Raw genomic sequence first — 121896 nt, forward strand, 5'->3', positions numbered from 1 at the left:
GGCTCTTTCAGGGACTGCAGAGAACTCTGGACTTCGGACCGGATGATGGCACGGAGATCACTAGCAAACCCAGGAGTCTCATCAGAAATGGTCTGCTGGATACAGTCCTTGCAGAGCCGGTTGGACCAGGACGGAGCCAGATCCCGGTTACAGAGTGCGCATTCCCTGTTATTCGATTTGGCAGCACATTTCCGTGGTTTTTTAACCTATGCATGACAGGGATGGAGGGGAGACACAACACCAGGAAAACAATGAACAACAGGTACACATGCCCGAAGATCACTCACCCATAGGAGATGAAGGGTCAGTACCGGTTCTGGGGAAGGAGCTTTCATCAAAGTCTTCCCTCTGGAGGCTCCTTTGCCGTCAGCCGCATCTCGGGTCTGTTTAGTGGCCCGGGTGCCATGTTTGCTGGATAAACTGGCATCTGAGCCAGAGTCGCTTCTGGCTTTCTTGCCAGCAGGAGGGGAGGAGGACTCACGCACCGAGTGCCGATCCTCCTCACGGTGCCCATCTTTGTCCATATTCCTAACCCTGCTGTCAGAGCAACAAACGCCTCATGTCTGCAGGAGGACTGGAGCACTTTCCCCCAACTCCGAGCGCCGTTTTTCAAACTGAGCGCTGTTCTCCCGCGCCTCCGGACCCACTTCCTGGGTCAGACGTCACCGCCGACGTCAGCGCATGTCAGGTGCGGCCGCCGCGCATGCGCAACGCCCGCACACAAAACCCGCCTCCAAGATGGCGGCGTGCAGCACACGCGGCCGCAAGCAGCCCCGCCGCCCAGGAAGGACAGGCCGGCTGCTGTACTCACCTGCCGCCTGATGCACCGCTCCCGCTCATGGACGCAACCCCCGGGGGTCCGCCATGGCGCCTCCAGGCACCCCAACTGAGCGAGGCAGGACCCGTGCCGCCGCCAGAGCCGCCCGTCGGGACCGGGTAAGATCGTTCAGAAGATCCACGGCCCTCCAGGGCCGTATCCTGAGGTATCCATCCAGGACAGGAAACCAAACTGAAGCGGCGAGAGGACCGCCCCTTTTTAACCTGAAGGTTTCCGGTCCTGGATGGGCGGATCCTCTCTCGTGGTGCCGTCATAGGGTGAGGGAAAAAGTACCTTTTGTAGGCGGTGTTCTGAATTAGGTTAGTTATTCTTTTGTAGCAGGCCCTATAATTTTCCTTCACATATGTAGTTGAGGCACATGGTTGGAAACATCTACACCTCCTATAAAAGATGCCACCATGGTGTATCCAAGTACAGTGGGGAGCATGCAGGCATCCTTCCAGTTGTTACACTTCACTGCAATTAATGGTCTTGAAATTTCAAGAGCAAATAATTTTCCACTTTTCACGTTTTGACAGTCCTTTTCAGCATGAAAGGTTTCAAGAGTAAAACTAGCATGAACATGATATGTGCTGACAGTTCTGTGTGCGCCCTAATGGCACCATTGCTCCACAGTTTTGTTACTTGTGTCAGTGGTTTCTGGGCAGCCTCGAGGATCCATTTAGAGTGGCAAAAGGAGACACAGACATTAAAATTCATTAGAGATTCAGCTACTTAAATCTTAAACAAGTGTATACATTTACATTATTTTTCCTCATTTAATGAGCACTTATGTGCGTCCACATTCTGGAGAATACAGAAGGGGCTTTAGCACTAATCATATACTGGTTTGCTATCCACAACCTACACCTAAATAATGGAATTACTGCAAAATGGGACACTTCGATCACTGTCACACACCGAGTATTTGGTGAACATTTTTTCATCTCTGTATTTTTAACCCAAAACCAGTAGTGGAACAATCAGTGGAAAAATATAATATAAACACAGGCACCACTTCTGTATCTTTCACCCACTCCTGGTTTTGGCTTACAAATACTAAGGTAAAAAACTCAAATATTCAGTGTGCAGGTGGCCTTATAGGTTGTCACACGAACAAAAGTACATTTTAATCAATAGGTCATAGAAAATTAAAAAGTTCCATAACTGGATGTGGGTGAAAAAAAAAAATCTTCCTGTGCGATATAATTTTATAAAGGTGTCCTCACTGAATCCTGTGTAACTTGCTGTGAGCGACCATGTAGTAGCTGGATTTTTGAGTGGAGCACAACACTTATCAATACAATGAAAGCTGGTATATCAATCTGTGCGCCTGAGAAGAATGAGATTACTACTTTCCCTGCTCATGCTATTTAATTGAGTAAGTGTACATACCATGTCACTAGACTTTTGACTGGCTCCTTCAGAGTGACCGGTCATCGTTTTTTTAAAGCCCTACAAAATTCCTAACGCTAAACAGAACGAAATAAGGGTAAATGTCAAACTTTTTTTTTATTCAAAGCTTTTCATATAAAAATCAGAAAACAAAAAGCCTACTAACAAAAACTTGATATAAATATATAGTCTGAATATTAAAAGGTGATAAAACTTTAAAGGGTATGTGTACACAATATTTTTTCAGGCAGGATCTGCCCAAAAAACTACCAGAAAATGATCAAAGACTGAACATATGTATTTCTATGTAAATACCAAACTGCTATGCACAGGCTTTTGACCATCTTTTAACCAGTTCAGGTTTCTCAAAATGCCAAGTAGTTATAAGAAGTGACATCTCAATTCCTCTGGCATGGTCATGGAAGACACTGTGCTTTACAATACAAGTCAACACGATGTGCCCAGATGTATTTTAGAGCATTTTGCCATCATGCCATCAGCTAACGGTTTATCCATTATCCAACAAAATTGAAAAAACAAAATCATCATTGGAAAACCCTCCAATCGTTGGAAATAACCAGAAAAACCTCAGTAAAAACGCTTCATAAAAATAAAAAAAAATGACAGTGTTTCCTGAAGCATATGTTGGGTAAAAAAATTGGCGGCTTCACCCAAGTTTAAGGCCTCCTGCACACAGCCATGTTTCCAGTACATGTGATTTTTTTTCACGGATGCCATGCGTACCCATTACAACCTATGTTGCTGTTCACATGTCCGTGTTTTCACACAGATCGTGTGTCCATCTGAAATACACAGACATTCATTTTTTTCTGGTAGCACAGATGACAAAGGCCAGTACCAGTCTATGAAAAACACATACAGCAGACAGATGGCATCGGTGTGCTGCACGTGTTACCATTGAAAGTACAGGAGAAGCTGAATAATTTCATTTTCTAGATCCATACCAGAAAAACACAGGTGGCACAAAAAGAGGACACGTTTTTAAAAATGTATACACAGAGGGATGAGAAAACATGGATGGTCAAAACAGTGTGTCACATGTGTGTTTTTATACTGACGTGTGAAGAGGGCCTAAAAGACAGACATTGTGTGCACAAACCCTAACAAAAAAGTAAGTTACTTCTAACTATAACTCTGATCAAGTGTGAAGGTACCTCTCATATGACAAAAGAAAACAGAGCCAAGGTGCTGGTCTACATAGTTTCAGGTTGCATTAAAACTGTTGATTGGGGGGCTCACAGAGCACAGAAATGGGATGTAGCAGCTTTATTATGAGAAGAGAAATTGAATAAAAACACAAAGTTCCTTGCTGGACAGGTTTGTAACATATGCTAATTGCAGCCATTTGTTGAATCACGATAATGAAGTGATCGTTTGTTCTGGTCTCTAATTTTTCCTCTGAGCCCTCAGCTATTATAAGCAGCTAAGGTCATAAGCTTTATTACCTCTTATTGGTGCTACCATACACCTAAGTGCTACTGTAAAAGCTGAACACTAGCCTAAAGCCCCTTAGTGGCAACTAAAAATAAGGCATATTGTTACTAAAGGGTACAAATAGTGCCAACTACTTATGTTTCATGTATAAAACTATAGGCTTCAACCAGTAATGCCTGCTCAAAGTTCCAACATTAAAACAGGCATTGAAAGCAGGTTTAAGGTAAGTGCTACAATTGCGTTTTCTATGGTTACAATATTTTTAATTATTACATATTAGAACATTTATATATTACATTAGTTTAGTGGAACAAAGTAGAAACATTAGACAATTTCTTTGTAAACAGTTCAAACATTTGCGTTTTTTGTTTGAGGGGAGGTAAGTCGGGGAGGGAAGGTGGAAGGAGAGATCTTTATTGGGGAAACCGGGAAAAGAAAGGTGAAATGGCATTCGGAAAATGGTTAGAAGGAGAACTATCATGCATAATAATCATTTGCAAAGACTTCTGTACAACATATATATAGCTTAGTTTAGTTATATCTTCTTTGCAAATATTGAGAATCATTACTTTTAAGATTGCGTTTTCTATGTATACACAGTAGTTGGAAGTAATCGTTTGCTTGGTCATTGACATTACACTATTCACATGGGCACATGTTATGATGGCGTATAACAGTCTCAGAAAATTGGTCAACTTTTGTTGATGTCTTGTAGCAGGTCCATGTAGGCTCCTGTGAGAAGATCATTCTGTGAAATCTTCAGAGAATTCATCAACTCTTGTGCTATCAGATCTCCATCTTGTGCCGTCTGGGAATCCAGAAGAACAACCTAAATAAATGCATCAAAATTGGAAAAAAATACATAATTAAAAATAGAAAATACATAATTACATATAAAAACACATTAGTATGTTTTATTTTCCTAATTGAAAATTACATAAACATGGTTATTTCCAAGGAAACCTGTCACTAGATTCATGCAGCCGGAACAACAGGCAGCAAAAATCAGAGCCTGGTATATCATACCTCTGAAATGTTGCAGAATTTCAGAGAGGAGAAAAAAGAAAAAAAAAAATCCGGAAATCCAGTCAGGAACCAAAGGAACAGTCTGCCCAGAACGACTTCTCCCTTATCAGCTCCAATTGATTGACAGGCTACTACCACGTGTGTACATAAGCAGAGATCTGTTTTTTTAAATCAGATCTTTTTTATACATAAGCAGAGATCTGCTAATCAACTGGAGTGGAGGGAAGCCGTCATATAGATGAATATAACTTCCCACATCATCTCCATAAAGTTGTAATTAAAGCAATATACTTTACAAGAAATCCATTTAATTCAATTACTTTACAATCATTAGTCAACACATCATAAAGAAAATATTTTCCAGAGGGATTTGTAAATTACTGGATTCAAGGTAATTTTTGGCGACTATTCAGTGTTAAATTAAATTTCAACCCTGTTGAGCTTTAGACTCACATCATGGATTGCTTAGGCAGCAAAAGTGCCATGTATAATAACCTCAACCTAACAAGCCAAGCAATACACTCACAAGCAAAAGGCTAACAATGTTTTGAACTTTTGACTTTCAGGCTCCATATCTCATCACTCACTCCACTACATCTTTGAGCGTGAGACTACCTTCATTTTATAGACAATCATCTTGTCTCACTCATACATAAATTTGACTTGCAACTATTTAGCATATTTAGTTATGCAGATTCTTGTCATGTCACTGAATGGTTACAGTTTTGATCTTAATCTAAATTTTCATTTTTATTATTTTGTTAGTATTTTGTAAATCCACCTTTGGCTTCTAACACTGCCTGAATCCTCCTTTGTATGTTGTATGTTCACGGTAAGAGTCAATCATGTCTCGAATGAAATCTGATCCCAGGTCTCTTCTACACGGTCCCAATGTTGGTGCATATTGGTCGACTCACTTGGGTATGTCTACAGCTTTTTCTTCAAATATACCCACAAATGTTCGATTGGGTTGAGGTCCTGGACCGTAGGGGCCAATATAGCACCTCTACCTCATTGTAATAGAACCATTTCTTTGCCAATGTCAACGTTTACTTGGGTCATTGTCCTGCTGGAATACTAGATCATCCTTTTCATACCCATAGTACTCGAGTGTACGAAGTAACTAGTCTTGTAGAATACTCACATATAGCTCAGCATTGAGACCATCAATTCTGGTCAAATAGCCAACTTTGAAACAACCCCATATCATCAGGCTTCTCAATTTTTCGATCTGTTTGACCCTTTTTCCTTTGTTTCTTCAAGACCCATTTGCAGCCATCAGAGCCTAGTCTATTGACTTTCATCATATTGCAAAAAAAAAAGTAGGAAAAGTAGACAGTAGAAGATACGTGAGTTGGAGCAAACTCGAGTCAACGCTTCTTATGACGATAGTGAAGTCAAGGCTTTACCTTCTCTTGGGCCACCATTGCAGACTTGCATAATGTGTGTTGCACAGTACTTGCATAGACATCAATGATGTCACAAATATAAAGCACACAAGCCACCTCCATTGCCATGTTTGTTGCGCCTTGTGATGAGCAGACTTGTTGACTCCGATATTTTGCTTGGATGTCCGAATGGATGGATTACATTTCGTATTCTTCCTCTTCTTCAAATTGGCTCTTCAGTGAAGTAGATGAACTCTAGTACCACCTACTGGAGAAAGCAATCCTAAAAGTCCAAAGTGACCCTTTAATGAGCTTTGACTTATGACTTAGGATTTATGCAAGATCAGAACCTCAATTTGCAGTGTTTCGGGTTGGTTGTCCCTTGTCAATGCAAGGTATGAGATCTTATCTGGCTGTATGACACCAAGTTGGGGGTCTAAGGGGAAAGCCATTCTCCTTGCGGAGACTGAAACCATTCCAGCATGCCAATGGCAAGGAGACTTTAAGCCGCAATGCTCTTCTGGGAAATATGAACTGAAGAGACAATTTGCATATTTCCCAGAGGAGCATTGCGGCTTAAAGTCTCCTCACCTCTGATATGCTGGAATGGTGTGTCAGTCTCTGTAAGGAGAATCGCTTTCCCTTTAGACGTCCTCTTCTTCAGGTCATGGGACTCACATGAAGCAGTTCGGCAATTTTCTTGGCGGAGAGACCGCTATTGAAGAGCTGGCTATTGCAGTTTCTCTTTTCTTTGGAAATCTTCATGGTTGCTCCTTGATTCAAACCAGTGACCTTTCACTTAGGAATCAACTTAACACACTGAACTATTGGGGAATGAGAGAACAGGTTGTAATGTGTATTACACAGGAAGAAAAAGATTTTTCCACTTCCAGGAGTAAAACCGTTACAATGCAGTGACATGACAAGAATCTGCATAACTAATCATATGCTAAATAGTGGCAAGTCAAATTTATGTATGAAAAATACAAGACGGTTGCCTATAAAATGGATATAGTCTCACGTTCGAAGCAGTAGTGCATGGTTAGATATGGACCCGAGTCAAAAGTTCAAAACATTGTTTCCCTATTGCTCAGTGTACATCCAAGTTTGTATATTATTCTATTAAAGCCTAGATGCCAGCCAAATTAATACCTTTCCTTTACAAATTTTGTTTTACAGCTCATCATTACTTACTAAATAAGTACAATACTTAAATACAAATCTGCATTCATACAATTTGTATTACATACCTCCAGCTCTACAAAGTCTCCTAAATCCTTCACCCTGTCAAGATGAATCCTGGTTTGTCCCACCATAAAGAGAAAGCGTTCTTTTATAACTTTACCACGGATGCCGAGAGCTTGAGTTAGTACAGCCTGAAGATATAAAATGAAACTCACCTATACATTTACTCACAAGTGATTAAGATTTCAGCAATTTGACAAAAAATTAACCTTGCTCCCTATAAATTAGTGTTATAAAATGAATTAATAATAGGAGAAGAAAATCGCAGATGGTGCTAAACTGGGGTGACAGGCAGCACTTGAAATATAATTTTTAGTCAGCGTTCAGCTGATGCCAAGTTTTCCCATTAAACAGCTCACTAGAGATGTTCAAGTTCGGTTCGTCGAACGGAGGCTCCATTCGACGAACTCCTTCGAACCCCATTGAAAACAATGGCAGGCAAACACAAACACATAAAAACACATTATACATGTACACATACAGTTAATAAACATTGCCATTACACTTAGATGCGAAGCGTCCTGAACTCTCTCCCGCCGCTTTTCCATCCGATAATCGCTGCGTCCTCCCGGTAACCAGCACTGATGATAGGACCTTCCGTGACGTCAAAATAGCATGTGACCAGTCACGTGTGTATTATCTCATTGGCTACAGACTGGTCACATGGCTAGACGTCATGCTAGGTCCTGTCAGTGCATCTCTCCGGAACGCGGTGCTTGTTTGAGCATCTCCGTGTACTGGCGAGATGCTCTGGCACATGGTCAGCTTTACAGAGTCAGCCCACATGCAAGGACTGGTTGCCACAGCCGGTGAATTGCGGCACCGGAAATCACGTGATCGGAGCACCGTTGCTATAGTAACCCGCCTATCAAATTACTTTAGCAAGGGTGGCAGCGGTGACGTCACCGCTTACAGCCCGCAGCCTCTGCTCACTCTGAGTGATTAGACTGCACAGGGAGCAGCAGAGTCTTCTTCCCATGCAGTGCTGTCTGATGTAGCAGAGCTGCATGGGTTGAAGGAGAAAAAGACAGAAGACCAGGATCGTGGAGGGATGAGAGGGAGTAATAAACATGGAGTCTCTAAGTGTGTCTGTGTATTTATTTCTATTAAAAGTATTTCTCTGTGTGGTGTCTCTTAACCCTTTATTGGAGATTCTTAATGGCCGGGTCAAACTTGCCTGATATTAAGAATCTCTGGCTTAATACTAGCTTGTAAAACAAAGCTAGTATTAACCCATTATTACCCAGCAAGCCACCCGGCTTCAGGGCTGCTGGAAGAGTTGGATACAGCGCCAGATGATGGCTCTTCTATGAAAGCGCCATTTTCTGGGGCGGCTGCGGACTGCAATTTACAACAGAGGGGCCCAGAAAGCTCGGGCCAACCTGTGCTGCGGATTCCAATCCCCAGCTGCCTATATTTTTGGTTCCCACCCGGGTACAAATAGGCAGCTGAGGGTTGGGGGCAGCCCGTAGCTGCCTGCAGTACCTGGCTAGGATACAAAAACATGGCGAAGCCCACGTCATTTTTTTGGGGGGAAAAAAACTCCTGCATACAGTCCTGGATGGAGGATGTTGAGCCTTGTAGTTCTGCAGCTGCTGTCTGCTCTCCTCAATACAGACAGACAGCAGCTGCAGAACTACAAGGCTCAGCATACTCCATACAAGACTGTATGCAGGAGATTTTTGCCCCCCAAAAAAATTACGTGGGCTTCGCCATCTCATTGGCTCATTGGGAATATAGGGAAGCCCTTTTTTTTTTAATTATTTCATGAATTTCATGAAAAAAATAAATAAATAAATAATGACGTGGGCTTTGCCCAATTTGTGTGTCCAGCCAGGTACAACTAGGCAGCTGGGGATTGGGATCCGCAGCGCAGGGTGCCCAAGCTTTCTGGGCACCCCTGCTGCGAATTGCAGTCTGCAGCTGCCCCAGAAAATGGCGGTTTCATAGAAGCGCCATCATCTGGTGCTGTATCCAACTCTTCCAGCTGCCCTGGTGACGGGTGGCTCGCTGGGTAATAATGGGGTTAGGGCTGGCTGTATATCAACTGGCCCTAAGCCCGAAATTCATGGTGTCACGCCAATATTAGGGCGGTAAAAAGCCGGCCTCACTGCTCGACTTATAGTGTCAGCTGATTCCGTCAGGTGACCGCATCACCTGATCATCGACAGACAGCGAGAGAGAGAGAGACAGCGAGAGCGAGAGAGAGCGAGAGAGAGAGACAGCGAGAGACAGCGAGAGCGAGAGAGAGAGAGACAGCGAGAGCGAGAGAGAGAGAGAGAGACAGCGAGAGAGAGAGAGAGACAGACAGCGAGAGAGAGAGACAGACAGCGAGAGAGAGAGACAGACAGCGAGAGAGAGAGACAGACAGCGAGAGAGAGAGACAGACAGCGAGAGAGAGAGACAGACAGCGAGAGAGAGAGACAGCGAGAGAGAGAGACAGCGAGAGAGACAGCGAGAGAGAGAGAGACAGCGAGAGAGAGAGAGACAGCGAGAGAGAGAGAGACAGCGAGAGAGAGAGAGACAGCGAGAGAGAGAGAGACAGCGAGAGAGAGAGAGACAGCGAGAGAGAGAGAGACAGCGAGAGAGAGAGAGACAGCGAGAGAGAGAGAGACAGCGAGAGAGAGAGAGACAGCGAGAGAGAGAGAGACAGCGAGAGAGAGAGAGACAGCGAGAGAGAGAGAGACAGCGAGAGAGAGAGAGACAGCGAGAGAGAGAGAGAGACAGCGAGAGAGAGAGAGACAGCGAGAGAGAGAGAGACAGCGAGAGAGAGAGAGACAGCGAGAGAGAGAGAGACAGCGAGAGAGAGAGAGACAGCGAGAGAGAGAGAGAGACAGCGAGAGAGAGAGACAGACAGCGAGAGAGAGAGACAGACAGCGAGAGAGAGAGACAGACAGCGAGAGAGAGAGAGAGACAGACAGCGAGAGAGAGAGAGAGACAGACAGCGAGAGAGAGAGACAGACAGCGAGAGAGAGAGAGAGACAGACAGCGAGAGAGAGAGACAGACAGCGAGAGAGAGAGAGACAGACAGCGAGAGAGAGAGAGAGAGACAGCGAGAGAGAGAGAGAGAGACAGCGAGAGAGAGAGAGAGAGACAGCGAGAGAGAGAGAGAGACAGACAGCGAGAGAGAGAGACAGCGAGAGAGAGAGACAGCGAGAGAGAGAGACAGCGAGAGAGAGAGACAGCGAGAGAGAGAGACAGCGAGAGAGACAGCGAGAGAGAGAGACAGCGAGAGAGAGAGACAGCGAGAGAGAGAGACAGCGAGAGAGAGAGACAGCGAGAGAGAGAGACAGCGAGAGAGAGAGACAGCGAGAGAGAGAGAGACAGCGAGAGAGAGAGAGACAGCGAGAGAGAGAGAGACAGCGAGAGAGAGAGACAGCGAGAGAGAGAGACAGCGAGAGAGAGAGAGACAGCGAGAGAGAGAGAGACAGCGAGAGAGAGAGAGACAGCGAGAGAGAGAGAGACAGCGAGAGAGAGAGAGACAGCGAGAGAGAGAGAGACAGCGAGAGAGAGAGAGACAGCGAGAGAGAGAGAGACAGCGAGAGAGAGAGAGACAGCGAGAGAGAGAGAGACAGCGAGAGAGAGAGAGACAGCGAGAGAGAGAGAGACAGCGAGAGAGAGAGAGACAGCGAGAGAGAGAGAGACAGCGAGAGAGAGAGAGACAGCGAGAGAGAGAGAGACAGCGAGAGAGAGAGAGACAGCGAGAGAGAGAGAGACAGCGAGAGAGAGAGAGACAGCGAGAGAGAGAGAGACAGCGAGAGAGAGAGAGACAGCGAGAGAGAGAGAGACAGCGAGAGAGAGAGAGACAGCGAGAGAGAGAGAGACAGCGAGAGAGAGACAGCGAGAGAGAGAGACAGACAGCGAGAGAGAGAGACAGACAGCGAGAGAGAGAGACAGACAGCGAGAGAGAGAGACAGACAGCGAGAGAGAGACAGACAGCGAGAGAGAGACAGACAGTGAGAGAGAGAGACAGACAGCGAGAGAGAGAGACAGACAGCGAGAGAGAGAGACAGACAGCGAGAGAGAGAGACAGACAGCGAGAGAGAGCAATGCAGCCTCATTCCGTGAACTGCTCCAATTTTAGAGGTGTGTCCCGCGTCTCACAGCTGATGTCCCGCTTCTCCCCTCAGTGCATAATTAAAATTAAATTAAATTAGAATTATAAATAAATAACAGTTATAATTTAAAATTAAAAAGAAATTAAATACTTTACCGGGGCGGCCGGGACTTGAACTTGTGAGCTAATGCTCCCTAAGCATTAGCTCTAACCATTGAGCCACTGCTTCTAATGAGAAGCATAGGAAGATTTGGTTATCTTGACCTCTGCATTGCAGAGTGAAGTCTCCGGTGATAGCACGGCTCACTTCTGGTGCTACGTGAAGAGGACACAGAGCGCTCGTGTTCTACGGGGCTCCCTGTCATCTTCATGTAGCAGAGCTGAAAGCGTCGTGTGGATTACTTCGGACCTGTATTGTTGTTTGGGGATTAATAAAAAGGTAAATAAGGGTGTTTTTTGTCTTTTATTCCAAATAAAAGATTTTTCGCTGTGTGTGTTTATTTACTTTGACTTACAGGTTAATCATGGAAAGTATCTCAGGGAGACGCATGTCATTATTAACTCCTTATTACCCCGATTGCCACCGCACCAGGGCAATTCGGGATGAGCTAAGTAGAGTCCCGGGACTGTCGCATCTAATGGATGCGGCAATTCCGGGCAGCTGCCTGCTGATATTGTTAGGGTGGTGGGCTCCCCATAACGTGGCGCTCTCCATCCTGACAATACCAGCCTTCAGCAGTGTAGCTTTATCCTGGCTGGTATCAAAATTGGGGGGGGACCGCATTTCTTTTTTTATTTATTTTACTGCACGATAAAGACCCGCCCACCAGCGGCTGTGATTGGTTGCAGTGAGACAGATGTCACTCATCGTAAGGGAGTGTCTGACTGCAACCAATCATGGGCGCCAGTGGGCAGGGAAGGCACGGAATACCTGATTGAATAATGAAGCAGCAGCCATTTTCAAAAGAGGAAAAGCCGCCGTAGCTCTGTGACAGCCATGCAGCGAGACGCCTGTGATCAGTGAGTAGGAAAGAGAGAGGGATTGTGCTGGGGACTCAGGACGCATGCAGATACGCAACGTGCGCATATACAGTGCTGGACAAAAGTATTGGCACCCCTGCAATTCTGTCAGATAATACGCAGTTTCTTCTTGAAAATAACTGCAATCACAAATTATTTGGTATGATTAACTTCATTTAAATTTGTCTTCAATGAAAAAAATAAAAAAAATTGTCATAAAGCCAAATTGGATATAATTCCACACCAAACAAAAAACAGGGTGGACAAAAGTATTGACACCGTTTGAAAAATCATGTGATGCTTCTCTAATTTGTGTAATTAACAGCACCTGTAACTTACCTGTGGCATCTAACAGGTGTTTAGGAATAACTAAATCACACTTGCAGCCAGTTGACATGGATTAAAGTTGACGCAACCTCTGTCCTGTGTCCTTGTGTGTACCACATTGAGCATGGAGAAAAAAAAAGAAGACCAAAGAACTGTCTGAGGACTTGAGAATCCAAATTGTGAGGAAGCATGAGCAATCTCAAGGCTACAAGTCCATCTCCAAAGACCTGAAAGTTCCTGTGTCTATGGTGCGCAGTGTCAAGAAGTTTAAAGCCCATAGCACAGTGGCTAACCTCCCTAGATGTGGAAGGAAAAGAAAAATTGACGAGAGATTTCAACGCAAGATTGTGCGGATGGTGGATTAAGAACCTCGACTAACATCCAAACAAGTTCAAGCTGCCCTGCAGTCGGAGGGTACAACAGTGTCCACCCGTACTATCCGTCGGCGTCTGAATGAAAAAGGACTGTATGGTAGGATACCCAGGAAGACCCCACTTCTTACCCCGAGACACAAAAAAGCCAGGCTGGATTTTGCCAAAACTTACCTGACAAAGCCTAAAACGTTTTGGAAGAATGCTCTCTGGTCAAATGAGACAAAAGAAGAGCTTTTTGGGAAAAGCTATCAACATAGTGTTTACAGGGAAAAAAAAGAGGCATTCAAAGAAAAGAACACGGTCCCTACAGTCAAACATGGCGGAGGTTCCCTGATGTTTTGGGGCTGCTTTGCTGCCTCTGGCACTGGACTGCTTGACCGTGTGCATGGAATTATGAAGTCTGAAGACTACCAACAAATTTTGCAGCATAATGTAGGGCCCAGTGTGAGAAAGCTGGGTCTTCCTCAGAGGTCATGGGTTTTCCAGCAGGACAATGACCCAAAACACACTTCAAAAACCACTAGAAAATGGTTTGATAGAAAGCACCGAAGACTACTAAAGTGGCCAGCAATGAGTCCAGACCTGAATCCCATAGAACACCTGTGGAGAGATCTCAAAATGGCAGTTTGGAGAAGGCACCTTTCAAATCTCAGGGACCTGGAGCAGTTTTCCAAAGAAGAATGGTCGAAAATTCCAGGAGAACATTGTAAGAAACTCATTAATGGTTACCGGAAGCGGTTGTTCGCAGTTATTTTGGCTAAAGGTTGTGCAACCAAGTATTAAGCTAAGGGTGCCAATACTTTTGTCTGGCCCATTTTTGGAGTTTTGTGTGAAATGATCAATGATTTGATTTTTGTTTCATTTGCTTTTGTGTTTTTTCATTGCAAGCAAAATAAATGAAGTTAATAATACCATAGAATTTGTGATTGCAATCATTTTCAAGAAGAAACTGAGTATTAACTGACAGAATTGCAGGGGTGCCAATACTTTTGGCCAGCACTGTACTTACTGTGAAAAGCCACGCTTTTGGTGATCGAACCGTTCTCGAACGTAACTCGAACTGCCGAACTTTAAGCAAATCGTTCGAGTTCGTCGAACACCACCCAAAATCACTCGAACATGAAATTGGCGAACCGTTCGACTCTAACATCGCTCAACTCTACAGCTCCCCCTAATCCTCTTGAAGATCAAGAAGGTGCACCAGTTCCCTACTTGGCAACTCCATCACTTGGTGGCTAATACATGGGCTTCTGGTGAAACAAGGTCTGCTACTCATTATGCACTAGAAGTCTACATGAGGGCAGAATGATCTTAGTCATGTTGACTGCCATTTTTGATAAACTTATTCACTTTCTAGGAGCAGCTTAGAAGATACCTACTGAGCAGGAACCATACCTCAAGTCCATGAGGGTCGGCTGTGTTAGAGATGGAGTAGTTGGATAGTTTTGGCCCAAGTTGATCAGGACGCTCGTAGTATATCAGTTGGCCATTGCCATCCTGCATTAAGACAGAAATAGGTCTCAGCTAAAAGCATTCACTAGGCCACAAGATAATTCATATCACTTTGGCACCATCATCATTAACCCACTACTTGCCAAATTAGACATTTATTAAATGACAAATTTTTAATGAAAAAAAAAAAATTAAAAAGAAATTTAAGCAAAATTAATGAATGTAATGTATAAATTAAATTAATTATTAATTTAAATGAATTTTAAGCAAAAGATTAGGCATCCCAAAAAAAGGACATTGGTAGATAGGTTAAGTTGTTTCAGTTATTGTATTTACGCTTGGCTTTACCTCATATTCTATTACATGTTAGGAAAATACAGCTCTTCTCCTATAAGCACTATAGTATTATATAGAGGGGTTAAAAACTCAATCAAAGAGGTCTGTAAGGTTCAGAAACCCTATAGGGGAACTGAAACGATAGAATGAGTATTCAGTATCTTCATCTATTATAAATATAAAAATGACCCATCTAAATAGATGGGATAGGCCAAATCAGTCAACAGTAATATTCCAAGTAACAAATATGCTTGTGTATCTAAAAACAATGTTAGCAAAACGCTTTGTTATAATTGTTGTCGAGAATGAGAAAATCGGTTTATAAACTCCAGAGTATGGCGCACAAAAAACCCCCAAAAAACTCAGGTGAAGCGAAAACCGCAAACATTCACTTATGGATTGACATACATCAGTAAGACCCTTTAAAGCTGCACTTCAGGAAGACTATCTTTTAGCCTATTTAATGCAGCATAATCCATTTTTAACCCCTTAAAGGGTAACTGTCATAGGCTTTTGTGAGAGAAGAGAGATCCTAATTCAAATGATATCACTTATTTTACTGTGTGCAGCAGTTGTGACACAATCATTGTTTTAAGATGTAGCATAAAGCAGAGCTTAGGACGCTAACCCTGCTCACCCCAGGCTCTCTACATACATTGTATATTGACAGTGAGCTGCTCACAAGGGGGGGGGGCTATGACTGGAAAACTGCTCGCGAGCCCTGTAGTCCGAGTAGTGGTAACACCTTCATTTTAAGTAAACAATAACAAACAGCCTAAAAAGTAACACATTGATGAATTCTGCGTTTTAACCCCTCATACTGTCTTCAGATTACATAGCAAAAACCTGGTGATAGATTCCATTAATGCGAGTCTCACAGTCAAACTGTCACTATACACTAAGCCCCGATTCATCATGATGTTTATGCCAGAATTTTCATGTAAAACAACTTCATATGTCGCAGAAAATGTTCAATCTTTTTGAGTTTGCGTCAATGCCCACCCTACAAATGAATTAAAAGTGGTGCCATTCCATACGCCACAAATGTTCCAGTCCCTGACTATAGTAACATTTGTGGAGAGTTGTATGAAGGCACACACCACTGATAGGATTCACCTAATTTAAGTGCCTTGTATCTCTTAATGAGTTTTTTTTATTAATGCACGTCGCCCATCATTACAAAACACCAGTCTTTATGAATCAGGGCTATAGTTTGATAGGATATAGCTCCTATAAAAATGGCAACTTTAGTGTTTTAATCATTGCTTTTTACTGCAGAACCAGAGGGTAAAGCAAACATACCAATTTGGGGGCTTGGTGAACCCTGTTGTGGTCAAGAAGCTAAGTGCCCCATCCCGCCCTCTGGTCTTGCATGCTACATCCTCCATCACTGGTGATTGACGGTGTTGGCTTGCCTGGAGTGAGTAATGTATGGACAGAAAGCTAGAACTGTCAACCTGAAGGCGCACTGAACACCCTTAATTAGCATATGCAATTAAACTTAGTTTTCTGTAAAATGGAGGAGGTGATTAGAGAACTAAAGGTACAATACTAGGTTAAATTTTACTCCTTTTATGTATGCAAGTATTTTGGGTCTTATTCGTTTTATTGCTGTTTAATTTTTCAATTGAAGGCTTATTTTTTGTGGGATGAGTTGGTGGAGAGGTAGGACAAGTTTGTGATATTTAAATTTGTTTATTGTACAGCATTTACTGAGCAGTACAAATGACTGGTTAAATTTATACTATGGGCAAATACAATTATAGGGATATGGAATTTATGTAGTTTTTTTTTTACATTTTCTAATTTTTGTGCAATACCATCCTTTCTTTGCTATGAAAAGAAATGAATAAAGGGATTGAGCTAAGATTATAAAAAGTTTTTATTGGTACCATTTTGAGGTACATGATATCTTATCTTTTCATGAATTTTTTGTGACAACGAATTAAAAAAAAAAGTTTTTCATTAATCAGTTTAAACATTTCTTTACAAAAATATTTATTTTTAACATTTTTTCACATTTATTTTAATCTCACCAAGGTATTTGAACACAAATATGCCCGATCAGTCACATGACTACTAAATCTCGGGCCAGTCATATCTTCAAATTGCACTAGAGCTGCCTGTAAATTCCCCCAGAGCTCGCTGTATGGCCGACCAATCTAGTGCATGCTATGAATTATTCGACAAGGACAACTGGTCCACAAAAGATAAGTTCATGTGCACTGGCAGTGTGCTGTCTATCGAGCACGCCTACAGCTCGCTAACAGCACAATGAACACGAGCCATAACTAAGATCAAAATGTGCCCAACTCCATCACAGGCTAGGGAACGATCTGTCAAACCTGGAAGTCCCTAAGCTTGAGGCGTCCTTTTGTGGTATTGAAGAAAACATCTCTCTGCAAGATCTTCTCCCCATTGCCTCCACTTAGCTGCTGGCACACTTGAAGAGAACATTCCCAGTCATGAAGTCTTGCTTTAACCTCTACATTTCGCGGCATCTGTAAGAGACAGATCAATGGCTGAACATTGATATCATTTCTAGCTGTATTCGTAGTTTTACAACACAGTGATAGATATATATATATTACATATACATACACACACATACATATATACATACACACACACACACACACACACACACACACACTGTATATTAAATCACAAAAATAGAGAAAAGAAGACTATTTTTCCTTTGTATAAAGTTATATTCTTGAAGAGCTAGGTTATGTTCACATAGTTGATTTCATGATATTTCATAGGAAACCAGAGCCAAAAAGCTATTATTCTCACCTCAATGGAAACTGTTGGGTCGTTCTGTAAATTAAGGCGTCTGTTGTGCTCAATGAATCAGAAACTTCCACTTAAAGAACCGAGCATATATATATAATATATATTATATAAAAATGAAAGAGAAAACTGCCCCCAATATATTTTAAATAATGCAAAATAATGCAATGTAAACCACTAACATGGTTTAGGAAAAAAAAAAAAAAAAAAAAGACTATATGCTTAGGTGAATGCATTAAAAACCTTATGATTCAGTTATAGGGGGTAGGCCTTTTGCTGGGATTACATTTTTTTTTTTTTAAAAACGTAGTAATGCCACCAGCATTGTAATTGAATTCACCACAGGTCCTTCAAAAGAGATCCTGCACCACCACTTCTCGGAGTTGGAGAAGTGGTGGTGAAGGACCTGTGTTGATGTCATGATCATGTGACTAATAGGCGGAGTAGAGCAGAGAAGTGATTCTGAAGAACCTGTGGTAATCAGCAGAAGAGAAGTGGTGGTGAAGGACCTGTTCTGATGTCACGATCATGTGACTAATGGGTCGAGTTGAGCAGAGAATGATGTTGAAGGACCTGTGGTGTAATCAATTACAATGTTGGGGCGTGACCATGTTAAGAAAGAAAAAGAAAAAAAAAAGGAGTCTCGCCTGAACTTGAGTAACAGTGACTGATCCCAGTAAAAGCACCTCCCTTATGACTTACAACTAAAGGTATTCACTGCATTCACAAATGCATATTTCTGTACCAAATATTAAGTTCTGCTTTTCTATTGTATCTAATCCTGATTTCATGTAATAAAATGCAAATAATTTAACCCCTTAGTGACGGAGCCAATTTTGACCTTAATGCCAAAGTCAAATTTTAAAATTCTGACCAGTGTCACTTTATGAGGTAATAACTCTGGAACGCTTCAATGGATCCCAGGGATTCTGACATGGTTTTTATTTTGTGACATATTCTACTTTATGATAGTGGTAAATTTAGGACGATATATCCTTTGCATCTATATATGAAAAAAATAGGCCCTTCAAAAAAGTGAATAGTTTGTATAATACTTACCATAGAGAACAGAGAGAAAGAGGAACAGGCGGGGGGGGGGGAATCCATATGAATATCCACCCAGATATCTGCTCAGATGCAACTGTCACTCAAGAAGCTGCTGAATTTATAGACTTCACTTTCTTGGATTTGAAAGCATAAACATCCGAGCTGACCACTACATGTATGTATAGAATTAGCCTGATAGTGCCAGTATATACGAAAATCCTGGTTATTGGTTCCCTTTAAAAACACCCCCATAGCATGACGCTGCCACCACCCGGTTTCACTGTTGGGATTGTATCTGGCAGGTGATGAGCAGTACCTGGTTTTCTTCACAGCTTAGAATTATCAACCAAGTTCTATCTTCATCTCATCAGACCAGAGAATCTTATTTCTCAGAGTCTGGGAGTCCTTCATGTGTTTTTTCGCAAACTCTATGCTGGCTTTCATATGTCTTGTACTGAGGAGAGGCTTCCGTCGGGCACTCTGCTATAAAGGCCCCGACTGGTGGAGGGCTGCAGTGATGGGAGAAAGTTCCACAAAGTCAACTATCTCCCTACTGCAACTTTGGAGCTCAGCCACAGTGATCTTGGGGTTCTCCTATATCTCTCTCACGATTGCTCAGTTTAGCTAGACAGCCAGGTCTAGGAAGAGGTCTGGTGGTCCCAAACGTCTTCCATTTAAGGATTATAGAGGCCACGGTGCTTTTAAGAACCTTGAGTACTACAGAAATTCTTTTGTAACCTTGGCCAGATCTGTGCCTTGCCACAATTTTGTCTCTGAGCTCCTTGGGAAGTTCCTTTGACCTCATGATTCTCATTTGGTCTGACATGCACTGTGAGCTGTGAGGTCTTATATAGACAGGTGTGTGCTTTTCCAAATCAAGTCCTATCAGGTTAATTAAGTACATATGGACTCCAATGAAGGAGTAACACCATCTCAAGGAGGATCACAAGGAAATGGACAGCATGTGACTTAAGGCCACTTCACACTTAACGAGATCGCTAACGACATCGTTGCTACGTCACAGTTTCTGTGATGAAACGACGACTTCACCAGCGATCTCGTTATGTTTGACACGTACCAACGATCCGCCCCCTGCTGTGAGATCATTGGTCGTTGCTGTATGTCCTGGGCCATTTTTGGCTCGGAGTCCTGCTGGGCAGAATGGATCTGTATGTTTGACACCTATACCAACAATCTTGTTAATGACCTAGATGAGAACTTAAAGTGTGACACATAGCCGTGTAGTTGCATCACCCTTTCCGCACCCCCGCTGCATCGTTACTAAAGTCGTTGGGAAAATGACTGTGTGACATCTCACCAACGACTTAACAACGCTCTGGAAACTGTGAGGTAGTAACGATCTCGTTAACGATCTAGTTATGTGTGACTGACCCTTTAAATATGAGTGTCTGAACAAAGGGTCTGAATACTTTTGACCATGTCATATTTCAGTTTTTCTTGTTTAATAAATTTGCAAAAATTGTTTTTTTTCTGTCAAGATGGGGTGCAGAGTGTACATTAATGAGAAAAAAAATGAACTTTTTTGAATTTACCAAATGGCTATAATAAAACAAAGAGTGAAAAATGTAAAGGGGTCTAAATACTTTCCGTACCCACTGTAAATTGCTGGTACCATGTTGCATTTGCAGGGCTCCTAAAGCACTTATACAGCAGAAGCCCTCCACAAGTGACCCCATTTTGGAAACTAGACACCTCAAAGATAATATTTAGGGATATAGTAAGCAATTTGAGTCCACAGGTACTTCACCAAAATGTTGCTGGAGCACCAAATTTTCACTTTCAGGATATGGGCCCACGATCCGGCGACACTGCATCTTGGACGCAGTGTCAGCCCTCCTGCGGAGATGCGCGTGTGGGTCCACGGAAGAACGTAGCTTCCATACCCACTGCGGACTTTAGCTTTATTCTCCCCGTGGAGAACATTTGTGTATCTGCAGCATAAATTGACATGCTGTGTTTAGGGAAACCGCGCCGCATGTCAGTTTAAACTGCGTAGAAAACAAGCACAATGAGAATAGGATTTCTAGAAATCCCATTCACTGTGCTTCTACTGTACAATGCAACATTTTGGACGCAGCATAAACTTGCTGCGTCCAAAATGCTGCAAACGTCAATCGTGGGCATGCAGCCTAAAAAGCTAGGATAAATAGATGTGAAACACAATGTCCCACCCCCATACATGCTCTAATCTTGCAACTTTAGTGTCTCTCATGTGGCAAAAAAAAAAAAAAAGCTGTGGGGTCCCCCCCCTTTTTTTTTTTATAGCCAACTAGGGTAACAGACATCTGCAGCCTCACATTGACTGGTAATCCAAAACGGAGGTCACCGCATACTGTTTTTTTAAATGATTTATAAATTATAAACAAATCTATTTGCGGTAGCTGAAACCCTGTAGATTTTCCGACGCTGGGGTATGCTGTACCTTATTTCTTACAACTATTTTAAACCGTCAGTAAGGACTAAGCACCCTTAGCTGTCGCAGTTTTAAAATGTAATGCGGTCATCAAGAGGTTAAAATCATAAAATGTGATTTTCTGGATTTTTTTTTATTCTGTCACAATTGAAGTGTACCCACGATAAAAATTACAGACGTCTCCATTCTTTGTAGGTGGGAAAACTTGCAAAATTATTGTATCACTTATTTTCCCCACTGTTCCTCTTGGATTCCAATTGTTTAAGACTATTTTAGTGTGTAATCCATTGTTTTAGTGATGCACACTTTTTTATAGATTTATTTTTTTTTTTTTTTATAAATATAATTTTGTACCAAAAGGTAGGGGTATTTTGAGTACCGCTGAATGAGATCATCATACTTAAAGTCTAACTGTGGTTGCAGCAAAATGTACGTGTCGGCCTCTAGCTCCTCCTTCCATAGAGATTTATGAGCACTAACTCATCTCCTATCATCATATCGCAGTAATATGAAATCTGTATTCAGAGAAGACAGACTTTTACACATAACACCCAAAGTCCCATCCTTCCCTCCCCCCCAGATGAGAAACCAAAAATCAAACACACATTTGACTATTCCCCACATGTGATACATAGTTGTCGTAGCTCTCTATAGAGGATTCCATGACAAGTGATATATTAGAGGATCTAGATCAGCCACATACTTGTCCCAGTTAACATCATATATGCCTAAAGTTAGACACAAACAGGCAATGAATCCAGAAAAGGAGGTTACAGTTCCCGCAGCTGTACAATTTTTCAGTTATCTATACTATAGTTTAAAACAAAGTGCTAATAGCAAAATTCAATACAAAAAATGCTTAAAATATAATTTTTACTTTAGTTCTTTTTAAAAATTTAGGTCATCCTGACCCACAATTAAAAGGCAAACAACCAACAAACATATACAAGGTTTGGCCCCTCTTATTTATACAAGGGATATGTGCAAACCAAATTGCAATTAAATTTACACCGCTAATGATAATAAATTGGAATTGTCTCACCAAATTTCAAGGTGCCACTTTCTATTGAAGTGAATGGGGTCCTTTCAGTCATATAACGGAGCCATACAATTTTTAAATAAACTCCCTTCTCCAGAGTTACTATCCAATTGACCTTATTAAACTCTGATATGGTGGGGACTTGATCAGAGATCCAATATTGTGCTATTAATTTCCTTGCCATATATAACATACGAGCAACCGCCACTTTACCCTCCTCTTCCACGTTCAGATCTTCGATATACCCCAGGATACATACAAAGGGAGTAAGGCTCAGATATATGATATATACTCTATTAAAGGGAACCTGTCAGCAGAAATGTCCCCTAAAACCTAACAGATTCCCCCTCTGCAGCTCCTGGGCTGCATTCTAGAAAGGTCCCTGTTACGATTGTGCCCACTTTCTGACCGAAAAAAAGTGTTTATAAAGTTGTACCTTTTTGGCTTCTGATTCTGTAAATCCGTCACGGGGGCGGGCAGCCTGATGGCCGTTATTCTGCCCCCTGGTCCTGTATGCCGCCCCCATCGCTGATTTCAATACTTCTGGACGCCGCCCACTGCTCCAGCCATCCCCGCGCATGCCCAGTGCCCATCTCTCGGGGATGAGCACTGTGCCCAGCGTCACCGCTGGTGACGTGCACGCAGGGTTAAGATTATGGGCGGTGCTGTGATGTTTATTCCTAAGCAACCGCCCATAATCGCGGGACCGCGCTTTCCCCCTCGGCCTGCTTCTTTCTGCGCAAGCGCGCTGCTGCTGACCTCACTTCACCTCCTTCCCATCTTGCCCCGAGGCAGGAAATAGATGGGAAGAGCGCGGAGCAGTGACTACACCGAAAGCGCGGTCCCGCGATTATGGGCGGTTGCTTAGGAATAAACATCACAGCACCGCCCATAATCTTAACCCTGCGTGCACGTGACGCTGGGCACAGTGCTCATCCCCGAGAGATGGGCACTGGGCATGCGCGGGGATGGCTGGAGCAGTGGGCGGCGTCCAGAAGTATTGAAATCAGCGATGGGGGCGGCATACAGGACCAGGGGGCAGAATAACGGCCATCAGGCTGCCCGCCCCCGTGACGGATTTACAGAATCAGAAGCCAAAAAGGTACAACTTTATAAACACTTTTTTTCGGTCAGAAAGTGGGCACAATCATAACAGGGACCTTTCTAGAATGCAGCCCAGGAGCTGCAGAGGGGGAATCTGTTAGGTTTTAGGGGACATTTCTGCTGACAGGTTCCCTTTAATAATTGAGGTCACACCTCTCCAAAACACCTCCAGGCTAGGGCAGGACCACAACATGTGGAGCATAGACGCCAAGTCCACCCCACATCGTGGACACGTGGGATCCAGTCTGGCACCTATGCTAAATAAAAATTTTGGAGTACAATAGACTCGATGAATCACATACAGGTGAGACAATCTATGGGCTTCCCCCAGAGACAGGTCGGGTGTTCTTTCCAATATTTCCACCCACTGATGGGCCTCAATAGGCCCCATCTCCTGCTCCCATCTCTGCTTAGAGTTCGGTGAATGATGTATTAATAACCTGTCCAGTACTTCACCATCGAATACCGATATCAAGCCCGATGAGCCCCTTGAGAAAGCAATTCTCTGGATTATTCGATTACATTGTATCGTATGGCTGGCTATACTAACTTCAGCACGATATGCATGTCTTAATTGGAGGTATTTATAGAATTCACCATTCAAAAACCCAAACTCTAATTGTAACGTGGAGAATTCTTTAAAGTTGCCTCCGTCCATTAGCGGCGCGAGTCTGGCCAGTCCTCTCCCCCTCCAACCCCCAAACCCCTCCAGCTTATTTAAATTGGGTAGCCATGGGGTGTCCCAGACAGAGGCAAACTGCGACGGCCCCTTAATGTCCTGTATTTCTTTAATTTTAACCCGCAGTTTATGTATCAACAGAAGGGTAGGCATAGATTCCGATGAAGAGTTAAATTTACCTGCTTCTAGGACCTCGTAGAGGCTAGGTGACTTGAAATATTGCAGCAATAACATTCTTTGCGGGCGGCTGCAAAGTATGCCCATTGATTTGGCACTGAGAGTCCTCCATTGCCTTTGCTCCTCTGTAGCGTTTCTAATTTAATTCTTGGACTACGCCTCCTCCTGATCAATTCCCTGAAAAGTGAGTTAACTTTATAGAAATATCTCTGGGGTATCCAATGTGGAGAATTATGTAGGACGTATAGCAGCTGAGGCATCCATATCATTTTCACCAGGTTCGCCCGTCTTACCACTGACAGGTAGACGGGTCCATATGTCAACTTTATCCTTGAATTTTTTAAGGATTGGGGTGAAATTGAGTGTGGTATAATCAATCATTCACTCTAGCAGTAACATTGATTCCCAGATATTTAAATTGCGAGGAAATTTGTAGACCTGAAGGAGCATATCTAGGGATATTGTCCAAGTTATCCACAGGGAGCAACACAGACTTCCCCCAATTTATAGCTAGCCTGGAATATTTCCCAAACCTCTGAATCACCTCTATGGCCATTGGTAATGAGATCGATGCGGCTGACAAAAAGAGGAGTGTATCATCCACATATAGGGCCACTTTTTCTTCTCGATCCCCTCTTCTAAAGCCCGCTATATTTGGGTGTCTGCGCAGGATCTCGGCCATGGGCTCTATAGCCATAGAAAACAGAAGAGATGAGAGAGGACACCCCTGACGAGTGCCCCTGGTCAGATTAAATGTTGAAGTGAGCCTGCCATTAACACGAATTCTGGCAGTGGGCCTGCCATATAATAATTTTACCCAGGAGATAAAATCCTCACCTAACCCGAATTTATGGAGGACCACTCACAAAAATTTCCATTCTATGGAATCGAATGCTTTAGCAGCGTCTAGGGAGCAGATAACCCGGGTGACAGAGTTATCTACTGGTAGTTGTAGGTTGAGGTGCAGGCGCCTGATGTTAACCGCTGTGGATCTAGAGGGCATAAAGCCAGACTGGTCAGAATGAATCAGAGAGGAAATCACCTTGTTCAATCTAGATGCCAATACCTTGGCTATAATTTTAATATCAGTGGTAAGGAGAGATATTTGTCTCTATGCATCAGGAAGTAAGGGGTCCTTACCTGGTTTAAGTATGACCACCACAATTGCCTCCTGCATTGATGGAGGAAGGCTGCCCGTTTTGACCGCTCCTTGGAACGTTTCCAGGAGCTGCGGTAATAGGATGTCCCCAAATTTTTTGTATATTTCTATGGGAAGACCATCCGATCCCGGGGACTTTCCATTAGACATACTGTAGAAGTCACCGCCAGCTGCAGTTCCTCCAATTGCATTGGGCCATTAAGGTAGACCCGATCCGACTCAGTTAACCTAGGAAGAGGTATGTCTTCAAGATATGAGTCAATCTGTTCCTCATTAAAGCTTAACTTGGAAGTATATAATTGCTGGTAAAAGTCAGCAAAAACCTGCAAAATCCTCTCTGACTCATTGACCACAGATCCCGTGGAGTCCCTTAGCGCTCCAACAAAGGAATTTCCCTGCTGTGCCCTAGCTGTCACAGCCAATAGATGTCCTGCCTTTCCCCCCCCCTCTTCAAAAAATTTGTGCTGCGAAAACATTCGCCCATTCTTGGCCTTTTTTCCTGAGATGAAGATCATATGACTTCTGGGCCTCATTCCACTCCAGCATATTCTGAGTGGTTGCCGACTCTATGTACTGACGTTCCGTAGACTGAACCCTGTCCCGGAGAAATAACCCAAACTGATGTGACCGAGTCTTAGATCTACTAATCCCCTGTATTAATGCCCCCCTCAAACAGGCCTTCATGGCATTCCATATAACATTTTGAGAAATATCTTCCTGCACATTTTCTTTAAAGTAATGGTTTAAAGTAGTGACAATAGGGTCAGTCTCAATAACTTGCAGCCAAAAAGGGTTCAGAGACCAGGTGATAAGAGTTATAAGGCTCAGGGATAAGTTGGAGGCAAGTCACCATGGGTGAATGGTCCGAGATGGCTCTAAGTAGGCAAGATACCGACTCCACTAGTGACAACACTCCCGAAGACCCCAGTGTCATATCTATTCTGGATAGGGATTCATGTGACTTAGAATAGCAGGAGAATTGACGAACCCCCGGGTGTCCCACCCTCCACACATCCGTCAGTGCCAAATCCTTTAATGTCTCACCAAAGCTTGAAATAGGTAATGTCGCCATAGAGGGGTCATTGTTAAATTTATCCTAATATGGGTGAATAGTATTATTAAAATCCGCCATACATAGTACCTGTACACCCAAAATCTCCTGCATAGCCTCCGCCACCATCTTTATAACCCCAATATTATAAGGTGGAGGAATGTATACCCCCATTAGCAACAACTCTTAATTCAGAATTTTACACCGAACCCAGAGAAACCTCCCCTCCCTGTCTACTTTAGATGCAATGGGTTCAAACGGTATGGCTCTATGTACCAATAAGCTGACCCCCCTGGAATAAGATGAAAAAGTAGAATGATAACCATAGCTGATCCATGATCTATTCAGGTATGTTATTTTTTCCTCATCTAAGTGAGTTTCCTGTAGACAGACTATAGCGGGGAAGTGATCCCTGACAAAATCCGTAACAGCCGCCCTCTTTGTGGGATCCCCCAAACCACGGACATTCCACGTTAAGATATTAACCTTTCCCGCCATACCAGACGAGTAAAAGCATTTTGCTCTTCCAACAATCCCCCCATGACATCACACACTCTTGATCCCCTCCCTGTAGGACCTTAGAGAGCAAGATCATATAGAGAACCATGACATTGGTAATATTATACATTCCTGGTTTCCCATAAAACCCAAAAGAAAAACCACCTTCAAAAAAATTGAGGCCGAACAGCAGCCTAACAACCATAACCGCTAACAAGTTGACAGTAGGGTCTATCAAAATACTCCTCTCCAGTAGGAGCCCAGACCAAAAGATAAACTACTGTCCAAAACTACTACTCCTACCCTTTGGGAGACGTATTCTATTCAAAGGACTCTTAGTCCGTGGCAAGCTCCTTTTAAGACTTTACTTGAAACTACTTTTTCTCCTTCCCTTTTCTCTCCTTCCCTCCCCCCACCTTTGCATACCTTTATGGTGCAGCCCCTCCCTTCCTCCCCCCTATAACAATGCCCAAATGAAAATTCTGTGGAGCGCGGGGAGAAAAAGAAAAAAAGGAGGAGAGCGAGAAAGAGAAAAATGAAAAATGGAGGTGAAGGGCGAGGGTGCAAGAAGGAGAAGTAAAAAGGAGAACAGTCAATGAAGCCCATTGACCATAGAAAGTCCTGGGGGACATACTTGTGTTCAGCAGTGTAATGCAACCATAACAAACTTCTCCCTTTACTGTTCTTAAAACTGCGTTTTCATCCCCTTTTTGCAACCCCCTCCCTCACATGAATCCTCCATAATACATCTTCCCCACATCTCAAATATAGAAATAGAAAGGAGAAAATGAGGGGGGGGGGGGGAAAGGGGAGGGAAGGGAAAACACCACCCACAGAGGAAAAGCTAAAGAAAGCCCGTGGACCACAAGCAGCCTCGGGGGACAAACTTTAAATTTAGAAGCACAATATAACCAGTCCTTCATGTAAAATTATCACCCAAGTGTAATTGTCAACATAGGACAAAAGTCTGCTTCATTCAGGAGGTGGGCTCCGTCGCTTCCTTGAATCCCGGATGGTTTTCTCATGTTGATCCAACCAGCCCTGTGCGTCCTTCGGGGCTTCAAAAAAAAATGTGTAGAGTTCATAGCCACCACTCGGAGTCGTGACGGATACAGCATCGAATAGGATATATCCAGCTGATGTAATCTACGTTTAATGTCCAGAAACTGTGCCCTCTTTTTTTGGACCTCTACCGAGTAGTCAGGAAAAAGTGACACTTTCTGACCATTTATAGAGAGGTTTGGGATATTTCTTGCTGCTCTTAGAATGTTATCTCTATTTCTGTAGTGCAGGATCTTCATAAGCACCGTGCGTTGAGGGGCCCCTGGTGGGAGGGGTCTGGTAGGGACCCTATGAGCCCGCTCAATAGCAAATAACGGGGTCAACGTATCCTTTCCAAAAGTCTTTATAATCCAATCTTCAAAATATTCAGCAGGTAGTGTTCGATCCGCTCTCTCCGGCACTCCCACTAGACGGATGTTACTTCTGCGCAGGCGGTTCTCCAGGTCATCCTGTTTAGCTTGGATGCCATCAATATTTCTACCGTACACCTGCATCTTCTGCGACATTGGCCACAATACATCATCCATTTCGCTCACTCTCTCCTCCAGGGCGGTGGTTCTTTCAGCCTGTTGCTTCACATATTTTCTCACACTAGCCAAATCCCTTGTGAGGCAGCCCACTTGGAATGTGAGATTATTGAGGGAGGTGTTGCAGACTCCTATAGCTGCCATGATATCAGACAAAGTGGGTTCTCTTTGGACATCTGCACTTTCCTGGGCAGAGGGATTTAAATTTAGGGATTTTTGCTGCAGTCCATCTGTAAGCTGCGATCGGGGAGGTGGAGACAGGATCTCTTCTTCCTCCTCCATTATGGCTTGTGGGTCCTGCAACTCCTGGGCCTTCTCCTGCAGCTGCTGCTTAGCTTGGGGTGACCCAGAGGCTGTCCCTTTAGCACCGGGTTCCAGGCCTGGGGAGCTGTGTCTGGCAAATTGAGCCAGGCGTGCTGCAGCAGTTTTCTGCTGTGCTGCAGATCTGCCTCTTTTTCCCGCCACTCCTGCACCTGTGGCACCATCTCATGTAGCCTTCCCCACGCTTCTGGGTGGCCCCATCTTAACTCCTCTCTCCCCCACGACTGATTTGCTCTCCCAAGGGATCCCTTTTGCAGACCCTCACTCACCGCCGCTGGCTCCGGAGCACTCCCTCCTCTAGGGCACAGGGAGGTGAAGCTGGAGGGCACCGAGACCCAGGGACACCGCGCCCGCAGTTCAGTGATTACCAGACTGGCGTCTCCCCGCCGGTACCGCCTCTCCTCCCGACCGCTCCTGGGATAATATAGTGAAGCTCCGGGTCCTGCAGCAGGCAAGCTCTTATCTTGTTCCTGCCGCCGGGCCCGCTCCACGCTCCTCCGTCTGCCTTGAGCGCCGTGCACAAGATGGCCGCCGCTGCCTGAACGCCTGGCAGGGCTCCAGCGTCTATCACTGCTCCTGGCTTTCCTGGCACTCGCACCGCACCTGCAAATGCTCCGCTGCTTGTGCTCCTCTCTGGGGGTCCCCAGGTGGACAATCACAGCCTCCTCCACCGGGATATCAACAGGATTCAGTGTCAGGATCGCCACAAACATGTCCGTCTAGCTCCAGACCATAGCCACGCTCCCAAAACGATGGTTACTGTTTAGGTTTCTCTTTGGATAGTAGAGATCACCAGAGCAAACAATACCCTTATCTAAGTAATAGTGTAGTTTTCCATTCCAAAATGAACAATAATAAGACAAGGTAGTGTGTCACTTTATTCATGCTGCCCAAACTGCAGGTGGCATGAATATTACCCTTGCTGCACTATAGCAGCCAAAAACATTTCTCTGACATGTTGGATCCTGCCAGGAATGAGACTAGTCCGGCTTAATGCCCGGCTGGCTTCTCCCAGCACCACTCCAACTGATTGATAGGTTGATTGATGGCTCTCTCCCACAATGAGACACCTGTCAATCACTTACCGCAGCGCTGCAAGAAGCCAACCGTTGGCAGAAACAGACTATATTCATATATGCTAATTGTTAAGTGCTGCAAAATATGTTTGCTCTATATAAAAAAAAAATTATTATTATTATGTTCCCCAACCAGACTGTAGAAGTATATTTTCTCTGTAACACCAGAATGTTTCAGACAGTGATATACCTCGCTGCAATCATGCAGTCAGGATCTGAGTTATGCTGCCCGTTATTTTGGCAGCATAAATCAGCTGACGCGTTTCCTTTGATAAACATTCATTCTGGACATTACTGCTCACTAAGAGGACATATTTAAAAAGCATTAAGTTCTGAAGGGGTCAGGGCCGCCATCAGGGCAATACAACCATGACTGGTGTACGGGGCCCAGTGAAGAGGGGGGCCCAGCCGGGCCTGGGGTAATTACTTAGCTTTATGAAGCCCCGGCCGGGCCCCCCTTTTCACCGGGCCCCAATCACAGCAGCAGCAGAGGGGCCTTGAGGAGTCGCTTCAGCCACTGCAAATGACTAAGGTGCAAGTGAAGTCTTTCTAGGGCATCGCATGCAAATTAGCCATGTGTTGGGAAGCAAGGTGAGTGGAGCAGAGCAGGGATGTGGCGTATCATCCCGCAGCCCAGCGTGATGAGATCATCACTCTGCACCTCATGATCACACTGCTGCAGAGGAGGTGTGGAGGTGGTGAGGACACTGCATCCAGCGGGGAAAGGTAGGAGCTCCGTGAGCTGAAGATTGCTGGAAGTCAGTAGCGTAGCTACTGGAGGGGGCTATTACCCTGGGTCCATGACCTAAAAGACGCCACCCGGAGCTACTGCCACCCAGGGCCATGTTAAGACACAGTTTTGTTTTTAAACTCCATTTCCCTTTGCTGGGACAATTTTCAAATCTGGCAGTTCTTTAAGGGGGGAGTGGAGGGGGAAGAATAGTACATAGGCGCTGCAGAGGCAGGGAAGCGCTGCAGAGGCAGGGAAGCTCTAATCTTCTCCAGACACAGATGGAAGAAAATACCTGCAATGACATCAAGCCCGTGTGGGAGGAGCGAGGAGATAAAAGAAGTTGTAGAAGATGAGGGCACATGTGACAGGTAATGAGGGAAGAGGAAGATATAGGTGGGCGCAGGCTGTGTGGGATTGGGGTTTGCAGGGTGTGTGGGATAGAGAAGTGCAGACTGTAACAGAGGGGTAAACATGGTTACCTGGTTAGGGGCCCATTCAGAAATTTTGAGCCCCTTGAGTCGAACACCTAGCTACACTTCTGCCGGGGGTGGTGGGGGGCTGCCGTCCCCAGCTCCTGCCTTGATTCAGCTGGATGTGCATCGGAGGGCGCACATCCAGCTGAAATGCATAGCTGCTCAGAGAGGATGCCACGCGATGTGGGAGTCGGGGAAAGTGAGTAAAATGTTTGTTTTTTTCTTTTTGCAGCAAATATACAAGGAGAGGCCCAGGAAAGGGACATATATACAAGAATGAGGACATATGTACCAAGAAGGGGACATATATACCAGAATGTGCCCAGGAGGGGGGATATACATACCAGCAGGGGCGCAGGATGGGCTATACCTATATATATGCATATGTATATCAGGATGGGACAAATAAACCAGGATGGGGACATATATCAGGAGGGTCCCAGGATGGTAACCTATATACCAGGAAGGGCCCAGGAGGATAACATATATATACCCGGAGGATGACATATACTAGAAGGATATTATACAGAAAGGCAGTGTGTGTGTGTGGGGGTGAATAGTATACACAGGGGCAGTGTATGTGTAGGGGGAATATTATACAGAGGAGCAGTGTGTGCAATAATATTATACAAAGGAGTAGTGTGTGTGTGTGTGTGTGTGTGTGTGTGTGTGTGTGTGTGTGTGTGTGTGTGTGTGTGTGTGTGTGTGTGTGTGTGTGTGTGTGAGATATACATGGGGGAGTGTGGGAGAGTTATGGAGAAGGACAGTGTAGAGCAGTCATGGCGAACCTTTTACAGGCCGAGTGCCCAAACTGTAGCCCTAAACCCAATTTTTTTTCCGAAGTGCCAACCAATCCTATCATGTAAATAATTGATTGTAATCTTACCTTTGCAGTCTTCTCTTTTCCTCAGCAGGGGGCATCACGCTCATGCGTGCTTACCACACATTGAAGCTGGGACCCTGCCCTTTCCAGACACAGCAGTTGGATTGATCTTTCTGGAACAAATTGCAGCATATTAGACAGAGATTTTAGCATGGAATGCAATCAGATGTCACCCTGTAATCCACATCTACATTTCAAAGTGTGAACATCTTGAAATCCCATAAAGACGTACGAGTTGCTATCCTCCCCTTTCATTGTGTAGTTATGTCCCCCCCTTCCTGGGCCACTTCTTGGTAAATATGTCCCGAATCCTGATATATATTTCCTACATTCTGGTATATTTGTCCCCATCATGGCCCCATCCTGGTAAATATACCTCATCCTGGTAAATGTCCTCCATCCTGGTAAATGTACCCCAATCTGGCAAGTTCCCCCATGCTGGTAAATGTACCTCCATTCTGACATATTTCCCACCCTTGTAAATGTTCCCCCATCCCGGCATGTACCCCATTCCTGGTAAATGTTCCCAATCCTGGTTATTGTACCCCCACCCAGGCAAATGTCCCTCTTCCTAACATGTACCCCCATCCTGGTAAATGTCCACCTTTCTGGCATGTTCCCCTTCCTGGTAAATATTCCCCATCTTAACATGTTCCCCCTCCTGGTAAATGTACCCTATCGTGGCATGTTTCCTCCATCCTGGCATGCATGTGTCTCCCCCCCCATGCTGGCATGTATGTCCCCCCCCCATGCTGGCAAGTGTGTGTCCCCCCCCCCCATGCTGGCATGTATGTGCCCCCCCCATGCTGGCATGTATGTGTGTCCCCCCCCCACATGCCAGCATGGGGGGGGGGGCACACACCAGCATGTGTGTCGTCCCCCCATATGCTGGCATGTGAGTTCCCCCCCCCATATGCTGGCATGTGTGTTTCCCCCCCCCCCCCATATGCTGGCATGTGTGTTTCCCCCCCCCCCATATGCTGGCATGTGTGTTTCCCCCCCCCATATGCTGGCATGTGTGTTTCCCCCCCCATATGCTGGCATGTGTGTTTCCCCCCCCCCCATATGCTGGCATGTGTGTTTCCCCCCCCCCCCATATGCTGGCATGTGTGTTTCCCCCCCCCCCATATGCTGGCATGTGTGTTCCCCCCCCATATGCTGGCATGTGTGTTCCCCCCCATATGCTGGCATGTGTGGTCCCCCCCCCCCATATGCTGGCATATGTGTCCCCCCCCCATATGCTGGCATGTGTGTCCCCCCCCCCCATATGCTGGCATGTGTGTGTGTTCCCCCCCCCCCCATATGCTGGCATGTGTGTTTCCCCCCCCATATGCTGGCATGCGTGTTCCCCCCCCAATATGCTGGCATGTGTGTTTCCCCCCCCCCCCTATGCTGGCATGTGTGTTCCCCCCCTATGCTGGCATGTGTGTTCCCCCCCCCATATGCTGGCATGTGTGTTCCCCCCCCCCCATATGCTGGCATGTGTCCCCCCCCCCCCATGTGCTCCATCCCCCATGCTGCGCACTCCCCATCGTGCTCCATCCCCCATGCTGCCCACTCCCAATAGTGCTCCATCCCTCATGCTGCGCACCCCCCATCGTGCTCCATCCCTCATGCTGCGCACCCCCCATCGTGCTCCATCCCTCATGCTGCGCACCCCCCATCGTGCTCCATCCCTCATGCTGCGCACCCCCCATCGTGCTCCATCCCCCATGCTGCGCACCCCCCCATCGTGCTCCATCCCCTATGCTGTGCACCCCCATCGTGCTCCATCCTCCATGCTGCGCACTCCCCATCGTGCTCCATCCTCCATGCTGCGCACCCCCATCGTGCTCCATCCCTCATGCTGCGCACCTCCCATCGTGCTCCATCACCCATGCTGCGCACCCCCCATCGTGCTCCATCCCCCATGCTGCGCACTCCCCATCGTGCTACATCCCCGATGCTGCGCACCTCCATGTGCTCCATCCCCCATGCTATAATAGTTCTCCTATTATACTCAGAGAGGAGTATAATAGGAGGACTATAATAAGAGGAGTCGTCCTGGGCGGAGAGGAGTATAATGCCGGCTCCCTGCACATGTGTACCAGGAGCCGGTGTACGCTGGTAACTATGATACACCTCGGGTAACTAAGGGACCTTAGTTACCCGATGTGTATAATGGTTACCAGCGTACACCGGCTCCGTCACGATCCCAGCAGCGCAAGGTTATGTCTGGCAATGCGTGCGGAGGGCCGGGGCGAGCGGCCAATCCATGCGGGGGCGGAGCCGAGGCGAAGCGAGCGGCCAATCCATGCGGGGGGCGGAGCCGAGGCGAGCAGCCAATCCGTGCGGGGGGGGCAGAGCCGAGGCGAGCGGCCAATCCGCTGTTTGTCACCGTAAGGACACAATTTTGGAGCAAGACAGACAGAATAAGGCAATATATATATATATATATATATATATATATATATTTATTTATGTTTATATATTAGTGGATATAAAATATATACACATACACACGCACACACACACACACAAAACTCACCTTCCTGCACACGCTCCCCCGCTGCGCGCCGCTGGGTCCTCAGATCCCACGCGGCCAGAAGACGTCATTACGCTGGCGCCGCTCACTGACGCTGCTCCGTCTCCTAGGCAACAGACCTGCGGCCTGGGAGAGGAGGAATGTCTCCTCCGCTCCAACACAGCTTTGAACTGCTGGCGCCACCGCACCAGCAGTGCAAAGCGGCAGGATCAGGCGACAGCACGCGTGCCATAGGTTCGCCATCACTGGTGTAGAGGGTGTATTATGGAGAGGGGCTGCTTAGGGGGTGTATTAATTTTCTGAGGGAAATACTTCACTTTCTGCATCAGCGTCAAGGATGCTACCACTTTTGGCCTTGAGAGAGTGTAATGTTTATATGTATATATTATATATATATATATATATATACACACACATACATACACACACATACATACACACACACATATATATACATATACACACACATACATACATACACACACACCGTACAGACCAAATGTTTGGACACACCTCATTCAAACTTTTCTTTATTTTCATGACTCTTCAAATTGTAGATTCACATTGCAGGCATCAAAACTATGAATTAACACAAGTGGAGTGATATACTTACCAAAAAAAAAAAGTGTTAAACAACTGAAAATATGTCTTACATTCTAGGTTCTTCAAAGTAGCCACCTTTTGCTTTGATTACTGTTTTGCACACTCTTGGCATTCTCTTGATGAGCTTCAAGAAGTAGTCACCGGAAATGGTTTTCACTTCACAGGTGTGCCCTGTCAGGTTTAATAAGTGGAATTTATTGCCTTATAAATGGGGTTAGGACCATCAGTTGTGTTGTGCAGACGTCTGGTGGATACCCAGCCGATAGTCCTACTGAATAGACTGTTAGACTTTGTATTATGGCAAGAAAAAAAGCAGCTAAGTAAAGAAAAACGAGTGGCCATCATTACTTTAAGAAATGAAGGTCAGTCAGTCCAAAAAAATTGGGAAAACTTTGAAAGTGTCCCCAAGTGCAGTGGCAAAAACCAAACGCTACAAAGAAACTGGCTCACATGAGGACCGCCCCAGGAAAGGAAGACCAAGAGTCATGTTAAGGTTCCCGTTTCTGGGGATCTGCGTGTCTCCTTATCCTTTGCTGTGGTCTGGCTATGCTATATCTTGGTCCCAGGTCTGTGTGGCGCTGGAGACTATGTTCTGATTCCATGCTACTGAGCATGTGCGAGCGCTGGAGACTAAGTCCTAACTTGGAGCCACTACACATGTGCGGTTGACATCATCGCTGACACGAGGTCATGTCTGACACATTCTAAGCCGACTAGCCGCTGGTCATGTGCTTAGGACACTTTGCTCTGTGATAGGCCAGCGTGACGTCATTGCTGACGATTCTCGCAGCGGTTTGGCTGGTGTCCTCCATCTTGGATGAGGCACAGAGTCTATACAAGACCCTGACGCACGCTGCTCTTCGCTCAGTCCTCTTTGTTCCTGCATAGGAGTAGACGCTCTGTGCATATCCCTTGCGGCACCTATTGTCTATCTAGGTGAGCGTTATCGGTAGGGTAACGCTCTTGTACCTTATGCTGTGGTCCGTATCCTCGCACCTTAGTGGAGCGGACATAGGCAGGTGCTTGCTGCACATTGTCTGACTGGGCCTTGTGGTTCTACTCTGAGGTGAGCGCAATCGGAAGGGTAGCGCTCTTGTACCTTTCAGCCGCACTGTTGTCCGTGTCCTCACACCGTAGTGGAGCGGACATAGGTAGGTCAGGTGGTCGTTGCCTTCTAGGGTAACGCTCCACTACGCTGCCTCCTGCAGCAGTCCGTATCCTCGCACACTAGGGGAGCGGTCATAGGCAGGAGTTTCAAGCTAGCAGCATTGCTGCTGTCCGTATCCTTGCACCGCAAGTGGAGCGGACATAGGTAGGTGCCATATTGCACACACTACACTTAGTCTCTGTGACTGTTAACTGAGACAGGTGCTTTCACGCTCACAGATTGTGAGACTCCTTTGCACTTTTATGTTGTATTCCTCACTCTTTTGCATTTCCACTCCTATGTTATGCTAAGAGGTAGTTGCTGTGACTTAAACAGTATACGCCGCTATTGGTCTTGGTAACACTGTGACGTAACAGTGTCAGTACCGCTTTGGTGGTACAGGTTTCCCCTATCCTCTGCCCTACTCTGCAGCAGAGCTCTGCACGGTGGACCCTGTCGGATAGCCTTCCATTCCCTTATTATCCGACAGCCCCCGTAACAAGTCACCTCTGCTGCGGAGGATAAGTTTATCCGAGTCACCAGCCTCAGAAATCGCAGGTTAACAGCAGCTCAGATTAGAGACCAGGTCAATGCCACACAGAGTTCTAGCAGCAGACATCTCTAGAACAACTGTAAAGAGGAGACTTTGTGCAGCAGGCCTTCATGGTAAAATAGCTGCTAGGAAACCACTGCTAAGGACAGGCAACAAGCAGAAGACACTTGTTTGGGCTAAAGAACACAAGGAATGGACATTAGGCCAGTGGAAATCTGTGCTTTCGTCTGATGAGTCCAAATTTGAGATCTTTGGATCCAACCATAGTGTCTTTTTGCAACGCAGAAAAAGTGAACAGATGGACTCTACATGCCTGGTTCCCACCGTGAAGCATGGAGGAGGAGGTGTGATGGTGTGGGGGTGCTTTGCTGGTGACACCGTTGGGGATTTATTAAAAATTGAAGGCATACTGAACCAGCATGGCTACCACAGCATCTTGCAGCGTCATGCTATTCCATCCGGTTTGCATTTAGTTGGACAATCATTTATATTTCAAAAGGACAATGAGCTCAAACACACCTCCAGGCTGTGTAAGGGCTATTTGGCTAAGAAGGAGAGTGATGGGTTGCTACGCTAGATTACCTGGTCTCCACAGTCACCAGACCTGAACCCAATCGAGATGGTTTGGGGTGAGCTGGACCGCAGAGTGAAGGCAAAAGGGCCAACAAGTGCTAAGCATCTCTGGGAACTCCTTCAAGACTGTTGGAAGACCATTTCCGGTGACTACCTCTTGAAGTTCATCAACAGAATGCCAAGAGTGTGCAAAGCAGTAATGAAAGCAAAAGGTGGCTACTTTGAAGAACCTAGAATATAAGACATATTTTCAGTTGTTTCACACTTTTTTGTTAAGTATTTCATTGCAAATGTGTTAATTCATAGTTTTGATGCCTTCAATGTGAATCTACAATGCTCAGTCATGAAAATAAAGAAGAGGTATATATGGTGTGAACACTGCACTATTAAGGGTGGTATTGAGGTGCTAGTGAGAGGACCGAGGTCCGGACTATAGAATACAAATTCAAAACACTGCACTCTCATCAGCATGAGGTAATAGTAAAAGAAAGTCAACAGATTCGTTTAAATCGTGCAAAATGAGTGTCTTTATTTATGAACAAAGTAGGTGGGAGGGACTACTTTGTTCATAAATAAAGACACTCATTTTGCACGATTTAAACGAATCTGTTGACTTTCTTTTACTATTACCTCATGCTGATGAGAGTGCAGTGTTTTGAATTTGTATGAAAATAAAGAAAACGCTTTGAATGAGGAGTGTCCAAACGTTTGGTCTGTACACACACACACACACACACACACACACTTTTTCCAAGAATGGTGGTGAGAGTGTGTAAGGTCTGAGGGGTGGAGGTACAGCTGGGGTGAAGGCTGGGTGGAGTCTCAAGGGGACCCAAACATTTTGCTAGTAAATAGCCCTGAAATTCCTAGTGGCAACCCTAGAAGGGGCATTACCTTGGATCCACTCTGGGCATCATAAGTTAATAAGGGCACACTTGGGGGCACATTACTACTTTAAAAGGGGACACTATAGCCTTTAAAGGCGCACACATAGGAGACATTACAATGCTAATATTTCCAAAGTACAGGATTAAGAGCCTACTCACACATGCGATGTTCTTGTATGATGCTATCCGAGGTTTTCATGGAGAGCACACATACCCGATACTCTGGGGCCCAGAAAAATCACAGAACCATGTCCAATTTGATTAAAGGGAACCAATCACCAGAATTTTCTATATAACCTAAAGCCAGTGCTATACTGGCACTATCACGCTGATTCTATACATATTTTCAGTTGTCAGCTAGGATGTATAGGTTTTCAAACACAAGCAAGTAAAGTTTGTAAAATCATCAGCTTGTTGAGTGACAGCAGCTGCCGATCAGCTGATAGCTGGGGTGGGTATTCATAGTTATCCCCTCCCTGTTACTTATGCTAATTCTATTATACAATAGTTTTACTTTGTGACAAGGAGGACCCATGCAGATGTCATACCCATGTGACCAGAAAGTGGGGCCTCAGCCAACATAGCTGATACTAGGAAGCAACATTTTTCTGTTGGTTGAGGCCCGGCCCCTTCTGTCACATGGGTATGACATCAGCACAGGTCCTTTTAGACACAAAGTAAAACGATTGTATAATAGAATTAGTATAAGTAACAGGGGGAGGAGATAACTGAATACCCACGGCAGCCATCAGCTGATCATTCAACAAGCTGCTGATTTCACAAACTTTACTTGCTTGTTTCAAAACCTATACATCCTAGCAGAGCTGTGGAGTTGGAGCTCATTTTGGTGGAGTCGGCATAAAATGCACCGACTCATACTTCTAAAATATATAATAAATTGGGGACAGTAGTGCAATGCAGAATGTGCTGAATATTTTTTCATAGGAATTTGGGAAACTTATGAAATGTCCTATAAATGGCTGTTCTATTCCTGATCTAATGCTACATTCACACACAGCGTTTTTGCTGCGTTTGAGGATACGTTTGTCAGCTGCAAAAGCAGATCAGCTTTTTTTATATAAAAAAAAAAAAAGTCGCATCACCTGAAAGGTTTTTGAGATCCTAAATAATGCTTTCAATTTCAAATCAGGGCTGTGGAGTTGGAAAGCCAAACCTTCGACCCCGACTCCTCAATTTCCCTTGCACCGACTCAGACTCCACGGCTCCGACTCCCACATATATTGCTTACAGTTAAGTGAAAAATGTATTGTAGTACAATGTGAAACATCAGACATTTAATTATTTTTACGATACAATAATCAAGATATTTAGATAGAACATAAAATATATTTATTGGAATAGAACTTTAGAACACAAAAAACTAATAAATTGTAAATATGTAATACAATATGTAATATACAGTAGATTACACATATATATATATATATATATATATATATATTATATACATACATACATACATATACACACACACACGACCTCGAATCTGACCCAATTTTAAGGCTAGAGAATAACCTCTCTACAGTAACTTGGGTTGGAGGCAAAGCCGTAACCACATGGGCAATATCTCTAACAATTCCAGGTATAAAGGAATTGCCTCATGCACAATCACTTTTGATGAACGGTTTAATTTTTCTATTTCTTTGAGAGCAAGTGAAAAATTTTACTGAAATCTGGTCAATCTGCTTGCAATAGGAGATGGAGTGAAATCTTTTTCCTTGCGGCAATGCTTTGCCTGCTCCATGTCATCCAAATACTTATCAAAGTTAAACTCCCCATCTGATGAGGATAAGATATGGCAGCAGTAGCACTGTCAGGCCTCAAGTCCTCTTGCGCCTGGCAGTCCTGTAGCCACTCATCCTAACTGCTACCTCACTCAAAGCTTCTTTTCCTTTAGTAAGCTGTTGATCATCAAGCAGTATACGATGACTTGGGTCCACATAAACAGCTGCCAGAAGAATTTTATTTTCCAATAGCTGTTTCTCTCCGTTTCATTGAAGCAGAAATGCCATCTGGGATTAAACATCCTCTTTGGGACAGGCAAAATAGCAAGTTCTTCCACTCCCTTATGAAAATGTCAGGAGTTAAATCCTCAGCTTGTAATTTTTTTTATTCACGGTAAATGGGTGATTAAGCAATTCCTTCAATTCAGCCACCTGTGTCCATTGACCTTCATTTAAGGTTACTTGAGGGTTCACCATATCTATAAGAAACAATTTTAGTTCAAGCAATCGCTTAGTCATTAAATAAGTGCTGCCTCACCGAGTGGCTTGATCAACAATTTCCCCTTTCCCAGCACGTCTCTTCAAGATGGAATCAATTTTAGGGGTTCTGGCGGCAATAACCAACTTTCTCACTTTTCCAGTCAGATTTCCAGCATGTCCGCCCAGTTTCACACATCCGGCTTTTCGTCGGTTTGGCGGATGTGGCGCACGCCAGTACAGTACGATACAGTACAGTGGCAGCGCCACAACTTCAGGGTCACATGCTCCGGTCAAATGAAAGCATGTGACCGTCGTTTGTCGCGCTGCCACTGTACTGTATACACTGTACTGGAGTGCACCGCATACGCCAAACCAGCGAAAAGATGGATGTGTGAAACCGGGGTCCCTCTTGCAGACTCTTATTGCCAGCTGCAGCTTGTGCACAACACAGCGCATGCGATTAATATGAAAGTGTTTTGAAGCAGCTTCAACAAGATCATCTAATCCTAAAGTATCATTTTGCTGTTGTTCTGTTGTAATATCGGTTTGTTCCTCAGTTACATGAACAGCACTGTGGCTCCATCTCACACATACTAAATCCTAAATTTTCTTCTAGATGTTGTTCATTACTCTTATTCATCAGTTTAATTGTACTTATGTTTGAAGCATTGTCCGTTACAATGGCAAGAACCTGCTCTTTTTTGAGTTTGTAATCTTGCAGAACTTTTTCCACTAAGGCCTGGAGAAACTGGCTGGTGTGATGAGCTTTACTATCTTTTACTGCCAGTGTCTTGCTAACAATTTCTTTTTTGTCACAAACATATCGAACATTGATGGCAAAATAATTCAGTGAAATGCAGTGACTCTGGGCATCCCAGTAAAGGCAATGGGTGAAAAGATAGGACATTCAGACACATCGTGTTGTGAGGATCCTCACAAAGAATAAGCATGTCAGTTTGTGTGGTGTTTTTCTAATCTGCTTTTGCTATTGAAAGCATTATTTATGAGCTCAGAAACCTTTCAGGTGACGCGTTTTTTTTAAAAAGCTGATCTGCTTTTGCAGCTGAAAAACATATCCTCAAAAAACGCAGCAAAAACACTGAATGTAGCCTTAAGGCCGCTTTACACGCTGCGACAGCGCTCAAGCGATCTCGTTGGGGTCACGGAATTTGTGACGCACATCCAGTCGCTTTAGCGATGTCTTTGCGTGTGACACCTATGAGCGATTTTGCATCGTCGCAAAAACGGTCAAAATCGCTCATCGGTGACATGCCCCCTAATCTCATATCGCTGCTGCTCGGTGTACGAAGTAGTTCGTCGCTCCTGCGGCAGCACACATTGCTATGTGTGACACTGTAGGAACGAGGAACCTCAGCCTACCTACGGCCGGCCGCAATGAGGAAGGAAGTAGATGGGCGGGATGTTATGTCCCGCTTATCTCCACCCCTCCACTTCTATTGGGCGGCGGTTCGGTGACGCTGCTGTGACGCTGAACGAACCACCCCCATAGAAAGCAGGCAGTTCGCCGGTCACAGCGACGTCACAGAGCAGGCATGTGCGTGTGACGCTACCGTAGAGATAATGTTCGCTACGGCAGCGATCACATGATATCGCATGTACTATGGGGGCGGGTGCTTTCGCGCTCGAGCGGCCTTTAGAGCACGAATAGAACAGACATTTATAGGACATTTCATAACTTTCCCAAATTCCAATGAAAAAAATTTCACTCTGCATTGCACTACTGTCCCTAATTTATTATATATTCTAGGAGTCGGATTCGGTGCATTTTATACCGACTCCACCAAAATGACCTCCGACTCCACAGCCCTGCTTTCAATAGCAAAAGCAAGAAAACCGCCACAAACTGACATACTCATTCTTTGTGAGGATCTTCACAACACGATGTGTCTGAATGTCCTATCTTTTCACCCATTGCCTTTGCTGGGATGCCCAGAGTCACTGCATTTCACTGAACTATTTTGCCATCAATGTTCGATAGGTTTGTGACAAGAAAGAAATTGTTACCAAGTTACTGGCAGGAAAAGATACTAAAGCTCATCACACCAGCCAGTTCCTCCAGGCCTTAGTGGAAAAAGTTCTGCAAGATTACAAACTCAAAAAAGAACAGGTTCTTGCCATTGTAAGGGTCAATGCTTCAGACATAAGTACAATTAAACTGATGAATGAGAGTAATGAACAACATCTAGAAGAAAAGAAGGATTTTTGTGTACTCACCGTAAAATCTCTTTCTCTGAGTCTTCATTGGGGGACACAGGACCATGGGTTATGCTGCTGTCACTAGGAGGCTGACACTAAGTAGACATGAAAAGTTAGCTCCTCCCTAGCAGTATACACCCCGAGCCGGAGGCGGGCTCAGATCAGTTTGTGCAGAAGCAGTAGGAGGAGTACCCGAATCACCATACATAAAACAAAGTTATAACTAAATTAATGCAGCCGTGCGAACAGGTGGTCTATGAACCTAAGACCCTGAAAATGGCAGGCAAATGCAATGAAAAACAACAACAACCAAGCAGGGTGGGTGCTGTGTCCCCCAATGAAAACTCAGAGAAAGAGATTTTACGGTGAGTACACAAAAATCCTTCTTTCTCTATCGTTTCATTGGGGGACACAGGACCATGGGACGTCCAAAAGCAGTCCCTGGGTGGGAATATCGAAGCACCGCCGCAGGGAGAATAAACAACGACCTCCCCCGGCGGGCATACATTACGACTGAATGTTGTCACCCTATTACAGGTGTGCAACTGCCGCCTGCAAAACCTTTCTCCCAAAAGCCGCATCTGCCGATGCTTGAGTGTGAACTTGGTAGAATCTGGTAAAGGTGTGCAGACTAGACCAGGTGGCGGCCTTGCAGACCTGATCGGCCGACGCCTGATGCCTAATCGCCCAAGAGGCTCCCACCGCTCGGGTAGAGTGAGCCCTTACCCCCCGAGGCGGAGACTTGTCCCGAATCCGATAGGCCTCAGATATGGCGGAACGGATCCATCTGGCAATTGTGGCCTTGGATGCCGCCTCACCCCTCTTGGGGCCCGAAGGAAGAACAAACAGACCATCCGACTTACGGAACGGCGCGGTCCTGGAGATGTAGATCCTAAGGGCGCGCACTAGGTCCAGGGTGTGCAGGGACCTCTCCAAGCTGTGGGAAGGTCCAGGACAAAAGGACGGAAGGACAATTTCTTCGTTTAGATGAAACGAGGAGACCACCTTCGGAAGGAAGGAGGGATCTGGCCGGAGAACCACTTTATCCTGGTGAAAAACCAGAAAGGGTGCACGACAAGAAAGAGCTGCCAGTTCTGACGTCCTTCGAATAGAAGTGACGGCAACGAGGAACACTACCTTCCAAGATAGGTGAGAAAGGGAAGAATCTCGCAGAGGCTCGAAGGGAGGACCCTGAAGGGACCCTAGGACTAGATTAAGGTCCCATGGTTCTAGAGGGCGACGATAAGGCGGGGCTAGGTGGGCAACTCCTTGGATGAAGGTCTTAACCTGCGGGCGAGAGGCTAGTGGCTTCTGAAAAAGAATTGTCAAAGCCGAAACCTGGCCTTTTAGTGTGGCTAGCGAGAGACCCGCATCTAGGCCGGACTGTAAGAATGCCAATAGCGAAGGAAGAGAGAAGGCGAGGGGAGAAGAAACTTTGTTCTCTTCGCACCACCTGAAGAAGACTTTCCACGTGCGGTAATAAATCTTTGAAGAAGAAGGTTTCCTGGCCTTAATCATTGTTTGTATCACTCTTGGAGCGAAACCAGCCTGAGCTAGAACCCAGGATTCAATGGCCAGGCCGTCAAACTTAGAACCCTTGAATTCTGATGGAAAAGGGGTCCCTGCTGAAGAAGATCGTGACGGTCTGGAAGACGCCAAGGGGTGTCTGCGAGGAGCTGAGTGAGTTCTGCGAACCATGCTCGCCTGGGCCAGTCCGGAGCCACCAGGATTACTGGTATTCCTTCCGCCTTGATCTTCTTGAGGACCCTCGGGATTAGAGGAAGTGGAGGGAAGATGTACGGGAGACTGAACTGGCCCCATGGCAGGGTGAGTGCGTCGACTCCTAACGCCAAGCTGTCGCGGCACCGTGCTACGAATTGCGGTACCTGACGGTTGAACCTGGAGGCCATTAGGTCTACATCTGGCACGCCCCATCTGCCGCAGATCTGGTTGAAGACTTCCTGATTGAGAGACCATTCGCCGGACGCGAGGCCTTCCCTGCTGAGGAAGTCCGCCGCCCAATTGTCCACGCCCGGGATGTGGACCGCTGAGATCAGAGAGTGATGACGCTCTGCCCAATGCAAAATCTTCCTGACTTCTCGCATCGCCCCGGCACTTCTTGTGCCTCCTTGGTGGTTGATGTACGCCACCGCCGTCGCATTGTCCGACTGGATCCTGATCGGGCAACCCTGAACTAGGTGCCGAAACTGCTGCAAGGCTAGCCGAATGGCCCTTATCTCCAGAATGTTGATCGGGAGAGAGCTCTCCCGCGGCGTCCAACGGCCCTGAGCTGTGTGATGGCGGAACACGGCTCCCCAGCCCTGGAGACTGGCATCGGTGGTCACTATTTTCCAGTGGAGCGGGAGGAATGACCTTCCTGATGTGAGATTGCGTTGATTGCTCCACCAGCTGAGTGAGTGGCGGGTCTCTGGCGAAAGAAGGATCCTGCGGTCCAGGGAAAAGGGAGATCTGTCCCATTCCTTCAGCAAGGCTAGTTGGAGGGGCCGGAGGTGGAACTGCGCAAAGGGAACGGCTTCCATTGCCGCTACCATACGCCCCAGGACTCGCATGCCGAACCTGATGGAAACTTGGCGCTGGCGCTGGAGAACGCGGATGCCTTGTTGCAGAGAGGAAATCTTTTCCTGTGTGAGGAAAACCCGACCTTGGGTGGTATCGAATACCATGCCTAAAAAGGTGATCCGCCGGCCCGGGGTCAGAAAGGACTTCTTTCGGTTGATCAGCCACCCTAACCGGGAGAGGGTGTCGATCGTGACCTGAACCCCCAGACGACAATCCTTGAACGACGAGCCTTTGATGAGCATATCGTCCAAGTACGGGATGACCATGACACCCCTGGAATGGAGGACGGACATGGCCGCCGCCATGATTTTCGTGAAGACCCTGGGAGCGGATGCGAGGCCGAAAGGAAGAGCCGTGAACTGGAAGTGATCCTCCGCTATCGCGAAGCGGAGGAACTGTTGGTGAGAGGTGGCTATAGGTATGTGAAGATAGGCGTCCCGAATATCCAGCGATGCCAGGAACTCGCCGATCTCCATGGACGCGATCACGGAGCGGAGTGACTCCATCCGAAACGGCCGCGACCTCACCGACCTGTTTAGCAGCTTTAGGTCGAGGACGGGGCGGGCGGACCCATCTTTCTTGGGGACCACGAAAATGTTGGAATAGAACCCTCTGAAACGTTCTGCGGGGGGAACTGGCACCACGACCCCGGCTTGGAGGAGGGAGTCTATGGCGTGAAAAAACGCACGCGCTCGTGCGGGAGCTTCGGGAGGACGGGAAAGGAAAAACCGATTCGGCGGCCTTGAGTCGAATTCGATTTTGTAGCCAGATGTGATGATCTCCCTGACCCAGGCATCCGCGGTCAGGGGGATCCACACATGCTGGAAGCGCAACAGACGTCCTCCCACTAGTCCGGCGCTGGAGCGCGCCGACCGCGAGTCACTTGGAGGAACGTCGGTGGTAACCGGAAGAGGATCTCGTGGGCTGGCGGGGGCGTGAACGCCAGGCGGGATTGGTCTTGAATGACGGGGTCTTCCTGTCTCTCGGAGGAGAGCGGCTTTTCCGCGGCTGGGGATTGGAGTTGAAGCTGCGAAAGGGGCGAAAACGAGCGGCGGGGCGCCGATTTAGGATGCGCTTGGGGCGCAATTGGGGGAGAGATGTACTCTTTCCCCCCGTTGCATCGGAGATCAACTTGTCCAGTCTCTCTCCAAAAAGACGTTCCCCTAGGAAAGGCAGAGAAGTCAGCGACTTCTTAGAGGCCGCGTCCGCGTTCCAGGAACGGAGCCAGAGTGCTCGGCGGATGGCCACGTTGTTGCTGGCGGCCTGGGCCGCGCAATTGGCAGATGCTAGGGCTGCGTTGAGCAGATACTCACCCGCGAGGGTAATCTGCGAGGAGATGAGGACCAGATCTGGATTGGCAGAAACTGCTCGGAGTCCGCCGCGTAGCGTGTCTGCCCAGGACATCAGTGCCTTCGCGACCCAAACCGAGGCAAAGGCTGGTGAGAGGGAAGTGCCCGCCGCCTCGAAGGCGGAACGGGCCAACCTGTCAATAGTACGGTCCGTGGGATCTCTGAGGGACGTACCGTCAGTGAGTGGAAGGACTGTGTGAGAGGATAGGCGGGAGATTGGGGGGTCGACCACAGGAGAGCCCGCCCAGTCCTTTTTAAGATCCTCTGGAAAAGGATAGTGTAGATTAATGTACCTGCTGCTGGTAAATACCTTGTCTGGCTGCTGCCTGTGGGTGCGCAGCAAGTCGGCAAATTCCGGATGTCCGCTGAAAGTGCTCTGTGGCCGCCTCAATCGCTTAAACGAGACTTGGGTGCTCTGAGAGGAGACAGGGTCCACTTGTACCTTTAGGGTCTGGTTCACTGCCTCCACCAGGCTATTCACCATACGCCGAATATCAGCCGCCTGCTCAGCGTCCAGCACGGGTGCTGCATCGTCTTCATCATCGGAGCAGTCAGAATGTTCCCGGGAGGAATGATGGGACGGCCCTGGTGGTGAAGGTGAAACCTGCGAAGAGTCTGAAGAAGATACCTTACGGGTACGCTTCTGCGCAGCCGAGGAGGTCCCTGCAACGGGGCTTACTTGCTCCGGCGGCGGTAGCGTCGGGTCTGCAGGCGTCTGGGTAAGCGACGGCAGCAGGCGCAGTGCTTGCGCGATGGTCCGAGAAGCCTCAGAGAGGGACTCTACGGACTGGGACAGTGACGCTAGCCATGCGGGGGAGGGCGGGACGCAGGGGCCTGTAGCATCTGGCGCTGCGGTCTCAGAAGCGTCGGCCGAGGGGTCCTGCAGGTGCTGCGCGTTATCAGAACAGACGGAGCATAGTGGCTCGTCCTGGCCTTGGGAAAACTTGGTTTTGCAGGAGGAGCATGCAAAGAATAAGGCAAAGGGGGCCTGCTTGGGACGGGTGGACTTAGTATTAGGCATGGTGAAAGGATAACTCTCCCTGGTGCTGCTAGGAAGGAGACAGGAGAGGGTTAACTCGTCCCTAATTAAGGGAAAAACGCTGTCTAGTGAGGGCTACTCCTGAGGAGCAGAGCTTACCCCGGTCCTGTGTGCCGCCCACCAGCCCAGCAGAGGGATCCTGGAGGAAGGAGCTACCAGAGATGCGGTGCAATATGGAAACGCCGGCGCTGCAGCTTCAGAGAAACAGCAATATGGCGCGGGGACGCTGGAGCAGGCTGGGGGAGGAGCGCCGAATCGGCGCGAAGAAAACGAAAGTAACCGCCCCCACTCTCAGCCAGGGGGCTGCAGGGTGGGGGGAAGCTGGGCCAGACAAGCGGCGGTCACAGCGCTGCGGCGGGGGGCGTGGCTAAGGTGCAAGCGCGGCTAGGCCGAGACCGGGGACTAAAGTTAGGAGCCGGCCGAGGAGGAGGGCAGGGAGCAGGGAACGATCCTACCTGACTCGGCGGCGGAGGTCCAGCAATGAAAGCGGTGCAGGCAGGGCACCCAGCCCCTGCCTGTGAACAGTGCCCTCGCCCTGGGAGACGGCAGACTCCGGGAGAGAGCGTGTAAAAGGCAGGGAAGTGGACGTCATGATGGGGGAAGGAGCCCCCAGCAGCAGAGAGCAGCGGTGAGGGCCCATCAAAACACAGCGCGCTGCCATAATCCATCCCTGCTGAATGCCCCTGTAGGCCCATTGGGGTGATACCTCCGGGCGAATCAGGGGTGCCCACGACAAACCTGCCCACACGAACACCCCCGGGAGTGGTACCAGCGGGGGCGAACGGGGGAGAGGGCCCAAGATCTCAAACCCCTGCGACCCTGGGGAGTGGTACCGACAGGGCTGCGAAGTAAGAGTGACGAAAATACCTGCATAGAGAAAAAGGCAGGTATGAGAGCGCTGAGCGGCGCCGAAATAGTAGAAAAAACGCAAAAAAGCAATTGGCTGAGGGGGGCCGAGACGGCCCACATCAGCCTCCTACGACACTAAGCTAAAAACTGATCTGAGCCCGCCTCCGGCTCGGGGTGTATACTGCTAGGGAGGAGCTAACTTTTCATGTCTACTTAGTGTCAGCCTCCTAGTGACAGCAGCATAACCCATGGTCCTGTGTCCCCCAATGAAACGATAGAGAAATTTAGGATTCAGTATCTGTGAGATGGAGCCACAGCGCTGTTCATGTAACTGAGGAACAAACAGATATTACAACAGAAGAAGAGCAAAATGATACTTTAGGATTAAATCTTGTTGAAGATGCTTCAAAACACTTTCATAGTCATCACATGCGCTGTGTTGTGCACATGCTGCAGATGGCAATAAGAGAGTCTGCAAGAAGGACCCCAGTTTCACACATCCGGCTTTTTGCCGGTTTGGCGGATGCGGCCACTCCAGTACAGTGTATACAGTACAGTGGCAGCGCGACAAATGCCGGTCACATGCGATCATGTGACGCGGAAGTTGCGGCACTGCCACTGTATCGTACTGTACTGGCATGCGCTGCATCCGCCAAACCAGCGAAAAGCCAGAGATGTGAAACTCGGCGGACATGCTGGAAATCTGATTGGAAAAGTGAGGAAATTTGTTATTGCCGCTGGAACCCCTAAAATTGATTCCATCATTAAGAGACGTGCTGGGAAAGGGGCAATTGTTGATCAAGCCACTCGGTGACGCAGCACTTATTTAATGACTGAGCGATTGCTTGAACTAAAATTGTTTCTTATAGATATGGTGAACCCTCAAGTAACCTTAAATGAAGGTCAATGGACACAGGTGGCTGAATTGAAGGAATTGCTTAATCACCCATTTACCGTGAATAAAAAAATTACAAGCTGAGGATTTAACTCCTGACATTTTCATAAGGGAGTGGAAGAACTTGCTATTTTGCCTGTCCCAAAGAGGATGTTTAATCCCAGATTGCATTTCTGCTTCAATGAAACAGAGAGAAACAGCTATTGGAAAACAAAATTCTTCTGGCAGCTGTTTATGTGGACCCAAGTCATCATCTACTGCTTGATTATCAACAGCTTACTAACGGAAAAGAAGCTTTGACTGAGGTAGCAGTTATGATGAGCAGCTACAGGTCTGAGAGGCGCAAGAGGACTTGGGGCCTGACAGTGCTACTGCTGCCATATCTTCATCCTCATCAAATGAGGAGTTTAACTTTGACAAGTATTTGGATGACATGGAGCAGGCAAAGCGTTGCCGCAAGAAAAAAGATTTCACTCTGTCTTCTATAGCAGCAGATTGACCAGATTTCAATAAAATTTTTCACTTGCTCTCAAAGAAATAGAAAAATTAAACCATTCATCAAAACTGACTGTGCATGAGGCAATTCCTTATACCCGGAAATTGTTAAAGATGTTGCCCATGTGGTTACGGCTTTGTCTCCAACCCAAGTTACTGTAGAGAGGTTGTTCTCTAGCCTTAACATTATTAGGTCAGATTTGAGATCATCTGCAAAGGAGGATCTTATGGAGGCAATTCTATTTCTTACAACAAATTCATAGACTGCACAAATGTTATTTACTATGTTTTTGTTGAAAACTTTTTTGCCACTTACATAGTCTATTACATAGTGAGATATATATATATATATATATTACACATATACACACAAGATATATATGTAATCTACTGTATATTACATAGTGTATTACATATTTACAATTTATTACAGTTTTTTGTGTTCTAAAGTTGTATTCCAATAAATATATTTTATGTTCTATCTAAATATCTTGATTATTGTATCATAAAGATGATTAAATGTCTGATCACATTGTACTACAATACATTTTTCACTTGACTATAAGCAATATATGTTGGAGTCAGAGTCGTGGCGTCTGTGCAAGGGAAATTGAGGAGTCTAAGTCGAAGGTTTGGCTTACCAACTCCACAGCCCTGCATCCGAGCTGACCACTACAGGTATGTATAGAATCAGCGTGATAGTGCCAGTATAGCACTGGCTTTAGGTTATATAGGAAAATCCTGGTGATTGGTGCGCTTTAAGTGTCAAATCAAGTGACAATACATCTATGGGTCTGTGAAAAATAATCGGACTGCACTAGGGTGACATCACTATTTTAATGGCCTGTCACATTGGTGAGGGTGGAGAAATTATGTTTTGTTTCAACATCCGAGTTAAACTGGTGACTAATCAAGAAAATGTATCTATTTTTCCCTTACATGGAAAATAATGTATGAATGAGGCCTTAGTCTGGCACACAACATAGCAGGGGCAGCAAAGTGAACAGAACTGGAAGTCTCAGCTGGGTGGGATAGTGTAAGATGGATATAGGTGGAGATGGACAGTGCTGGAGATGTGACGTTAAATGAGGCAGTGTTGCAAACTCTGCACATACAAGTGGTGGCTGGGAGAAGTTGCCATAACTGTCTGGGCCAGATGGAAAAGTCAATAACAGGACATCCCCCGCTGTAACTATGCATGCTCGTATGGTCTGCAGGACTGATTCACACTATATGGAGGTAATATCAGTTATTGTACTTCAACAGTGATTTTTATTCAGTATTAACATTGTCGGCTGTCAAAGAGCCAACTATAATTAGGGTGCAGCTCTGGTGTTCTAAGCATACATCCCCCGAGTTACCCATGCTGGACCCATATATTCACGTCTAGAACTACAGATCGCAGCCGGACTGTTTATATCATCTGCTGATGTGGCTGTTCTAAACAGACAGTCATACATCGGTACAGGGGTGGACATGTCATTGGTGCAACCTCTGCAGCTGCACAGGGGCCCAAGGGGTAAGGGGGCTCATTCCCACCTCCAAAACAAGAGGAGTTGTGCAATATTGATTTGCACAGGCCCCCAAGAGGTGCGAGGGGGCGCATACACTACCCACCTCCGAAAACAGCAGGCGCTGTGCATTATTGGACTGCCGCTGCCTGTATACGCGGTTATGTATATGAGCAGGGTTATGGAGGCCTGGCAGAATCTCCCGCAGACTGAGGATTACAATAGCCTGCATGGAGACTGGTTGCCGCTTGCTCCGGCACACTGCCCTCCTGGCGGGTTGTGGCTCTCCCAGTCCAGCATACCGCTCGCTGTAGGTATAGGGTACATATAGCGGCACACGAGCCATGCAGGTTATATCTCATTCTGTAAGACACGTCACAGCGCAGCTACTCTCACCTTGCCGTATGGAAAACTCCCGCCAAGACACGAAGTCAAGAGATGACAGACGGAAGGGGCGTGGCCTGCCTCTATGACATCCTATCAGAAACCACATCCAGTCCTCAATAAAATGGCGGCCGCCGCAGACAGCGCTGTATGGCTGCATTATGTGCCTCGGTCATCATTAGCGCTGCAGACATCACGTGATGAGCTGAGGCGTCACTCTGCCTGGCGTGTCGTGAAAGGTGGGCGAGTCCGCGCTCTGATTGGATGGAATAGAAATGCTGACTCCAAGTAGCACCGCCTCCTTGCAGACTCCAGGGTGTGCCGGCAGATTGCCCGGTGCCGCCCCTGGGGTGGGCGGTATGGCTGGCTGTGCCCGGCATGCCCTGTGTTACGGGTACAGTAGGTGATGGGGTGACTGCTGGTAGGTGTCACATTACCGGCAGGGACTGACGCCGGCTCAGCTGTCACTCCGGAGCGCACCATGGCCTCTGGTAACGGGACGCCGGTGCCGCTGTCTCCGGGAGGACGGCGACTGGAGCTGAGCGAGGAGCTGCGGAGCAGAGCGCACACCCTGTGCCGGGAGTACCTCCGAGGAGCCTGGCGGAGCATCCGGCCGGAGCAGATGAGGGTGTCTGTGGTCAGGTAATGGCTGAATGCTGCAGGGACCCCCGAGTGTACAGATGAGTGGCCACTGCAGGGACCCCCCCGAGTGCACAGATGAGTGGCCTCTGCAGGGACCCCCCCGAGTGCACAGATGAGTGGCCTCTGCAGGGACCCCCCCGAGTGCACAGATGAGTGGCCTCTGCAGGGACCCCCCCCGAGTGTACAGATGAGTGGCCACTGCAGGGACCCCCCTCAGTGTACAGATGAGTGGCCTCTGCAGGGACCCCCCCCCCGAGTGCACAGATGAGTGGCCTCTGCAGGGACCCCCCTCAGTGTACAGATGAGTGGCCACTGCAGGGACCCCCCTCAGTGTACAGATGAGTGGCCACTGCAGGGACCCCCCTGAGTGTACAGATGAGTGGCCACTGCAGGGACCCCCCCCCGAGTGCACAGATGAGTGGCCTCTGCAGGGACCCCCCCCCGAGTGCACAGATGAGTGGCCACTGCAGGGACCCCCCCCCCCCCGAGTGTACAGATGAGTGGCCACTGCAGGGACCCCCCCCCCCCCCCGAGTGTACAGATGAGTGGCCTCTGCAGGGACCCCCCCCGAGTGCACAGATGAGTGGCCTCTGCAGGGACCCCCCGAGTGCACAGATGAGTGGCCTCTGCAGGGACCCCCCCCCGAGTGCACAGATGAGTGGCCTCTGCAGGGACCCCCCCCCGAGTGCACAGATGAGTGGCCTCTGCAGGGACCCCCCCCGAGTGCACAGATGAGTGGCCTCTGCAGGGACCCCCCCCCGAGTGCACAGATGAGTGGCCTCTGCAGGGACCCCCCCCGAGTGCACAGATGAGTGGCCTCTGCAGGGACCCCCCCCCCGAGTGCACAGATGAGTGGCCTCTGCAGGGACCCCCCCCCGAGTGCACAGATGAGTGGCCTCTGCAGGGACCCCCCCCCCGAGTGCACAGATGAGTGGCCTCTGCAGGGACCCCCCCCCCGAGTGCACAGATGAGTGGCCTCTGCAGGGACCCCCCCCGAGTGCACAGATGAGTGGCCTCTGCAGGGACCCCCCCCGAGTGCACAGATGAGTGGCCTCTGCAGGGACCCCCCCCCGAGTGCACAGATGAGTGGCCTCTGCAGGGACCCCCCCCCGAGTGCACAGATGAGTGGCCTCTGCAGGGACCCCCCCCCCCGAGTGCACAGATGAGTGGCCTCTGCAGGGACCCCCCCCCCCGAGTGCACAGATGAGTGGCCTCTGCAGGGACCCCCCCCCCCCCCCGAGTGTACAGATGAGTGGCCTCTGCAGGGACCTCCCCCCCCCCCCCCGAGTGTACAGATGAGTGGCCACTGCAGGGACCCCCCCCCCCCCCTCCCCGAGTGTACGGATGAGTGGCCACTGCAGGGACCCCCCCCCCGAGTGTACGGATGAGTGGCCACTGCAGGGACCCCCCCCCCCGCCCCCCCGAGTGTACGGATGAGTGGCCACTGCAGGGACCTCCCCGAGTGCACAGATGAGTGGCCACTGCAGGGACCCCCCCCCCCCCCAGTGCACAGATGAGTGGCCACTGCAGGGACCCCCCCCACCCAAGGTTATAGATGAGTGGCCTCTGCAGGGACCCCCCCCCCCCCAAGTGTACGAATGAGTGGCCACTGCAGGGACCCCCCCCCGAGTGTACGGATGAGTGGCCACTGCAGGGACCCCCCCCCCCGCCCCCCCGAGTGTACGGATGAGTGGCCACTGCAGGGACCTCCCCGAGTGCACAGATGAGTGGCCACTGCAGGGACCCCCCCCCCCCAGTGCACAGATGAGTGGCCACTGCAGGGACCCCCCCCCACCCAAGGTTATAGATGAGTGGCCTCTGCAGGGACCCCCCCCCCCCAAGTGTACGAATGAGTGGCCACTGCAGGGACCCCCCCCCCCGAGTGTACGGATGAGTGGCCTCTGCAGGGACCCCCCCCCCCCCAAGTGTACGAATGAGTGGCCACTGCAGGGACCCCCCCCGAGTGTACGGATGAGTGGCCACTGCAGGGACCCCCCCACCCAAGCATATAGATGAGTGGCCGCTGCAGGGACCCCCCTCCTGAGCCTATAGATGAGTGGGCGCTGTCCAGAGACTAGGGTGCTCCTGCCAGTACTGCACAGAGTGGGAGTGCTGGTCCCTGGAGTGGTCCTCACCTGCACGACCCCAGTAATTAGTATGCAGGTACTGTTGCTGATAGAAGTGTAGGGTCAGTAGAGCAGAACACATCTGGGACCTGGGGTGAGTCTATTCCAGTTATTAAGCTTCTTTCTATTTATTCCATATATATATTATTGTAAATAGCCGCAGTCTGTACACTTCTGACTCTGCCGCCCGGCGTCTTGGAATTGATCTGGTATAGCTGTCACGGCTATGTAATAAAGGGAACGCTCAATGCCAGTGTGAACACAGCCTTAGGTGCATGTAGATCAGTGGACCCGCAGCGATATGCTGCTGACCGGCAGCTATGTGGCCAATTGGATGTTGTTTAGTAGCCCGATGTTCTTGCTTGTTCATTGTGCATACACTTTCACTGTACTGTGCAGCACGTCTCTGATTACACAAGATGATGTGCTGCTGAGAATGACAATGACTAAAGGGATTCTGTCACCAGGTTTTTGCTACCTCATCTGAGAGCAGGATAATGTAGAGACAGAGACCCTGATTCCAGCAATGTGTCACTTACTGATCTGCTTAGTGTAAAATCAATTTCATCTGCTGCAGATGTAGCAGTTCTCTGAATGCTGAGCTCTACATAACCCTGCCCACACCACTGATTGCTGATTGGCAGCTGCCCATGTACAGTGTACACAGACAGCTGTGTATAACCCTGCTCCTACCACTGATTGGCAGCATTCTATCCATCATGGGGGTGGGGTTATGCAGAGCTCATGAATATGGAGGCTGTATGGCAGCAGGTTTGCAAGTCACTGGACACATCGCTGGCATCAGGATCTCTGCCCCTATGTTATGCTGCTCTCAGATTAGGGGGCAGAAACCTGGTGACAAAGATTTTTAAATGGAATCTAATACATGAGTGCTTTGCTTTTCTGCCGGGTGATGGGCAGCCTGTTTTCCCTGCACAATTATCAGGAAATGATGGTTCCCAGAATCGCTTGTTCCTGATGATCTCGCAGTGTAAATGCCCCCTATGTATGATGCCACCGCCCGTCCCTATATCTGAGGCAGAAGCGGCTCCGCTCTTGAACGCTGCGTTATCTGGATGGAAGGCAATGTGTTATTGATTACTGTTTCCCCACTAGGTTTGGTTCTGATGTTTAGCGGTGTCTTCATCCATTTCTTTATAAGCCTTGTCAGTATGGAGGGAATACGGTACATCCATCCCCCTGGACAGTGTACGTTTTTAGATAATACAGCTGCTGCAAGGGTTAACAGCACACTGTGCCCCCACTTGTAGACATGGTGCATAACCTCTTTTTTTGGGTGGTTGAATACCAGCAAATGCCCCAGCAATATGGTGTCTATTCCGGATCTGTGCACCATAGAGGAGTTGCCTATTCTGCAGATGTGCTGGTCGTCGGCTCCTGGTGCTGGAGAGCGGAGGGCTCAGCCTGCAGGAGGGCGGCTCTCCTAGTCCCTGATTGTCCTCCTGGCCCTGCTGACCTTTCACAATGGTGTAGGTGGTTTCCGCTCTGATCTCGGGGCTGGTTACATGGCAAGTGCAAAGTTAACTGATTGTAGATGGGTCACGTGTTGTACACTGCTCTCCTGACCTGCTGTTACCTCGTATTGACGCATTACGTAATGTGGGAGAGGTACTAGAGAAGCAGTCTCTCCAGTCATAAGTGCACAGGGAGCAAGCACATCAGGGGCACAATGCTATTCTCCCAACCAGCAGCCTGACACTGTGATAGTGGGGTGTGCTGGTGTAGGGGGACACTGTGGGGCTGTATGTATGATCTATATTGGACCTGATGGAGAAATATTGGGAGCTTGAATCAAGAGGCCAGCTCTATTATTGCAGCCGTATGTTACACTGAAGTGCTGCCGTGTTTCTGAGAAATCCTACTTTTAGAAACTAGCGGGGAACATGCATCTGATAACCATGACTAGTCCAGGAGGCAGGACCCCAGCATCTTCCCACACCTCCATCCCATACACCTATATAGAAATGGACAAATCCCCTGATACAGGGCAGCACGGTGGCTCAGTGGTTAGCACTGCAGTCTTGCAGAGCTGGGGTCCTGGATTCAAATCCCACCAAGGACTATATCTGCAAGGAGTTTGTACAATCTGTGTTTGTGTGGGTTTCCTCCCACTATCTAGTGACACCCTGTACTATTGGGGACAGTAATGATGACTGTAAAGCGCTATGGAATATGAGGGTGCTATACAAGCAATGCATAATGATGATGTGCCGTCATATTGTGTTCTGCTCCCAGCTTTTCCCTTCCAGCCTATTCCTGTGTGTTCCTCAGCAGTTATAAGGTCATCAAAGCGTTAGTGATGAATTGCTGAAAATGCCATATGGCGGCTAAGTGCAAGCCTGTGTGTGTATTGCTGGCACAGACCGCATACACGTGTGCAGGCAGTGTACTGTCAGTATGGGCAGCCTTGGCCCAGTACTAATCCTATGCCTACTATAGCTGCTCCTCCGGCTTCCTGCTGCCATGGGGTGGTGCACTCCTGACACTTTGGGCTAGTGGCCCACACTGTGTGACAGCCCCAGTGACACAGCCAGCTTCAGGGCAGCACTCCTCGGAGGCCCAGCTGCAGAGGTGGTCAGTAAGCTAGGTGATGAGCAGGACGTTCTACGTGAATTCCTCCATTATGACGGATTTTTATGAAGTTTCTTGTTTTTACAAGCACTTTGCAGTTTACCCATTTATGATGATGAGAAACCTCCCTGTATCTATCGCTGATTGCATACCCCAGTGCAAGCTCGTGTAAGGGGGTTTATATGGCTATGTTCACATCACGTTTTTGCTTCACATTAGTGGCTCCATTGAGGCTTACATCTGAAGCCCTGAAATACGGAATACCATTGACTTTGATAAGGCAGATGGAGTCACTTTGTTCTCTGACTTATTTTTTGGCTTTGGTTGCCATTTTTGGCGCTTTAAATTTAAGTTCTACCCCGTCTTGTTCTCTCCACCATCTTCATCTTTTTCCAGCGTCACTCCATCCGGTCTCGGCAATATGTGACCTGCCAACTGCTCCCATGTATTTTCAAGCCTGCCGGAGATCACAACTCAATACATGTCTATGGGAGCCCCGTTCTATCTCTCATAGTGGAAGCTTGTTAGGTGACTACTGGCTAGTCAGCAGTTACAGCCACAAGATGGCGCCGTGGGACCGGAGTGGTGTCGGTAAAAAATGAAGCCGCCGGAAGGGCCAGGGGACTTGCATTTAAAGCACCACTTCAGCGCTGGGGAAAAACAAAAACATGTAGAAAAAACATCCAGCACCATAACAGGAATCCAACCAGGAAATAGATAAAAAAAAAATTCTGTTTTTATTAGATCATAATATTAAAAAAAAAAACCTAACATGTTTCAGACCCTAAAACATGGTCCTTACTCATATTTCCTGGTTGGATTCCTGTTATGGTGCTGGATGTTCTTTCTACATGTTTAGAAGTCCATTCCCCTGGGCCTGCGATCCCGGTGATCCTCTGCATCAAAAAATTTTTGACATTGAAGGCATACAACGGTAGGCTGAAATTTTTTTTTTTGTTTGTTTTTAAAATCCATAGCGCCATTGGTGAATCCATCTCAATTCCGTTTTTAAGGGTTCAGATGTAAGCCCTGACATCACATTGTGTCACACAACCTAACAAGGGTTTGTTCACACATTGCACATATGTATGTATGATATCTCTATAGTGAAAAGTGGGACCCCCTCCACCCCCTTCTTACAAAGGTCGTGTGTGCATAGTGAACTTATCTCCCTCACATGATTGTTGCAATGAGGAGTACTGGCTAGAAAGGAAGGGGGGGGCAGGTAATGGGTTCCTCACAATGCTCTGTACATTGTGTCCTTGGCTTTCTTCATCGGTTCATGTTCACAATGTACACGTCAGATGAAAGCCTGTAATGTTAAAGCATTACTCCAGCGGTTTTCGTTTTTTTTTTTTTTTTTTTTTTTTTGTGTGTTTATTTCACCCCTGGAGTGGTGTTTTTAAATAGAAGTTTCCTAACCCAACTCTTAAGGTACCGTCACACATAACGAGATCGCAGCTGAGTCACGGTTTCCGTGACGCAGTAGCGATCCCGTTAGCGATCTCGTTATGTGTGACACCTACCAGCGATCAGGCCCCTGCTGTGAGATCTCTAGGCGTTGCAGAATGGTCCAGGCCATTTTCTTCAAAGGCGATGTCTTGCTGGGCAGGACACATCGCTGTGTTTGACGCTGTGTGACAGGGTCACAGTGACTGCTGAGATCGTTATACAGGTCGCTACTGCAACCTGTATTGTTCCTGCATCGTTGGTAAGATCTGACTGTGTGACATCTCACCTGCGATCTCCCAGCGACTTACCTGCGATCCCTATCAGGTCACATCGTTTTCGGGATCGCTGGTAAGTCGTGTGTGACTGGGCCTTTATACTCACCTGCCACAGTCTTCATCTTTTATCTATACAGTTAGTGTTGGTCTCCAGCAGTCTGTGACCAACCGGCTGCTCCAGGTCATTATTCAATGTAAGTCTATGAGAGCCTTGTTTTGGCTCTCATAAACTTGCATTTGGAGCTTGTGATGTTCTCACAATAAGCTTCTGGGGAGTTTTTGATGTTGCAGCATTTCTGCACCTATGATGTAAATTAGGCAACATTCTGATGTAGTGGTGAAAGAGGGAGCGCTCCGCTCCCTCCTCAATCCCGCTCCCTCTGAGATCTGACGTCTCAGCGCAGGGGGTGTAATGACGTCACTACTGTGCAAGCAATTACGGTATACAGTGAAGGTTTGTTTTGAGGTCCATCATACCGTACTGTGCAGAGGAATACAAAGAGTATACTCCACTTTTCTTAGTCATTTTTGCTGGGTGATTTTTGGCAGCGTGTATGTTAACATGAATGCACAAATGCAGTGTACACTTAGGCTACATTCACACATTGCATAGAATCTGTTAGGCTACTTTCACACATCCGGTTTGAGCACTGCGGCTCAATATGGCTGTGAAAACTATGCAACGGATGCGGCGAAAACACCGCATCCGTTGCATAAGTTTTTACATGCGGCCCGTCCGTTTTTTTTCCGGTTGCGGCATGCTACTGAGCATGCGCAGTGGAAAAAACCGCATGCGGCGACCGGATGCGTTTTTTCCGCATCGCGCCGCATCCGGCCTCCATAGGTATGCATTGAAAAATGCGCCGCAGCGGCCGGATGCGGCGCGATGCGGTGTTTTTTGCCGGAGCAAAAAAACTTTGCAGGGAACGTTCGATGCGGCATCGGCTAAATCTGCCGCATGCGGCAAAAAACGGACCGAACGCAAGCCCCTGCGGCAATACCTGACAGGTATTGATAATGTTTTTAACTTCAGTAGGTTAGGGACTGTCTCAGATGGGTACACCTTGACGAGGTGAGACAGCTTTTTACCTTTTTGCAAAAATGTATACACTAAGTACCCTGTTATTAAGCACTTGCAATTTATTTATTTATAGTCAGGGTATTTTTCATGCAATTTTCTCTTTGTTTTTTTTACTTTCACACTTGCGTTGTTTGGCATCCGTCGTAATCTGCCGCTTTGGGAAACAGCGCAATCCGTTAAGGGATCCGTTGACTTGTATTGATGACTCATTGTGACGGATGGCCTTGCGTTGCATCCGCCGGCAGACGCTGCGTTGCATCCACCGGGTGGAAAGAATGCAGCAAGTAGCGTTTTGCTGCGCTTCCCAGAGCGTCAGAAAAACGCAATGTGCTGGATTCTGCCGGAGTCTGTCATTTTTTATAATGGAAGCCTATGGTGACTGAATCCGTCTTTACACAACTGCGCATGATCAGTTGAGTAAATCTCTGGGGAAAAAAAAGCTACAACGGATTGCGTTGTTTTGCAGGATCCGTCGCATCAGTTGTGGCACTATATGCAACGCATCCATTACATCCGTCACACAACGCAATGGGACAGATGCCGCACAACGTAAGTGTGAAAGTAGCCTTAAGCCTGCTTTACACGTTGCAATTTCGCATACGATATCGTATGCGATTTGCAACGCCCCATCGTATGTGCGGCTTGTTCAGTTTGCTGAATGTGTCGCACACGAGTAACCCCCCCACCCGCCACGTCACACGCACTTACCTTCCATACGACCTTGATGTGGGCGGTGAACATCCACTTCCTGGAGTGGAAGGGACGTTCGGCGTCACATCAACGTCACGCGGCAGCCGGCCAATAGAAGCGGAGGGGCGCGGGACGTAAATATCCCGCCCACCTCCTTCCTTCCGCATTGCTGGCCGGGAGCCGCAGGACGTAGGTAAGATCTGTTCATCGTTCCCGGGGTGTCACACACTGCAATGTGTGCTACCCTGGGTATGATTAACAACCTGACGTGCAATTCATGAGGAATGAACGGCGTGCGTGCGATGAACGTTTTACCGTTCATTCACAATTGCACGTAGCTGTTACACGCTACAATGTACCTTACAATGCCGGATGTGCGTCACTTACGACGTGACCCCGCCGACACATCGTAAGATAAATTGTAGCGTGCAAAGCGGGCTTTAGACACGTATGTGGTTCTTTACATAGATATCTGTGGTTTTGTTATCTGCTTTTCTTTCTTCTTTCAGTGGCGGCCTCAGTAACCTGCTGTATAAGTGTAGTCTCGTAGACACCGTACAGACACAATCCACGGAGCCACGACAAGTGCTGCTGCGGATTTATGGAGCCATCTTGCAGGTAGCCTGTTTTTTCAGACTCCTATTTATAATTGTAGAACATCCTATGTACAATAGTGTGGCGTATGCTGGCTGTGTATTCATAGATGAAGCTGGCTGTATCTTATAGCAAAGTATACCTCCACTTTCCCAAGAAAAGGATCATCGTGCAGCCCTCCACTGACGTCTGTTTCCTAAAAGTGTACATCTTAAATCTGTGTTGTTTCCTTCCGTTTTGCAGGGTGTGGACTCGCTGGTCCTGGAGAGTGTAATGTTTGCCATCCTCGCTGAGCGCTCTCTGGGTCCACATTTGTATGGAGTTTTTCCACAAGGTCGTCTGGAAGAGTACATTCCGGTGAGGAGCGCTGGCTGGGAGGCTCCCAATTTAGACTGGTTTTAGAAATCGTTTGTAATTCTTCTGTACAATATATATGTATAACGATGATCATACTGCTTTTGGGAAAACTTATTCCCCAATTGTAGATAACAATCCCAGCCAATGACTGGTGTGACTGCTCACCATCTGCCATGCAATAGTTTAGAGACATTTGGAACGCTAATGGGCAGGTCTGTTCTAAAATACTATACAAATATATGAAAGTAAAAGTATTAATTCTCATATTTTATTCCCTTGATCAGAGTCGTAGACTGGTGACCCCAGAACTTAGCGTCCCTGAAGTTTCTAGTGAGATTGCACAAAAGCTGGCCAGATTCCACATGATGGAGATGCCATTCAACAAAGAGCCAGTATGGCTATTCAAGACGATGGACAAGTACGCTCAACTTTTCTGTAATTAAATTGTTTGTAAACAGTAATTGTAGTGTATCACATAAAAATCAGGGGCAGGCAATGGTTGTAATGGTGGACCTGGATGTCATTGTTTGCTCCACAACTGTAAAGTTTGGTGCCTGTTAGGCCCTGCTTTAACCCCTTAATGACCGCGGACCATAAAATTACTTCCTAGCAGCCATAACGTTACTGCCCGCGGTCTGCCGGCGGCAGCATGCTGCGATCGGCTCACATCTCAGCTGATTTTCACAGCTGAGATGTGTGCCTGCTAGGCACGAGCAGAATCGTTATCTGCTCGTGCCGTTTAACCCCTTAAATGGCGCTGTCAATATGTGACAGCACCATTATAAGCGCAATCGCGGTAAACTTTTACTTACCGCCCGATACCGGAAGTCACGTGACGCGATCACGTGACTTCAGGTAGTTGTCATGGTAGCACAGGGTCATGTGATGACTCCTGTACTACACATGAATTGCTTTCACTTTCGCTGTGCCCGCGGCACAGTGAAAAAGAAAGTGAGCGTATCTGCTGTTTACAGCTATGTAGCTGTGATCAGCAGATAGTGCAGAGTGATCGGATTGCTGATCGCAATAGCCCCCTAGGGGGACTAGTAAAATAAAAAAAAAAACTTAAAGTTTTAAAAAATCAAAAAAAACTAAAAGTTCAAATCACCCCCCCCATTCGCCCCATTGAAAATTAAAGGGTTAAAAAAATAAAAAATATACACACATTTGGTATCGCCGCATTCAGAAACGCCCGATCTATCAATATATAAAATCAATTAATCTGATCAGTATACGGCGTAGCGGCTAAAAAAATTCCAAACTCCAAAACGACGTTTTTTTTTGTCGCCACAACTTTTGCGCAAAATGCAATAAGAGGCGATCAACACTTAGCATCTGCGCAAAAATGGTACCGTTAAAAACGTCAGCTCGAGACTCAAAAAATAAGCCGTCACTGAGCCATAGATCCCGAAAAATTAGAACGCTACGGGTCACGGAATATGGCGTAAAACGTGCACCACTTTTTTCGGACAAACTTCCGTTTTTTTTTTTGTTTTTTTTTTTTCCCCCTTCTATAAAAGTAAACCTATACATGTTTGGTGTCTACGAACTCGCACTGACCTGAGGCATCACAATGACACATCAGTTTTACCATATAGTGAACACCGTGAATAAAATATCTCAAAAACAATAGTGCTATGGCCTTTTTTTTTTTTTGGAATTTTTCTGCATTTGGAATTTTTTTGCAGTTTTCCAGTACACTATATGGTAAAACTGATGGTTTAATTTAAAAGTACACCTCGTTCCGCAAAAAATGAGTCCTCACATGACCATATTGACTGAAAAATAAAAAAGTTACGTCTCTCAGAAAAAGAATGGCGAAAAATCGGCCGGTCGTGAAGGGGTTAAGCAGGAGCTAATAGCCATTCTGCCAGTACAAACTGATCAGTCTAATGCATCCACAATCCATAGGTATTGCAGAACATGAGCATGGATCAAAGTCCCATATTACAGCAATAAATACACATATTTACATAAACAATAGAAACTGTCATTCTATTTAACCCCTAAAGTGGCTTCCATAAATTAAAAAGCAGCAAAAATGATGTGCTGTTTTCCCCTCTCCCATGACAGCACCATGTGAGAGAGGGATCCGCCCAGCGAGGACAGGAAACCATTCTGAATAAAAGCGCGGTACCTCTCCTCTTCATCAGTTGGTTTCCTGTCCTTGATGGGAGACCTTGTTCTGAAATACGGCGGTGGAAGAAAGAAGCCTTATCGGTAGTGCAGCCCTACATTCGGGTATTCAATGATAGGCCGGATTGGGTGTTCATAGGACTCTATCTCACTAGGTTTGCCTCTCGGTTGGATCTATCCTCCTCGGCTGACCTCTCGTTTTGTAGAAGGGTACTTGAGACGATGGTCCCTCTCTAATACATTAGTCTCTGAAAATCTCTCACGTGGTGCTGTCATCGGTGAGGGGGAAAACACAGAGGTTACTTACCGGTAGCCGTTTTTTCCAGAACCCATGACAGCACCCATATAATCCTTTTCTTCTCACCCTTGGTGTGCACTATTCTGTGTGTGCATGTGTGTATTATAGTTGGTGATGGAGCTTGGTTCTAGTAATTGTTGGAGGTCCTCTCATTCTCGGTAAGCCAACTGATGAAGCGGAGAGGTACCGCCCTTTTATTCAGAATGGTTTCCTGTCCTCGCTGGGCGGATCCCTCTCTCATGTGGTGCTGTCATGGGTTCTGGAAAAACCGGCTACCGGTAAGTAACCTTGCCCCCCCCCAATCATGCAGCCTAACAAGGTCAAGGAAAACGTGATGAAGAAAATCTTTATATAAATAAAAATATCACTAAAAGAAAGTCATCTTGTCACACAAAAAAACAAGGAACCTTCAGCAGGAAAATATAAAAGCTAAAAAGCTATAGCTCTCAGAAGGCAGCAATGCAAAGATTGTTATTTTTTGTCTTTTGTAAAAGTTTTTATTGTGCAAAACCTAAAACTATATAAATGTTGGTATTGCTGTAATTGTATCTCTTTTACTGGTGAATTTTCTAAAGTCGTTATCAAAAGTGCTCAAACCTAAACCTAATGGCACCTGAAAGGGCACGAATTTCTAGCAGAAGTCGATTGGTTAGAAATTCTGGGCTGCGTGATCCTACAACTCTCTACAGTTTTTTAATATACCAGAGGTGCCGTTACTAAATAGTAGCCTCTTTATGGCCTAAAACACACTTCCGCAAAAAAAAGTACGTGTCTTACGGTCCGTTTTTCGGGTCAGTGTTCCGTTTTTTTGGGGCGTTTCTCCGGTACGTATGGCATCCGTGTGATGGCGTATTTGAGCCGTGTACGTGTAAAATGCCCGTGTATGTGTACGTGGAATGTCCGTGTGGAATGTCCGTTTGTGTGTTGCACAATGTCGTTGATACATGTCGGCAGACAGAGTTGCGAGATGAGAATGAACTCGGGTGAACTTCACCCGACTTCATTGTCATGCCGCGGCTCTGACTGTGTGCCGCGTACTGATTAGCAGTCACCCCTGAAGGACTCACCGGTGACCGCTAATCCCCTGAGTGACTGAATTGAGCAGCCCTCTCTCATACTCACCGTTCCCCGATCTCCGGCGCGGCGCTGCACGGCTGTTATATAAACTCCGGCGGCTTTTACTATTTTAAAAAAGCCGGACGCTCATTAATCAATCTCGTATTCCCTGCTTTACCCGCCCAAAGGCGCCTGTGATTGGTTGCAGTCACACACGCCCACCACGCTGAGTGACAGTTGTGTCACTGCACCCAATCACAGCAGCCGGTGGGTGTGTCTATACTGTGCAGTAAAATAAATAAATAAAAAAAACGGCGTGCAGTCCCCCCCCCCCCCCCCCCTTATTTTAATACCAGCCAGATAAAGCCATACGGCTGAAGGCTGGTATTCTCAGGATGGGGAGCCCCACGTTATGGGGAGCCCCCCAGCCTAACAATATCAGTCAGCAGCCGCCCAGAATTGCCGCATACATTATATGCGACAGTTCGGGGACTGTACCCGGCTCTTCCCGATTTGCCCTGGTGCGTTGGCAAATCGGGGTAATAAGGAGTTAATGGCAGCCCATAGCTGCCACTAAATCCTAGATTAATCATGTCAGGCGTCTCCCCGAGATACCTTCCATGATTAATCTGTAAATTACAGTTAAAAAACACACACGAAAAATCCTTTTATTAGAAATAAAAAACACTAACAAAGTCCCTCATCACCAATTTATTAACCCCGACAAAGCCCTCCATGTCCGGCGTAATCCACGGACCTCCAGCGTCGCATCCAGCTCTGCTGCATGAAGGTGACCGGAGCTGCAGAAGACACCGCCGCTCCTGTCAGCTCCACGCAACAAATGAGGTGAGTAACGCGATCAGCTGCTGTCACTGAGGTTAATAGCGGCCACCGCTGGATCCAGAAACAGAAAAAGAAAAAAGACCGACATCACATGAAAAAAAGCACAAAACGTACAGGGAACAAACAGAGATGCGTCCGTGTCACTCGGACTTGCGCACAGACCCATTGACTTTCATTGGGTCCGTGCTGCGTGTTGTGTGCTGAAAACGGACATGCTTCTGTGCAAAACGGAGACACAAACGTAGCACACCCACGGACCTTAATGAAAAACGCACATGTGTCCTCAAACATTTAAATAACATTGGTGCACGTTTGGCTGTGTCTCTGGTATACACAGAAACGGACCAAACGCACGTTTTCTACGGATGTGTGTTGCAGGCCTATAGCAGTAACCTCATCAATATGGGGTACTCTTTCATTAAACAAAAAGGGCAGCAGGTATTTTTTTTTTCTTTTGCGTGTGTGCGAAAGCTGCAGCATTGAAGTTGTTTAAAGTGACGGTGTTGGCACAGAATGACTATTGAAGCCAAGCACAGGCGCTCTGTCCATCATGGCGTGGCCTATAATTGCAGCTGTGCTATGCTTTTTGCTGGGGATTATTTGGAGACTATCTTGCATTCGCTATCTTTCGTCTTTCCTTTAGCACAGCACTTCCGTCTTGTAACTGACTTATGTGCTCTGCACTTTCTTCTAGGTACATGTCTCAGATTTCTTCTCTCTCATTCACGCAAGCGTCTCTGGTGGAGAAGTTCAACAAGTTGAAGAGTTTTCACTTAGAGGAAGAAATGAAAAGTCTTAAGTAAGCCCTCGAGATACTTTTTATAAAGCTCTCCTGAGGAAAGCAATAGAATATTTGTCATGCCTTGTGTCCACAATTTCTATACCTGCCTAATACAATCATTAGGACTCTCAATCACAGCTGACATATAAGGCCTTGTTCGCACGTACCTGCTGAATATTCTGCAGCGATTTGACAGTACATGTGCGCTTCAAATCGCTGCAGAAACACTGCATAATGGATGCAGTTTTTCCTGTAGAAAAAGTCGATTTCATGCGCTATGGCTGCTGCCCCCACCATAGACAGAGCGGGAGCTGCATCCAAAGCACACAAATTAATTGACATGCTGCTTTTATGAACGCACAGATTTGTATCAAAATTTTAGCACCCAAATCCCTGCGTTCAAAAAAGCAACGTATTGGTCAGCTTGCTCCCCATGCTTGAAAGAAATCTCCTCCTTCATTTGATTGCTTCAAACTTTTGGTCTTTATTTGCCAAAGTGGTTTCAGAAATTTTGTACATAGTTGTGTTTTTTTTTTTTTTTTGGTGTGTAATTGTATTCTTTATAAATAGCTATGATATTTTCCTTTCTTTTTAAGGATTCATGATATATGGTTCTCCTACTCCCTTGTTCCTCCCCATTCCCCTTCACCCCCCCTTTTTTTTTTTTTTTTGCCTGTTTCCCTATTAAACTTTTGCAATCCTTCACATCCTAACTTCCCCTTTTCTTCCTCCTTCCCTATCCATCAATAATTGTTTATTACTTGTAAGAAATCATTTGACTTATTACAAATTAATATGATGTTTTTACATGACCTTTCCCATATATGTTATATAATACCTAATAAAAATATTTTAAAACAAAAAAGCAACGTGCGCACGTCTCATGCACAATCTACATAGATACGCACGACGCATGAATTTACGCTGCAGTGAAATACGCAGTGTAAATAAATGCATGTAAGTACGCAACGTGTGCATGAGCCCTAACACTGTAAATCTGTGCAGGCAGCATGATATACTGCAGAGGAGCGCAGCAGAGTGATATATAGTTTGGTAGAAAGAGATTTAGCAGAACTTGTTGTAATTTAACTTATTAAAGTAGCACACTATTTATTTATTTTTTTTGCCTTCTTCTTTCCTCTTCTGGGTCACGTTATGGCTATTCTGACTTGTCACGTCACATAGGCCTATGTTAGTGTGACGCCCTGGACTAGCCAGGTAGTCACAGATGACGCCCCACACACAACACCAGTCCCTCATTAGGTAACACCAGCCAAACCATAAACCCTAGTCTCCTCCCTCAGAGCGTGATGGACACACCAGGGGGCGGAGCCAGGCAGTTGGACACGCCCACCGAGGAGTTCAGAGGGCCTGAGGCAGGAAACACAAGTCAGTCAAGTCAGTTGTCAGTGAGTAGAGAGAGGAGTCTGACAGGTGCCGGGGTTAGAGCCCGGGCATCTTTGGCTAGGAGGCATACGGTGGCCTTAGCCTGCAGGAGCCGGGAAGACTGCTCGGTGGAACCGTGGTGGACCGGGACAGGGTAGTGGCCCGCCGGTATCTACCCGGGGAACCGACTGGAAACCGGAGCACACAGGGGATACTCAGACCCTGAAACGAGGTCCAGAATCCACTGGACTGAGTTAATTAACTGATTGCAGTCTGGACTATAGGTCCTTTCCCACACAAGTCCCGACTGAAGACAATAGCCCACCGAGGGGGATAGAAAGCCACCGCACAGGCAGAGAGATCCTACGGGCCAGCGTCTGCGGGCAAATGGGCTCTCCCGACATACACACAGCCGGGGAGCGGACTCCCATCGCTGAAGCGCAGGCAGTCTACACATACACAACACGGTGCAGGAGACAGGCAAAGACCACCAAACCGGGTGGGGAACCAGACGCAGCCGGCTGCGGGCACTGACCACCATCAACTTTGTTTACCAGAGACTGGTGTGTCAATAACAGTGAGTACAACAGTGCCATCCGGCCGCGCACCACCCTGCACCACCCAGCTGCTGCATCACCATCTGCCTCAGGTGCCCAGTAACCGCAGCGGTGGTGTCCACCTTCACCACAACCCGTGGGTGGCGTCACGAACTTAAACACGGCTCCGGCCGTACACCTACCTGCCACCCCCCTAAGTAGCGCCAGCACCCTTTTTCAGAGAGAACTGACCCCGGGTCCAGAGACGCTCGAGCCACCCACAAACGAGCCCGGATCCGAGCGGCTCGGCTGCAGCCGAGCGCGGGGCGGTACCTTAGCCTGTTGAGTCTCATTCTGTCACTCCATAGTCTTGCATTGAAAGCGACTTCCAGCTTTGAAGTGTAACTGTCTGTCTTTTTTTTGGGAGGGGCTCCTCTAGCCTCCCACCCTCCCTGCTCTGCCTCTAGCCTCCTCCACCCCCAGTTCCCGCTCTGCCTCTAGCTTCCCCCACCCACCTCAGCTTCACTATGTTGTGGGCAGGGGGACAGACTGCGGCAGGGGGGCTGCTCGAGACGCTTGGATCTGGGGTTGTTGCGGTGGCTCGAGGGGAAGCCGGACCCGGGTCTGAGCACCCGTCTGTCTCTTTCCCCGTCTGTCTCTTTCCCCGTCTGTCTCTTTCCCCGTCTGTCTCTTTCCCCGTCTGTCTCTTTCCCCGTCTGTCTCTTTCCCCGTCTGTCTCTTTCCCCGTCTGTCTCTTTCCCCGTCTGTCTCTTTCCCCGTCTGTCTCTTTCCCCGTCTGTCTCTTTCCCCGTCTGTCTCTTTCCCCGTCTGTCTCTTTCCCCGTCTGTCTCTTTCCCCGTCTGTCTCTTTCCCCGTCTGTCTCTTTCCCCGTCTGTCTCTTTCCCCGTCTGTCTCTTTCCCCGTCTGTCTCTTTCCCCGTCTGTCTCTTTCCCCGTCTGTCTCTTTCCCCGTCTGTCTCTTTCCCCGTCTGTCTCTTTCCCCGTCTGTCTCTTTCCCCGTCTGTCTCTTTCCCCGTCTGTCTCTTTCCCCGTCTGTTTCCCCACCGACATCTTTTTTTTTTTTTTTTTTTTTTTCCCTCACATATAAGCTTCTTATACTATGAATGTCTTTGTTCCTATAGCAACCAATCACAGCTCCTACTAATAACCTGTAGTTCCAGGCTCCATTTACTTTAATGGAGGCATGTTTTTTGGAGAGGAACTGTAAAGCGCGGGGTTAAATTTTTCCTGTCGAAACATAGTCTATGATGTTCCCTGGGTCACGAGGTGTCTGCAAAATTTCGTGATTGTAAATGCGACGGTGCGGATACACTTTTCGTCTCACTTTTTCCCCATTATGTAGATAGGGGCAAAATTGATTGGTAAATTGGAACACGCGGGGTTAACATTTCGCCTCACAACGTAGCCTATGACGCTCTCTGGGTCCAGACGTGTGAGTGCATAATTTTGTGGCTGTAGCTGCGACTGTGCAGATGCCAATCCCGGACACACATACACACTCTTCTTTCTTTCTTTCCTTTCCTTTCACTCTTTCCCTTTTTCTTTTCCCTTTTTCTTTCCCCTTTTTCTTTCCCCTTTTTCTTTCCCCTTTTTCTTTCCCCTTTTTCTTTCCCCTTTTTCTTTCCCCTTTTTCTTTCCCCTTTTTCTTTCCCCTTTTTCTTTCCCCTTTTTCTTTCCCCTTTTTCTTTCCCCTTTTTCTTTCCCCTTTTTCTTTCCCCTTTTTCTTTCCCCTTTTTCTTTCCCCTTTTTCTTTCCCCTTTTTCTTTCCCCTTTTTCTTTCCCCTTTTTCTTTCCCCTTTTTCTTTCCCCTTTTTCTTTCCCCTTTTTCTTTCCCCTTTTTCTTTCCCCTTTTTCTTTCCCCTTTTTCTTTCCCCTTTTTCTTTCCCCTTTTTCTTTCCCCTTTTTCTTTCCCCTTTTTCTTTCCCCTTTTTCTTTCCCCTTTTTCTTTCCCCTTTTTCTTTCCCCTTTTTCTTTCCCCTTTTTCTTTCCCCTTTTTCTTTCCCCTTTTTCTTTCCCCTTTTTCTTTCCCCTTTTTCTTTCCCCTTTTTCTTTCCCCTTTTTCTTTCCCCTTTTTCTTTCCCCTTTTTCTTTCCCCTTTTTCTTTCCCCTTTTTCTTTCCCCTTTTTCTTTCCCCTTTTTCTTTCCCCTTTTTCTTTCCCCTTTTTCTTTCCCCTTTTTCTTTCCCCTTTTTCTTTTCTTTCCCCTTTTTCTTTTCTTTCCCCTTTTTCTTTTCTTTCCCCTTTTTCTTTTCTTTCCCCTTTTTCTTTTCTTTCCCCTTTTTCTTTTCTTTCCCCTTTTTCTTTTCTTTCCCCTTTTTCTTTCCCCTTTTTCTTTTCTTTCCCCTTTTTCTTTTCTTTCCCCTTTTTCTTTCCCCTTTTTCTTTTCTTTCCCCTTTTTCTTTTCTTTCCCCTTTTTTTTTTTTCTTTCCCTGGGAGGTTTGTCAGTGACGCCACCCGTGGTATGCGGTGGTTTTGGTGGTGCTGGAGGTGGTGCCCGGGACTGATGGAGTGGGGCAGCTGGATGTTATCCCCTCCACGGGTAGGGGAGGTGTTGTCCCGGGACTCCGCTACAGGCGGGATGGTGTGACGGAGTGCAGTCTGCAGGGTTGGACCGGATGGTGCCAGTGTACTCAGTTTTGAAATAACTTGACACAGAGTGCAGATGGTAAACCAAATTACCAGTAGCCTCCGGAGGGTGTGTTCGGATCCCGCACCCCGGTACAGTAGAACAGGGGCCTTTCCACCTGCACTTTATGTTTGAGTCCTTTGTATTAACTACTCCGTGTGAAACTGGGAAGTCTGCTCCCAGTGTTACTGTCTTTTGGGAGCTGTGGCCCGCGAGAACTGACCCGTGCGATCTTAGCAGGCAATTGCGCAGCCCTCTCCCCCTTGTTGGGCTTCTGTCTCGTTCTATCTGACCTCCTGTGGGACGAAACCTGAAATCTTGTCCCCGGCTGGTCAATTGGTAAGGGGCTTAAAGCTGCTCCTCGCCCTAGGGTCCAGGTACCCTGTCTGTGCACGGCTCCGGACCGGTTTCTCGCTGTCGGTACTGGCGGGCTACGACCCTGCCCCGGTCCACTTAAGGTTTCCCGCGACCGAATCTCTGTCGCCTGTGGCCCTGTCTACCGACTGCCATCTAGTCAGTTGTCAGGTCATTCGGAAGCCCAGGAGCTCCAACTCCTGACTACTCTGTTCACAGTCTCGCCTCTAAACTGTCTTCTTCCACTCCACTCTCAACTGTCCCTTCCCATAACACCTCAGAACCCCTAGGTGGGCGTCACTATCTGCTTGGCCCCGCCCACTGTCCCTATTGTCATGGGGAGTGACTAGGGTTTTGATGGCTGGTGTTGCGTACCAGTATGGGGATTGTGATGGAGGGCCAAAGAGGAGAGAATCCTGCACCTAGAAGAGGGGTGCAGTCTTCTGTGACACCCTGATTTTGTCAGGGCGTCACAACTACATAGAATCTAATCAGTAATAACTATTATCTATTATCTCAGTAATGGGAACGTCTTCACTGAATACAGATTTTACCTCCGAATTGAGAAGTTTGATAATGACTGATCAATTCTGGCAGAGAAAGAAGCAAATGTGTCTGATATATTAGAAATGTTCTTATTTTCATATGTACTATTGATTTATGACATAATAATGAAAAAGAGGACTCTTTCAGCACCGAATGCACACACAGATTCTAAGCCAAATTATTTTCTCTGAAAACAATCCCTAGAAGGATTTTTGGGCATTTTTTGAGCATGCGGAAAATAAAAGCCCTACTCCAAAAATAAGCCCTAGTTGTGTTCCATAAAAGTTAAAGAATATTAAACAAAAAAAAACAAATTGCTGATGCTGGCCCCACGCCAACTGAAAATTATACACGTAATACATAAAAGTAATTTCTTTGGAAAGGGGCGTGTGACCACTTATTTTTTTTTTTTTTTTTTTTTTTATATTGTAACTAGTGTTGAGCGGACCCGGATCTTAAAAATCCGGATCCGCACGGTTCGAGGTTCCGATCAGAGTCCGAGCAGTACTTGGCATCCGGAGGGCACGATCCGGATCAGTTTTTTTTTTTTTTTCTCTCTCTCATCCCGGATCAGACTCCCCATTCATTTACATAGCCGCGGATTACGGATCGGATCCGGACTTTGGCGGCAACCCAATCCAGATCCGTCGGACCCAGATTATAGCCGATCCGCTCAACTCGAATTGTATTTCAAATGTGAGAAAATATACATCTATTTCCTCAAAAAGGAGGACTCTTGTCCATGGTAAAGTTTAATTTTTATTAAATAAACAAAAACAATCAAAATCAAATGCACCACACAATAAAATGGAGATATGCACAGAAAATTTTCAATACAAAGGGCAAGCAGCATAATTCATATTGCACGTAATACTGTCCATAAATGAACATATAAAGTGACTGGTGCTAGAGCTCACCTGAAGCTACGGACACAGGAGGCAAAAAACAGTAGCCATACTATATACAAGGTGTCTTAGTGCCTATGTATTGCACATATCCCTTGCGTGAAAAGGCTATTGCCATATGTGACCGCAATTTCAAAATGAAACTGAGCCCGTCACTACTAATACCATATAAATGGCACATGTTAACACCCAGCACGTAAGGAATCCATGCCGACGGCATAAACAGCTAATCCAAGAAGCTATCACAGCTCCACTGTATGTGCCGTCAGAATCGACCCCCTCCTAGTTAAACACAGTATATCAACAATATTAGCAAAGTTGCGATAATGGCTATGAAATACGAATTACCTGGGTGGAAAGGTGTACTCGTGCTTCCGTCCTATTCCCCGACATACGTTTCGCTAACCCGGCTTCTACAGGGGGCGTCTGACGCCTTTCATAGTCATTATCGCAACTTTGCTAATATTGTTGATATACTGTGTTTAACTAGGAGGGGTCGATTCTGACTGCACATACAGTGGAGCTATGATAGCTTCTTGGATTAGCTGTTGTTTATGTCGTCGGCATGGATTCCTTACGTGCTGGGTGTTAACACGTGCCATCTATATGGTATTAGTAGTGACTGGCTCACAGTTTCATTTTGAAATTGCGGTCACATATGGCAATAGCCTTTTCACGCAAGGGATATGTGCAATACATAGGCACGAAGACACCTTGTATACATAGTATGGCTACTGTTTTTTGCCTCCTGTGTCCGTAGCTTCAGGTGAGCTCTAGCACCAGTCACTTTATATGTTCGTTTATGGACAGTATTACGTGCAATATGAATTATGCTGCTTGCCCTTTGTATTGATAATTTTTTGTGCATATCTCCATTTTATTGTGTGGTGCATTTGATTTTGATTGTTTTTGTTTATTTAATAAAAATTAAACTTTACCATGGACAAGAGTCCTCCTTTTTGAGGAAATAGATGTATATTTTCTCACATTTGAAATAAATTTGATTTTGGGAGTGTCCTTCAATACAAATTGACCTCTTTTCATGTTGATATCAACTCTAATTGTAACTAAAGAAATAGTGAGTTTATGTAGGGTGTGTGGTTTTTTCCTCTTCCGCGACACGTGGTCGGAAATGTAGATAGAGGGTAATCACCATGCACATTTGTCGTGAAAGAGGCAAACCTTAAATATCCGAGCAAAAAAACAAATTAAAACCTTGTACGGTAAAACCCAAAATTGTCCCAGGCCACATGGGGGGTGAATGGATGTCATGAACTGGCTCCGTTTGCTTTTCCCTCAGTATATCTTCAGCTCTCTAGCATGAAGCCAGGATGTAATAAGGCGGTTAGTATTGATCACCACTACATCACGCTGAGCCTAGCATCTGCTCATGGCAGCCTGCTGTCATCCCGGGACTTGTGACATGAAGGATCGCAGCATGAACCAGAATGCCGCTATATCCTGAGCGGCCTGTAGGTATCCTTGGCTGTCTGTTATACCATGACAGCATATTGAGTACTTTGTAGCCAAACCTTTAGCCCACAGTAGTTTTATTTTAGTAAGCAAACATGATAATTAGAAAATGTAATAAATAGAAGCTTGTGTCTGACAGTCAGTTATGATCCACCCTGATGAGGACAGTCCTGCCATTCTTTATTGGCTAGAAAGGGGATCCAGTTTAAAAAGTTAAAGATCCACTTGACATCACCCAGCGTTCAAGTAGTGCCTTAAAGAAGTTGTCCACTACTAGCACAGCCCTTTCTGATTGCACATTTCCACCAGGTAAAATAATAAAGCCTATACTCTTCTCCCGTATCGGCGCCCTTCCAGCAGTGCCGGGGCTCACGTGGGGTCAAGACATCATGCGAGCCTCGCGTACAGTCAGCGCCTACCTCCTTCTCCCCACCTTCGGACCAAATGAGCAAACAGGAAGTAAATAGCTCAGTAAAACATGGGGGGCGCGTGATGTCTCAACCCCACGTGAGCACTGGACACTGCTGGAAGGACTCCGGTACGGGAGGAGAGTGTAGGCTTTATTATTTTACCTGGGAGAAACGTGATATTGGAAGGGGTTGTCCTAGTAGTGGACAACCTCTTTAAACTTAAGTCCCCAGTCTCCGATCTTATACTTTTTCTCCCACGGCTTCATCTTTTCTCAAAGCTGCTCTGGTCCCACAGCGCCATCTTGTGCCCATAACTTCTAACTGTCCGGAACTCAGAGTTTGTCACAAGCGCTCAATACAACTTCATGAGAACCAGAAAAAGGCTATCATAGAGATGTATTTAAGAGTGACCTCTGCCATGCTCCACAAAACACTGGAGCAGCTGGCAGGTCACAAATCGTCAGAGGCCAACCTGAGCAATGTTGGGGGGAAAAAGGAACACTGGGTAGGGAACTTGCATTTAAAGCACCACACCAGCTCTGAAATGGCACAAACAAACTCTGGTATTGTGCTTTTAAGCTTGGTGAAATATCCTTTTGTTTTTGACAGCACAACATCCAATGTAAACAGGACCAGTGCTGCCAGTAGAGATGTAGCCCAATTTAACTACACAAGTTATGCACCATGATAATGTTTCGTAAAGTCGTAAAGACTAGATAACATTCTAAAAGCCATTGACTTATCTCAACTTAGGTGTCAGATCACACATTTCTGTGCTGTCTAATTCCAGTGTTATCTGCATTTTTGTTTAACCATAGCTACAGTTGTAACTAAAGGGAATCTGTCAGAAAATATTTGCTATGTAATATGAAGGCAGCATGCTGCAAGTGTTAGCACAGAGATTTCAATGATGCGTCTCATCATACGTTGTGCTGTTTACCTGCGATGTTTGTTTTAGCTTTAGAAGAATATAATTTCTGGACTAAGTCAGCTAGTCCGGCACACCCCCTGCTGCGGGGGTGGGATTCAGCCGGTTCTGTCCGGTTCTGGAGAACCGGTTGTTAAAATAGCAGCTGGTTCCCAGAACCGGCAAGAAACAGCTCTGGCGATCCGGTTCCCTGCTGTATTCATTTGTGTTAGTGTCTCTTTAAGACTCTAGCACAAATGAATCTGCATACCTCCGTGCCGCACTTCCTGGTTCAGTGCAGCCTGTCGGCTCCCTGACCCGGCGTGCAGTGACGCGCTGACGCTGCAGACACAGGTCACGACAGTGAGAGGAGGGAGCTCCTCCTGCCGTCTGTCAGCGTCCCTGTGACTGCAGAGAGCCGCGGAGGAGGACGGAGACACAGGAGAGGCTGGTGCTGTTTGGAGCAGGTAAGCCGCTCAGTGAGCCGAAGCTGCAGGGAGAGGGGCCGCATAAGATGGGAACTGTTACTATATGTGGCTATATGGGGAGAGGAAGCCATAATAGGATGGGATCTGCAGGGGGAGAGGAGGCCATAATGGGATGGGATCTGCAGGGGGAGAGGAGGCCATAATGGGATGGGATCTGCAGGGGGAGAGGAGGCCATAATAGGATGGGATCTGCAGGGGGAGAGGAGGCCATAATGGGATGGGATCTGCAGGGGGAAAGGGGCCATAATGGGATGGGATCTGCAGGGGGCGAGAGGCCATAATGGGATGGGATCTGCAGGGGGAAAGAGGCCATAATGGGATGGGATCTGCAGGGGGAAAGAGGCCATAATGGGATGGGATCTGTATGGGGAAGGTCGTCCGTTCCAATTTAGCAATAATTTTTAGTAATAATTTTTAAAAACTGTAGAAAAACCATTTAATACAACATGACTGACAGTGACGGGAACAACTTGTACTGTACAGGAGAGTGACGGTAGAGGAGGGGAAGAAGGGGAAAGAGATACTTTAAATTACATGTATTTTTGGTTGAGGCGTGAAAATGAGTGTGGCTAACAAAGTGGGTGTGGTTACAGAATGGGTGTGGGTTTGAAATGGGCGGGGTTCAGAGAACCTGTTAAACATTTGAATCCCACCCCTGCCCTGCTGTGATTAGCACAACATGGTCTATAGATATGTAGCTTTCTGAGCTCTGCTACATGGTAAATCTAAAAATTCTGTCAAAATGGCTGCACCCAGTAATCTAAGTGATACGTTGTTGTATTCTGAATGGACTGCATATATATCAATGTGGCTAAGGTTCATTGATGTCCTTATTTGGAAAGGGACAATGGGAATCTCTTTGTACCATTTTGAATCACAATGAGAGGCCTAAAGTTCACATCTACCATGAGTAAGTATGAGGTCTCATTTTTGGACATAATGACTCGTGTAGGGCAGGTTGGTAACCTCGTGACAAGTATCTTCAGAAAGTCAATGGCCACAAACAGCCTATTGGAATGGAATAGCCACCATCCTGCTCCTTTTGAAGAGAGGAATACCCAAAGGGCAGTTCCTCTGTTTAAGGAGGAACTGCTTCTGTTTTCAAGAATATAATAAGGTGGGTGATTTGGCTGGCAGGTTTATAAGATGACGATATCCTTTTGAAATGGTAAAGACAGCATACCACCATGCTAGAACAGCTAATCGGTCATCCCTACTGGTACCAAGGAAAAAGGAAGAGAATGGAAAAACTATTCCATTTTATAGGGACATATGATGAGAAATGGAGAGAGGTATCAGGGATTCTGCAGACCTGGGGAATCCTAAGGTTGGATCCAGACCTTGAGGAGTACTTGCCAGAGCGTCTGTCACCTATAGGAGGGGCCGTAATTTGAAGGACCTGCAGGTCTATAGCCATGTGACCAAGCCGGTAGAAAGACAACCTGCCTAAATAAAACTCAGATGGTAGGAACCTTCAAATGTGGCTCCTGTAAAGCCTGTGAATTTGTAAAGAGAACCAATAAGCTCACAAGTGAGGTGACAGGGATAACCTGTACCAACCGGGAGTTCATAAATTGTAACTCGGTTGGTGGGGTCTATATGGTGAAATGTACGTGTCCTAAAAGTTTTATATTGGGAAGACCATTCGCCCATTTAAACAGAGTATTTTGGGATACATGGGTAATATCGGGAGAAAGGAGATTACGCCTATAGCGAGACATATATGGGAAGTACATGGAGGGAATATGAAGGAGATTTCATTTCAGGGAATAGAAAAGGTGAGGGAATCTGGCAGAAGAGGTGATCTAGTCATCATGGTACAAAGAAATGAGACACAGTAGACATAGGTTAAAAACAATAGCATCTTCTGGTTTGAATGAGTCAGTCTCCATTCATTTATTTCAGTGCCGTTATCTATTTGTTATTCCTCTGTTTTAAAAGGTAATCTCCTGGTATTCTTTAATTTTAGGTATTAATAAAAGGTCATCACTTCAGTGTGTAGGAAGTGGACCTCCAATATTATATGCCCGAAGATTGTGGCTCTGTTTCCTCTATACCGCTTTGTTGATTTTTTCCATTTCCTTATCTTAATATTATGATGTGCTCATACAGTACCTCCAAAACTTCTTCCCTTATCTAATATCTATGTGAATATTCCTATGTGACATGATATATGGATAAATGATAGTAGTAAATATTTGTGATGTTGTTTATCTGTTCCCCTATATGACATTATGGTACGCGCCTCTTTCATTGAGCGCTCATCTTATCTAACGTCTGTCTGGGATTCCTATATTTTAATTTGATAACTGATGTATTATCATGTCTTTATTATACATATGAAAAGTACTGGATCATATGTGGTCAACTATATTTGGTAGGTGATCCATGTACACACTTTTCCCTGGAATAGAGATTTTCTCTATGTATTGATCATCTGTAAAAACGTCCTTTTGAGTCTTTAGCTATCCCTGACAGCGATTCTCAATCTGAATCTGAATATAATACACACACCTTCTGCTAAAAGGCCTTGCTATACTACCAAAAGGCTTCTGTATGGAGATGGATAAATGTAGTAATTGGGATGTATTGCACCAATAGGAAAGTCTAAGTGCTCAACATGTGCCACTGTAGTGCATGAGTTGAATGTAACTTACATAGTTTCCGGGAGGGGCAGCGTCTTTCTGACTCCTAGCAATGCCGGAGATGCCGCCTGTCAAATGACGCTAAGGAATCCTGTGTGATATGGCCACACACGATTGGTCCGGTGAGATGGACCGTGTGATTGGCTAACACAGGAGGCGTGTTAGGGAGGGGGTGGGCACTTATTTATATCAGAAGCGCGTATCATAATGTGAATGCACTGAGGCATATCTGTGCCACAAAAACACACACATGATGGGGTGTCTAACTTACATCAAAAGGCTATCTCATTGTTAGGAATGAGATGAAACGCGCTGAGACAGACGATAGGAGTGAGACAGGATATTAATATAGGCAGGTTATACGAGACTCCTCTCCAAGCTCATTTAGTAGGTTAGAAAACACGAGAAAGTGATGCGTTAGATGGCTCTGACAAGAGAGTACAGATACAGTGCCTTGCGAAAGTATTTGGCTCCCTTTTGGATTTTTCAACCTTTTCCCACATTTCAGGCTTCAAACATAAAGATAAAAAATTTTAATGTTATGGTGAAGAATCAACAACTAGTGGGACACAATTGTGAAGTTGAACGAAATGTATTGCTTATTTTAAACTTTTGTAAAAAATAATAAACTGAAAATTGGCGCGTGCAATATTATTCGTTCCCTTTAAGTTAATACTTTGTAGCGCCACCTTTTGCTGCGATTACAGCTGCAAGTTGCTTGGGGTATGTCTCTATCAGTTTTGCACATCGAGAGACTAAAATTCTTGCCCATTCTTCCTTTGCAAATAGCTTGAGCTGAGTAAGGTTAGATGGAGAGTTTGTGAACAGCAGTTTTCAGCTCCTTCCACAGATTCTCGATTGGATTCAGGTCTGGACTTAGACTTGGGCATTCTAACACCTGGATACGTTTATTTGTGAACCATTCCATTGTAGATTTTGCTTTGTTTGGGATCATTGTCTTGTTGGAAGACAAATCTCCATCCTAGTCTCAGGTCTATTGCAGACTCAAACAGGTTTTCTTCAAGAATGGTCCTGTATTGGACTGCTATATCAGGCTAGGAAATTGTTGGCCTACCACTGCAATATTATTCGGCCCCTTCACTTTCAGTGCAGCAAATTCACTCCAGAAGTTCATTGAGGATCTCTGAATGATCCAATGTTGTCCTAAATGACCGATGATGATAAATATTATCCACATGTGTGTAATCTAGTCTCTGTATAAATGCACCTGCTCTATGATAGTCTGTGTTCTGTTTAAAGCCCAGAGAGCATCATGAAGACCAAGGAACACAACAGGCAGGTCCGTGATGCTGTTGTGGAGAAGTTTAAAGCCGGATTTGGTTCCAAAAAGATTTCCAAAACTTTAAATATCCCAAGGAGCACTGTGCAAGCGATCATATTCAAATGGTAGGAGTATCATGCCACTGCAAATCTACCAAGACCCGGCCATCCATCCAAACTTTCATCTCAAACAAAAAGACTGATCAGAGATGCAGCCAAGAGGCCCATGATCACTCTGGATGAACTGCAGAGATCTACAGCTAAAGTGGGAGAATCTGTCCATAGGACAACAATGAGTCGTACACTGCACAAGTCTGGCCTTTATGGAAGAGTGGCAAGAAGAAATCCATTTCTCAAAGATATCCATAAGTGTTTAAAGTTTACCACAAGCTACCTGGGAGACACACCAAACATTTGGAAGAAGGTGCTCTGCTCAGAGGAAACCAAAATCGAACTTTCTAGGCACAATGCCAAACGATATGTTTGGCGTAAAAGCAACACAGCTCATCACCTTGAACACACCATCCCCAGTGTCAAACGTGGTGGCAGCATCATGGTTTGGGCCTGCTTTTCTTCAGCAGGGACAGGGAAGATGGATAAAATTGATGGGAAGATGGATGGAGCCAAATACAGGACCATTCTTGAAGAAAACCTGTTGGAGTCTGCAGAAGACCTGAGTCTGGGATGGAGATGTGTCTTCCAACAAGACAATGATCCCAAACATAAAGCAAAATCTACAATGGAATGGTTTACAAATAAACGTATCCAGGTGTTAGAATGGCCAAGTCAAAATCCAGACCTGAATCCAATCGAGAATCTGTGGAAAGAGCTGAAAACTGCTGTTCACAAACGCTCTCAATCCAACCTCTATCAGCTCGAGCTATTGGCGAAGGAAGAATCGGCAAGAATTTCAGTCTCTCGATGTGCAAAATTGATACACATACCCCAAGCGACTTGCAGCTGTAATCGCAGCAAAAGGTGGCGCTATAAAAGTATTAAAGGGGACAAATAATATTGCACGCCCCAATTTTCAGTTTTCTATTTTTTAAAAAAGTTTTAAATTTCGTTTAACTTCACAATTGTGTTCCACTTGTTGATTCTTCACCATAACATTAAAATTTTTATCTTTTATGTTTGAAGCTTGAAATGTGGGAAAAGGTTGAAAAATTCAAGGGGGCTGAATACTTTCGCAAGGCACTGTATCTGCCCTCCTGATCCACAGAGAATTTTAGATGTTCAAACAGCACCGTCCTGTGTACTAGGACGCCCCCCTGTGTGGAATATACAGAATAGTACTCATGGGCTATCCAGTTTTTGTGCAGCAAGTGGATCCGTTCGATCATGTGCGTTTCTGAGAGAAATATTAATGCTGGTTTAAGCTGCTGTAGAAACATAAAGACCGCACAACTAGTAGCATCGTCCAATCCTGGACATTCATTTTTTGGCCCTTGAGGAAGCCACATCTCCAGTGGTGATACGCGTGGGGCAACACCCCATACTTGCGCCGATCCTGAGGCCTCACACCACCTTAAACTTGGACTTCTAGCAAGGGGTAATACATCTTGGTGATGACTTTCTGGATTATTCTGGATAGTCCTAGACTAACCAGGTTTAATTATTGAATTGGGTGTATTGATTTCCTCATTATAAGGTTATCGTCATCCCCTTTTTTTGCTAGTATTTTGTACTTATTATATTGTATTTATTGATGGTGGTGCCAGATGGGGTACGATTTTCTAGAGTACTGTATGGCATAGGGTTTGCAGTGACAATTTGCACACCGGTCCTGCATTTATGCCTGTGAATATTATTGATTTGTACGTCTAGTGTCGTTTCATTCAGGATCTTGGTGCTGGGTTCCTAACATGGAACTATGTATTGGGGTGTTCGTTTACTGTTTTTAGATGTTCTTATTTGTTATTTTTCACTGTTCTGTGTGGATATTTTTGTATGTATAAAATTTGTGCCAATAAAATATATTTTTGATGATCTGAACAAAATCTTATTGGTTGATCCCTATATACAGCAATTCTTTTTCTTTCTTTCTTGATATGGTCTATTGTTGCTGGTGGTCCCAATAGTGGAAAGGTGCCCCCTTATTTCCTATCTCCCAATCCGCACATATTCCAGGCCACTATATTAACCTTCTTTGCCATGAGGTTGAGCATGCATATGTAACAGAAGGGGGCAGTAGTAGGGCATTTTCAGACCTATTTGTAACAAAGTGTTATAGATGAGTATAGACCAAGCAGGTGCACAAAACAAAAAGGTAATAGAACACAGAGACATACAAACAATAAACCAAGACATTCCTCTCAAACAGAGGGAGTTGGGCTAAACATAACCCAAAAAGCATATAGTGCAGGGGTGGGCAATTAATTTTCCCATGGGGCCGCATGAGAAGTTGGGATGGTTTTAGAGGGCCGGACTAAAATAATTAACTCTGTTATATATATATATATATATATATATATATATATATATATATATCACTACACTACACCCGCCACATACTACACCTGTAATATACATCCCTATACACTACACCTGTAATAAACTACACGTCTATATACTATACCATATAAGTATAAATATATACACCTGTATTATACTACACCACTACGCCACTATATACACCTGTACTATACTACACCACTACACCCCCCCCCATATACCACACCTGTAAAACTACATTCCCATATACTAAACCACTACACCCCAAATATTTGTCAACAGTTAACCCCCCCCCCCCCATTGCCCCCGCAGGTTACTAGTAACCACTCACCTGTCTTCTTATTGTCCCCTCCTCAGGCACCTCCGTATGTTCCCCCCCCCCCGCTGAGCGGCTGCTCTTTCACATGCCCAGGCTGCGCCACTGCTTCTCCTCATACAGCCCCCGCCGCTGCAGATTCTTCTCCTGCCGGGCGGGAACTTTTCAAATGACACGCGCGCCGTACTGACGATATCAGGGCGCGCGTGTGTCACAGAGAAAAGCTGCTGCAGGGAACAGAGGAGAGATTCCTGCGTTCCGCTGCCTGCACTGACTGTACAGAGCTGCAGGATCTGTCCTCTGTTTCCTACCCAGCAGGCAGCGTGTGATGAGGGCAATCTGACCACGGGTCTCCCGGAGCCTGGAGCTCCGGACAACAGGTCAGATTGCCCTCATCAGTGACCGGCCAGCAAGGACGCCCCGAGCCAGGCGGGCCGGTCAGAGAGTAAGCGGGCCGGATGTGGCCCGCGGGCCGCCCCTTGCCCACGTCTGATATAGTGGGTTAAATGCCTAAACAGTCAGTAACTGCAAAATAACCTTTTTTCCCTCACCCTATGACGGCACCACGAGAGAGGATCCGCCCATCCAGGACATGAAACCTTCAGGTTAAAAAGGGGCAGTCCTCTCGCCGCTTCAGTTTGGTTTCCTGTCCTGGACGGATACCTTAGGATGCGGCCCTGGAGGACCTTGGATCTTCTGTATAATCTTACCCGGTCCTGACGGGCGGCTCTGGCGGCAGCACGGGTCCTGCCTCGCTCCGTTCGGGTGCCTGGAAGTGCCATGGCGGACCCCCGGGGGTTGCGTCCATGAGCGGAAGCGCTGCATCAGGCGGCAGGTGAGTACAGCAGCCGGCCGGTCCTTCCTGGGCGGCGGGGCTGCTTGCGGCCGCGTGTGCTGCACGCCGCCGCCATCTTGGAGGCGGGTTTTGTGTGCGGGCGTTGTGCATGCGCGACGGCCGTACCTGACAGGCGCTGACGTCGGCGATGACGTCTGACCCAGGAAGTGGGTCCGGAGGCGTGGGAAAACAGCGCTCAGTTTGAAAAACGGCGCTCGGAGCTGGGGGAAAGTGCTCCAGTCCTCCTGCAGAACGGAGGTGTTTTGTTGCTCTGCCAGCAGGGTTAGAATATGGACAAAGATGGGCACCGTGAGGAGGATCGGCACTCGGTGCGTGAGTCCTCCTCCCCTCCTGCTGGCAAGAAAACGGTGAAACCACCGGAGCGTCGCAGAAGCGACTCTGGCTCAGATGCCAGTTTATCCAGCAAACGTGGCACCCGGGCCACTAAACAGACCCGAGATGCGTCTGACGGCAAAGGCGCCTCCAGAGGGAAGACTTTGATGAAAGCTCCTTCCCCAGAACCGGTACTGACCCTTCATCTCCTATGGGTGAGTGATCTTCGGGCATGTATACCTGTTGTTCATTGTTTTCCTGGTGTTGTCTCCCCTCCATCCCTGTCATGCATAGGTTAAAAAAACACGGAAGTGTGCTGCCAAATCGAATAACAGGGAATGCGTGCTCTGTAACCGGGTCCTGGTCCAAACTGCTCTGCAAGGACTGTTTCCAGCAGACCATTTCTGATGAGACTCCTGGGTTTGCTAATGATCTCCGTGCCATCATCCGGTCCGAAGTCCAGAGTTCTCTGCAGTCCCTGAAAGAGCCTTCTCGTAAACTGCATAGACAGACCTCCCCGGCTTCGCCATCCAGTCGATCTGAGGGAGAGTGTGGGTCTTCTGGCTCTGAGTCTTCTTCCTTTGACAGTGAGGCTGACGTCCACCAGTGTTTCCCAGTAGAAGGCACGAGCAAATTGATTAAATCTGTCAGGGACACTATGGGCATTACTGAGGAGAAATTGCAGTCTTCAGTCCAAGATGTGATGTTTAAGGGTCTGGAGCATAGAAAGCGCAGGACCTTCCCGGTCGTAGACAAGATACAGGCATTAATCTCCAGGGAATAGAAGAAACCGGATAAGCGAGGTTCTCTTCCAGGCGTCTTCAAGTGCAAATATCCCTTTGAGGACGCAACCTGTTCCCACTGGGATAGGGCACCCAAATTGGATTTGGCAGTGGCTAAAGCATCAAAGAGAAGTTTTCCATTCCCTTTGAGGACATGGGATCCCTGAAGGACCCTATGGATCGGAAGGCGGATGTCTTCCTTAAAACCGCATGGGAGTCCTCAGCAGGTGCTCTCCGGCCAGCCATTGCAGCTACATGTACGGCACGGTCTCTGGCGCTGTGGTTGTCCGACTTGGAGGAGAAGCTGAGGGCTAAAGTTCCTCGGGACGAGATTCTGTCTTCTCTACCCAGACTGCAGGGAGCAGCGGCTTTCCTCTCAGATGCATCGGCAGATTCCACTCAGCTGGCTGCTAAGACCGCGACCTTTTCTAATGCGGCTCGTCGGGCCTTATGGTTAAAATGTTGCTGGGGATCTGCAGGTTAAGTCTAGGCTGTGTTCCATTCCCTGTCAGGGCGAGTTTCTTTTTGGATCAGTTCTGGATGATGTCCTTGAGAAGGCTGGGGACAGAAATAAGAACTTTCCAGCCCCATCCTTCCCCCTCCTTCAAGCGGTCCTTTCGTAAGAAGCAGTTCACCTGCAAGTTCACCCCCAGGAATAGAAGTACCTGGTCGGACCGTAAGAAGGATAAGGGATTCTTGTTCAAGGGCCCTTCCCAATCCAAGAAGTTGTCCCAATGACTCCCTTCCCCAGGTGGGGGGGAGATTGACCTACTTTCTTCCGGCCTGGGAACGTATTTCTTCGAGCCCGTGGATTCTCAATATCGTCCGCACAGGTCTGACGTTTCCATTCCGCAGTGTTCCTCCCAGGCGCTTTCTCCTGACATCCCCGAGGACGTCCCCGAGCGAACAACATGCCTTGGAGGGGGAAGTGACGTCCCTATTGCGCCGGGCGGTCCTGATGGACGTCCCATTGGCGAAAAAGGGAGAGGGGTTTTACTCCCCTCTCTTTTTGGTCGGGAAACCGGACGGCTCCTTTCAGGTCATCATCAACCTCAAAGGCCTGAACAGCCACCTGCAGATTTTGTCCTTCAAGATGGAATCAATAAAGTCTCTCTACCCGAATTGTCATATGGTTGTCCTGGATCTGAAGGACGCGTATTATCATGTTCCCATTGCTCCTCCCTTCCAGAAATATCTCAGGGTGGCGGTGATGCTCGAGGGGTCTGTGCGTCATCTGTAGTTCAGGGCCTTACCATTCGGCCTGGCAATTGTGCCCCGTATCTTCACGAAGCTCGTCCTGGAAATCACTGCCCACCTGCGGGAAGACAGAATTCTCATTATCCCGTATCTCGACGACGTTCTCGTGGTAGGGGATTCTGCAAGCCATTGTACTGCCGTGCTTCAGACGGTCTGCTCAAAGCTGGAAAGTCTCGGCTGGATTTGAACAGGGAGAAGTCCCAGTTGCTTCCGGCCACGGTGCAAGTCTTTTTGGGGCTTACTTTGGACTCTCTCCTCCAAGAATGTCGTCTACCGCCTTCCAAAGTGGAGAAGATTCGCTCTCTAGTGCAGCAGGCGGTGGCGGTTCCGCACATGTTCCTGCGGCGGGCTATGTCTCTTCTGGGCTCCCTGACCTCTACTCTCCCTGCGATGTTGTGGGCTCAAGGCCATACCAGAGCCCTCCAGTGGGACATTTTGGGACATCAGTCGTTTCTGGGGGACAGGTTGAACACTCGGATTACCCTGAGCTCCAGCTCCATCGCCTCCCTTCACTGGTGGCTGGTTCCTGCGCACCTCACACGGGGAGTCCCATGGTCTGTCCCGGTGTCCCGAATTGTGACCACGGATGCCAGTGTGTCCGGATGGGGGGCTCACCTGCTGGACCGTCCGATTCAGGGTCTCTGGTTGCCCAGGGAGGCAGCTTCCTCCTCCAATATCAAAGAGCTGCTGGCTGTGGAACGGGCCCTGACTGGACTTCTCCCTTCACTGACTGGTCACCATACCCGGGTGTTGTCAGACAATCGGGTGACTGTGGCTTATCTGAACCATCAGGGGGGCACGAGATCCAGGTCTCTTATGTTGATAGCCGACCGGATTCTGCAACTGGCAGAAACTCACCACCTGTCCCTCACTGCTGTTCACATCAGGGGGAAAGACAACCTAGCGGCGGATTTTCTGAGTCGCACTCGCCTGCGCGAGGGGGAGTGGGAGCTCAACCAGTCTGTCTTCAACCTCGTCACGGCCAGGTGGGGGGTTCCGGCCAACGACCTTTTTTCCGCCAAGCAGAACAGGAAAGTTCCTCAGTTCTGCTCTCTCAATCCCAAGTAACTTCCGTATGCTGTGGACGCCCTGTCAATCCCGTGGGACTTTCCCCTAGCCTATGCATTTCCCCCACTGGTCCTTTTCCCCGCAGTCCTGAAAAAAATCAGGGACCACGGGGCCAGAGTCCTTCTGATTGCTCCCTTCTGGCCAAAGCGACCATTTGTTTTTTTGGTTGGTTTGGATGTCTCTGACCGACCCGTGGGTCCTGCCGGAACTTCCGAATCTCCTGTCCCTGGGACCTGTGTGCCATCCTCCGACTGTCAAGTTGCACCTGACGGCATGGAATTTGACAGGGCGTTACTGATCAGTAAGGGGTTTTCCCCCAATTTAGTTTCCACGCTGTTAGGTTGTAGAAAGCCTGTGATGACCAAGATCTACTGTAGTACTTGGAAAAAGTTCTTATCTTCCTCGGGGGCTAGTGTAACTGGGGAGGTTCCCATCGGTCCCATCCTGGAGTTCCTACAGTGCGGGTTGGACAAGGGGTTTGCGGTTAGCACACTCAAGGTCCAGATCTCCGCGTTAGCGGCACTATACAATTCTGATGTTGCAGGGAACCCTTGGGTGGCTCGGTTCATCAGGGCTTGTTCGCGCCAGCGTCCTAGACGGGTAGTCTCCCTCTCCCCTTGGGACCTTAACCTGGTTTTGGGGGCCCTAACGGATCCTCCGTTCGAGCCCCTTGACTCCATATCTGTTAAATGTCTTTCCCTTAAGACGGTCCTCCTGGTAGCCCTGACCTCGGCCCGTAGGATTAGTGACATTCAGGCCCTTTCTATTGACCCGCCTTACACTCAAATACTGGACGATAGGGTAGTTTTGCGCCCTGACCCTGCGTACCTCCCCAAGGTTGTTTCTCGGTTTCATGCGTCCCAGGAGATTGTATTGCCATCGTTTTGCACTAACCCGACGCGTACGGAGGAAAGGTGTTGGCATTGTCTGGATGTACGTCATTGTCTCATCCAGTATCTTCAGGTCACCAGTTCCTGGAGGAGGGACAATTCTGTCTCTTTCCAGGGGCCTCAAAAGGGGTTTAAGTGTTCCAAATCCACGCTGGCCAGGTGGATTAGGGACGCTATTGAGTTAGCTTACACTGCTGGGGGTGGTGCTGTTCCGGTGGGTCTGAAGGCACATTCCACGCGGGCTGTAGCATCATCTTGGGCAGAACGGGCGGATGTTTCCATTGCTCAAATTTGTAAAGCTGCCACATGGTCATCACCCTCGACCTTTTATAAGCATTATAGGTTGGATCTTTCCTTCTCCTTTTGGGAGACGTGTTCTACAGGCTGTGGTCCCGCCCTAATTTTTCTTCGCTGTAATTCTCTCGTGGTGCCGTCATAGGGTGAGGGAAAAATACGTAATTACTTACCGGTAATGTGTTTTTTCCGAACCCATGACTGCACCCTTATATTCCCACCCTGCACTGGGGATTGTTGGTTGGTTCACCTTCCTTTCTTCCTTCTTCCACATTTTTTTTTTCTGGTGGTGGCCTTCTGCTAACCTGTTGTTGTTTTTGTTTTTTTTTGGAGGTCCTCTCATGCTCTGTAATCAAACTGAAGCGGCGAGAGGACCGCCCCTTTTTAACCTGAAGGTTTCCTGTCCTGGATGGGCGGATCCTCTCTCGTGGTGCCGTCATGTGTTCGGAAAAAACACATTACCGGTAAGTAATTACGTATATCCGGATGGCTCCCGGCAACCGTCCATAAGTGTTCTAGTCGGGTGCCGTAACAAGGTCACATCCACCAATCCAGCAGCAAGAGAACAGCGGTAATCTTCAGGGGGTATTTCTGCACAGCAATTTTTCATCAATATCGAGCTATGCTGCCGCATCTTTTGGCGTGTCAGAAACTGTTTCCCACCTTCCGCCACAACTCTGTCTTTTAGGGTACATCGTTGAGTAAGGAACCTGCAGCTGCCTCAGACGTTTTTTACTTCAATAAATTGCGCCCTCCTCTGCTGGATTTCAGCGGAAAAATCCAGGAACAGGGAGACCTTGTGACCATCATTAGCCAGATCCTTGATTTCCTGGACCCTGTGGAGCGCAGTAACCCTGTCCCTGAAGTGTAGCAGCTTGAGGAAGATGGGACGGGGGGGTGCACCTGGTGGTGGGGTTCAGGTGAGGCCCCTATGTGCATGATTGTGAAGAAGGGGGAGAATTGATCCGTGCCCAAGGTCTTAGGACGCCATGTTTCAAAAAAGGCCACTGGGTAGGCCTTTTTTTGTGACCAGAAGGGGCGGGGCCTCAGCAAACAGAAAAATGTTGCTTCCTGGTATCCGCTTTTGTTTTGAGGCCCCGCCACTTCAGGTCACATGGGTATAACCTCACACAGGTCCTGCTAGTGAAAAATTGAATTGATTGTATAATACTTCTGCTAATACTAGCAGGGGGAGGGGATAACTATGAATCCCCCCCCCCCCAGATATTATCTGATCCTCAGCTGCTGTCACTCAAGAAGTTGCCACTTTCTATAAACTTTTTTTTTTACTTTCTTGGAATTCAAAACCTATACATCCGAGCTGACCACTACAGGTATGTATAGAATCAGCCTGATAGTACCAGTATAGCACTGGCTTTAGGTTATATACGAAAATACTGGTGATTGGTTCCCTTTAAAAGAGAGGTGCTGGTTGCATACACATAATAAAGTAAGGGGTGGATGGGTGACTACAGTGTAAAAGTACAATCAGCAGTGAATCACTGCAGTAACTTAGTGATAATATTCGGAGATCTGTCCGGAGAAATGTATCAAAACTACTATCTGAGCCCAGTTGTTATGCAATTTATGGGACTCCGGCTTCAGAATATACGTGAATGAGTCATGCACAATATTTTAGTAGACTAATAAAAGTTAATTTTTAATTCTTTAGTTCACATAAGCCAGTGATTTTGTTACACAGCAGACCAATCCAAATGATGCACCTTAGCAGTCTATACTAGCTCATGATTATCTTCCAGTTTAAATGCCGCTTACGTCGATGGCACAACACGGTCTATGCATTACTTACTGCGCTTCAGAAGCATAGTCTGTCTGAATGGGTACATGGTGTCCGCAGCATATGTTGATCACTTAAACTAGCCAACCAATGATGTTAGGTGTTTCCATAGTTTGGACACACTGAGATTTGGTAATAGCCCAATTACTCATGTTCTTTGCTAGTGCATTCTACACTAGCTATTTTGGAGACTGATTCCCTTTACAAAAATCTTTCATGAATAAATTAGTCTGTCATCAGGTGTTTATGTAATCTGAAAGCAGCGTAGTGTGGCGAATAGATCATGATTCCAGCGACTTTTAGTATAGTGGGTGCAGCAGCTGTGATACAGACTGTTTTTTCTTTTCTGCAGATCTTGCAGCGCCCACACCACTCTCTGGCAATCATGAGGGCAGTTTGTCCTATGGTGATAATCTCCTGATAAAACACTAATTTTATTGAAACGGCAACGCACAGCCTAGTGAGTAACATCCCTGGAAATCGGGGTCTCTGCTCCTACATCATGCTGCTCTCAGAATACTTGGCAAAACCTGCTGACAGATTACTTTGAAATATTTACTACTGTTAAAAATTAGACCAAAATCCCATCAGATAACTTCTAAAAAGTCTTGTGAATTGATATCTACCTTTTTGTGTAAGTAGAATATAAAGTGTCAGCTGTTATTTTGTGCTTTAACAAGTCCTTAATTCTGTGATCATTCCATAACTGGGAGAAGCTATCATCCAGAAAGTTATTGATGAAACCTAAAAGGGATCTGTCACCAGGTTTTTGCCCCCCCCCCCCCCACACACACGTCTGAGAGCAGCATAATGTAGAGATAGAGACCCTGATTCCAGCAATGTGTCACTTACTGAGCTGTTTGCTGTCATTTTGATAAAATGTTTTTTTTTTTGTTTTGTCTGCTGCAGATCTAGCAGTTATACAGAACTCCTGAACATGCTGGACTACCTGGCAGAACGCCAAGTAACCTCTAATGTTAAAATCACTGATTTAATCAGCACTAATTACCAAAAGCAGCCCAGTAAGTGACACATTGTTATAATCCGGGTCCCCGTCTCTACATTATGCTGCTCTCAGATTAGGTGGCAAAAACCTGGTGACAGATTCCCTTTAAGGCCAGTTACACTGTGGCCATATTTTCATTTTTTCAGATTGGCAGCTGGAATTTGCATAGAAAAATGGGCTAAAAGAATTAGGAGGTTTATGATGTTAATTCAGGTAATTACACATGTACAGTAGTCAGGACTGGCTCTATCCATAATATTAGACCACATTTCACATGAATTCAATTTCTGCACAGTCTAAATTATCGTTGGATTCTCTGGTTATGTACGGGCGGCACGGTGGCTCAGTGGTTAGCACTGTAGCCTTGCAGCACTGGGGTCCTGGGTTCACATCCTACCAAGGACACCATCTGCAAGGAGTTTGTATGTTCTCCCCGTGTTTGTGTGGGTTTCCTCTGGGGTCTTCGGTTTCCTCCCACACTCCAAAGACATACAGATAGGGAATTTAGATTGTCAGCCCCTATGGGGACAGTGTTCCTGATGTATGTAAAGCGCTGCGGAATATGTTAGCGCTATATAAAAATAAAGATTTTATTTTTTTTATATTTTTTTTTATGTAAAAGAGATGTTTGTGCAAGCATCATGCCATATGGTTACTACAGTTACCAATGGATTTAACATGATGACGGGTGAGAGCCCTACTAAGCGTACTCTATGTTCACGTGGTAGATTTGTGCGACTGGAAATCCGAACCATATATATTTGACAGGAGTAGTTTTTGTAGCATGTGCATAGATTTGTGTAAACTCTAGTCCAATAAGCGAGGCATAGACAGACCTTTCTGTACAGAGTCCATGGTGTGTGGACCTCTACTGACCCTTCCCTGTGTCCTTTTATCTTTCCAGGGCTCTGCTTGAGTCTACACCGTCTCCTGTTGTATTCTGCCACAACGATGTTCAGGAAGGTAGGTGACCACCAGCCTCCTTAGTATGGAGATCAGATGCAGTATTGTAGTGGATTTTCACAATGTATGGACGTTCTTTAGCCATTGTGACACTAGTAAATAGCAAAGAACCCTTCCTATGATGGAAGGGGAAAGGCTTTTTCTAAATACTTCACATAAGTGAACACAGTTTTTGTGGCACAAGCTTGATGCTTGAAACAATAGGTATACATACAAGATTAGCAGTCTTGGCTTTAGCACATCTAGAACTTTTTTTTTTTTTTAGTTTCTTTTTTGACTATAAGTGCATTGCCTATTGTCAGCTAGACTATATCCACCTGGCTTGAGAAAACTTTTGTTAATATTACAGCATTCTTCCTGAAAAAAGTAATCTATAGCTTTTTAAATTTGGACAACCCATATTTATTATACATATATATATATATATAGTCATGGTTAGCGGTGACAGGGGATACAGGTACGCACATCACTGATAGGACGTGCTAACATGCTATTTAATGCAGCATCACCAGCGGTGCCGCGTGTTCCTGTGTGTCCCCTGTCACTGCTGATCTGAATGCTGGGCACTTCCAGTTATGCGCAGTATGAAGCCGAATGTACACGTCATGGCGTCAGAGAGGTCTTGTGCGCATGACCGGAAGTGACAGGACTTCTGATCAGCGGTGACAGCAGACACAGGTACGTACATGCGTCACCGCTGATGATGCTGCATTGAATAGCATGTTGTTACGCCCCCGTGGGTGTACTAATATGCTAAGAGGGCAGAATGAGCGCAGGAACTAATGCCCTTGCGACTAGTCCTGTGCTCATTAGCATATCATAAAGGATCTTTAGAAATACTTTTTCTAAAGATCTCTATCTATGCTAGTGTATACAGGGACGGGTAGGGAGGGATTAGCAATATGTACCCAGAACTGCTTGTGGCTCTGGGTGCATATTGCACCTACCAGGTTCCCTTTAATGGGTGAGGCAGTATATAGCTTCAGTGTGTGTAATAACAGCACAGCAGGCAACCACAGTAATGTTTGCAGAGATTCCTCAAAAAATCAATTGTTTAGACAGCAATAGAATAAAACATTATTCTATGATAAAACATAATTTTATTGTTACTTTAGCTAAAATTCAACACTTACTCAGTGAAAAAGTCACTAAAGTGCTATAATACAAGTGTATCCAGACTGATCTCCCATCCATTGGACAAAATAATGACTATTGACTTGGATATCCCTATTCTACAATGTAAACGTCCACAATACATGTATGTGTCAGGGCCCTAAATCCAAGTCAAGAGGTTACCAGTATAAACTCTGTAGGCAACTCAAAACGTTACACCAATATCATTGCTACAACATGCGCATATCAGCACCAATTCATTCAGGAATTTACATAAAAGCAGAATTAGATGTTAGGTATGTCAAAAAGTTATTGATTAACATAAATGCAAGTCTGAATAAACCTTTTGATATTTTCATCCTCACTGGACAATATGAAAATCAATACTCCAGTCCCGTGCTATATATAGATAGATAGATATAGCTCAACTCCCTTAAGCACGGAATTCCTTCCAACACCAGCTCTGAAAGGGTCATATTGTCCGACATTGTCACATAGTGACTTTACTGGCAACCATTTATCATAGTGATGAGATAATAAATATAATCACAGTGGTGACATAATAGAACGGCCTCACACATAGATGTAGGTCTCATACGGTAAGGTCACTTAAATGGTGACACATGGCATAGGTCCATCTCCGGCGTTAAGCTCTAACCCTGTGAGTCTATGCTTAACCCTGTGTCACCCAGACGCCTGCCCTAACAAGGGCAGTCCACATCTGACCCTCAACTACAAAAAAGCCCTAACTAGTCCACAAAGCCTCCCATTGTATTATAGCACTTCAGTGTGTGATACAGCCTGGTCAAACTACTTAGCTGCCACTGTTCATGGTGACCGTAGCATTTAGGGGATACAATCAGATCTATTAGCTGTATAATACAGCTGCTGTTATGGTGAGGACTCAGTTACTGAGCTCGCTCCATAAAACTGTATTCTATCTACGTATCCTCTGGATGGTAGAGCCAATTAGTTCATTAGCTGTCTACGCATAGATTGTAATTAGTCATATGAAAAACCTGTTTAGACTCATCCCCTTTATTGCCATATTAACACGAGCGTATATTATCCACTCAAACATCAGGGCAGTCTGTGTGGCTTGCTATAATTGTGCTAATCCGTGAAGTGCACATCACATGCAGTTTTATAATCTGTGTTTTGGCCACACTGCTTGAACAGCCTTGGACTGGTCACCGGTGACTCCCCCGGTGGGCTCCTGTGCAGGAGTGGCCCCCGCCCTTCCCTATAAGCAGTAGTTGGCATGATACACGATTCCCTACATATAGCATCATTCATTATTACCCAGCTTCTTATTCTATAGCAGTAATATGGTGATTGAGGGTCAGGCCCTATCCGCTGGTGACTGCACAGTGGCCCCTAGAGTATATATAACTAGACTACAGGTGAAGTTGATAAATTGTCGTCTAGGACTTCTCATGCTTTCCAAAAAGTTGTATACATCTTCCAAATTCTGGTTGAATTATGTACATTTATGGGCACAATGGTACAGTATCGGGGAGACTTCTGTTATTTGTGTCTTAGCCTTTGTTCTCACGACTGTAATGATTGACCTTTCTACAGAAATTCACTGACTTGCCTTTCTCTGATAGGAAATATCCTGCTCCTGTCGTCTCGTTCCTCCCACCCGTCAGATAAACTTATGCTCATTGACTTCGAGTACAGCAGCTACAATTACAGGTCAGGCCAATCCTCAGGAACTCGTTTTTTTAAACATTTTGTTAGACCGTCTTTAGATAGCCTCAAAACTCCATAAAGAGTGATTATTATCTGAGACCTCTATTGAAGCGTGCAGACTGGAGCTTTGTTTTAAATCTCTAGAACTGATTATAAATCTGGGAAATGGGCAAAAGTGGTAATATATTGGACTACTTTATTCAGTGCCAACAGTCAGCAGCAGTCTTCTCCAAAGCTTTTATGTGGCAATGCAGCTTAGCTCGATTGAATGAGGTGCAGTGCCAAATACTGCCTATGGACAAGATTGGATCAGATGGGCAAGAAAGCTATGTTTTTGTAACCTAATACAATCCCTTTAAAAGAAACAAAAAAACTGGTAGCTTAAAATTGTACCCTCAGTCTATTCAGATTGCACAGGTAGTTCAGCTCCTGCCAGCCATATGTGCCATCACAAGGCTTGATATACCTTCAGCACAGTATCAAGAGCATGGAGGAGATTAGAAGGGTCAGACGAGGATGTAGAAGAGCATCAACTGAGGCAGCAGGACCAGTATCTGCTCCTTTGAGTGAGGAGATATAGGAGGATAGCTGTCAGAGCCTTAGAAAATGATCTCCAGTTGGTGAATTGTGTGCATGTTTGACTATACTATCAATAACTAACTCAGTGATGGTACAACGTTCTGTAGTGGGACCAGTTCTCACAGCCCAGCCCAACACAGCTCAACTGGTCTTCACCAGAAGTGACAGGTCCGCTACTGGAATCCTTCCTCTTCAGAGATGAGAGCAGGTTCACACTGAGCACAAGAATATATTCTCTACAAGCTGTAACCAGCATGAACACTAAAATTTAAAATCACAGTTCTATTCTTGGCAATAAGGAGGACAACCAGAGGCATGAATAAGGCACATCTTACCACTGCCCTGTGCCCCTACCAGAGATGTACGCCACTCAGGACCTAGGGTACACGTCTGTCAAGAGTTACTCCACTTAAGTGGCTTAACTTTTTATGAATTGGGCGGCTGTAGCTACATCCATTCGGCGCCTATTTTATAAAAGCGTGAAACCGCGAATAGGCGTGTGTGTGTGTGTGTTTATATTATAAATAATAATTTTTCTGCTTAGGAGCTGCGAAGTGTTTTACGCCAGGTAACTGCTCCAATTTATTAAGGTTGTTTTCAGCATTGTGTATGCACCATTTCCAACAAACTTGCAAAATGTATAAAGACCTAAAACTAGGTAAATAGCTGTATTGGGACCAGATTATTCTGGACTGATCCTCTAGGAGCTGAGGCTTGTCTTTAGCTTCTCCCTGTATCTTGCCTGTAGATACAACCAGCTGTTTGGTATTGGAGCGTGCAGTGATGTCTGGACAGCGTCATGATGCCTCGGACAGCTCTGCTTATTGCCAAGAGTAGAACTGTGTTATTTATTGTCCACGTTGGTTGCTTGGGAAAATTTGAGATTCCATCGGTACCAGTGTGTTGCTGTAGTTTCCCTGTGTGAATCTGCGGTTTCTCATTTCTTGGTATGCTTACAGCCATTTCTCCTTTCTCTTTTTAGAGGATTTGACATGGGAAATCACTTTTGCGAGTGGGTATATAATTATCAACATGACGAGTGGCCTTTCTACAAAGCACAACTGAGCAACTACCCCTCCCGAGAGCAGCAGGTACTGCAAGTATTCTACTAGAAATGTCTACAAGTTACATTTCTTGGGACCTGATCTGGAGAATTGTACTGTGTATCACAGAGAGGAAGCTGACATGTGTATTGCCAGTCCATATATACATTTACTGATCATATTAAGTATGTAGACCTTGTGCAAAATGATCTGCGTGATGCATCAGCCCTCTGTCTGCCTCTACTTTTATTTAACCCCTTAATGACCTATAACGTAGCTTTTTGTTGGCCAATAAGAAATGTATGAAGCCGGCTCAGAAGCTGAGCTCACTCCATATAACGGACACATGATGGCTGTTATATAGTAGACATCTGCCTGTGACTGCTGCGGCTGGAGCTAGCATGGATCGTTGCTGTTTAACCATTTTCAATCTCTGAGAACAGCATGACGTCAATGCCAGTGAGCGCTTACACACCAGCTCCCAATGGGCCCCAGCCTCACAATCGCGGAGAACCTTCTGAAGCTCCCATAATTGTCATTTTCTGTTGTCATGTGAAGGTCTGCCACAGACAGCTCCGTGTGAGAGATGCTTTTTCTCTATATACTGCAATACCAGTAATGCAATGTGTAGGGCAGGCGATTGAACACTCTCAGGTTCAAGTCCATTATAAGGACTAAAAATTTAAAGAATTAGTACACTACTCAGCATTAGTGGTCACATCGCTGTAAATCTCATAGGGAATGATTTTCTCAAACAACTTGTATAGTAAATTCTGACTCTGAGCCATGCTATTGCGTCCGCTCATCCCCATCGTGTGACCTCTGGGGCTTCGTGACCTCTGAGATCTGGTGATGTCAGGTCAACTTCCAGTGCTTGCAGCACTCTGCATCGAAGGAGAGCGCACTCGTGAGATGCTGGGCTGTGACGAGTGGTGACTGGGGCCCACATCAGTGATGTCGGGTCAACTGGAAGTTGACTTGACGTCACCGGATCTAAGGGCACAGAGCACGGGGGTCACGTGATGGAGATGAGCGGAAGATGCCAGGATTGCTGCTCGTTAATCACTATTGTCTCAAAAAAGTCACGTACCTCAAACTGATATGAATGAAAATGTCAGCTCAGTGCACAAAACAGAAGCCCTCTCCCAGCTTCATACACAGAAACTTTATTATTTATTTTTAAGTTCCAGGTCTCAGAAAAAAAAAACTAAAGATTTTAATTTTTTTTTTTGGGGGGGGGGGGGGGGGGGAGAGAGAATCGGTTACCAAGGTTTCCCAATATAAAGTACACCCAGCACCTTTTTAAGGCTTCTCCTTCAGTATTCTAGTTGGCCGTATAGTACAAACAAATTACTTTTATTAAATGGGGGTCTGATTGGCATCGCTGGTCTTGCTTCAGTGCCTCCTATCTCGTCTCAATTGCTGTCCTCCTGCTGTACATCATGTGGATGACGTGTCCTACATCCTCCAGAGTGTCCCTCCGGTTATGTTCCTGCACAGGTGTACTTTGTTCTGCCCTGCTGAGGGCAGAGTCAAATACTATAATGCTCATATGCAGCCTTTACTTTTGGGCCATCAGCACTATATGACCTCCCAGCGCATACACATTACCGTACGTTGCTCTAACCTCAGCAGGGCAGAACTGAGTACGCCTGCCAGAAGCGTGATTGGGTGACACTGGATGGATGGCGTGGGATGTATCATCCACTTGAAGCAGGGCAGGAGGATTGCACTTGCGATAGAGTAGATGTGCCGAAGCAAGACCAGTGACGCCCATTAAACCTGACTGCACCATTTGGGGGTATAAGTTTGTTTGGTTTTTTTTGTACACTGCAGAGCAGGACTTGCAATATTCTGGTAAGCTTTATGTAAAAGAGGGCTTTATATTGGGAAAACCTGGTGACAGATAACTTAAAGGGAATCTGTGACCACATTTGACCTATCTAACCTATTAATATGGACATATAGGTTATAAGATGATGAAAGAAGCCATATCTGTCTGCCTCATATCAGATGCCTTGTTGTGGATAAATCATCTTTCTTTGTCGCTCCATTGGGAGACCCAGACAATTGGGTGTATAGCTTCTGCCTCCGGAGGCCACACAAAGTATTACACTTTAAAAAGTGTAACCCCTCCCCTCTGCCTATACACCCTCCCGTGGATCACGGGCTCCTCAGTTTTATGCTTTGTGTGGATGGAGGCACACATCCACTCATACATTCTCATATTAGTTATGTCGGTTGGAAGAAAAGAGGGCCCCCACGGGGCCCCCGGCATGTTCCCTTCTCACCCCACTATGTCGGCGGTGTTGGTAAGGTTGAGGTACCCATTGTGGGTACAAAGGCCGGAGCCTCATGCAGTCTCCTTCACCATCCCTTAGCGGCTCTGGGAGAAGTGGGATCCTGAACGGTCATCCATTTGCTGGGACCGTGCTCCCTACGCAGCCCCTGTGGGAATCTGCCGGACTGGAGTCTATGCAACCTCAGGGACCGGGCCCTGCAACTCTAAGGTACTCTGTGTCCCCATTGGGGACTGTGCAGGAGCGCACCTTCTTCCCGGACGCTGCGGCAGCTGCTGAATTGAGAAGACCGGCGGACTTCCGCGCCGACCGTGCCTGCTTGTCGGGCACAGCCTTAAATTTAGTCCCCGGCTTCATCGTGGCCTAGTCGCAAAAATCCCGCCCCCGGGCCTGCCTGTCAGGGGTAAGGGCGGGACTGCCGACCTGACGTCGGATGTGAGGGCTGGAGCATCCTGCATGTTTCCTCCCCCCTCACTGATCACTGTGGGGACCCCAGATTCCCGCACTTTCCTGGCGCTGCCCACGGCTCCACTCCTCCCCTGAGATCTCCGGCAGCCATTTTTTGGGCATTCTGCCGGTGGAGGATTCTCAGGAACAGCTCTGCAGCTCCGGGGGACCTAAGGCTGGGAATCTGGAGGCACACACTCCGCTTGTTAGTGGTCGGTAAGCCACACCGGTCACCCGATGCTGGTCCCCCCTAGGGTGCCGGAATAGATACGTATTTATATATATATATATATATATTTCTGTTCGGTCGGGCTGTATACCCTGTTTTTGCCCATATACCCTCAGTGATCATTCTCCTAGGAGACAACAGCATGTCGTCCACAAGGAGCAAAGCTGTTAAGGCACAGGGGTTTTTTGCGACCTGTACCTCTTGTGGGGCTATGTTACCTGCGGGTTCCACCTACCCTCACTGTGAGCAACGCTCGACCCCTGTTTCACTTGCTCAGCCGGAGCCTCGGTCACTAGTGGACCCCTCGGCTCATGTAGACCCCCCTGCTCCCCCTGTCCAGGCGGCAGGGACAGAGTTCTCCTCTTTTGCTGAGAAACTCTCTGAGTCACTTTCACAATCCATGGCTCAGTCTATGGACAAATGGTCTGCCAAGCTGCTAGAAGCTTTGCAGTCCAGACCGGTCCTTACACAGGCCCCGGTCCCTGTTGGATCGTCACCTCCAGGCCCCTCTCGATCCGAGCCGCAGCGCGCTCCCAGGTTGGGCCCTAGGTCCCACGCGGAGGACTCCTGCCAGGACCACAGTCCTAGACAGCCTAAGCGGGCTCGCTGGGAATCTTCCCCGACTTCTTCACGCTGCTCGGGTTCCCAGATTGAGGACTCTCTGGAGGATGAGGCGGACGTTGCAGCTCAGGGTTCTGACCCTGACGTCACCCTTAACCTTGATACACCTGAGGGGGACGCATTAGTGAATGATCTTATCTCGTCCATCAACCAGGTGTTGGATCTCTCTCCCCCGCCTCCTACTGTGGAGGAGTCGGCGTCTCAGCAGGAGAAACACCAATTTCGATTCCCCAAACGTACACGTAGTGCGTTCTTCGATCACTCTAACTTCAGAGACGCTGTCCAGAAGCCCAGAGCGGTCCCGGACAAGCGCTTTACTAAGCGCCTCACTGACACGCGTTACCCCTTCCCATCTGAAGTTAAGGGGTGGGCTCAATGTCCCAAGGTGGATCCTCCAGTCTCTAGATTGGCGGCTAGATCTGTGGTATCGGTGGCAGATGGCTCATCGCTAAAGGATGCCACTGACAGGCAGATAGAGCTCCTGGTGAAGTCCATCTATGAGGCCACGGGCGCGTCTTTTGCCCCTGCCTTTGCAGCCGTGTGGGCACTCCAAGCTATCTCGGCTTGTCTGACTGAGATTAATGCTGTCACACGTAATTCTGCTCCGCAAGTTGCGTCTTTGACTTCTCAAGCGTCAGCTTTTTCTTCCTACGCCATGAACGCAGTCCTAGACTCGTCTAGCCGTACAGCTGTGGCATCCGCTAACTCTGTGGAAGTCTGCAGGGCCATGTGGCTGCGCGAATGGAAGGCAGATTCGGCCTCCAAGAGGTTCTTAACCGGTTTGCCGTTTTCTGGCGAACGCTTGTTTGGCGAACGATTTGGATGAGATTATTAAGGAATCCAAGGGAAAGGACTCCTCCTTACCCCAGTCCAGACATAACAGACCTCAACAACGGAAAATACAATCGAGGTTTCGGTCCTTTCGTCCCTCTGCCAAGCCCCAATCCTCTTCGTCCAGCAGGCAGGAAAAAGGCCAGAGGAACTCCTATGCGTGGCGGTCCAAGTCACGCCCCCAAAAGGCCGCAGGAGGCACTCCTCCTCATGACTCTCGGCATCCCCTAACCGCATCCTCGGTCGGTGGCAGGCTCTCCCACTTTGGCGACGCCTGGTGGCCACATGTTCAAGACCGATGGGTGAGACATTCTGTGTCTCGGTTACAGGATAGAGTTCAGCTCCCGTCCTGCGGCTCGTTTCTTCAGAACCTCTCCGCCCCCCGCTCAGGCCGACGCACTTTTTCAGGCGGTGGACGCTCTGAAGACAGAAGGAGTTGTGATCCCCGTTCCCCTTCAGGAACGTGGTCGCGGCTTTTACTCCAACTTGTTCGTGGTGCCAAAAAAGGACGGATCATTCCGTCCCGTTCTGGACCTCAAACTGCTCAACAGACACGTGAGAACCAGACGGTTTCGGATGGAATCTCTCCGCTCGGTCATCGCCTCGATGTCACAAGGAGACTTCCTAGCATCGATCGACATCAAAGATGCTTATCTCCACGTGCCGATCGCACCCGAACATCAACGCTTCTTGCGTTTCGCCATCAGGGACGAACACCTTCAGTTCGTGGCATTGCCTTTCGGCCTGGCGACAGCCCCACGGGTTTTCACCAAAGTCATGGCATCCGTCGTGGCGGTCCTACACTCTCAGGGCCACTCGGTGATTCCCTACCTAGACGATCTCCTAGTCAGGGCCCCTTCTCGGGTGGCGTGTCAACACAGCCTTACAGTCGCTCTGACGACTCTCCAGCAGTTCGGGTGGATCATCAACTTCCCAAAATCCAAGTTGACACAGACCCAATCATTGACTTACCTCGGGATGGAGTTTCATACACAGTCAGCGGTAGTCAAGCTACCGCAAGACAAACAGCTTTCTCTGCAGGCAGGGGTGCAATCACTTCTTCAGAGTCAGTCAGACCCCTTAAGGCGCCTCATGCACTTCCTGGGGAAGATGGTGGCAGCGATGGAGGCAGTGCCGGTCGCGCAATTCCATCTACGGCAGCTCCAATGGGACATTCTCCGCAAATGGGACAGGAGGTCGACTTGCCTCGACAGGAACGTCTCTTTCCCTTGCAACCAAGACGTCACTTCAGTGGTGGCTCCTTCCCAATTCTCTGTCGCAGGGAAAATCCTTCCTACCCCCAACCTGGGCTGTGGTCACCACGGACGCGAGCCTGTCAGGGTGGGGAGCGGTTTTTCTCCACCACAGGGCTCAGGGAACCTGGACTCCGATAGTCTTCCCTTCAGATCAATGTTCTGGAAATAAGGGCAGTGTATCTAGCCCTATTGGCTTTTCAACGGTGGCTGGAGGGCAGGCAGATCCGTATCCAGTCGGACAACGCCACTGCCGTCGCATACATCAACCACCAAGGCGGCACTCGCAGTCGTCAAGCCTTCCAGGAAGTCCGGCGGATTCTGCAGTGGGTGGAAGCCACAGCCTCCACCATCTCCGCAGTTCACATCCCGGGCGTAGAAAACTGGGAAGCAGATTTTCTCAGTCGTCAGGGCATGGATGCGGGGGAATGGTCTCTGCACCCAGAAGTGTTTCGAGAGATCTGTCGCCGCTGGGGAACGCCGGACGTCGATCTCATGGCGTCACGGCACAACAACAAAGTCCCGGCATTCATGGCACGGTCTCAGGATCACAGAGCTCTGGCGGCGGACGCGTTAGTTCAGGACTGGTCGCAGTTCCGACTGCCTTATGTGTTTCCTCCTCTGGCGATGCTGCCCAGAGTGTTACGCAAGATCAGGTCCGAATGCCGTCGCACCATTCTCGTTGCTCCAGACTGGCCGAGGCGGTCGTGGTACCCGGATCTGTGGCATCTCACGGTGGATCAGCCATGGGCGCTTCCAGACCGCCCAGACTTGCTGTCACAAGGGCCATTTTTCCATCTGAATTCTGTGGCCCTCAACCTGACTGTGTGGCCATTGAGTCCTGGCTCCTAGCGTCCTCAGGGTTATCTCAAGATGTCATTGCCACCATGAGACAGGCCAGGAAGCCAACGTCCGCCAAGATCTATTACAGGTCTTGGCAAATCTTCTTATCCTGGTGCTCTGCTAACGGTTTCTCTCCATGGCAGTTTGCCTTACCCACTTTTCTTTCATTCCTCCAATCCGGAATGGACAAGGGTTTGTCACTCGGCTCTCTCAAGGGCCAAGTATCGGCGCTCTCCGTATTTTTTCAAAAGCGTCTAGCCAGGCTTCCGCAGGTCCGCACGTTCCTGCAAGGAGTTTGCCACATAGTCCCACCTTACAAGCGTCCGCTGGAACCCTGGGATCTTAACAGGGTGCTAACGGCTCTTCAGAAACCACCTTTCGAGCCGCTGCGGGATGTCTCTATCACGTCTTTCGCAAAAGGTGGCCTTTCTAGTGGCAATTACATCACTCCGGAGAGTGTCTGAGCTTGCAGCGCTATCATGCAAAGCCCCCTTCCTGGTGTTTCACCAGGATAAGGTGGTTCTGCGTCCGGTTCCGGAATTTCTCCCTAAGGTGGTATCTCCTTTTCATCTCAATCAGGATATCTCATTACCTTCATTTTGCCCTAATCCAATTCACCAATGTGAAAAGGATTTGCACTCTTTGGATCTGGTGAGAGCACTCCGGCTCTACGTGTCTCGCACGGCGCCCCTGCGTCGTTCAGATGCGCTCTTTGTCCTTGTCGCTGGCCAGCGTAAGGGTTCGCAGGCTTCCAAGTCAACCTTGGCTCGGTGGATCAAGGAACCGATCCTCGAAGCCTACCGTTCTTCTGGGCTTACGCTTCCTTCAGGGCTGAAAGCCCATTCTACCAGAGCCGTGGGTGCGTCCTGGGCATTGCGGCACCGGGCTACGGCTCAGCAGGTGTGTCAGGCAGCGACGTGGTCTAGTCTGCACACTTTCACGAAGCACTATCAAGTGCATACCTATGCTTCGGCAGACGCCAGTCTAGGTAGGTGAGTCCTTCAGGCGGCGGTTGCCCACCTGTAAGAGGAGGGCCGTTTTCGGCTCTTTTTATTGAGGTATTCTTTTACCCACCCAGGGACTGCTTTTGGACGTCCCAATTGTCTGGGTCTCCCAATGGAGCGACAAAGAAGAAGGGAATTTTGTTTACTTACCGTAAATTCCTTTTCTTCTAGCTCCTATTGGGAGACCCAGCACCCACCCCTGTTCCCTTCGGGCTGGTTGTTCTTTTGTGTACACATGTTGAATTGTTCTTTTGGTTCATGGTTCAGTTCTCCGAACATCCTTCGGATTGAATTTACCCTTGACCAATTCATAAGTCTTCTCCTTCCTGCTTTTGCACCAAAACTGAGGAGCCCGTGATCCACGGGAGGGTGTATAGGCAGAGGGGAGGGGTTACACTTTTTAAAGTGTAATACTTTGTGTGGCCTCCGGAGGCAGAAGCTATACACCCAATTGTCTGAGTCTCCCAATAGGAGCTAGAAGAAAAGGAATTTACGGTAAGTAAACAAAATTCCCTTCTTTATCACTTCATGTAAATGAGCTGGTCCAGGCTATGGGGTGGATGCTGCCTGGAAGATAACACCACCTCCAGAGATTATTTTAAATAACCAATTTTTAGATACATTTTTACTCCATTTTATAATTTTGTTAATTTAGTCATAACTTAATATTGTCGTTTCCATAGCTTCATTTTTTCCGATCTTACCTGTTGGAAAGTTGCCCCGAACTTGGTGAGGAGGATCGGTGTGTTCAGGAGGCTGCTATGGTTATTGAGGTGAACAGGTAAGAAAGCTCCTCTCTTATTATATCTGGTTTTCCTTGCACTACTGCATTTTCTGTAGTTATAGTGTTGTGATGACGCTCTGTTCATGGAATAGTTCTTTTAATGTTGACAATGGCATGGGTCATGCTCTTAGAACAATGGCAAGCAGGGCAGAGCACATAGGACCCTGGGGGGTGTATTGCAACCATTGATCAGATACCGTACTGTGTTTTCCATTAGAATTTCAAGGTGTGGCATAGTCTGAGGCTCTGCCATTGTTTTACCACTGGTGATTAGGAGCAGAATTGCTTAGGCTAGGTTCACATTTCCGTTGTTTTGCATCAGTCACATGCGTTGCTTAACGCTTGTGACTGATGCGTTGTACAACGGATGACAAGAATAGAATTCATTGTCAGACTCCGTTGTAAAAGAGAGAACGATCAGCTGATCATTCACAATAGCCGGCTGGCTTTTGAGAGCGAACAGATGATCTCCCGGCGGCCGGCTAACGAGAGCAATCGCTCACAGGAGCCGGCCACCGGGTGATCAGCTGATCGTTCGGCCGCCGAAAATGTGTGCAGGGGTCGAGGGGCAGAGTGCGGGGTGGGTGGAGCAGAGTGGGGCCATGGCGCTGAGGACGTACGCGCCGGTGACTGCATGGCTGGGGACGTGTGTATATATGTGTGTGTGCGTGTGTACCTGCGGAGTGCGGGAGGGGGCGAGGCCGAGCGGGGAAGTGTCGGGCTCCGTGCACAGCCAGGGTAAATATCGAGTAACTAAGCAAAGCACTTTGCTTGGTTACCCGATATTTACCTTGGTTACGTGTGCAGGGAGCCAGAGAGAGCATGCGCAGCGAAATCCTACGGATTGCGCTGCTGAAAAAACGTTACAGGCTGCGTTCCTCCTGCCCGGCAGTCAGTCATTCCACGACTGATCAGTCGGGCGGAGGATGCAACGCAGCATAATCAGTCACAATCCGCCGCTCATACAAGTATATGGGAACAATGGAATCCGCCAAACTGATTCCGTTGTTTACCAGAGCCGCGGATTGTAACTGATAGAAATTGACGGAAATGTGAACGTAGCCTTAAGCTGGGTTCACACATAGCGACAACGACGTCGCTGTTACGTCACCATTTTCTGTGACGCAACAGCGACCTTGTATGTCGCTGTTATGATCGCTGCTTAGCTGTCAAACACAGCAGAAGCAGCAGCGATCATAACGTCGCTACATGTGCAGAGAGCAGGGAGCTGCGCACACTGCTTAGTGCTGGCTCCCTGCTCTCCTAGCTACAGTACACATCGGGTTAATTACCCGATGTGTACTGCAGCTAACATGTGCAGGAGCCGGCAGCACAGGCAGCGTGAGAGCAGCGGAGGCTGGTAGCGAAGGTAAATATCGGGTAACCACCTTGGGAAAAACGCATCCCTACACATTACACACGCTTGGCAAGTCAATAAATAAAAAAAAAGGGGTGCCCAATGCATACGTCACAGAACACATGATCTAAAGGATCGCACACAAAATTGATCAATTTAACATAGACTACTAATGCCCGTGTGACAGCAAATGAATGACCTACGTGCAATCTCTTAAGATCCCGTATGCAACCTGGGCCTGTCACATCGCAAATGCGATTGTACAACTAATTGCAACGTGTAAAGCAGGCTTTAGGCTATACAGTGTTAAATCTCTATCTTGGCCCTTGTCTAGTTCTATGAAGAGAATGCTATCCCTGACCTCAGTCAAAGAGAGAGGAGGAAGGGGGGAAAACAAACAGGTGGCAAGGTGCACTTAAATGATTGTCCAGGTAATGGTGCCCAGAGCGCCTGTACATTGTTTTGAACAGTCATTATGTGCTCAGAATCCTTTTTAAGCCTCCTACACATCTTTTATGTTTAATCTTTAACTGAAAGTCTTACAATTCTCTTCAATGTCATAAACATTATCTGCTTGTGGGATGAAGGAAAGATGACTGGACAGGCTGCCAGAGCTTGTGATTTTATCAGGAGATAATCATAGTGTTGGGGAGAAGAGAAGATGGGGATCTCCAATATTCTGATCAGGACCTTCCTGCTACCATTTTTCCCCCAAAATAAGACGTACCGTGAAAATAATTTTCCAGGATTTTTGGAGTATGCTTGAAATATGATCTCTACAACAAAAATAATCCCTGGCTACAGTCAGGGCTGACGTTAAGGGGAGTCAAACTGCATAGTTTCACAGGGACCCCAGTCATGTGACCAGAGGTCTCTTAATTGCAGAAGTCTAACAGAACTGAACAGGATACAGTCTGTTATGTAGGCCTGGCAATAGGGGGAAGGTAGATCAAACTGGGAAATTTCACAGGGCTGCCACTCTTAGGGGTCCCAGAGTTTATATTCTGACAACACTGCAAGAGGACCTGTGTGACATCACATCATGTGACCAAAGGTCATTGCAGTATACTAAAGCTGAAGAGGAGACGTGTGTGTGTGTGTGTGTGTGTGTGTGTGTGTGTGAGATATATATACACTCACACGTGTTACACACAGGGTTTGGAGAGTTTTGTTGATGCTCCAGAATATATGACTAGATTTAAATAAATCTTGATCTTTATTTTATTTGTTTTATATTTTTTTTTTTTTTTGTTCAAGAATAAATGGATTTACGATGCAAGTACATATGTGTTGTGTAACGTCCATTTATTTCTGCTTTGTACCCTTTTACCTGTGTATGAATAAAAAAATCTGATTTACAAAAAAAACCCAAAATAATAAATAAATGTGGATTGTTGTTCATGGGGGGGGGGGGGAGGGAAAATAAAACATCCCCTGAAAAAAAAAAGCCTTAGCACGTTTTTCTGAACAAAAAAACAATATAAGACCCGGTCTTATTTTTGAGGAAACACTGACACTTTAATCGGCAGGTATTGTTCAGGAGTTCCCGCACAATGCCCGCTAATCTTTGATCCATGGATTCTGTAGCACTTGGATCTACCTCTTGCGGTTTCATTCAAGGTTGTGTGCGACACAATCTAAGGCCTCCTTTACACATCCATGTCTCCGGTACGTGTGATGTCCTTTTTCACATATACCGGAGACAGTGACACGCCATGGACTGTGTGCGTAGACATTTCTGTTTTCTCCGGCAGAACGGGTGTCAAACAGATCGCAGAGATGTGATCCGTGTGACATGTACCGGAGAAAACCACGTTTCTGTGAAATAAAATGAATTTCTACAATCACCTTCTCCATCTCTGCTGTCTCTGCCGCTGCTGTCGGTTGCTTTCTACTCCCGCTCGTTATGCTCATCGCATAGTCACTGCACCGAGGACTTGAAGCAGCAGCAGTGGGGAGTCAGCCGGGCTGAAGAGTGCAGAGCGGATGACATCAGCACCATGGACAGCAGCACCAGGGACAGGTGAGCATAAAGTTCCTATTTTACTTGTATTATCACAGATAGTGCAAGGTTCACTGGTGCCAAAATCACGACACACGGAGGGCCATACGCACCTTTTACACATCTGTGAAAAACGTGTGTTTTTTTTTTTTTTCACGGCTGTGTGAAAGAAGCCTAAAAAGGTGAGTGAACACGAAACATTATTTCCTTCGTTGTTGTTAAGCAAGACCCTTTTCACCCCCAGTTTTTGGACGCTTTAATTATGGAATAACATATGAAGGGTCTTCTAATTTTGCCATTTGTAAATCTGGAAAACATATGTAACCTATTTGAGAGGCTGTAATAGTTGATATGACTTTAAAGAACTCATGTTTATTTTCATGTGTATGTCTATATAAAATGTATATGTAAGTGTAAAACCACTGCCTGTGGCTTTAAATGCCAGTGGGTGATGGCTTTCCAACTTGGCTGTGCATATTTAGAAGATGATTTATGGATTTCTGAGGGAACTGTGATCTCTAACCGAGTATAAGGAGATCAAATGGTTTATATGTAGAAAAGGGGATTATGAGGCTGAAGATTACTGTATAGGCTTACACTTCCCAAATTCTGCAGAAAAGCTGCTGTCCATTGTGAGGAAAAGCGCTTTACATATGTTTGTTCCTGATATATTCATGGAAATTAGAAGAAATTCTATAAGGATTGTTTTCAGAAATTTCTTAATTCTTGGGTCATAATGCTATGAAACTAAACATGTAGAGTTAGAATTAGTTTAAAGGGAACCAATCACCAGGATTTTCATATATAACCTAAAGCCATTCTCCAGCACTGCTGTCTCTGCCGCTGCTGTCAGTTGCTTCCGCCAGTGCCAGTATAGCAAAATCAGGCTGATTCTCTACATACCTGTAGTGGTCATCTCGGATGTTTTAGGTTTTGAAATCAAAGAAAGTAACGTTTGTAAAATCAGCAGCTTCTTGAGTGACAGCAGCTGAGGATCAGATAATAATGGGGGGTATTCAGAGTTATCTCCTCCCCATGTTAGAATTGGCATACGTATTATACAATCGATGTAAATTTTTCACTAGCAGGACCTGTGTGAGGTCATACCCATGTGAACAGAAGGGGCGGGGCCTCAGCCAACAAAGCTGATACCAGGAAGCAACATTTTTCTGTTGGCTGAGGCCCCGCCCCTTCAGGTCACATGGGTATGACCTCACACAAGTCCTGCTAGTGAAAAAGTAAATCGATCGTATAATACTTATGCTAATTCTATCAGTGGGAGGGGATAACTATGAATACCTCCCCAGATATTATCTGATCCTCAGCTGCTGTCACTCAACAAGCTGCTGATTTTATAAACTTTACTTTCTTGGATTTCAAAACCTAAACATCCGAGCTGACCACTAAAGATATGTATAGAATCAGCCTGATAGTGCCAGTATAGCACTGGCTTTAGCTTATATACGAAAATACTGGTGATTGGTTCCCTTTTAAACCTGCATCTCCCTATATAAAATTGTGGTGCCCTTTGTACGCCCTCTATGGGTAAGCAATGGAGGCTTGGTGTTGAAAATAAATTGAATTTCAGTTTGGGGGAATTGGGGTTTCCTATCATCGGGGCAGTCCGTGCACGGATTAGTTAAATGTTAAAACAGACAAGATCAGGTGTCATACCCCCTGGTGGGACTCCCAAGGTTAAGACTTAGGGTGCCTTCACACTTTAGCGATGCAGCAGCGATCCGACCAGCGATCTGACCTGGTCAGGATCGCTGCTGCATCGCTACATGGTCGCTGGTGAGATGTCAAACAGGCAGATCTCACCAGCGACCAGTGACCAGCCCCCAGCCAGCAGCAACGTGCAAGCGACGCTGCGCTTGCACGGAGCCGGCGTCTGGACACTGGTAACTAAGGTAAACATCGGGTATGGTTACCCGATGTTTACATTAGTTACCAGCGCACACCGCTTAGATGTGTGTGCAGGGAGCAGGAGCCGGCACCGGCAGTGAGAGAGCTGCGGAGGCTGGTAACGAAGGTAAATATCGGGTAACCACCTTGGTTACCCGATGTTTACCCTGGTTACAGCTTACCGCAGGCTGTCAGACGCCGGCTCCTGCTCCCTGCACATTCAGGATTGTTGCTCTCTCGCTGTCACACACAGCGATGTGTGCTTATCAGCGGGAGAGCAACAATAAAAAAACGAATCAGGGCTGTGTGTAACGAGCAGCGATCTCACAGCAGGGGCCAGATCGCTGCTCAGTGTCACACACAGCGAGATCGCTAATGAGGTCACAAAAACCGTGACTCAGCAGCGATCTCGCTGTGTGTGAAGCACCCCTTACTGTGACTGGGTTACAAGTAATCTTGACTACAGTTCAGTTGTCAAAAATAATTGAATCCTTTTTTTATTTGTTCAGTGTCTGGTATTTTGTTCTCTCTCTTCTAGATTTGCTTTGGCGTCACATTTCTTTTGGGGTCTTTGGTCCATTTTACAAGCAAAAATGTCCACTATTGAGTTTGGATACCTGGTGAGTATATATTTAGGGGTAACCATTTTTGGTATTAACCCTTTATTTATTTTGAAGATGGGGCAATACTTGTTGATCAACATGAGTCCCCCAATAATCCAAGAATGGGGCTGAAACTGGGGAGCCGGACTTAGTAGAACCCCCATCTTGATTGGAATTGAGGTGCTTTAGAACTGTCAGATATGCCCGATCAGAGTGCTATTTAGGCGCTAAGAGAAATGCCCTCAGGCCGGGGTCACACTTGCTATAATGCCTGATGTGAGAAATGTGGATGCTATATGCAAATAACACCCAGCTCAAACTCTGCTGTGAGTGTGAGCCGGGTGTCATTCAATGTTATCAGATTCAGAGTACAGGTGAGAAGACAGCGAGTACTCTCCATTGTCTGTCTCTGTGTATATCTGACACATGAGCGCAGTCCGATGTTTCAGACTCACCCATAGACTTGTATGGGTGTGCGTGACTAGGGATGCGCTGCCAGTCTCAGCATGTGTCAATTTTTTTTTTTTTTTTAATATATACCTTCCCCGACAGTATTTGTCTGTTAATACTGAGCAAATTTGAGCTTCATTCATCACATTTTATGGCGCATCAGTTTCATCTGGGGGGATCTTTCTGAAGCCTTTAGGGGTTTCAGCTTTATTATTATTTTATTACATCTATAATTGAATGATCTGACATTTATTTGCAGTACGAGGGGTACATAAATGCCATTGCTTTTTATTTTAGTAAATCTGCTCTTTCTGCCCTGAAATTATATTGTCATGCCGTATTGTCATACTGTCATTATGGAACAGCCTGTCATACAGACAATTGCCTTACTCTGCAGGTTTACTTTTTAGTAACTTGGCCCAGAATCTTAGGAATAACCCTTTTAAGGCCCTGTGTGCACTGGGAAATGACTTTTTCTTAGGCCCCCTTCACACGTCCGTGTCTCCGGTACGTGTTTGGTCCGTTTGCTCACGTGCCGGAGACACGGGCACACGTAGACCCATTAAAATTAATGGGTCTGCACACACGTGCTTGTTTTGCTATGGACCGTGTGTACGTGTGGAGCATACGTGTGCTCCACACGTAGACGACATGTCCGTTTTTCTCCGGCATCACGGGTGTTACCCGACCTGCACACGAACCACACGGATGTGATCCGTGTGACACACACCGGAGAAAACACACGTGCTTGTAAAAAAAAAAAAATCTACACTCCCCTTCTCCAGCACTGCCGTCTCTGCCGCTGCTGTCACTTGCTTCCGACCCCCGCTCATTATGATCATCGCATATTCACTCCACTGCGGGCGGAAGCAGCAGCAGGGAGTCGGCAGGACCGGAGACCGAAGATCAGCACCACGGACAGCAACGCCAGGGACAGGTGAGTAGAAAGTTCCCCTTCTCCGTGTGTTATCACGGATAACACACGGAGAACACACGTTGTGCCATAAAAACGGCACACTGAGGACAATGCGAATCTTTGACACGTTCGTGAAAAACGTGCGTGATTTTCACGGACGTGTGAAGGGGGCCTTAAGAAAAATCCATACCCTCTGGCATAATTCCGCAGCCGCAGCAAAAACTGCTGTAAAAACGAGGTTTTGCCGTGGGTTGGTTCCTGTGGTTTTTTACCATTTAACAATGGCAAAAACGCAGGTACCTGCTGAAAACAAGTGACATGCACATTCTTTTTTTGGTGCAGAAAAGCTGCAGAAATTCAACTGTCCTTCACCCTCCCGAGCAATGCCTGTCCTCTGCTATATCAGTCTGACAGGCTGCAGTGGTTCAGTTCCTGGTACATCTTGTGTGTTGTAGTCATGGCTTCACTGCTGCAGTCGATCAGTAAGACTTGAGCAGTAGGGGAGAGATGGATCTTTGCCCAGGCAGGGTGAATGGCTGCCAATTTTACTCATGTAGCATGGTGGAAGCCAATGGGAAGCTATAGTTGTACCCAGACAGCACTTTTAAATATACTGTACAAACTCCAACTTTCTGCCAGGAAGGCAATCCTTTTGGAGACTAAAGGTAATGTTTGTTAATTGATGCAGGTTATTTTTAAGTTTCTGGAAAATTTAACTTTCAATAGTGTAGCAAAGACCCCTCATTTGCAAAGGATTTTTTTCAAACACCCAAACCATTAAAATCTGTACTAAAGCTATGATTTTATTTTATTTATAGTAGCAAAGTCCAATACATACCTGTATAAGTGGATCCATTAGTGTTTTAGGGGGATATATGGAGATATATATATATATATATATATATATATATATATATATATATATATATATATATATATATATATATATATATAATATTTTATTTATAGAGCACCATTGATTCCATGGTGCTGTACATGAGAAGGGGGTTACATACAGAACACATATACAGGTTACAATAGACAGACTAGTACAGAGGGAAGAGGGCCCAGCCCTTGCAGGCTTACATTCTAAAGGATTTTGGGGAGGAGACAGTAGGTGGGGCGGGCGGCAGCTGCGCACGGTGGTCGGGCGGCAAAATATATATAAATATCTATATCTATATCTATATATATCTCTGGGAGAGAGACCGAGAAACAGTACCCGGCGTTGCCCGGGATAGTAACTGTTTCTGTCTGTCTGTTTCTGTCTGTGTGTCTCTTGGCCTGCCGGTCTGCCTCTTTGCCGGTCTGCCTCTTTGCCGGTCTGTCTTTCTGTCTCTTCTCAAGAATGGAGGGATTTGTAATTCTTTTAGTTTACAACTTGTTGCCTAGGTTATGGACTACCCTGCAGTCTGAGGTCTGATTATCTAGGCATGGAGTGCTCTTTGTGAGCTCTATGCTTTAGCTCTGCCCTGAAGCTGGCCAGATCATTGTATCCAGCCAGCGGCAGTCCCCCTTTCCTTTTTCAGTTCTGCAGGAAAAACTTGCTTCTAGCTGCATGGGAGAGTGCTCAATGCCGACTAGTAACAGACATGCCGCTGACCCAAACTCCGTCTTCAGTTGTAGGAGGCAATGGAGTGGTGCACTTGTGAATACAAAGGATGAACTTTGGAATATTCCTTAGGACTTGTCTAATTTTAATGCAGAACCAGAAGAGCTTGATCTCTAACTTATTATTATTATTATTTTTATTATTATCAGGCCACGGCCTTCAGAAGCCGTAGGCTATGTGCACACTAGAAAAAGGATTTTTCTCAAATTTCTTAAGAAAATGTCTTGAGAGTGAAGGATTAGCACACCTGCGTTAAAAAACGCACCTGCGTTTTTACCGCGATTTGGTGCGTTTTTACCGCTGGTTGCTCCCTGCGTTATTGTGCCACTATCTATGGTAACTAACGCAGTTAGCTACAGAAAAGAAGTGACATGCTCATTCTTTTTCTTAAGAAAATCTACAGAAAGAATTTTCTTACGAAAACGCAGTGTGCGCACAGCTAATTTTTTTTGCCATAGGTTTGGTTGGGGAATTGCTGCAGAAAGGTTACAAGAATTTCTCAAGAAATTTCTGCAGCAAAAACGCACCAAAAACGCAGGTAAAAAACGCAGTGTGTGAACACAGCCTAAATGTTAACAGCAAACTTTCTTTTAGAAAATTTACATTAAAATAAATAAAAATTACAAGATTTGCATGTCTTTCTTTCTGTAATGCCTCTTTGGAAATGTAGATGAAGGACATTTTAAAAAAAAAAATAAAATATATTTTTCTTTCCTCTTATTCAGGATTATGGGCCAGGAAGTTCAGCTTGAGTGTTCCCAGGCACACTTGTTTTCTGACTCAGTTTGTCTATATAGGCAGATAATCACCCACTCCCTAATTGTTAGGTGAAATGAGTTTTAAACTTGCTTAAAGGGACATTGCTAGGTGATTTTTGCCACCCAAACCACAGGCAGCTTGAATTGCAGTCTGGCTGCATGATCACAGCCAGGTATATTGTCTCTTAAACATTTCCTGCATTTCAGAGCACATGCTTTACAGATCCAGTCAGGGACCATAGCGGGAGATGAGACTAGTCCAGCTGTGCCACCCGGTCGGCTTATCACAGCACTGCTACAAGTGGTTGTCGGGTCTCTCCCTTGTGTGCACATGGTGGGAGGCCGGTGGATCACCTACAGCTGTACTAGGAAGAATTGAGCCATACTAGTCTCATCTCTGACTATGGTCTGGATTTACTAAGTACATTTTTTTTTTACTTTTCTGAAACTCCCAAATTGTTTCAGGTAATAATATACCTGGCATTCACGCACACACAGTACTCACTCTGGAAAGCGAGTGCGAGTGTTGGCAATATGCAAATGAGGAGGTGTAACCATGCACCGAACTCTTGGCCACAGCAGAAGTGCGCCAAAGCCTCTGCATTTCAATACGACTAAACTAATGGACCAGTAACACATACAGTGCTATTATTGTTAAGGGCCTAGTCCCATAAAACACTGTATAGACCACTTAAAATGCATTTTAGAAGTGGTGGACTCCCTTTAATATCTGTTTAGGAAATCTGAAGGAATTAAATCTTAATTTTATTAATTTTGACCTTTTATTACAGGATTACGCTATCTCTCGTTTTGAGGCGTATTTCAAACAGAAATCTCTGTGGTCCTGAATTGACTTCACCCTCCCCTTCACCATGCTGAGGAGGTCTCCTACCCGTCCAGCTGCTCTGATGCCAACCGTACACTTGAGAAGAACGAACAGTATAAGAAATCCTAAATCTTCGATTCGTCTTCTTTTTCCACCTGTAAACACTAGTGATGGGCGAATAGTAACTATTTGGGTTCGGAAAATGCTTATACGAGTACTATTCCAGTATTTGTGACGAGAATATAAAAATGCTCGGGTTCCCAATTGACTTGCATCAGGTTCCATTATTTGTGACGAATACTGTAATAGTAGTTTGGGATTCGTCACCAATAATCTGAACGTTAATAGTTACTATTCACCCATAACTAATAGACACTCGGCAGCAGCTGAGAATATGCATTTACTAATATTTTCATGCTATATAAAACTCTCAAACTTCTTTTGTCAGTAACTTATCAAGCCGGCATATGCTGTATGCTCTCTGGTTATCTCTGACGTCTGCGTGGAAGCAGTATATTGCTCCATGCTTTTCATTTCACACCACTGTTTCCAATTCTGCACTTAACAATCATTGTATAGTTTTCAGAATGAAGCCCTTTAGAACACTAGTCAGACAATCGTATTACATAGGCGGGTGCTGTCTGAGAAAGGCCTCCTTCACACGATCGTGCGTTTGTTACACGTGACGTCTGTTTTCACGTGTACCGGAGACACTGGCACACGTAGACCCATTAAAATCAATACATCTGCGCACACGTGCGTGTTTTGACATGAACAGTGTGTCTGTGTGCTCCACACGTTGACATGTCCGTTTTTTTTTTTTTCTACGGCAGTACGGGTGTCAGACTGATTGCACACTGATGTCCGTGTGACATGTGCTGGACAAAACACTGTGTCTGAAATATAATGCTTTCTATCCTTGCCTGTCTCCACCGTTTATGTCTCCAGCACTGCTGTCACTTGCTTCCGACCCCCGCTCATTATGCTCATTGCATGAATATGCACCTCGGAGCGGAAGCAGCAGCAGTGCCTGAGACAGCAGCACCATGGACAGGTAAGTATAAAAGTTCATGCTGTCGGTTTGCTATGTGGTTGTCACACAGATAGCACACGCTGAACACGCACACACATACGTGCCTACACCCTGGACCATGCAAAATGTGTATGTTTTGCATGGACGTGTGAAAGAGGCGTAAGTCGGTTAGCACTTTGACCAATGTTCTTCAATAAAGCTGTTCAGACATTTTTTTTTTTCCTTTCTTCCATAATTGCAGCATGTACTATTCTCTACTGTCTATCTGATGAGAATCACCTATACAAGTCTATGGGTGCGCAAAAGAAATCACTAACGGAACCTCTGTATTGCATTTGATTTTTACAGACACGTTGCCATTATTAACATGGCAACATTAACTATTTGATCATGTACAATTTTAAAATTTTGAACGATTTTTATCCATATGATATCCGTTTTTTCCCATCAAGTTTTCTGGATGAAGATCAGACTATTTACATACCTTCACCTCACCCCAGCGTTCTGGTCGATTATTTCAATTTAGAATAGAACCTAGACTGATACTTAAGAGTTTGATCTTACAGATCTTGTACACTGCACATTGGCAAATGGAAAATCTATTACCGTCCAAGCTTTGAGGATGAGAACTGTCAAAATACGTCATGCTACGGAGAAATCTTTAGCGCAGTCTGTATGGTTTGTGACTAGATCCTTAAGATTTCAAATGCACTCATTTCATTCCATCGAGGCTCAGCATGTGGATTGCTAAAATGAAGAAAAAAATAAATTAGAGCCTGGGCTTGATCAGATAATTTACTGTAGCTATCCATGAGAAAAAAAGGTTTTTTTTTAGCCTTTTTATACATACTACTTTCTGTCCAATATCTACATTCGTGTGTGTGAATGGCAAATTATTCTGAAATCCATCTCGTGTCATAAAACTGAACCGAGGCGTTGACAGATCTGTCTGCCAATTACCTTGATTGTTGCGTGTAAGCAATCTGAAAAACAACCCACATGTAGATCATGCCTGCAGGCCTCATTCAGATGGCAGTAATGTGGCCCCATTTTAGTACCCTGTTACTGCCTCACGTACAGAACTGATGGCAAATCTACTTGTCCAGACAAATGTGTGTTCTGACAGGCCACACTGTCCAAAAAGCCTGCCTGCAATCCTGTGAATGTGAACCCTCACATTGTGCGCTGCCTGCTCTGTGAGGATTCTCCAGTGGTAAGACCAAGTGGCCATTAAACAGCAAGCATGCACTATGTGTACACCGGGCCACATTCCCACTAGACGTGCCTGGCTAATTCAATTGCATTGAGCTGTGCACTGTGAGGATTCTCCAGTGGTGAAACCGAGTGGTCATTTAACTGTAAGTACGCGATATGCATACACCTGACCACATTCCCACTAGACATGCTTGACTAATTCAATTGTATAGAGCTGTGCACGTGAGGATTCTCCAGTGGCGAGACCGAGCGGTAATTTAACTGCAAGTACGCGATATGCATACACCCGGCCACATTCCCACTAGACATGCTCGGCCTCGCTGAATTCACTCACTGCACACATTCAGCTGTGCACTGTGAGAATTCACAAGTCTGCAGTCTCCATAAAGTAACTGCAGACTACTGTGAAAAACCTGGAAACCCCTTTAAAATTGCATAAAGTGGGAGTTGTAAGTGTCTTTCTTTTTATGTTTCCCATTCTCTTTGGATAACCTAAAAACATTGCCTCAGTAAAATGTTACACACTACAAAATAGGTATTAAAATTGGACAGAAATCTGCATGTAAAGCAAATAAATTGCTGGTCAGATTTTTTTTTTTTTGCCATAAAAGAAAATCAGAAGAGGCCTATCCATGCATTACAGGGTCGCATGTTAATTTAATAATGGCTGCCTTGTCAGGGTACAATTTTTTTATTTTATTATTTTTTTTTTTTTTTTTTTTATGTATTTAGGCCAGATTTTTTTTTTTTTTTTTTTTTTTTTTAACAGCTGATCACTATGGAAAAATAAAATGGTTTGGTTATAAAATGTATGTTTTCTAAGGACAATATGTAATCGATAAAGGCTGCTAAATAGTGATGCCGATTCTTCTGTCGGGCCACTTTCACATATCTGTGTGTCGAAGTATAGACTGTGATTCTTAGACCGGCCGCAGCCCTCCTGACACAAACTTTACAGCCTAATTTATGCCTATGAGGCTGTCCATTTCAGGTCAGGAAGTCTGTGGCTGGACTCGGATGTGTGAATTCAGCCCTTGTGAGGAGACTTTCCCGATGCTTTATTTGCCTTCCGATATGCACTGCATTTTCCCAGATCTGCTTGTCTATGTACAATGACTGAATTTTAATGATGCCAGTATAATTTATTCATGGTTTTAATAAAAAAAAATTATCCAAATTAATCATTTGCATCTTTCTTAGAGTTGTCCCAAAGTTATTCCCAATGAATGGAGCAGCACATGCTCGACCTTCACTCTGTTCAGATAAGACTCAGTCTTTTTCTTGTGATTTTTCTGGTCAGTTATACAGTATAGATATACATTAATAGGGCTGTTTGGTCTAAGTTGAAAAATCTGCAGTCACTCTGACTGCAGACTGCCACATTGTGACAGTATGCCCTTTGCGAGTGGGCAGTCACATGACTGCATGTGTGCAGTTTGTATATTTGCAGTTACATGCCCACTAGTCTCACTTTGCTTTTCTCAATAAGTAGAGATTTGCGAGCAGCCAATTGAGACTAGTTGGCATGTGACCGCATGTATATAAACTGCATTTATGCATTCATGTGGCCACCTGCTGGCATGGAAGATGCAGGGGAATCGTGACCTTGTATGAATTTCACTAAACCTTTCTGATTGGAACAGAAAACTCCTTTTTAAATGAAACAAAGATGTGAACAGCCATTAGTTTAGTGCCAGGGAATGAGAACACTCGCTTCTGAGCCGAGGCTCATGACCCCTATATACCTATCCCTGCTGTCAGCTGAGACGTGAATACAGATCTAGGCAATTTTCTGTGAGTTAAATGTCAATAGCAATTGTACAACTCTGGTAGTTTTGCTACTGTCAGTCAGAAGATCAGGCTGCTTGGCTCAAGAATTGTGTAAATTTTAATTTTTATTTTCTAATGAAGCCTCACATAGGTGTAATGATGCAAAATCTCAAGACGCCTCTTTAAAAAAACATTTTTTTTAATTCTTTTTTTTTTTTTAATTCATCACAAAGAAGCAGTCTTAGCAACAAATTTGCAAATCTGCTATTTCTTTTATAAATATGTAATATATATGTGTATTAAAATAATTACCGATTGTAATCTTCCCCGGATTCCTGCATCTCTTCTCCTCTGGCTCATGTAGACTAGAAATCTTTCCCAATGTAGGTCTATAGAGCCTCTTATTGAGGCGTCTGGGGTTTACAATGATGAAAGTATTGTTGCCACCTGCAGCAGTCACTTTGAGCTGACACTGGAAACCAGAGAACACGGCAGGTTTATTACTAGACCGAATCCCGCAGGGAATCCCGCAGCAAAAACAAGTGCATGTCACTTCTTTTTTGCACATCGCTGCGGGATTTTACTCCATTGACTCAATGTTAATCATGAAATCCCGCAGGGAATAACGCAGGCAGCAAATTCTGTGCGGTTCACTGCGTTTTCCTGCGTTATTCCCTGCGGTATTTCGCGGTTTACCTCCGGTAATGTGCATCGCTTGTCTGCGGTTTTGCAGGGAAGTGATGTCATTACAGGAAGAGGAAGCCGTGCAGAGAGTAAACACAGACACAGATAGACATCACAGACCTAGAACACACATAGAAAGAAAACGGAAATATAGAAAAAAAAGAACGTTGGCTCCGCTGCATATTTACCTTCCAGCCGAAGTAAGCACACAGCGGCGGCCCGGTATTCTCAGGCTGGGGAGGGAGAGGGGCAGGGATAATGTCCCCCGCCTCACTCCCCCTCCCGCAGCCGAGAATATCAGCCGCAGCTGCCCCGGCACTGTCGCATCCATTATGCGACAATACCGGCGTGTCCTCGGCTCTTGCCACCGTGTAGCAGTGGTGGCAAGGTAATACAAGGGGTTAATGGTGATGGGGGACCACCGCCATTAACTCCAGGCTTGATCATGGCAGCGTCTATGAGACAGCTGACATGATCAACCCGTAAGTAAAGTGAAAAAACACACACAGAAAAATCCTTTTATTTTAAATAAAACCAACAAGCCTCGTTCACCATTTTATTAACCCCCCCCAAACAAAGCTCCGGCGTAATCCACAGCTCCGGCGTCCTGCACTGCTGACATCCAGCCCTGACTGTCACAGACACAGCGCTGAATGCAGCAGACAGCAGAGGTCATTACCGGTCATTTCCCACGGCCGGTAATGTGAACTCACTGCCGACCGTGGGAAATGCAGCGATCTGTCATCTATCTATCCCTCTATCCCTCTGTCTGTCTATCTATCTATCCCTCTATCTATTCTTCTGTCTATCCACTATCAGAATTAAATGTATTTTTTTTTTTTTTTTTCTTCAATGTGCTTTATTGCATTGAATGCAATAAAGCACATCCCAACCCGCACGCGGCAAAACCGCGGCAATACCGCGAACAATACCGCGGTAAAACCGCGGCAAACCGCATGCGGTTTTCGGATGCGGTTTCCCGCGGTTTTTTACCGCGGGTGCGGTAATCTTTGAGGACATGCGGAATTTTCTCAAGAAAATTCCATTTCTTCGGCGCTCCATTGGGAGACCCAGACGATTGGGTGTATAGCACTGCCTCCGGAGGCCACACAAAGCATTACACTAAAAAGTGTAAGGCCCCTCCCCTTCTGGCTATACACCCCCAGTGGGATCACTGGCTCACCAGTTTTCTGCTTTGTGCGAAGGAGGTCAGACATCCACGCATAGCTCCACTGTTTAGTCAGCAGCAGCTGCTGACTATGTCGGATGGAAGAAAAGAGGGCCCATACTAGGGCCCCCAGCATGCTCCCTTCTCACCCCACTTTATGTCGGCGGTGTTTGTTAAGGTTGAGGTACCCATTGCGGGTACGGAGGCTGGAGCCCACATGCTGTTTTCCTTCCCCATCCCCCTGAGGGGCTCTGAGGAAGTGGGATCTTACCGGCCCCAAAGCCCTGAGGCCGGGCTCCATCCACAGACCCATGGAACCTGCTGGATACGGAGCTGGGTACCGTTCAGGGACAAGGCCCTGCGACATTAAGGTACTCTGTGTCCCCGTTTGTACAGGCCGCGCACACTCCAGACTTGCTGGGTGTGCTAGTGCGCCGGGGACAGTAGCGCTGTGCGCTGGGGTTACAGTCACTGCAGTTGTTCTGAGTGACTTTATGTGTTGGGGACTGCCGCGCCGGCCGCCCCTGGAGCGGCGGCGCGGCTGCGACTTGTAGTGCGCCGGGGACTTAGCGCCGACCGTGC

At 46.6% G+C, this 121896-nt stretch overlaps 1 protein-coding gene across 2 annotated transcripts; it reads left to right on the forward strand.

The window, feature by feature from the left end:
* Window positions 1–52079: 52079 nt before the first annotated feature.
* On the forward strand, window positions 52080–118873 carry CHKB (choline kinase beta). 2 transcript variants are annotated; one of them, XM_075345443.1, is made up of 12 exons: window positions 52080–52421; window positions 61147–61255; window positions 61475–61588; window positions 61873–62006; window positions 66616–66720; window positions 92216–92274; window positions 94998–95085; window positions 96644–96752; window positions 104916–105013; window positions 108295–108396; window positions 110819–110900; window positions 115410–118873. In XM_075345443.1, exons 1-12 carry the CDS (start codon window positions 52261–52263, stop codon window positions 115464–115466), a joined length of 1218 nt encoding a protein of 405 aa, XP_075201558.1. In that variant the 5' UTR covers window positions 52080–52260; the 3' UTR covers window positions 115467–118873. The 2 variants fall into 2 exon arrangements, with proteins under 2 accessions (XP_075201558.1, XP_075201559.1); XM_075345444.1 differs by lacking the exon at window positions 108295–108396.
* Window positions 118874–121896: the final 3023 nt, after the last annotated feature.

The sequence above is a fragment of the Anomaloglossus baeobatrachus genome, chromosome 4 (genome assembly GCF_048569485.1).
Source record: "Anomaloglossus baeobatrachus isolate aAnoBae1 chromosome 4, aAnoBae1.hap1, whole genome shotgun sequence".
Lineage (NCBI taxonomy): Eukaryota > Metazoa > Chordata > Amphibia > Anura > Aromobatidae > Anomaloglossus > Anomaloglossus baeobatrachus.

Coding starts and splice junctions, on each gene's coding strand:
- CHKB (XM_075345443.1), top strand. CDS start 52,261: ATGGCCTCTGGTAACGGGACGCCGGTGCCGCTGTCTCCGGGAGGACGG. Junction 95,086..96,643: donor TACAGCAGCTACAATTACAG/GTCAGGCCAATC, acceptor TTCTCTTTTTAG/AGGATTTGACATGGGAAATC. Junction 96,753..104,915: donor ACCCCTCCCGAGAGCAGCAG/GTACTGCAAGTA, acceptor TCGTTTCCATAG/CTTCATTTTTTCCGATCTTA.